The following is a 102,986-nucleotide window of genomic DNA, read 5'->3' on the forward strand; positions in this document are numbered from 1 at the left end:
GGGGACAGTGAGGTGGATGGAGGAGGATCTGAGTGTGCGGACGGGTGTAGCAGTATGGAAGAGGTCAGAGAGATATGGAGGGGCGAGGTTGTGTATGGTTTTGAATCAGTAACGATCATATGGTCGTGAATCAGCTGCACTCGTGCATGTGAGCGGGGGCAGTGTTTTGGAGGAGCTCTGTGCGGCTGCGAAAATAGGTGGGGAGGGGTTAGACGGAGTATTGAGGAAATGCTACATTCAAATTCATGCTAGTTTTCCGTGGCTACCAACCCTAGCTTTAAAGCGACCTTATATAGCAGCTTCCTGCTATCATCTGACTTAATAAGCCGTGAATACAATCACAGATCACAAACAGACAGTACATGCCCTCTGCTGTACAGGCCTCCATAATTAATAGCACACACACATGCAGGAGTCTCTTTAATGCATGCAGATCATGCGTCAGATCGGGTTCAAGAAAAGAGCAGACGCTGTTTTGTAAAGATGTTTTATTGAGGTACCTGGCCAATCAAAGACTCTGCACATCCAAACACCTATTTCACAATCTGACACCTCAAGGATGTGGACATGTGATGCTACAGAAAACTAGACACAATATAAGATAACAAAGAGTTTACATGGGGGAAATCATGAATCCAGTTCTGGCCTAACTCCTTTTTTTTCCTAGATGGCTGCTGTTGCCATGACCTCCATCATTTTTTTACATTTCTGATACTTTTTTCACTTCTGAGACACAAAGACAACCGTCAGCCAAGAGAGCTCCAAGGTGAAGCGAAGTGACGTTGCAGATAAAGAATCGTTCAATGCAGCAGCAATCACTCTAAAGGACATACCTCAAAAAGGACAACTTATTTCGATAACATAAAGTAAAGTGCTAATCTTGTTATTACTAGAAGAGGAGCTTGTGTCACACATTCTCTAAAGGCTTTCACATACACTGAAATTAAGACTAATGAAGGAGCTAGCTTGATCTCTGTGCTCTGAAAGAAGACTACTTCATACATTTTCCCATTTTTTGAAGTGCCGTAATTTGATGTTTCATTCTGTGCTTCAAACCTTCTTCTCCTTAATGTTTTCATCTACTCCAAGCAAAATGTTTCTGAAAGTGTTCTCTCCTTGGAACATGAAGTTCTTTTAAAGAAACACATCTCCTGAAAACGTAATGACAGAATAAATCGATGGAAGTCATAACCCTGAAAAGTTGACTTACATGAAATGCCTTCAGTTCGTGTCAGATCTGACGAGGCACGTCAACGGAGAGAGGACAAGACAGGCCAAGCGGGAAGGAGTAGATGGAGATGACATTTGATCGATGATGACTCGTGCACCCACGGGTGCATCACTACCTGCATGCATTCCCTGCTCATAACGGTTCAACCCTGATGTCACTCCTTGTACCGCGTCTCCTCTTCCCTCTGTTTTCAATGTTGCCAAACTGTCAGTGAAACTTGCTCATCATCGTCAGATCACCCCTGTTGTGTTATTTTCTCAGCGGACTGGCCATGGTTTATTTCCTGAAGCACAACAAGACAACAAAAACATAGACCCTTGACAATCACTCACTGTGTCTCTGCTGTCATCAAGATGCAACGCTCTGTGATGTCTCTTGAATGGAGAAGCCAACACCTAAAGCATGAAGTTAAACTGGCATTTTTAACAATTTCCTGGAAGTTTGAGTCCCCACTTTGTTAAAAATAAAAGGGAATGTTTGGAACACAATGTTTGATTTGAGTGTAAAGGTCCCGGTTTTGTGTCATATTTTCATTATGTCTAACTGAAAAGCCAGAGGAAATCTCTTTCAAGCTTTCTGTGACAAGACCGTCAGAGCCTCCAATTTTCCCCCTGAAAATCTTCTCATTTCAGCACTCTCAAGTTAATGAGCGCCGTTCTGACTCCGTCTGACACTTTTGAAGCTTTTCGAATCGTGTGTGCTTCTTTCAACTGATTCTCCCGTCTGTCTGAGTGGCAGTAGCTTTCTCGGGCTGGCAGTGGACGTCCTTGGCAAGTGCCTCAAGCCATGTGACAGTGTGCATGTAGCGTATATCCATCCCCAGGCCAGAGACCTCGACATGGGCAGACAGGAATGAGACATATAGAGTCTGTTGATAAAGAATAGGAAAGTGAAAAGGACTCCTGGTAGACTCGGTAGATATCTCTTTAAAAAACAGAATGAGAATCTGCTTCTGGCCAGCTTATCTCAAGCCTTTTGACTTGACTCTTTCTGAACATTGATTTTTGGATTGGAAAGACAAATCTACAGAAACACTAGACTGCAGAGAAACAGTTCTTTCAAAGAGTGGGACTGCTACATATCTGTGCAGTCTATTAAAGACTCTATTAAAGACAGTAAACCAATTCATCTCCAAAGCATTTGTTCTTGGAGATTTGTTCTTTTTGCAGAAGTGTGTTTTACATCCACTGTATCTGTGTTTGGTTTGAAGTCAGTCAGGAGTGGTTGGGGAGGCTGCTGCAGTCTTTGAGCCGAGTGAAGGGTTGGGGGGTGGTAATAGTTTGATCAAGAGTGCGTCCCGGGGGACATAGAAGTGGAAGGATGATGATGTGCGAACAAAGGCTCAGATCTCCTCTATGGAGTCAGCCGGGACCAGCCCTCTCTTCTTGCCACTGCTCAGCTTCAGTAACACCTCGCCATCTTCTGACTTCCCCACGCAGATCTGAAGGGATGAGACAGACATTCAGTCGCCTTAACTTCTGTAAAGTAACATGCTGGAATATAAAAACAGACTTAACTGTCAAAAGTTCTCTGATTTTTAAGGAGTTTGACACATAAAAAGGCCTGAAGAAGTTAGGCAAACTTTTTGGGAGAATTTCAAGTAGATCTTTTCACTTCGGCAGAAAATCACGAGACAACGCATGTTAATTTTTTCTTCAAATTTGCATAAAGGCTGTCTGTGGAATTGGCTGTCAATGAGTGTTGACTGCTGTTACTCGGCATAAGCTATCCAAAGCATAGTTAAACTTGACTGGGATAAATTGTGAATTTCAGAAAATTGGGATTATCTTTCACTAAAATAAAGTTAAAAATCAAGCATTCAACTGAAATTATTGGGAGGGAATAATCAGCCTTTATGCTACACAAAGGTATCAGCTCCTTCTAATTCCACAACTCAGCAAGTTTGACTTGATTTTAATAATGAGCCCTAAACTCTCAGAGAAGGGTGAAAATTAATCACAGTTTATTTAACCGGTCTAAACACAGGACCACCGCATCTGCAGGTAAACAATGCCAAATTGGTTTGCTGAGTATGGCTAAAGTTAGCAGAGCTAGCACCACGAGGCTTCTTGCAGGCAAACATCCACATGCTTGTTCTGGTCACGCATTACTCTGGTCTAGTGATTATGTGCTAGTTTAATCAGACACAGCCAGCTCACAACTTTATCTCCAGCTTCTAAATCAAACACTGCCAAACCGTGCTGTGATACAAGATCCCATCTGTGGTCTGTGCTTGTTTACATTCAGGTGGTAGAGCATTGTAGCATCACAGCAACAGCCATTAATTAGAGATGCCACCCTAACAAGTGGCAGGTGGCTGCGCTACAGCTTAGACACAACACATGACCGGCATTTCAGGTCTACAGTAGTAAATATATTGTTTAGCTGGCTAGAAATTGGAGCTTACAAGTGAGGATCTGGAATTAGTCTGATGAAATGAAAAGATAGAACCTTTTTATCCCTTTTAAATGAAAGAAAGAACAAAAATAATGAAGCATGAAGAAAGGGGCTAAGGGATAAAGCTGTACCTGGGATTCCTTCACGGCCATGTGTCCCGTCCCTCGGTTGCCTGGGAGACCCTGGACAACCCGCCACACTCTCTCCCCTGGCCGGACCCTCTGCACAAAGTTGGCAGGAAAGAATCCGACTCTGTCGCCACTCTTACCCTGAGAAACACACGAGGATGACACGTGTCAACTATTGACTGTAGAGAGAATGGACAAGGTCACTTCATTTCCACCCATTGTGAACTATGGAGCCAAAGACCGCCTCCACAGGTGTTGACATATTACACTGGTGCAAACAAGACAGGCACAGAACAGATCCTTGTGTTGATTTGAAGCAGACACTCCTGGATTTATAAAGTTAATTGACTCTTGTGTTAGTGTTTGTTATGTTTTCTCTCATCTTCCTCTGCTCTGCTGGAGTAGAGCTGTCAATCATGATGTCATATCCCCTCTTTTTTAAAACTGAATAACTTATTTAAACTAAACTTATCAGAAAAAGGAGTCCTTTTAATTGTATAGTTTGGCGTCTTTCTCCTCTGTTACATTACGGATGTGGGGTCTATGACCTATTCCGCAGCCAGCCAGCAGAGGGAGCTCTAAATAGTTTGGCTTCAAAGCAATAGAGCTCAAATGGCGCTTTTCTGATATTATGTCTATGATGTCAACGTTTAAAACATATATGGATGTCACGATAACTTCCAGTTCACATGGTGCATTTAGTCATTTAGTCATTTAGTCATTAAGTCCCATATTTGTTGTTGATGACACACTGAAGTAACTCACCCTCTGGTCCCTGATTCATTCTGTGGGTCTGTTTTTTAAAGTTGGACATGTGTTTCAGCGGACGGATTATGAGCAGAATGAATGTTTTGACCGACATGTGAATCCCGACTGGCTTATCTTTTCTGAACTTACTAATAAATGTCAGCGCTGTCATCATCTTATGACTCAGTACAAACAAAGAGCCGTCTTTTGTTGACACCGGTTTCTCCATTTTGAATGGTAATGAACAATTAAGAACAAAGTGAGGCAGACGGCAACACATTAACTCGCCCTCAGTGCAGTGACTAAGTGTGGAGACGGCTTATGAATTACAGAAATTAATGTGGATGTTGTTTTCAAATGCAAACAAGAAAATGCGTAATGTAAATGTTTCCAGATATTTCAAGAAAAACGTCATCAGCCGAGTTTGGTCGCTTATTTACTGATAAAACAGATGATGTCTGATTAAACTTCATTATGCAGCAGTATTTCACGGTTTATCACCCTCTGCTTCAGGTGTTTGTATTTATTGAGGTGATTCAAAAGCTATACATAAGTAATGATTGGATGACTCACAAATTATACATAATTTAAAGGTTGCAGCAGTGTTGATTTAAGGTGTTAAACGGCTGCTGCTTCACTTCAGACTGCATAAGTGCTAGTAAACACTGGTTCGGGGAGAGAGGATCGGTCTGAACTTCAGTAAAGTCTGAGTGTATCTGTCTTTTTTTTGTGATTGAAACACAGACACACTCACATTCATTTCCATTGGGAGCTGGTGAAGCTCATTACAGACTCAATAAAGAGCTCTTTGAGGTTTCAACACTAGTCAAGTTGATTATGTTAAACTCTGGGTAATTTTCAGAGAAGATTGTGTTCTATTTCTGTCTGTGGCTGCCTGCATGTTTATCACGGGGAAAATTGAGCAGGTGTTCTGCATTAAAGACTTGATTTACAGCCTTGGATTAATGCATGCGCACAATAAATCCATGCACACCTATTTCTGTACACTCAAACACACACACTGTTTAATAGCCAATGATTTATCACCCACCTTCCACCACTCTTCATTAGAGTCGTCAGTGACCTGCACCCGATCACCAGGACTAGAAGAGATAAGACGAGAGAAGATGAAAAAAAGGAAGCGATGAAGATGAGGTGACGGAGGTGGAGAGGAAAAGGGGACGAGGAGACGAGAGCGGGGTACATGATAGGGAGATGAAGGGGGTGAGAGAGCGAGGGGCACAGCAAGAAAAGAACAAAAAGAGAGTTGACAGCATGCATAGAAGATAACATTATCAAGCAGCCACAGCAAGCTGTTGTATCCACGGTAACAAAGCTGTAGAGGTTGAAGTGACAACGAGTCTTTGTGTCCTTCTGCTTCAGTGACAGAGACGACGACACCAAAGTCATGAGGTTGACATGAAATGCGACTCTGAAGCGCCGCAGCTGTAATGAAAGCTGGACCTGATTGGTAGCCAACCTTGCCTGCATGCTAATGATGCCAGCAGCTTTTGATGACTTTTTTACAAAAACACACACTCACACAAACTTTAACACACACGCACTCACACACGCAAACTTTAACACACACACACGCACAGTGTACCCAATGTCCTAGATATACAGGGAGAAACTGCTGTCCCAGTTGCACTCCTGTACGTTACATCTCAGGGGTGTCTGCTCTCACTACTGCCCCATATGATCATTATCACAAACACACATACACACACGCGCACACACACACACACATACCGACACACACAAAAGTTTGCAAAGTTACATAACCTGGAAACTAGGGTGAGACCTATATGCATCAACTCTTCCAGGCTACATAATCAATATGAAACAAACATTGTGTTCATGTTTTTTAGTTTTGCAAAAACTTTGACCAAGTTTATCTGATGTTTGTTGGAACAGCAGCTTCGCTCTGCATCAGAAAACACACTTTAATCCCCCAAAGCTGTGGGTCTAACACAACAACGTGTTGCATTTTGATGCAACTTCTTTTGCTTTTGATCTTGGTTTTCCCACAGCTCTAGATTAAAGTGTGAATGTCTACATTTTGTATTTATCTTTGTACTTGTACCACTCATTAACTTCACATTATTCCAGTTTTAGCTTAACCTCCATATTTAGGCCCAATTGTAACTCATGAATAAGTAGTTCTTTCTCTTTAAACAGACTAACTAATGATAAAATCCATCTGTCTTGCAACAAGAAAACTTTTTATACAATTTGAAACAGACTGATAACCTAAATCCCCTGCTGTACAACTCCACCCACTCTAGTAATGACCCCCATGCCCTATTCAACCATAAACCTAAAAAGCTTTAGAGCCTCCTTTGACATACAAAGACTGTATTCAGACAGTTTTTACTTGTGATGTGACGGAAGCACAAGTGAAACAAATTCCATGAAAGCTCGCTCTGTTGCATCAAGCTTCCTCTTAAACCATGACAGTGAGAAACACAGAGCTGGGACTCTGACATGAAGTATTCCAACGAAATGTTGGGCGTTCATTTTTCAAGACTCGCTAAATCTTTCTTTTTAGGGTGAGGCGTGCTTTAACTTTAAAGATACTTGATAACCTCAGTGATGTGCTGGCTTTTGCTGCCTTTCTGCCTTATCTATCTCTGGCTGTGGGATTTGCTGGATGTGAAGCAAACCCCACTGCCCTTTGAGGAGCCACGTGTTGGGCTACTAACCATATCAGTAGAGGGCGTAGTGGGTTGGGTTTCATCACTGAGCGCCCATCCTTCCTATCAAAGCACAAGGACCTTGTGTTTGTCTCAAATTAAGTTGAAGTGTTGAATCTCAACCCTAAATGTGGGCAAAATTTCCAATTGTAAGGTAAACGTGTGTTGGAGTAATCACAGGATTAGACTACAGGCTGCTCTGAACAGCTTGTTCAAAAAGTCACACGAGAATTCAGCAACATCCACACGAAATTTGCTCTAAATGGTGACATCACCAATTGGATGAGTGTTTTTATGTAGCTTTCCAAACTTTCTGGGTCGGATTTGGAGTCCAGAACAATAATTTGTAATTTGTAATTTTGAGAAACGCTGGTTAACCCAATGACAACGGCTTTATAGCATTGCAACAGTGGAGGAGGGTTCTAGAGTGCTTTAAAGTGCCTTAAAGCTGCTGTTGGTAGTCCTGGAATAAACATCGGTTCAGGGAGAGATTTCAAATGTCAACACTATCCCTTCACACCAGATTTCCCTTTCACTACACCCCTCTCCTTCTTTCTCTGCTCCTGTAAGCCCTGCCCACACACAGATCGTAATACACGCTCAATCAGGACGATGTAGGAGGACCAATCAGGAGAGTGGCTGATTGGTCAGAGCTGACGGGAGCAATTGGAATTTATAGATTGCTGGATACAGAGTCATGGGAAAATACAGAGATCTCACCATAATCTCAAAATACCTCATTTATTGACGGCTGTTGATGAGTGTTATGACTTTTTTGCCAAACACAGCACAAAATAAGTACTTTTTTTTTTACCCCAATCCTACCAACTGCAGCTTTAAAGAGACAGTAGCTGAAATGAAGTCTGAAAATGAGCCGAATACCCCTTTAATGTTCTCTAACAATGCACACTCTGTCTGAAATCAATCTCTGAATAACTCCTCAGTTCCTTGCCTTTGGTATGCTTCATCTGACTGATGTAGATTTGCCTGACTGTTCCTGCATGCAATTCCTGCATACAAAGCATTGCATTGTGGGACTGTGTTTGGAAAGCATTGGACTCAGGTTTTTCCATCCAGTTGTGAGAGGCAGCAGGGTGCTATTTACAGTATAAGAGCTTCACAATACATCCTAGTCTCATTGTTATCACAGCGTGAACATGCACAATAAACTCAACACAAAAGATCCTGAATCACGACAATAAGAAGAATAAGAACTAATTCCCTGCAATGTTCAGAGCCATGAGCTATGTATTCACTGTGTTTGACCAATAAGATCGAGCCCCAATTGTCAGCTACTCTCAATCACAGTCAGTTTTGTTCACTGTGAGGTTAGCTACCTACCACTATTGTAGATTATGTTGACAAAGTAAAGGCCTTCCATAAAGTGCATGAATTTTACCACTAAGCAGCAGCAGCTGAAACAAAGTGCAGAAAATGCAGAGTGATTTCGAACACAGCAAATTGGATTTTGTGACCTTAACAACCAGAACAGCTCCAATTATTCCTCCACCTTTGTAGCTTTGCTGGGTTATTAATCTCAAACGTATTTTTTGTTTATCTGTAATATGTGTCAAATAAATGCATACAGAGTTTTCCCTTAATGAACACACACAGTCAGCTGAATGCTAATTTATGTCCTCCAATACAATGTCACAACAAACTTTGTTCTGTGCTTTGATGCAATCTGAAATATTGGGTCCTTTCCTGCAGTCCTCTGCGGTCAAACTCAAACAGAAGCACAGAGATACTGAAAGCTTTCATTTGGTGGCACATGTATTCTGTAGTCACACAAGCAGAGCCACAGCACAGATGGCTGCTAATAGTCCCATGGATCTCCTACCTTTGTAAAAGCTGTCCCCTACAAACACACACACTCACACTAACACACACATCCTGCCCTCATTTCTCTGTCCTTCCTGTCTTTCCTTGTCCTCCTTTGTCTCGTGGATGGATACAGGGTTTATTCCTCCTCTATATATACTCTTAGACTTCTCCACCTGCTTCTCCATCCTGTCTCTGTCTACCTCAGTAATCCTCTCTCGTGCCTGTCCATCCTTTCATCTCTCAGTTGTTCTCCGTCTTCATCCTCTCCCCTACTGGGCTCACAGCACAGTCGCTAGCTCTACAAAGGGACAGTGATGGGCTACAAGTTTATAATTAGTCGTCCTTAAGGGTGTTGTGCTCTGTCCTCCACAGTTGGTGAGGACATTTTCTTCCTGCAGGAACAACGACCAGGGCAAAACAAACAAAAAGCACATGCGTTCATGCACAAAAAGACAGGAATAAGAGAAAAGAAGCACTCTTATGAGGCTTTCACAGTTTGCAGCAGATCTGGCTTTACTCACTGGAGTTCCAGGTCATTCTGTTCCTGAGGCAGGAACTTATAGAGAGCGACATAGGTGTGGATGGAGTGCACTTCAATGCGCTTGGGCATCTAGGAACAGGGAGAAAAAAGGGAGGTTGTGAGACAGACATACACGCCTGAGGAATAAAACAACAGGAGACGGTGTGCATGTAGGGATTAAAAACGTGCTACCTTCACACTGCTGTCCTCTGCAGGAGTCTGAGCTGGGCCACTGATCTCATCCTCCTCTTTCTCCTCAGTCTCCTCAGTCTCCTCTTCTTTCTCCTCTTCTTTCTCCTCTCTCTCCTCTTCAGGCTCAGGAACAGGGATGTCTAGAGGGGGCAGAATTCTTTATTAGAAGGCACCAAGCATGGACTTAGACATATGCAACCCCGGGCTGATTTTTTTTCATAATCAGACACTAAATCTCTCACACACTCCGACAGACACGCGCAGGTAGACACAAGGTATGCATGGACACACATTTGCATGGACACGCAGCACATATGCGGGAAAGAGACACAGCTGTGTTTACCCCCTGTGTCCTGAGGTATCTCCTCCTCCATGCTGCTCTGTCTCTGCTGCCTCTCCTCACCTCCCTCGCCCTTATCAAAGAAGGAAATAGTGAGGACAGAATGAGATGTTAGCATCAGGGGGTGAAAGTTGTGCTTGATATTAAAACTTTTCCTCTCTGAATTATTCAGGATGCACAGCACAGAGATCATTAGTTTCCCTTGTTGCAAAAGTATGCGCACTGGCTCAACAACATGTCGAAAGAAATGAACACAGAGACCAGTATCATCCATTATATTTACAACAGATGATCCCCTGTTGCCCAATTATAAAAGTTCTCCATATACAGAGTTGGACTAAAGTAGGGTGACTTTAAGTCATGCAAACTTTTTGCCTCCAGTTTTATACAGATTAAGAAATTAACACAACATGCTAATATGGTCCTTTAGAGGTAATGCTGAGCAGATTTTGTTCCCGAAAATATGTCTTTATCAAACAGGCCCTGCCCAAAGGGTGATGATGTCATACCAGACTGCGCGTCGGTGACTCTGACAAACTGCCAAAACTGGAGCGGCTCATCTGTGCCAAGGACGTCCCGTAGCGCAAGGCGGCATACACGGGGTCTACACGCATCCTCGCAGCCTCTGAAACCACACACACACACATTCATAATACCCGCACATGCACACACTAATGCAAAATTAATTTACAAGCACACATTTAAAATTGCTTCAATTGACACTCCTCCACACGCACTACACTTTTCTACTACACACCAAGATTATACTGAACACCATTATTAATGTGCCTGTGCCAATCAAGAGGAAGCAGAGGGTCTAAATTTAACTGTAGTAACTCAGTCCTGGACCAAAGTGACCCACTTTAGATCTGAGAGAGGACTATGGCCAGAAGTTAACGCCACATCAAGATGTTCTAATTTATCAACAGTATGCGCCTTGATTTATTTTTAGCATTCACTTATTAGCAATACATGTGCCTGACTTCTAATCACTATAATAAAGCTGGAGTAGTAATTGAGAGAGGGAATAAGAGATGAGATTTATAAATATGGAAATGATAAAATATGGAAATCCTTACAAAGTCTTCGCTGCTACTTGTCATGTGGATGGCAACGTTTGCTGCTATCAGAGTATTTTTGAAGTTAGGAATTCAATTTTCCGCTCTTTTTTTCCCATCTGGCTCAACACTAGTTTAATGGAGGGCAGAATGCTGAATTTCTCTGCAGGGACAGATGTGCTGTGAGTGTGTGTGTGTGTGTGTCTTTGTCTGTGTGTGTAAGTGTGCAGGATGAAGTCATAACAGTTTCATATTGAAGTCAGTACCTCTGTGCTCTTGTCAGATAGATGAATAATTTAACAGGAACACTAAAAACAGAACAATTTTCAGAGGCTTTTACTTTCAGCGCTCATGGAGACTTCAATGTGTGATCTTTAAAGCTGTTGAAAACGCATCTTCACCAACCTCGAGATCTTTTGAATTAGGCAAAGTTTGACAAACCTCCTGAGTCAAAGCCAAAACAAAACCCTTCAACCTCAACTTTAACAGACTATAGTTCTTCCATCTAATCTTTAGAGGAAGAAAAATCCCTTCATAAATAACCTACAAGGTCTTCTGATTTCAGACCTTAATTTCAGCAGCCACATTAAGACAATTACAAAGTCAGCCTACTATCACCTTAAGAATATATCAAGGATTAAAGGACTTATGTCTCAGCAGGATGCAGAAAAACTCATCCATGCATTTATCTTTAGCAGACTAGACTACTGTAAGTCCATCAGACGACTGCAGCTCATACAGAATGCTGCTGCTCGAGTCCTAACAAGGACCAAAAAAGTAGATCACATCACCAGTGCTTAGATCTCTACACTGGCTTCCTGTCTGTCAGAGAATAGACTTTAGAATCCTGCTGATGGTTTATAAAGCACTGAATGCTTTAGGCCCAAAATACATTGCTGATCTGCTGCTACTATGAACCATCTGGACCTCTGAGGTCATCAGGTACTGGTCTGCTTTCAGTCCCAAGAGTCAGAAGGAAACATGGTGAAGAAGTGTTTAGTCATTATGCACCACATATCTGGAACACACTCCCTGAAAGCTGCAGGTCCGCTCCAACTCTCACCTCTTTTAAATCAAAGATTGAGACTTTTTTATTTGCCACTGCCTTCCTATCTTAGATTATTTTAACTTGCTTTAAATACAAATCTAGATTTTATTTTTAATATATTTCTAATTATCCTTTTCTTTTCTATGTTTTATTATATTTGTCATTTTGATTGTGCTCTTTTATGCTTGTCTGAATGTTTCCAATGCTTTTAATGTTTTAATGTAAAGCACATTGAGTTGCCCTCGTGTATGAAATGCGCTATACAAATAAAGTTGCCCTGCCTTTAATTATTTCACAATTGCAACTCAGATCTATTACTGTTATGTAGTTCACAGTTACAGCCTCTTAAAAGAGCTTTGATGTAAGAAAATAAAGTGATACGCCGAGAGACTATTGATGCGTAATCACAGGGCCTGTGAGGGAATCTATCATTAAAAAACTGCCCTCTTTTATTAATGTGCATAAACATGAGCTCAGTATTTTACCAAGCCTTTTATTAGCAGTAATTACTAGGACACTTTGCAGAGGATGACAGTGAGTTTGACAGGTTGCAGTGTCAGCTGGCCCTGGCACAATCCCAGGCGTGATGGTGCTGACAGAGCTCTGGGTTAATTGTACCCTGATTCATGAGGTGCTAACCCTGATTCATTGAGGCATACAGTAAAAGAGAGGGAGGACTGTTTTGGGTTTTTCTTTTTGATTCATCTGTAGAAAAAGAAAAAGAAAAAGATGCTTTCATAATATGATGAAAGGAAGAACAAACTCAGCTCTTTTAGGTCAGTGTGTGTGGAAATAGTCTTTGCTTGTATCGCTGTGTTTTAGCCTCAGACAGGTTTACTTAACAAGGAGAAGAGGAAGTGACAGTAACGTCAAATTTGTTCCCATTCTCTTAGCAAATGTGATGTTTTTGGACTAAATTTGGGAGTTTTCTTTGTGAAAAGCAGGTTTGGTAACAAGATAAAGAGAGCTTCTAAGGACCAACCCAAAAATAGGCATCATTTAAATGTTCGTCACTCTTTAAACATGCAAGCATATAGTGCCACACAGTTATTTAACAAACATCATGAGTCTAAAGACATACAATTTAAATCATGGCGAGAGATGTAAAAAGCAAACACAGTAGAGCTTATAAATATGTATTCACATACTTTCCGGCTGCAGACCGTCCATCTGCCTCCATGAGAAGCTGAATTTGTTCTTCCTTTTTCTATTTTTCCACTTCAAGCTCCTCGGTTGTCAGATGAGATGGAGACAGTTCTGCTTTTATTACAGAACATGCACAAGCGCACAAAAATCTAAAAAGAAATAAAACCAAAAGACTCGACAAGAGCAACACTGCAAAACAAAAGCACAAAGGACTGATACATAAAGTGCACTCATACACACACCCACTCACACACACTCACAGACAGACAGGCCCTAAGGTGTGCTCACCTTGACTTGGCTGAACTTCCTTGACGACGGACAATTGGTCATTGACGAGCATCGGTGAGCTGAAGTTTCGCTTGAATGCTCCAGACTAACGGAGGAGAAAGGAGAGCATTTCTTTAGATTTTTATTACTTCCTGTTTATTGGCCGAGCTGAGAGGAAGCAGATCTGTGCAGTGATTGAAGAACATTAACAGAGTCATTCTTGAATCAGAATTTCGAACACGTCAGGACTCCTTGACAGATGTGAGGGGACGACTAGTAACGGAGACTCTCCAGAGAGTGAGCTCTTATTTATCTCGTCTGATACAAAATGTCAATGTCTCTCTCTCTCTTTGCTCCTGTTTATGAACAACGGATTCACTCAGCCCTTCACTTGTGTGCACATGGCTTACACGCCCGCCATGGACATGTGACTCTGCATGTGTGTGTCCACAAGACTGCAATTTCACACTAAATTAAACACAGTAAGTGTTACAGCTGAGATGTGCAATTGTCTTTGACTTGCAAATGAGCCTCTCACTTTGTCATATTATGCCAAGTAGACAAACTAACTGTGAGTCAAAGGTAATAAGTCATACATTTGTCACAATACCATGTCCAAATTGTTGTCTGCTGAGATGGTACCTTTGTTTGTTTCACCAATTCCCTTCCTTTCCCTCTCCCTGTCTTTGTGTTCCCTTTTTTTTTTTTAAACACAGCGCTGCTCAAATTTTCCAAGTGGCCCTTGGTGGGTCTTGCCTCTGGCTGCATGCTAATGTCCTCTGTCTGCACTGGAGGATAAACACAAAATCTCCGTCTGAAATCATTCTCAATTTACTGCTTGGTGCTCTCACCTTCTACCATTGTCCTTCACCCTGAGTCCAAATTCAGATTCCCACAATGAAATGAACAAAACTTAAAGCATTGCATCACTTTCTGTGACTTAGTCCCTTTCAGAGTCCTTTTCTTTACTCTCAAGGTTCTCTGACATATTGTAAATACTGCTTCTTGTTGTGGGTTAGCATAAAGACATTCACACAGACAAAGATAGTGACATAAATCGGTTATATTTTTGTCTTTTATTCCTCTAAAGGTGGTGGAGGCATCAGCTCTTCACACTTCTTAGAGCACAAAGACTGCAGACAGAATCCTGCTTCTGTTCTTTGGGCTAAAGAGCACATAGCTGTTGTTCATGCAGCTGAATGACCCTGACCGCCTGGGAACAAGTGCGACTGAATGATCTTGATTGACATCTTTTCTGAAAAGCTATGGGCTTCTCAACGACATGAAACTTACACATCATTTTCTCAAAGTGTTTTTTTTTTTTATATATTGTTCAATCTCAAACCTGTGCTTCATACTGTCCTACAGAACAAATCAGGTTCATGTCAAGTGATCCAGCAGAGCAACCAGTCCAGGTTTATGTTAAAGTTACCATGGTAACAGCGCTTCTGCTCAGGTTTTGCAAATCATGATTGGAATCTAAACCGGCATTGTCGCCGCTGCTTTGATGATGCGGGTATTAGAAATGTTCGAGGACAATCAAAGAAATAAATGGTTGGAGAAGAGAAACTTGTAATCTGACTCAGAAGAATCATTTTAGCACATTTTTAATTTTGTCATCAAATAAGAAAATATATTTTGTTCCTCTGAAGCTCAGAGAAGTCGTCCATCCTGTGATGTAGGAACTTTTTCAGGGAAATTAAAGCAGGTGACCGTTCTCGTGTGTGTTTGTTAAGAGGCTGCACTCAGAGGTGGCTGTACCCCTCGTGTTCAGGTCAAAGGTTAGGGTGTCCTTATTCTTGTCAGGATGGAGGGGTTAGGGCAAAGTGTCCGGGCTACTTGATCCTTCAAACAGATATATCAGAGGCACACTCCAGATGGAGTGCTGTGAGAAGTCTCCCAGAATGCCTTGTGAATCATCCGTGAGATTGTTTTTTAACCGATGAAAGCAATATAAAATGTTTTATCTTTGTTAATAAGATTCCAAAATGACTTATTCATTGAGTTCATGCTGTTTCATTGCATTATGGTCCTTTTCTTTAGAGCAAGCATTAAAACATGTCCAGTATACTGATGTCTGTGCATATGTCTGGCTGGCTAATGTCTCTTTATGTAAATGCTATCCTGATCATTATCCTGATGATGTATCAGGGTCTTGAAGGGTTGTTTCATTTTGTAGGGGATGATTTCACCACTTTCCCTTTTAACTCAGTTTCAAAGAAGGACTTTATGTGCTTATGTACTGAACAATATCCTGGCTTGTTCTGTATTAAACACTTTTTAAACAGGGCCATGTTAGTAGTTTTCCCATCTCTACTTTTTTTGCCAAGCTAAGCTGTAAAGAAACGAATATAACTCTACCTTAAATACAGTTTGCAACTGAGCAACATTATCAGAAAGATGTCTTCACTCTTTGAAATGATATACTTTTTTATTTTATTCTTATTTTGTATAAATTTAAGTGGAATATGAGATTATAGACAATGTCTGGAAGAAAGAACAGGATCATCACACTAACTTCAAACACAATAGTGACTAAGATTTGATTAAATCTGCATGCACTCACACACATTGGATAACTTTCTCAGATGTGAAAAACGACCAGTGATATACATAACAGCAACAATTAATTCAGTGAGTGTATTCGTACCTTTCCCTGGCACAGCTGCTGTGATAGTTCTGAGGTGCACCATAGGTGAGCGGCCATCTTGCATGTTTTACACCGCAGAGCCTGTTTGGAGTTTCCTGCAGAGAAGGACACAGATGACAGAATAAGAGCTGGGTATGTAGGGACATGAAGGCGGCCACAAATAGAACCTCACAGCAGGCTGCACATCTGCAACAGGCAGAAAGTGCTAACAAACCAAAGTGGACTTCAGATCATGTGTGCAGGTTTCTCTCTGTGCAAGCAGAATGTGTAGTCAAGAGCTGTCTCAGGCGTATCAAGCTGGCGCTGCTCAGAGCCGAACACTAACAGCTTCATAATCAGCAGCTTGTCTTCCACAGCTACCTGCAGAGATTGAAAACCAGCTGGAGATGTTTCAGTCATAATCAATTTGACATTGATTCATCTTGCTTTTTCGTCTTTGTTTTTGAGTGCTTTAGAGCTATCTGCTCGGAGTAATGAGAAGTGTGTCCTCCTATTTTAGGTCATGAGATATCTGCACTGATTGTTCAGTGTTTTTAAGGATCAAGTGGTTGAGTCTCTTTTCATCCTACAAACAAACAGAAAGGTTTCTCGAGCTGATGTACATGGACAGGTCTGTTCTGGCAGAAACGGAGATACATCAGGATGTTCTACTGAAAAAAAACCAACTGCTTTTATTCTGATGAGAATAAAATTGATTCTGTGTCATCAGCTTAACAATGAAAGAGAGGCTGGACTGTGTTTTGGGACTGCAGGAGGAGTGCAGCTGGAGAGAGGTGATGCATTACATAAATAAAACCACAATGCATGCAAAAAAAAAACCTAAGAAAAAAAAAAGCACGGACACAGAAAGCTGAGAAGCAGGTTGGAGTCTGTAATCAATCATAGTGACAGGAAGTAGATTTAGCAGAAATAATGTTGGTCCCTTGCTGCTCATGCAAGTAGGAAATTAGGGATTAAAGCATTCACGTTTGTGCACCAAAGCAGTCCTTCTTAATAAGCTACTGGACTCTTTAAAGCAATACGCACTGTGAGATACAAGACCTACAGTTTATTTTGAGTCCTTTTTTCAAAAATCAGTGAGTTTGAAATAAATTAAAAAGGTCGTCTTAAGTTTGGGGCACCTTTCTTTAACACCAGTTATTTATTTATGTGAATGATATCATATCTTTAAAGGATGAGTTTGACATTAATGCAGATTTTCTTTCTGGCAGAAAATCAGACACAACTGAAACTGCTCCCACATGAGGATCTTATTGCTGTATCAGTCATATCCCTCATGAGTTTGTGCATCATCATTGGCCTTTAAAACTGATTCTGATTAGTCTGCTCATCATTCTTCTGTTTTTATTTCTGTTATCCATTTTCCAAACTATCTCCCAGAAAGCAAAAACATATAATTAACAGAATGTCTAACTCTGGCTTTGAGGCATTATACAGTTTAAATCCTGTTGTAGTGATGATACAATGTTCCCAAACAACAATTTAAATGTCTTTAGCACAAGAGGTGACGCTCTGTCCTTAAAATGTTTCTCGGTTTGCACTAGATGAAATGTCGTGTAAACAAAGACAGGGAGGTCAGACATTCTGTGCAAACCGCAGCTAAGTGTTTGCTTGTAAACAGCAAATAGTCCAGAGAGTCGATGACCACCTTACCCACTATCATGTGCTTGCAGTGCTGGCAGTTGGTGGGCTTGCGGAATACATGGTCCTGGAAACAGTGGGTGATCTGCTGCCGGGGAGGCTTGGTGGGCAGTGATGGGGAGAGGCTGAGAGAAGGGGAGTGGGAGGAGATGGAGGGGTTAGGGCTGAGAGATGGTGAAATGGAGGGTGAGCGGTCACCGACGAGAGGGGAGCCAGGCAACAGAGGGGGAGAAGGAGGCGGGGGGTCGGTGATGAAATCCGGGGGCAGGCGAGCGTCGCTGTAAGACCTATTGAAGAAGTTCTCCACACTTTTGCTGCGCATCATGGTCTTGAAGGACAGTGAGCGTTTTAGTCTCTGGAGCTGCAAACACATTGACAGAGACACAGAGAAAAAGTGGACGCTAAGAATAAACACAAGACAAGCAAACATTCTGCACCACATTTGGGAGCAATAACAGATGCCGAATAGGCCCTCAGGACAGCACAGGCAATATCCTGGCATCCCTAAATACAACACTGCTCTGATCTGTACACCGCTGGGGAAGAGGGTGACTCATGAAATGCAATATGACCTCAGAAGGAAACAACACATTAATGGCAAAGCAATCTGAATGCACCATAAAGAGACTAAGCGTTTCCTTCTTGTGCTTTGGACCCTGGTTAAACAAGATAAGGCTTTCTCTTCCAGAACACCCACAGCCATACATTAAGTGCTGCTGTGTGTCGACTGCATTTCCCGGGTAGTGATATCAAGGGAACTATTGCAATGACAGAAACAAGACTGTTGACACCGCCTGCTCATCTGTCAACAGACTATATCTTCGGGCTTGTAATCTGATGATGTCTGCTCCTTGGATTAGTTTCTCTGCCCCAGGTTTGCGCAAACCAGGGCTGATGGATTCCTCCTCTGGGGGCCACACTAAAAGGCCCGCACCATGCAACAGTATCAAATGTCATGTGCCTTCTCTTATCGACATTGTGGTAACCTGTCGTTTGTCTCTGTGCAGCTGTCTTGACCAATATTGTAAATACTTTATGGTTGCAGCGTTTCAAAAAAGAGCAATCAGACAAAAAATGTCAGAGCAGAGACGGCCACGTCTGTAAGTCTCGCGCTCTGCAGCCATCTAGCACTGATTGGCCAGATAAATGCATGTTTCCTGACATCTTCCTCCGGCGCTGTGTACAGATGATGATGCTAGTTTCCCCAAAGATAGGCACCCATTTGTTTCCCTGACATGCAGTTGGCAGGGGGGGAGCAGTGTGAGGGTGTGTCCTGTCGCAGGGGAGGAATGCATCAACACAGACAGACAAGCAGACAGATCATCAGTAGGCTGAAGACACTCTGTGTGCACACACTCTGTCTGCCTGTCTGCGCCCGCTCTGCTCAACGCCAAACATAATCACCTTACAGGGACATGCTGTTTACAGCTCTGCACGTCTGGGAGTAAGATATGAAAACAGTTTGTCTATCTGAGTTTGTGTGTGTGGGTGTGTGTTTGAAAAGGACCCATGGAGGTAGAGCGAGAGAAACAAAAGTCTCAGTGTGGAAGCATGCACAGCCCATATGCTTCTTCTAGACCTCTAACAAAAATGACCCTGAACAGACGACACTAATGGAGACGGATTTGAAAACAGTGTAACAATATAGCTGTGGATGTACAGAGTGATGCTTTTAAATAAACATTTCACAAGCTGTCACTCTGATAATGATCTAAACATGGACAGCATATATATATAAGTCTGACTCAGGATGAGGATTTTTTGTTTTCTGCTCTCTGGTAGACGATTTAGAATTCTGAGTGTAAAGTATAGCTATTGCATTTATCTGCAGCAATTACCATAAAGAGTGTTTTTATCTGCAGGAGATGAGCAGGATGTCTTCAAGCTCTGTGAATGCAGATGTTAGTAATTATTGGATTCAAGAGATTATTTAGCGTTTGTGTTTGTTTAGTCTTCTGAATGTTCAGAAGTGGAGCTGAGAAAACAAGTTGTGATGTAACTGAGTCAAAACTGTTTAATGCAGGATTTGTTGTCAAGCGTATTAGAATAAACAAAGGTTTGAATCTCTGGTCTGACATTCAAACAACATCCAATTCCACTGCTACTGTCCACCAAACCCACCTCCTCTCTCCCTCCCACCTCCATTTCCGACTGTCTTCATGACATCAGATCCTGGCTCACCAACAACTTCCTCAAACTGAACAGTAATAAAACAGAGGTCCTCCTCATAGGCACTAAATCCACCCTCTCATAAACAAACAACCTCTCCATCCCCATCGACAACTCCTCTGTCTCCCCCTCCCCCCATGTTAAGAGTCTGGGTGTCATCCTCGACAGTACACTGTCATTCCAGTTCCACATCACTAATGTCACCCGGTCAGCATACTTCCATCTCCCTAACATCTCTCGCCTGCGGCCATTTCTCTCCCCCAACAGTACATCCATCCTGGTTCCCGCCTAGATTATTGCAACTCCCTTCTTTTTGGTTTACCTGACAAATCCATTCCTAAACTTCAACTGGTTCAAAACTCAACTGCCCCGCATCATCATCAGAACCCCCTCCACCAACCACATCACACATGTCCTGCAGCAACTCCACTGGCTTCCGATTAAATACCGCATCATTTTCAAGATTCCGTTCCTCACCTACAAGGCCATCAACAACTTAGCTTCTCAGTACCTCATTCACCTCCTCCATACTAAAATTCCCACCCGTAGTCTCAGGTCCTCCTCTTCCATCCAACTCACCTTCAGTCCCACCTGCTGGCTTGACCACCTTGGGGTCGAGAGCCTTCAGCCGCTCGGCCCCCGCCTCTGGAACTCTCTCATACTTTTCCGCCAAGCATACACACTCTAATCCATCTCCTTGGGACTGGAATGACTTCCCCTCCCCCCTTTCATTTTTCTAATATAGTATCTCTATTGTAATGTATGTGTTGTTTACTGTTGAGTGTTGCTTTTATTATTGCTATGTTGTAAGGTGACCTTGGGTGTCCAGAAAGGCGCCTATAAATAAAATGAATTATTATTAATTGTTATTCTTACAAAATCACTAATACCTGTCATACATCAGCACAAAATTACAAACTATGGGCGCCCAAAATGTGGAACTTTCTTGTTCTGAAAAGCAACCAGGACTCAGCGTGGCACTGAAAAAATCTCTGAACACAGTAAGTCATTTGAAATACTGCTGATAGAAACCAAAGGCCTAATGCGGAGGATTTTCCAAAAATAGAGCAATTTCAAAATATTTCCTCATTCAGTTATTAGTCATAATCCAGAGAAGTGTGTAGTGATGTCTTAATCTACGGGGGAACATGCCCTCTGTCTGTAGTCTGGGGTTTATTTATTACGTAGCTGTGTTTGGGTCATTCTGTTTCGATCCCTGTGCACCGATGTGGTGCTCACAGCAACAGTCCACAGGTCAGGGGCAGAGGAGAACATAAAGAGACGTGTAGACATCACTATCTCTCTACTCTCTTTGATGGTCTGCAATACATGCAACTGTAACATGTATCTTGGTGAAATGCCAAAAATGCTCAACAAAACATCAGTATTTGCTTGAATCTGATCGGTCTGTGCGTGGTGGCTGTGCAAGAGCTAGAGGTGAACTGGAGGGCGATGAAGAGAGAGACACATACTGGGAAGGATGAAGAGAAGCTGACAAAATCTTGCTGCATGTCCGTGTGGAGCTGTGGAAGTGATTTGAAACTCCTCAGTGTGTAACAGCTTCAGAAAATAACATCTTGTTTCTTTGTTTCACCGCTTTATTTTCATGAACAGAACTTGCTCTCCAAGTTTAATGTCTGTTACTCGACCACATCTGCTCTCTCTCTCTCTCTCCCTCTCCCTCTCTCTCTCTCTCTCTCTCTCTCTCTCTCTCTCTCTCTCTCTCTCTCTGCCTAACTGAGGATTTACATGTACAGGAGCAGAGGTCCTTGTGATTACAAGAATTTGAGGAGAACATTGGGACATGTAATCTGTTTAATCTAGGGATACATTTTTGCACGGCAATATGATGTTAGGAGTTGAGATTTGAAGTTGCAGCTGTTTTATCCATCTAGGCCCAAGATCTGTTTGAAACTGTTTTGGACTTCACTTAAGTTTCCCTCCTCTGATTTGGCACCTGCTAGTCCCCAGATTTTGATGCTTAAAAATAGCATGCTTCCTATTTCAGGTGCTTAGAAATTGTATTTGGACTATTGATGCAAACTCCATCTGCTGGAACATAAACAAACATATTAAACATAAAGTCACCATGAAGACTTTATCTTAAAGAAGGTGGTGTAAATGTTTTAATCCTGTTCATTACAACGCTGTCCCACTCATCCTGGTGTATTCTGTGCAGCATCACAGTCGTGAGCCAAACTCTCAATCAGAGCAGACGAGTGCTGGCATAACTGCTCCATCTGGAGCACATGTCTCAATTACAGCTAATCTAATAATCTGTCAGCGTGCAAGCCTAAAAAGCATTCCCCTTTGCTTCCCTTTGAACATTAGCTGAGAGCGTCATACTCCTGAGTCAAAGCCGGTGTGATAGCACGCTGTATTTGGGTCATCAGTACGCACAGTCTCCATTCATCTGCATCATCCCACATTTATTTCTGTGACAGGTGAAATGTCGATGTTGATGAAGATCAATCAGGGTGAGCAGAGCTTTTCCACGGATGTTCCCTGCCTTTGATGTATATGATGGAGTCCCACATGTATTATTGATCCACTGCTATTTCATGACAATGCTTTCATGACAAAGCACGGAGGGCCCTGACTCAGTCTTTCACTCCTCTCCTTACTGTGATTCTGACAAGTGAAATAAATAAAAGCTGTCAACTGCAGAAAACGCTTTTTTCCTGAAAGAAGAAAATGCCTGGGAAAGCTTGCTGATCTTTCTCTAAACAGATTCTTTATATGATTCCCACATAACTCACAATGCCATGCAAACTCTTGACGTAGCTTGTAATTACATGCACCCTCACAGTCAATACTCCTCCAGCAGCAGCGCTCACACTGCTGCAGACCTGTCACAATGAGCTGCCTCAGCTGTCCTGTGAAACGCTCATAATCCTCACATGTTCTATCCATATACCAGCCTCCAATCATCCTCAGATGTAGCCATAAATGTCCAAATCAATGCTCCATAGGGGCAGCAGGGTCTGAGCGGGTGTAATTCGATGATAAAGCTTTTATTTCAGTGGAGTATGTGTCTCTTCCTCCCTCTGACAGAATTTAATGGGGCCAGAGGCCAGGCTGAGAAACAAATGGGATGCTCCCCTCTGCCGAGAGGTTAAGACTGAACAACAAACGTGTATTCCCTCTGGAGATATGACCATAAATACAGCGTGTGGCCACAATATGCTTCAGTGTGGGCTGTTTCCTTTTTATAAAACAGCACAGGACATTTAAAAAGGAGATTTAAAATGTAAGTGAGGACCTCTGTCTTCTTTTATTGTCTACTGAGGTCAATATATGAACTCTCTTAAGTCTGGATTTAAGTGTGAAGGTCTTTGAGAAGACGTTTACACTTCACACTTAACATTTCATATACATCTCTTTCTAAAACTAACAACCTGACAGTTGTGACACTTCATTTAGAGAAATGTTGACACAGGCAGCTCAGAGAAAAAAATACTTTCTTCAAAATTATCGTATTTCTTCTGGCACTCTCTGAGTTCACTCCGGGACTGTGCAATTCACTGATGTGTTTTCAGCAGCAGAAAGTGGGAAGAAAACAGCTACTGTAACAGACGCACAATCCCACTCCCTGTTTTCAAATCTCAGTGTTTCATTCAGAGACCGATGATTGCAATGTTTCATTTTCTTCTGTTGACTGTAATTCAGCTTTAAAAGTTCTCCCCAGCTTCGTGCCGCACCTTAAAGTTGATTGTTATATAAAAAACTTTCTCATCACGGTGGACGTCACAGTGTCCGACCTTGTGTTTAGTGAGCATGTCAGCCTCATGAAGGATAAAACCTGTGTGGTCTATGGAGAGACACAGTTTACTGTCTCAGTCAAATTCTAGGTCATCAGCGGAGTATGGTTCCAGAGGAAATAATTACCCTCAGTTACCAGGCGCATGGTTTATTTCGGGATGTAATTATGTATATCTTTGCTCCCTAGGTGGCGTCAATTGTTTTGTGCAGCATTTATAAACCTGGAATAAGGAGAAGAAAAGAGCTGCAGCTCAGCAGAGGTTAAGGGAGGGACAGTTTATTGAATCCTGGAGTGCAAAATCACAACCTCAGACAAGATAAAATCACAACCTGAAAGCAAAGAAATCAAACTTCAGAGTTTTTTCTCCGTTTTTGTCTCAACACTTCTCCTGCTTAGGTAAAGTTTGACATGATGAACAGCAGCATGCCAGATTCCCACTCTGAGTACAAGATAAGACATGCATAAATCACAGGCTGCTTCCATTTTTTCCCCCTCACACACACCTCATGTGCTCTCAAACACACACACACTCCTCTGTCCCTCTCTGTGATTGTTTTACAGCTGAGAAGCTCAGTGTGAAATAGTAGTGTGGATTACAACCACTCTCCTCAGCACCGTGCAATCTTCACACACACTCAGCTCACACCACCACCCAGCTTTACCCTGGCAACTCATTATCCGCCTATTTTCCCTCACCCAATCACTGCTCGCACACAAACACACACTACAGTGCAAACACAACACAATGGCTGTGAGTCTGGGCTATTTCTGAATGAGCATCAGTGGCGATGAAAACAAATCTCCATATAAATACTTTTCTACCTCTCATCACTGCTACGCCGCTTTTATTTTTAGATGTAGTTGTAGCCTTCTAGCATCCAGTATTCAACACTTCACACCTTTCCTGTTGTGTCACATTAATAAACATCACAGCAGGGAAGGTGATACATTCATTAATGAAGACCTTGGTGCCCCTCAGGCCTCTCTCTGCAACTTACTCCCCAGCTCACGTCACGCTGATCTGACACAAAGGCTTCATCTGAAGAGGGAGTGAAGGGAGGGTTAAAGAGACTAAAAGGGTGGATGATTTTAAAGAGACGTCGAGGAGGAAACTCTGAAAAATGACAGTAGGAATGCCAGACATCACATGTCACTGCAGCTCATTAGATGCATTTCAGTATCACTGCTGAGTGACTAAAAAAGGACTCCTGTTGGACGGATTGCTGAGAAATGTTGAACAAATATTGACATCTGTTTAAAATTGAAATGATAAGCTTAACTTCTCGTGACATTGGCAGTTCAATTTTTACATCTCCATTAAATATGTATGCATAATCAGTCACACAATCGTGCTGACTCCAGTGTCAATAGGAGACAATAAATGATACTGACATAATTGCATCTCTCTGGTTCACTATTCTCCATCTCTATCTTCTGTAGTGTCTGCTGTCACTGGAACTGTTGATTAAAATACCCTTAATAGTAAAACCCCCAGCTTTTATGAAGCTGAAACTTTTTAACAGATTAAGACACAATCACAGATTAAGCAACTGTCATGCAACAAACTGTGTTTTAGTGTAAGTGAGAAGCACCAGAGTGATAGGTTTTCGATATAACAATTTATAAGCTCCAACAAGCCCTCAATTTTATACTGCAGGCAATACAAGTGACCTTATCTCACTCATCCCACTATGTTTGTGTGCAAAAGCTCACACTGCATGATGAAGACTGGTTGAAAAATCCAAAGGGAACAAAAGGGACAAATTGGCGATGTTCCTATCACGCTGTCGGCAAGCTGTGCCAATCCAAAAAACGTGTTGCAGGGAATTATTTCCAGTCTTAACAGTGTTCTCAAGATTGTCCTCAATTGCACTCGTCCCGGGGAAATACAGGCCCTGCTTGTGCAGTTCTATCACAGTAAAAAGCTCCCTTAAGCATCACCAGCCATAAAAGATCAGACAGCTCCCAGCAAAGAGGGACACTATTTCCCCATGATTGCTGCTCAGGTGTCTCATCAGCTCCACCACTCACGTTCCTCCCAGCCTTGGCACAGACCACAGGACATTTTTGGGAGTAAGTCCATGCTTGGTTTGCTGTTAATCCTCTGGCATTGACTCCCTCTTTTCCTGATCGCTGATATCCATCTTTGAGGGAAATTTTCTGGTGGATTTCAAGGAGCATCTGTTATCAGAGCGAGTCCCTCCCTCTCTCTCTCTCTATCTCCCTGACATGCTTATTTAATTACAAACAGCGTGGACACATGGCTGTGTGTGTGATTCTTTCAAAAAATTACACCCTCTGGCTATTTTTGATTTTAGGCAGGGTCTTTAAAAGCTGTTTAAAAATAGATACAGTGTTGATAGATTTTTGGTTTTGTAAATAGGGAACAAATAAAGTGACTGAGACAAAATAGTTGCCCACAGCGTTCAGATTGCTTTCTAGTTTGCCGACACAAGCTGTTGGGCTGGCTCTGGGAAGCTGGCTCATTTTCACGGCGTGTTAGCTTTGCAGCAACCACTGTTTGCTCACTCAATTTTGATGCATACTCCACTATTAACGGGCGAAATCACACTCACTCCTACTGGCAGGAATCATTCGAATCCTGAACTTTTGAAGGGAGTCCAGAAGATGTTTAAATTAACCTTTCACCTGTACATCAAACATCTACGAGCTGTGACAGCATGAGGTCTGAAGGTTAAAGTCAAATCTACCGCACACTGAGCGCTGGTATTCAACCTGTGTAGCCTCAATCGATTATAAGAGCAGAGGGAGATGAATAGGGCGCTGGTGATTGAATGGCCTGCCTGCTTAGTTAGTAGAATAAATGGTTGTGAGGTGGTGAAGACGGGGCCGAGAAAGGGGAAAGTGTGAATTCCAATCAGTCCAGCTTGGCCCAGAATATCATCCAATTTGCTGTGGCAGCAGGTGAGGTGTGCGGGAATCAGAGTGGACCACACTGCAGAGCGGGGAGATAAAATGTCTCGCAGTGATGCTGACTTTAAGATTCCCACAGGAGGCATCACATATTTAAATGAAGCAGGGACAGTCAGCTGGTGATGTAGTATCTGACTGTGTGTGGGTGTAGACACGAGGAGTGAGGTGGAAGACAAAGGTTCAGCCAAGAGGAGTTTTCAGATGTTTGGGCCTTAATAAATGAAGTGCCCTTGATGTATTAATGAAGCTTGTGCACAACCACAGTAACTGGGTTCAGGTAAGTCAGCAACTGAAGAGAAATCATAAGGACTCTTTGTAAGGACACTTGAGACTCGGGCAGGGTACTACAGTGAACGGAGATAATCAGCTACAGAATAAAAAAGATGATGTGTGTGTGTTTGTGTGTGTGAGAGTGTCGCAGGAAGTAGGTTCTGATGCGGGAGAGAGAAAGGGGGAGACAGGGTGACATCAGACCGTACGTATGAGGTTACACCTAGTGACGCAGTTATGATGATAGCAACTGCAATTGTGAAGTACTGTCATCAATAATACATTAAGCACCGGAAATAAAGACAAGAAGCAAACAGGCTGCAAAGTGACAGGTCAATCAATACAATAATATCCCTCTTTATTCTGCCTTTAATCATTCAGGTCTAGGTTTGCAGAGGAAGCTGCCTGGAAAGTTAATTGTGTCATTTTGTCCTTTATATGGAGACAGCTGAAGACAGACCACCAGACAAGTGGCTTAAGTTAATGCACACAGACAAAACTCAGACACCCGGACTACTTGCCTTGGATGGCATCGGTTGGATAGACATGGTGCTCGGGGAGCGTTGGAGTTGCGAGTCGCTCTCCATCTCGTTGATCTCAGTCATCATTGAGAATGTGTGGAGTAGTTTCAAGATACAAAACAGGAATAAAAAAATGCAACTTTTCAGTTCCCCAAACTGTGTCCACACAGAGAAAAATCTCCACTTTCAGTCATACAGAAGCTCGACAAAGTGTGACGGATCCACATCACAGGGATTTGTGCGCGCTGCGAGGCGGACGATTTGTTGCCATTTGCCCTCCACGCGCCAATTTAAAAGATTTAGGTCGATTAAACTCCTTCTACACACACACTCACACACACTCTCTCTCCAGAAGTTCTTATTTCACCTATCCCCATGCAAGGACAATCATTCAGAGAACGCTGAACCCTCGCGTATTGACAACTCGTTGATGCGCCTCGGAAAGCTCCAATGTGGCACAATTCCGTCCTTCAGTCCGTAAAGAGATAAAGATTCAGCTGCAAACTGATGTGGAAATATCAGCTTAACATTACATCCAAACACAGCCTATACTCCTGAAGTCATAATCTTGTAAATCCAAAGCGAAGTGTGCCCCTCTCCACTGCTCACACTTAAATTTAAGCGCAATGCGAGGCACGCCTTCTCGTGCGTCTGAGGCGCGTGATTGGGGCAATTTTTACAACTCTGCCAGGATTCATTTAGACTCAATCAAGATCCATGGTTGTGGGCGGGGGCATATTTTTACACCTAAATATAGATCAACTCACAGTTTGCACACAGAAATGTTCTCTTTGAGGTGATGAGTGGGTTTTAAAACAGAAGCTTGTTTCCTCCCCAAGTCACAGAGTTCACCTCATTAATTCTACTGTCTGTCATAATGGGAATGATTGTGAAGGTTAATGTAATTACATGGTTGCAATTTGTTCCAGCAAGTCTATTAATGACACAATTTGATGTTCATTTGGAGCTGATCCCAGGTGCAATGACATCAAACATTCAAACCCATACCAACACAAAAATGAAACTGACTACCTATGGTCCAAGTGGGGAGGGGGGCCCTTAATAGGCCTGAAATAAAATGTGTTTTGTAGTAACTGCAATAAGATAACTAAAATTGTTTGAATAAATAAACAAACATTCAGAATTCCTTTCTGGAAAAAAGGGGAGTCTCTGTGAGATATGCATCTTATGCCTAAAGTGGGGAATTGTTATATTTTCATAGCATCAAGTGTGGCTGAATCTAATTGAAAGTAAACTGTAGGTTTTTTAGAGTTTTATTTAAATTCACAAGGTTAGGTTGCACAAAATAATGCCCCCTTGTTGTTATTCAACCAGTCACTTGGCTTCAAATAATCTTGTTTGAAGAGGTGGACAGTCTGAAGGTCAATATTGTGCAGTTATACAAAAAAAATTATATTGATATGTAGCTTAGATTTGAGTCAGTTAACCAGGATAGTTTTAAACATATATTTTTGTTTAATGCAAATAAACCAGTATTATAGCAGCAATGTTATATTTGGAGGGTTGGCTGTGGTGATGGGGCCCACTGAGATATCTTTTCAGGGGGCCCAGAATTCCTGGCGACGCCCCTGCCAACACTTACTGACATAATGCAATGCTATTGATACCATTAGAAATACCATGTGGGGTATGATCAGATATATCATTTTAAGTTGTCAGACGAGTGTAAAACATTGAAAGTAGTAGGTGAGGATGTCTCTTTAGAAGCTGCCGCAGCCTATTTACCAAACCTTGAACAGTAACTTTCTTTTGAATGACCAAAATGTTGATAAAGTTTTAGCCACACACTCCACTACTCCATTCCCTGTAATTTTCCACATGTTTGAAGCTTTAGCTCCCATGCAGGCTCTCTGCAGAGTTAAGGATGCATCAGAGTGTGTAGGATTGTTTCAAGCAGCTGCAGTAAGGCCAGAGGATTGGTACTACTGATACAATCTCAATCTCATCACGGTTTAAGCCTCAAATCCTGGGGTGTGTTTCCATTGATTCCCCCTTAAACAGCTTTTATCATTCTTCAGATGAAAAAGAATGAGGTAAAAAAAGTTGTGGTCACAGCTACTGATCTTTGTATATACTCCAGAGGGGTGATAAAAGTAGGACACAGCATTTTCTGAATGAGTTCCTCTCTAATAAGGCAAAGTTCATTCGCACAGAGTTATTTTAGCCAAGCCTGACATCAAAGTTTGCTCCAAGCTGTCACCAAAGTCTTTGCGTGTGGGTGTGTGGGAGAAAAGAAGAAAGACAAAGAGAGAGAGAGCCTCTGTTATCAAATTAATTATTTCTTCACTCAGAGCCAGGGCACAGCAGATAACAGAGTCACTGTGGAAAAAACACTGTGGGAAAAAAACAACAAAGGCCAAGTCAAAAGTTTTCAAGTGTCTAGCAGTGTGGCTTTGCTGTCAAAAATAAACTGAAACACAATGTCTTGCTGGGGAGCTGTGCAGTGAGCTGTGATCGGATCCGTCTCTGTTAAACTCACAAAACACTGAGCAGTTGGAAGATATTCTGGAGGAGGGAGACGCACAGGAACACTTAAGTTTCTCCCTCAGAGATGCCCTCCTTTCATCCTCCATGAGAAACCCCAAGAGCCGGAACACCACTGCTAAAAATGAACATTAAAACAGAGCGAAAACACATTGATGTCCCGGTGATCAGGAGGCGGGGGAAACAAGAGCAGGATGGAAATGAGTCCCGAGTGGCAGAAGACACATCCCAGCTGTGACAGCAGTCGTCATGGAGCAGCCACAGGGCCAGAGCTGATGATGATACTGAATGTTCATCTGTGTTTTCCACCTCAAAGTGTGAACCAAAGGGAGATCTGGCTTTGTTCTGAAAAAGTATTAGGAAAGGATCTTTTAAAGGCCGATATGAGCTGGAAGAATAATTACATACATGTTTGTATACCTATCTGTCTATTGTTTCAGTACAGACCTAAAGAACTCATCATGTTCAACACATTCACATTATATCAAACATTAGAAAGTCGGGTTGAATTAATAATTGTCAGGTATATAATTAGATATTATAACAGACAAAGCATGCTATGATTGACTGCCAAACAATCTATATACTAATTGATTTACTCGTTAATAGAAAACAGTACACTAGTATCCAAAGGCAGACAGCTGTAGAGGAGCTTCATGCAGGTGTTTTAAAGCCAAGTATTTCCAATGATGGCCTTTTGTTAAAGACATTTTACATCAAACATATGAACATGGCATTTCAGGATTAAACATACAATAATTAATGTCATACAGTCATGACTTCCTGAGAAACATCAACTGGAGCAGACATGAATAATGCCACATTTTCAGTCCATTATTTCCTCTCTTTTTCTTTTAAAAATCAGTCATTGTTTTTCACTCCTGGAGCTAAAAGCTTATCCCATATAGCTCCTGACCAGAGTGACTCTATTCAAGTCACTGGAGAGCTCAGAGGGGAAATCAGAGCAGCAGTGATGTAGGAACTCAAACAGCCAGCGTACTACTGCCACCTGCTGCACAAACACTACTAATGCTAAATTAGCCATACAATGACCAGAGCAACAGCAGAGGAAACCAGACAAGTCTTAATAATATAGGTATATATTTATTCATACGTACATAGTCATTTATATCGGTTAATTGTAAAAAAAAAAAAAAAAAAAGAAAAAAAGAAAAAAAAAGGAAAGATTTACAGTAATTATATTACTACAGTCATTGTCAAAGTTGTTTTTGAAATTTCTCAGGCGTCAATCTACCATGGACTTTCACTGTAGATTCACCTCTTGCCCACAGTCCTTATCCTCAGCTGGAGTCCAGTGTTTGGGGAGCGACATGAATGAAACGAACGTTTGAACTTGACTTTGTGTAAACTTGTCCAAGAATGTGATGGAAGGAAACAGAGGTGTTTCATATGGGGGGGTGAAAAATCAATCAGTCATTCTGCTTTGTCGAGCTTGTAGTGTATGTTGTACCATGACATGAGTAATGACAGGTTATCTCTTTGTACATATAAAACCATCGGGAGTGGGTTGAATCTCAGTCGATGAAAATCCATTCAGAGTGTTTGCTGTGAAAACACACAGCACACTGCTGACTCAGCCTGAACCAGCTGAACTGTACGAGGAGGAATAGAAGGCGTTACAACCAGATGACTTTTTCTTTTTCTTCCACTTAACTGTGTTAACCCCAGACAGCACAGTGACAGAGCACAGTTGATATCTCCGCCATTTTGACTCTTAGTTGTTCCCTAATCCTCGTAAAACCCCATTCAAACAAAACAGATCAGACTGGATTACACTGGATTCATCTCAGCTCACATTATCCAGCCTGCCGTAGCTGTCAAATCACCGACTGAATAGAATTCATCATGGAGTCTTTTGCCTGTTGGCATGCTTCTTAAACCAGAACTGGGACATTTGAAAGTGATCAACATTCCACACGGGGTTTTGGCCTTGTATTTGGGCAAGGTGCATTGTGGGAGAGCAGTATTTCAAAAAGCAAGGCATTAAAATTAAGATGAGGAAAGCCCGCTTAATGGAGAAAAATCGGATTCTGCTAAAGTGGCACACAATGCCTGAACGGCCACCTCGAGGACTTCTCCTTGATGGAAACATTCAATCTGTAGAACCTACATCATACATACATTTCATCTTCATCATCATGAACTCCTCCTCAACTCACATTTTAAAAATCCAACTCAAATTTGAACATTTATTACAATTGCACTGGCGCCAACACTTCCCTGGACAAAGGCTACACTCTGGACATTAAGTAACAATAAACTCTTAATAGAAACACAAACAGCATCAGATCAAATCTGAGGACTGGAAGAGGACTCAAACTCAACTTGGAGACACTGAACTCATGACTTCAAACACAAAGCAGGTGCAATCCAAACCACACCAAAACAGAACTGCTAAAGAAGAGAAACAGTGGAGATCCAGAGGAGAGCAGACAGGAGAGCAGAAAAAGACACGTTTATAAAATGAAAGGGGGAAGAGAGACACAGAGTAAAGCAGGTGCAAGTGCAGGAGAAGATAATCCATAAGAAAAGGCTTCAATACTTCATAGGGCAGGGGGCTGAAGTCCATGGCAGCCCTCCATCGTGACAAAAAATCATTCCATCGTCTCTGTCAGCAGGCCAGAGTCATGTGCTCAAGTTTCAAGATTCAGTTGACCTCCTCTTGCAGTGACTCCACCAGTCTGATCCGGTCTTTACCTCCAGCAGCGGGACTGGTCTCAGACATATTGAGGAAGTCACAGGTGGCAGAGTGTAACGCTCTATCACTTCGTCCCTTGCAAGGCCTCATGGGAGTTGAGGAGTCGCCAATGCCACTCTGACACCGGGCAAGTCCTCTCGCCGCTGCGCTCGATTCAGTTCCTCATCATCAGAACCGTCACCAGTGTGAACACAAGAGCGACTAAAAGAAATCAAACCGACTAAATGAAATCAAAACAACTAAAAGAAAGAATTACTTTGATTGTTTTCAGTTGGCTTCTTCTTTCCGTTGTATCAGTCTGACAGCATGGATTCATGTCATGTGATGTCAGACCCTTTGTTTCTCAGAGGGTTTTGTAACTTTTTTAGTTTCTGACATGAGCTTCAACAGGCCGGCATCAGTTCCTCTGAAACTCCAGATAAAGAGCCGGCTCAGTTTGTTTGTCCAAAGCTCCTGAGCATATTTCAACACACGTCTGTACTGCATGGAGCCCAAGTGATCTTCCATAGATCCCTCAGGAAGATCCATGAACAGCAGTCTCACATTGTCTTCTGTTGCTTCGCTGGCTTTGACTCTCTGTCCACTCCGCAGTCTTCTTGTATATGTACAGTTAGACTTTAAAAAACTAGAGTTGTTACATGCAACATTTGGCATCTTCTCGTCCCCACTTGTAAGTCTTAATTGGTGTCCATTTTTAGAAAAATATTAAACTTTGTCTTTTTTTTTCTCTTCAGTATATTGAAGCTTCTGATTGTGACAGAGGGACAGAGAGAGGTTGAGGGTACAGGTGTAGCAAGCTCAGTGTGCGCATGAAAAGGGAAGTCTTAACTGCCAGCCCTAAATTTCAAAGAAGGCTGTCTTTGTAAAGTGTCTCGTCATTGCTTTACTGGAAGTGCAAAAAGATGCAAGTATGCTTTTAAAAAAAATACAATAATAATAATGAATCACAGAGTATGCTTGCTGCTGCTTGCTATGTGTTTGGGGTGTTGGCAGTTAACTTGCTGCACTGCTTCCCCTTTCTGAAATGAACAGCCTGCAGATCGAAGCTAACACAGGTCTTACTCGAGTGCAGTTCTTGTCTGGAGGTAGCTGTTGGGTGACCTTAAACACTGAGGGAACTATGTGTGAGAAGTTAAGAGTGATTTCACCTCCTCAGTGTGACCGTAATCTGTCTCAAAGTCGAGAATAACTCCCCTCAAATATGGAGCAGTTGTTGTTTTTGATGTTAAAGTCTTGTTCTGTAATCCTTTAAACAATTCTTTTGTACTTTACCCAATGAGGAGTTAAATCCTTTAACAGTGGCGATCACATTTGATGTTTTACATAACCCTCTTTGTAATACTGGCTTGTCCTCTGAACACCAACCAGGAATGTTCAGACATTCTTCTTAATCTGTGCATGTGTCTGTATTTCGCCTGATGTGGACTGTGTGGCGGCCAGTTTTGGGAATGTTTTTGGGAAAGTTACCAGAGACCCTGTAGCGTGATTTAGCTCTCACCCTCTCTCTGCAGCTCCAAAAAGGGGATGGAGGGTGCGGGGTGCACACCAGCATGTACGTTCTGACAGAGCGGCCAGGAGGGGGACAGCAGGTCAGGGGTCAAGTGACAGGCTGTGGGGAGCATGTACGAGGGACACCGGGTAAGGAAAGGGGGGGGTTGTTGTCTTTACATCATAACAGGACACAGCAGCGACAAAACCTCTGACGGCTGCCTCCGACAGAGGGGGGCGGAGTGATGGGAGCGAAGTATGCATGCACTTTGATGTTGGGCAGATGGGTCTGTGCAGAAAAAGAAGAGAAACAGATGGAAATGTGTTAATGGATCATATCAAAACTTGTAAACCTGCATCAAGTAGCTTAACACATCACTACTTGTTGCATGTGAAGACCCTGAAATCACATCTTAAATCAGATTTATTCACACTCAGTGAAGCTGTGATTGATTAAATGTACTATACTGACATCGCAGTCAGAAGTGACAGCAGATCTAATGCTGATGAAGAGACAAGATCTCTCTGGACACGCACTAATGTTGAGCAGACAATCTGTGCTTCACACTTTAGCTTTGATTACTCACTTCTTTTGAGTGGAGACGACTCCAACACTGGACAACAGTGCATGACTTTATGAATGCATCTTTCTAATGACAACATTTCTCCTCTGTAGCTTCCTCAGTCACTCAAACAGGCCAGGTATACTTTAGTGTGGTAATTAACCTGCCAGAGCCCAGTCCTCTTCTGCAGCTCTGCAGGATTATTCTCAGGGCCACTGCTGTTGGCTGAAAGCTAAAAAGGAGCAGGCTAAGCTCTTACATAAATATTACTGTTAGACAGCATTAAGCAGTGAGAGACAGCACTAACGACACTGCTGCTGTTTTGATTTACCATCTCTTATTTACCTTTGTGAAGGTTTTATTAACTGAACTCGCTCAGACTTTACAGAAGTCAAACACACCTGACATGAAACACCATGTAGTGTTCAGAACAGGGTTGGAAGTATTTTTCGTTCTATGGTTATAGAAATATCTTCAAAGACTGAAGGACACAAACTGATTCACATATGAAGAGTTCATTTGCAAAAACAGATAACTCTGTTTTTATGAATTTAAAAAAAACATATTTCTTTTTGATATAGATTCCTAATAAAGTTGCATTTCCAAGATACCCCTGATTAGTAAAGTCATTTTAACTTAGTCAAAGCCACCCAACCTCAGTTGATTGATCATACCAAAAGCTAGTAATAGAAAAAATGTGTTTTTTGATTTTTTTTTTGAATTTTTCAAAAGTGAGTTATCTGTTTTTGCAAACGAATTCTTCATATTTTCTTCCTCTAATTGTTGCCAAAATATCAAACTGCATTTCTACATCTTTACTTGCTTGCTGTCTTGTATCCACCTTTACTGTCACATTATATTTCCTGTTGTTATTCTACTTCTTATACCTTTGGATAATGACAAACCAGCAGAAAAGATGCATACGTCTCATCTGGGCTGCCACATGGCACCACGAGATTCTAGAAACCTGGTGCCCCTGATCAGAATCCAGTGTTGGGACCGGGTGTGTATTGTAGCACTGTGATTTGTGCTTTGCCTCAGATGCAATAAAATGTCTGTGAATGGTAAATGGACTGTGTTCAACACTCAAAGCTAACGACCGACTCCTCCACTGAGCCACAGCTGCTTGGATTTCAAACAAGTTGCACCAGCATATTTGAAGTTAATACAATGGGTGTTTGCAGTAGATCCTTTGAATGAATCAGTAGTGATTCACCGCTGTTTGCCCACACAGCTCACCCTTAGTCTCTTGATGCCGGCACGCGTGATCTGCTGGCAGTCGTACAGCTCGATGCGATCCAGACTATGGCAGCTCTTCAGGTGCTCCAACGAGGCATCTGTGATCAGGGGGCAGTTGTCCAGCTCGATCACCTCCAGACGGTCATGAGCACAGGGGCCACTGCCCAGGTGTCTGATGCCATCATCAGTGATCAGCTCACAGTGAGACAGACTCTAAAAGAACACACCAGCACAGGAGGCTGTATTACTCAACTGTGTTTGGATAAGATGTGATTTGTTGTTGGTGTAAATGCTGCTGGAGCAAAGTGTGTATGAGCAACAGGCACAGACTCACCAGGACTTGCAAACGAGGGCAGTGGATGGACAGCTGGATAAGTGTTCCATCTGTGATCTGATGAAGAAGTCAAAGAAAGACAGAAATGTTACAGCTGCAGTCTCCAAACAACAACCATCGTTTGTGTAGCTTGGATCGTTGATTTACCTGCACACATTCCTCTAGATCCATCTTCTCCAGCTCGTGACAATTCTGCAGCAGAGAGAGAGAGAGAGAGAGAGAGAGAGAGAGAGAGAGAGAGAGAGAGAGAGAGAGAGAGAGAGAGAGAGAGAGAGAGAGAGAGAGAGAGGATGATGAGCAGGGAGAAACTACTCTCTAACGTTGGTTTGGGTACATTTCAAGAAATTTAATCTGTAAGCAAAGAATGGTTGCATGCAAACAAGAGCCAGATGCCACACTCACTCTTGCTAATGTAGTGAAGCCCACGTCTGTAAGCTGAGAGCAGCGAGCTACTTCTAATATTCTGTAGAGGAGAAGAGAAGAGCACAGAGTTTAAAGATGACATCACTGTCTCTCTGTCACTTTGAAGGACTTCATGGAGATCTACAGGATAATAAAATATATAAAGCAGGATAAAATAATGAATCCATTATTATTATGCACAGACTTTAAACGCCTTTTATCAAAGCTATTCAATCTGATCATCACAAATCATTCTTGTACTCAGAGTAAATTATTCCACCAAAGTGAGATGACTTCACAGGGTAAGGTGGACAATAACACACTAATATCTAGCAAAACAGTAAGATGTCACGATTAAGTCACAGACTAATTAAGAGGGTTTTTTTTAGAGTCCAGGAAGTGGTGCAGGGTTGGGTTCAGAGTGTGTGTGTAGGTGTTGGTGTGTAAATTCACCTGAGGCGAGGGCAGTTCTGTCCCAGTGCGTGCAAGATGGCGTCTGTGATATTGGCACAGCCGGACACACACAGAGACTGCAGGCGGTGACAACCCCTGCAAATTGTGATGAGGCCCTCGTCTGTGATCTGCTGCTCAGAGAGAGACAGATTTTGAGTTTGTGTATGTGCAGCAACGAAACCTGTGTTCATAATGGTGTGAAAACATGGCAGCTTTCATGTGCTTGACTGCAGCTTTGCATGAAAGGCAATCAATGCATACGTTGACAGATATCTGAGGACCTCCGAGAACTATTTCTTTCCCAACTTTTTTTTTAAAGATAAGATAACTTTTTAAAGACACACTGTGAGAAAAGACAAAAGACACATGGGCTTTGAATTGTGCAACTGATCCCCACAAATGTTTAAAAGCTTTTCAATGACATACACTAACAATCAAAAGTTTGGAAACACCTTCTCATTCAAGGGGTTGTACTTATTTTAATTATTTGAAACACCATGGATTAATACTGAAGGCTTCAAAACTATGAAAGAACATATATGGAGTTATCTATTTCACAAAAAAATGTAAAACAAACTAGAATATGTTTTATATTTTAGATTCTGTAAAGTAGCCCCCTTTTTCCTTCATGACAGCTTTGTACACTCTTGGTATTCTCTCAGTCTGCTTCATGAAGTGGTCTCCTGGAATGGTTTCTAATTAACATGAGCCTTGTCAAGAGTTCTTTTGTAGAATGACTTGCCTTCTTAATGTGTTTGAGACCATCAGTTGTGTTGTTCAGAGTTAGGGTTAGCACACAATGGATAGCCCTATTTGACTACTGTTGTAATCCATATTATGGCAAAACCAGATTATTTGATAGTTTTGATGTCTTCAGTATTAATCTACAATGTCTACAAGTTTCACTGAAATAGCTGAACATTTGGATTTCCAGATATCTTAAACTTCAACAACATACTTACAGAGCATGTCTGCAGGTTGAGTGTAACCAGCTCTGGACAGTGAGCCCCAATATGCTTCAGAGCCTCATCCTCTAGCTGTAGGAGAGATTACAGAGGACAGACAAACATCAACAACAATCCATCTGCACTTATCAAATGTGTTACAGAGCAGAGGAGCCAATTACTGGAGACACTTTGTACTTGTGTTCATATGTTGAACTATATTTCACCGTCTGAATATTTCTATTATTTGCCCTCTTCAACTTACCCCACAACACTCTACCTACACTGTGTTGATGAGTCCATTAAAGACACTTAGCATCACAAACTGATGCACAGCTTCTAAAATCACTCCTTGGTTTAACTGACATCTCTGCTAACTGAGTGCATGTCTTCACTATTGACAATGTGTTTTCTTCTGACTTAAAATAATTGATCTGTGAATTCTTCTTAGACTTTTCACCGTGCACTTATGACAGTTGACATATCAGACTAGCATTGTATGATTGTGTTTACGTTTTCTTCTAACAGCAGGTAGCATGCCTTTTTTCAGACACATCCTCCCTCGTATAGGAAGTGGTGCGCATTATTCTGTAGTGACAGTCGTCGACTATACCTGTGTGCATCCCTTGAGAAAAAGGCCTTTTAGTCCAGGGCACGAACGCACCAGGGCCTGGATGCCATCTTTTGTGACCTGATCACACCAGGAGATGTTGAGCTGCTCTAGCAGGGGGCAGCCCTCACTGAGATGAAGGATGGGTGAGAGAAGGAAAAAGGCAGGGTGTTAATTGAACAAGAACACAGCAATGAGGGGGAGAGAGGATAAAGATGACATACACATTATTAGGAAGATTGTGCTGTATGTTATCATTTGTTTGTAAAAATGTTTGATGAAGGACAGAGACAGCTTTGAGCCCACACACCTGAGAGCTTTGAGTGACAGGTTTGTGATTGAGGTACAGGAGGCGAGGTCCAGGTGCTTCAGCTTTGGACAGAACTTACTGAGGCTGTTACACGTGCTGAGAGGAGAGAGACAACAAGTGCTTTAGCCAGGGAGGAAAGGTGTTCTGTTTTATTTGCATTAGGGAAACAGTACACATACCTGTCTGTGATCTTAGTGCAGCCATTTAGACTAAGCAGCTCGATGTTTCTGCAGTTCTGTGAGAAAGTCCTGCAGAGAAACACAAGTAAATATTTCAGTGATGGCAGTCAAACTGAACCTGGTGGATCTACCTCTCCTGAGTGTGACATAGAATTACTGTCAGAGTAAGTCCTCGCCAAACTCACCTCAGGGCGCTGTCACCTACGCCCAGGCAACCCCGTAGGCTCAGCTTCCTCAGGAACCCTCCACACCGCTTGGAGATGTTCTCCACCACCCGGCCCTGCAACAAAAACAACCCACTCAGCCTGCTGGATTTGCTCCTCTGTATTCATCTCAGTAACGACAGATAAAGAGTGAAGGGTGAAGGGAAGGTAAACATTAAATATTGAAGCTACAGGTGTGAGTAAAGTAGAGAACAATCTGATTCTTCTCACCTCAATGTCTCTCTGAAAGTCAAAGAGGTCGATCCGTTGCCAGTTGCTGCCATCCAAGGCCAGAACGTTCCAGGACTGAGAGCAGGGAGGGAGAAACTCACGTTTAGGGTCATCACTTTTTGTGTCAGACAACACTGACATGGAGAACGCACACTTCCAAACACACACACACAAACAGAAACAGTCATACACACATGCATACACACACCTTGTGAACACAGACTCACCCGTGAGACCTGGGCACAGCGACAGAGTGTCACCACATCCAGAAAGGAGAAGATTCTGGAAGACAGACAGGGACGGTTCAGAGACCCTGATCCTCACTACCAGAAGCTTTCTCTTTACACTAGACCTGGCCCTCAACCCGTGCAGCTGCTTTCCATCATGGCACAGGGGTGTGAGCAAATCAGCTAATATTGCCTTAGACTGTCAGCAGGATCGATGTGTTTACCCCGTTTGTGGGATTCAAGTGTTTACTCAAAGTGGGATCCTGCTGAGGAAAACACACAACCTTTTTCCAAGGAGCAGAGCTGGAAACTTAACATTTAAGCCCTGATGCAGCAAAAACACAGAGTTGGGTTTAAAGTAGGGATGCAGCAGATCCCAGCACAGCCTGCCAGCCTCACAAATCAGAGTGGTGAACACAGCCAGGCTGCACAGAGTCAGCAGCCGCAGCACGGACACTTCGCCAGCGAGGCGGAGGCCTGAGTTATGGCCTTCATTTTCAGTTTGCTGAAGGGCTGCTGAGATTTTTTTTTTAACCTCAAGTCAATTTGATTGCTTAATAACTTCAGGCATCTGTATTCAATTACAGGTTTAGCATTGGGGAGGCATAGAAGGGTGGAGCAGGAGGGATGCTGGCATCCTGGTGGTTGGTTAAACTGAAATGTTTGTACAAGGACGAGGAGGCAAACATTCGTCAGTATGATCGTGAGATGGACAGTCTGAGTGTGTGTCTGTGTCTGACGGGTGTTGAGGGAGACGGGTGGTGCGAGGCTGATTGTGTCGCTGTGTATGACTGGATGTGCTGAACAGGCGCGAGGGTAGAGAATGTGGAGTAGGACAACATGACAGTTTTGCTTGAGAACAGAAAACCCTACAGACGGTCTGGAGTGTTTGGAAATGTCACTCACCTTAACAACAGCTCCTTGGGCAGCTTCTTATTGATGACTGCCTCGTCGCTGTTTGTGAACATCTGAAAAAGCACAGAGGGATAATATTAGTCCTTGCAGGCTGTTGTAACATAGCTGGGGGGGGGCCCTTCATCCACTCACCATCTCAAGGACAGCCCCAGCATAAAAGCAAGGATAAATGATGGTAATCTCATCAGCTGAGATTGAGTCAATGTCAGGTCTTAGGAAACACAAAGGGTGACAGATAAAGCAGCAACATGAGACTGGATTTTGTGTCTTGTGAGGAAAATTAGCAGGATGGGACTTTGTAATGAGGACCTCAGAGCTGTGACGGTCTCTACTTCTGTTATCTGTTCTGCATGCATATTCTGACCTTACTTCCTGTGATGTTTACACTGTAAGTTTTGACACCAGCATGCACTGAGTTGTTACAATCAGTTACAATATATCTTTTGTGACTCTCCCACAAATCGCTCCAGCTTCTGCAAACAGCTAATGGATTTCCACAGGAATAATTGCATGCCATGTGAGCGCAAATACTGGCCTGTAATCCACAGACAAGGTCTCGGCAAACAAAGAGACATTAACTTGCTTCTTAGATAAGAACACCCCCAGTTATTTAGAAATTCAGGGCAAAGTGTGGAACATCATAATTGTGAAATGCGGGATGTCAAGAGAAAGATATTGGACAGCATCTCTGCATCAGTCACAACAAGACGAGTGAAGCAACATCTGGCCCGATCAGTTTTCCTCCATAGACTCAGAGAGATAAATCTAACCCAGCGACAGGGTAATTAAGGGGTGGGGGCTTTGGTGTGTAAATAAAAAGGTGCAGGATGACACGTTATTTACAATAAGCAAACATCTGTGTGACAAGATCAACACATAATCTGCAAATGTCCTTATTTGCACTTATCCACAGGTCCAAGTGTGAAGCAGTCATGATCCAAAATCAAGGAAATGTTGACTTCTTGCTTGGTGACATAATAAGTAATAACGGTTCCTGACAGTGTGTACTTTGCACTAATTTGATTACAAGTGTCATAACTAAAACCACATTAACGATGGCTCCGGGTTTTGTTGGACTTGAAAAACCAAAGCCAATTCATATTCAACAGCTCACAAAAAAAACTGTCAGGTCTGCCTGTTTAAAAATCAAGTCAGCTCCGGGTCAAAGCCTCTCTGTCTCTCTTTGATAAACATACAACCTCCACATACACACACTTGACACACAAACACACAGCTGTCTATTCAAGGGCTGCCTGCCAGCGCAGACGTGTAAAATTTTGAGGGAGTAAAGAAAGGACAGACATTTGGATTTGGGGCAAACTGACTCTGACAGCTCGCCTTCACCAGAGCAACTCTCCAAATAATCCAGAGCCATTTCCAAAGAACCAGATGCGCATGGTCAACGGGCATACACTGTCCCCTTTTGTATTCTAACATGAAATGAACCTGATGCTGCATGAATGTAAGCATTATGTTTTCTCCACTGGTCAGCTATAGTCAGTGAAGCAGGCCTGGCAGGAGGTAAAAGCTGGGTGAGCTGTAACCTCAAGCTAGAGATCATTGTGAAGCAAAACAAAGTGGGATATTATTTTTAGAAAAACTGGTTTGTGTTGTTTTCTGAAAAGACCCCAACCTTTTATTAAAATGAGATCAGGCTGACAAATCTGATGGTGATATGCACAATGAACTCATATCAAACACATGGCTTGATTGGGTTCAGATGTTCAGTCAATCACTGCATACATGGATCATGTGTTTAAGGACAAGTAATCAGACACCAAAGCCAGCAGTGAACACACTGTTTCATTGCTTACAAGTTTTGTTTTTGAGACTCTTACATCAATTCCCTCAAATATACATAACCTAGTGTTGACTGAAATCTCATTATGGTCATCATTCACACATAACTTCCAAGGAACATTATTGTTAGGCTTCATTATTGCTTGTCTTCTTTACAGAGAGCTGTAGTCCTTTGTTTAGGACTAGTGTACAACAGATCAGTATCTACCGCAGAGCAGTAAAGTCAGAAGGATGACAGAAAACCATTTCCTGTGATACCTGTCAAAATAAAACTCTAGCAGGGCATACGGGACAAAGATATGGGAGAGGCTGTGCTTTTCTGGAGACATTCATTAATCAAGTTTCACCTTATGAAATCCACAAAATTATAGCCTGTAGATGGAAATCCCCCGCTCACTATCAGTGCAGAATTGGCTGTTGGGTTTTAATGATGTTGCCCGCATGGAATGTTGGCAGCAGAAATGCATCATGCTAAAACCAATAATGTGACAAGTTGGCTTGATACCATAAATACTCTGAAGTTGTTGCTATGAACAAATTTTAGTCCGTCCACCGGGTCTTTGGGATGGGGTGCGAAGGTGCTTGGGGGGATGGGGTGGAGTGGGGGGGGGTTGTTTCTTTGTTTGTTTTTGTTTTTATTTCTAATTTTCTTTTGCCTACCTATGTTTGTCATTCGTGCCATGGCGATCCTACAGAGAGAAAATGTATTTCCTGGTTGCCTGTTTCTTTTGGTCTCTGCTTCCTTATCCTTCATCTGACATCAGCAATGGACGTGATCCCTCTCTCTCTTGTACTCTTCTTTTTGTTGTTTGTGTAAACTTTGTTTTTGGGTTCTCTCAGGCTTAATCTTTTCATCTAAACTAAAATCTATCCAACAAATTATAATGTTTATTCCATAGACTGTATAAAATATGGACGTGGTATCCGTGACGTCACCCATCAGTTCCTGAGCGCTGTTTTGACGCCAACCGACGGCGGCAGCCATATTGGAAATGCGGAACCCCACCAGGCACAGTGTGACGTAAAGAGGCGGAGTTTGAGCCTCATAGCCAATAGATGTGTTCCTGTCTGGGAGTCAAGTCAGTCATGTCCTTATTTGGGCAAAAACTTGTAATCTTAATATCTTCTGAACCGTCACATTAGAAAAAAATTAAGTACAGTGTGTGCCGATAGAGATTAGCTACCTAGAGCCAAGCCATTTGATGAACCAGGCTGTAAACATGTTTATTCCTGCTGTAAAGATCGTCTTTTTTGAATTGGTGTCTGGGTGGTTTCCAGTGTTTCTGCAGCCAGCCTCAAGCGGATACTCAATGACTTGCAGTTTATAACACTTCCGCATGGGCTTCATAGTTTGAGACTGAAGGTTGCCACTTGGTTTATTCATATGCAATTTGATGTGAATGGGGGGTTTTCTTTGAAAAACAACACATTTAGCAATTTAAGATTAGTGCATTATCACTGCTTTAATTACTGACAGGGTCAACTCAGGCTCCCATATAAAATTTAATTGTTCAAAATTAGGGATGCACCGCTCCGATCCTGGTATAAGATATCGGCTAGATCGGACTCAAAAAGCTAGATCGGATATCGGTGACAAGGGGCCGATATATAGTGCCGATCCATATGGCAGATCTATTCATCTCAGTGGGACACACTACGTTGGCATATTTTTTATTTTCTCATTTGAAGCAGTTTTTTTTATACAGAATATGTAATTCCTCTTATCCACTGCTGAGGATTACAGTTGAATTTTAAGATCTATTGGTTTGAAGAATAACTCACCAAACTAATGGTACATATTTATAATCTCTTGAATAATGATACTGTCAGTTTAAAAATGTTTATTTTATTTTGGTTAACACAGTCAGAAAAGCCTGAAGTTGCCAAAACATGATTCTATCCTCACATTAAGGAATAGAGATTGTTAAATCAATACCGGGATCAGATCAGCTAGTATCGGTATCAGCAGATACCAAAGCCCAGGTATTGATATCGGTATCAGGACCTAAAAAGTGGGATTGGTGCATCCCTATTCAAAATAGGTATCCATCCAATCTATCTTTTAAGATATATTGTTTACATCGACAATGTCACATCATCGCTTTTATTTTGAAGGCCTAATTGAGCCACTTCCGTGTCATCACACAGTTCACTTGACAATCGGCTCCACCGCAGCTGTCGGGCCAGAAGGTAATGGCTGAATCTTCTGAGTCGTCAGCTGTTGCACCGTTAAAAATAAATAAAACCAGACACAAATCCCACGCTAGCTGGGGATTAAACCACACCAAGTGCTCAGGCTCCACAGCCCAATGTCACTGGCCGGATAGAGAGTGTGTCAGGACAAGTTTTCACCCAAATATCCAGCTTTATATCCTCACACAGAGCTCACGATATATATTTCAAGACAACAACACTTTAGATTAGGTGTGTGTGTGTACATGTTGCTCTTGTCATATCAGGATCTCACGGCGGGGGTTTAAAGGTGTGTGTTGCACTGGAGCAGCCTCGGCCCATGAGTTGAAAGTTGTGTGCTAACACGGGGTGCATGTAGCAGTCAGCCCCCCCCCTCAAGCGCAGCGGCCATGGACAATAATACAACCCAACAAGGGAAACAAAAGTAGTAAAATATGAGTTCAAATAACCCGAGCTGTAAAAAGGTTGCAGATTGTGTAGCAGTCAACAAGTTCCCTTTCCTGGAAAATGGGTGAATGTGCAGCTGCTGTCCTCGGCGTGCTCTGTAAAGCTAGCCTGTGTGTCTTTGTTTTGACGGCGCATAGGAGAAAGAGGACAACATATCAGGACCTCTGAGAACCCCTGATCATTATTAAACATTACGACAGGCTTAGTGGAAAAATGCTGAGTTGCAAGCAGACCACACACCAGGCCTTGGCTATATGTTGTAAGAACAAAAACAACAGCGTTTGACCTAATCCCAAACCCTGACTGCGGAAGAGCTGAATCCACAGCCTCACTATAAGCGCAGTTTTTATTATATACAGCGACAGTCGTGATGTAGGCCCATACCATAATGTGTTTAAAAGCTACATTGGACATGTGTCAATGGCTGTCAGTTAATACTGATGGTGGACTCACCTCAAACCGACTCCGTGAAACACCATTTACCTCCTTCCCCATGTCGGACGCTGCTGTTGGTTACCGACTCAATGAATTCGGCGAAGTAAAATGCAGATACAGGCCCTCTTCCGTCCGTTTCTTCCTCTCCACGACTATCATGCTACCGTCCTCTCGGTAGCTCCCAGGCCGCGATAACGTTGCCTTTCGGCCTGTAACACATACAGCACGACCCCTTGGTTGTTTCTGGTAAAAAATATGAGCTCTACAGGCAGCAGCGGAGCCAATAAGCCAGTTCTCTTATCTGCTCGGTTCGCCCTCACCTCCTCCTCCTCCTCCCCCTATACAGCTTTCCATCCATCCATCCACACAATAGACCGACAGGAATAGGATCTGGCAGCCCAAAATGGAGCTACACCTACATCATTTGGAAATTATAAATATACAAAAGCTAAAGGCATGTATTGCTCAAACACAAAACTACTGCTCTCTTTATTTATTGTCTGATCTTTTAACTAAAGGTAACTTTTACAGGCAAGGTACAAGCTCAGGAGTAAAGATGAATATCAGAGAGGGTGTCCAATAGTTTTTGACAGCACACAAAATCCTGGCACATAATAAACGAGACAAGGGCAACTTATGATATTGTTGTTTTTTTCTAGTTTCATCCCTGTTCATTGTAAAACATGACATCGATATGAAGATAATCAGATAAGGCAGTCAGGTGATAAAGGATTGTGGTTTGTGTGTGGTCCATGCCCCTACCCCTCATATCTCATGTACAATAAACACTATAGGTTTCCACCTGAAGGGCCCACACGTAGCCCATGAGTAGGTCAAAGGCACAGTTCATTTTTTTCTCATAATGATTCTTTCTCTAAAATAATGACACAAGCTGCAGGTTTGGCCATTTGATGACACATAAATAATAACCATATTCTATATTGTTATTGTAATTCATCTAAATACATTGCAACTTTGTTAGAACTGTACGAAACACAACTTCCGTGTTTCTGAGTAGCCACGCCCAAGAAAGAGAGTGGAACCAATCAGCATCCAGGGTGAGGACTCGTCACACATCGACATCATACTGGGAGCACCAGTCTGAGGGGAGCACACGCATGACAACAGTTCAGAGTCGTCTGAGATCCTTAGTGTGTGAAACTTATGGAGTGTTTTTTCTTATAATTATATAGTTTTTTCCTCCCTGTTTATCACAAGTGTGACAATAACTACAATTACTATTTACAGTTGTAGTATAATTGCTGCTGCAAATAAACAGTTGTGATCTAATAATGCAAACATTAGTTTAGTTAACAGTTTGTACTATCTCACTTTTAATTATTTCAATATTTGCATTTTAATGTGTTCATGAAGTCAAACTTCCTTCTAACGTCATGAGGCGAGTTTTCACTCAGCAGCATTGTGTTTGTCAGTTCAGTGCATGCAGCTTAATGCCTCTCTTGGCTTTTTGCGTTGTAGTTTATGTACAGATCCACTAAAATGTCAAGTGCAATGGGTGGGTACTGGTGTCACATGGGTTTTAAACTCATTTTAACTCCTATTAAAAATGTTATCAACTTAACCCTTTGCTCACTTCATGAAGTGTGCTATAGAATCTGTGTTGTGGGAAGTATAGGTGCAGTTAATAATAATAATAATAATAATAATAATAATAATAATAATAATAATAATAATAATAATAATAACTATTATTATTATTATTATTATATTACTATTAATGATAATAATCATATTTATTTATTATTTGTATTATTAGTAGTAGTAGTATGATAATAATGATAATTATCATAATTGTCATTATTATTATCACAATAACCACAATAATAATTATGATTATACTTATTATTCTAATAAAATAATACTGTTATTAATATGATTATACTTATACTAATTATGAAACCGATATGATTACTATGATGATGATGATGATGATGATGATGATGATGATGTTTATTATTATTATTATTTTTTTAATATTATTACTATTATTATTATTATTATTATTATTATTATTATTATTATTATTATTATAAACTCCGACTAGCTTCCAGTCTGATCCCACTCTCTATGTAGTACAACTTTTCTGTTCTTTTTGCCAGAATAATACTGTAGTACCTTGCTTTATATTTTCTGTGGTTTTATTATGAAAATGAATAATAAGCAAACTAGTAAAAGGACAGGAGGAAAAAACCCTAAAGGGTTGTTGTAAACAAGGACCTTGTGTAGAGGCTCTTCTCATGTATGGTGACATTTTGCAGTTGTTGCGCATGCACCTAATCAATTTAAAATTTAATAAGCAAACAAATCAGACCAAAGACAATAAGGTTGGAGCCTTTGGGACTCATGGGCCTTTGCCCACTTTGCCTCTCTGGATGTAGCTTTGCCTTTAATTGCCTGTCCATGATTAAAATTCGAAGTGCTCTTATGCTCTTTAATTTCTCGTGAGACATTTGTTTGAGACTTTGATTAAATTTCTGTCACGCGTTGTTAGATAATTCCGGAATATTTAATTATTTTTCTTTTTTTTCACAGATATGTTTATTGACATTTTGTTAAATACAAACAACACAAAACCAGGACAGCACACAGATAGTGACATACAACAAAAACAAAAACAAAAACAACAACAACAACAACAACAACAACAACAATAGTGGTACATATTATATTAGAATTTAAATGATATAGAGAAGCGTATACAAATCAATTTGTATAAAGTAAATAAATAATAATGTAAATAGACAAATACAAAAATTAAATACAATTAAAAATTAAAAATAAATAAATTGTTATTAGTCACGCGTTGTTAGATAATTCTGGAATATTTGATTATTTTTCAAATATTAGCATCTCCTTCACAGTGTATGTTGCTAGCGCGCGGCAGGAGGCGGGCCATCTGTCCTGATGCTTCTGATTGGCTGTTGCTAAGATATATCCCAGATTGACAGTCTTCCGGTTTCCGGTTCATTCCGCTGTGCGCAGGAGTTGCTAGTTACAGGAGCCACAATGGCGTTTGTAGTGTCCTTCAGATAGGGCTGTGGATGATATTAAATCCACTAGCATCGCCCTAAATATAGGCCTGATTGAATCCCAGAGCCATTGATAATAAACTGGAACATCTTCTGCACACGAAAATACTATGATTTCTTATCAGTATTGAATTTATAGGGGATAAAACTAACATTAAAGGGAATATGTAAACAGTACCAACCGGGTCAAGTTTTCATTTTGTTCGAGAAACAAGCGTCTTCCAATGAAGGCATGGCTTGTTTCTGAATGCTAAGACCGTAATTTTGTGGGATAAAAAACACCTTTACTTAACTTGGCACCGGACAAGGACACCATTCACAAAGGGACTTTTTTCTTTTCTGCGAGTCAGCTCGCTAACCGCCGAGCGTTAGCTAGCGGTGCTAGCTAAAACTAAGACGGAGGCGACTCCACAATGCTCCGGTGTTTTGTTGGGATCTTTTTAATTCCCTGAATATTTCGAGGTACAACACTTCACAGCGCCGGGAAACCACAGTGGCATTTTTCTGCTTTGATGAACTAACTTAAAGGATCTCACTGGAATGAATTGGTATCGAGGAGAACTGGACGTGAGCGGCCTAGTTTGTTCATTTCATGTCTTCTTTTGCCCTCTTTCTGCTTAGTAACACTTTTTGTTTTTGACATTTGGATTAGCTGCTGCTACCCTCCTTGTGAATGAATTGGCTGGACCACAGAGGCCCAGTTACAGGAGAGGTACCGTCGGCGTGAGGGATGCCTGGGTCGGACCGACACCATGGGACCAAGAGGAAGCCAGAATCTAGCAACAGCGGTGTGCCACCACACCAGACCCAGGCCCAGACTCATACCTCTGCGGGAGAAAAGGCAAGCAAAGAGGACAAGGTGCAGTTAAAATCTTCAATGTCCTCTACAAAACGTAAACGGCATAAATCAAACAAACATAATAGAGGATCCTTGGCGACACCGGGACCAGAATATTTTACCCTAGGCGACACTGCGCCACCTGGTGTCAACACCGTGAAGCCTCTGGTGGAGTACGATGATATCAGCTCGGATTCGGACACTTTCTCGGACCCCCCGTCCTCCAGGCCCTCTGACAGGGCCGGCGGGTACCGACTGGAGCCGTCACCAGACTACGAGAAGGACAGTGTCAGCAGAGAAGCTGAAAGTAGACAGAGTAAGGGACACAGACAGTCCCGCAAGAAACCTAAGGACCCAAACAAAGTTAGAGACCCTGGTAATGGGGAACGTGGGTACAAGAAAAAGAGCAGCAAGGACCGCGAGAAAGGGGTTTCGGGGAAGAGCAAGGAGAAGGCTGCCTCTTCTGGTCTGTCATCCAAACGCCAGGTCCAGCAGGAGGGTGACTCCAAACGTGGGGAGCTGATGCCCTCCTCCCAGCCTCAGCCTGTGGCCAGTGTAGGGAGCACCACTTCCTCCACATCCTCATCCCGCAGCAAGGAGAGCAGCCGCTCAGGGAAGTCTCGCAAGGACCGGCAGCAGCGCAGAGAGGGCCGAGGAGGAGAGACCAGCCGCGCAGCCTCACAGAGGAGCCGGGCAGACGGGGGCCACCGCAAGTCCACCAAGAGCCACAACAAGGCAAGCCCGAAAGGCAAGTCCTCGAGTAGGGGTAGCCCTCGCAGGAAGGGCACCAGCTCTGCTCTTTCGCCCAGTCCCAGGAGAGGGCCTGGAAGCGAGAGTCCACAGGGGAGTGGATATGGTCAGCAGGGGGATGATGGCTACTCCAGGCGGAGGGTGGCCCAGCAGAGCCCCAGTCCCTATAGGGACACATCTCGCCGCAGCAGACAGAGATCAGACAGCCCCTATGGCAGTAGACACAGGTCCTCCAGCTATGAGAGGGACAGCAGCCCTTACTCAAGGAGACGCTCCATCAGCCCCTATGGTACTCGCAGATCCTCCAGCACCAGCCCCATGTCTAGGTGAGTGTCTGCTAAATATCTTTGTGTTATATGCTCCTAAAAGTTGCAGGTCATAGCCACACTGTGACACGTGTTGACAGGGGACATATAGCATTTCACAGGCCAGGATGAGTGAGTTATGGGACAGCATACCCTGGTACCTTTCCAGCCTTATTTGGCAGTATTTGCATAGCTGTTTAAACAATCTGACAGAAGCAGCCTACGGTTTTACTTCAGAGCCAGGCAGACCTGTTGAGCTCGTTCAGCTATTCTCCTTACAGCAAGATGTTAACTGTACAGGATGCTGATGTTCTCCATGTGGAAGCTTTTCATACCCGGGGGTGAGAGAATTAATGGATGGAGGCGGTGTCAAGATGGCCAGGTGATATGAAAGCTCATCTTCTGATCATCTGTGAAACTGTGGGCTTTGGTTTCCATGAGGGTTAGGACACAGTGGAGGCAGCTTGGGTTTGATCCTGCCATGTTGGTTTTGGAGACATTTGCATTGATTATTCTTGAGTCACAAAGTTGAACACCACTTTGTCTTGAAACAGAGAGTAGGACAGCATTATAGGCCTGGCGTCTGGGGGTAAGAGGACTTGCTTTATAAGTTATAAGATTGTTCTATAGTTTGCTGGATTGAGAGAACAAAGTTGCACCTTTTATGAGTACAAATTGTCAGCCTTCAGTCATTAACTGTCTCCAAAACTATCCTCGATTAGTGTTTGTTGTCTGTATTTGATGCAAACATTCGCCCTTATTTGTTACTGGGATGGAGTCGAAGCAAATGTGAATTACAAAATATGGACACAGAGCAATCAGTGTCACTTTACAGGAAACAAAAGTTCTGGATCGAGGCTGTCCTTCAGGTTCAAGAGCCACAGTTTGACTTCTCTCTTAATAATTTTGTGTATTCTTCTAAACATACTTTTTTCAGAATCCAAGGTCCAACACATTTTTATTTCCAAAAGGTTGTCATTGTACTACTTACTCTTCCTTGTTTGGACATTTTCAAAAAGCATGCCCCATGTTTTCATCAGTCTCTGACTTTCAGAAGGAGCTGTCAAACTATCATTGTGTATGTGTGTTTGTGATTTTTAAAATGCAACACCTTTTTTCTTTTTAGACGCTCTGGCCGCTCCAGAAGTCGCTCCCCTCTGCACTACTCATCTTCTCGTCGCTCCTCCTCTCGATCCCGAAACAAGAGGCATACTTCCTCTGTTGGAGTGGGGGGCACCTCCCACAGCAGTCGGCCATCGAGCCGCTCCCCACCCTCCTCTCGCCTGCCGCTGAACTCCAGCCTGGGCGCAGAACTGAGCAGAAGGAAGAAGGAACGCCAGGCTGCTGAGGCCGCAGCGCGTGCCAGCGGTGGAGCTTCTCCTCTGCCCCCAGCACGTAAACTTGCAGGCCCTTCCAACTTGCGGCCTTCCAAAACCGAGGCTGCACAGCCAGACAGAGAGGTAGAAGAACCCCCTCCGCCCCCGCCTGCGACATTATCGCAGGATGATCCTAATGTTGAAGATGAGGGTACAGCTAGACCTTCCTCTTCCACCTCGTCTCCTGCACCCCCTCCTCCTCAGCCCTCTCCACCTGTGACACTCGGTCAAGGAGCACAAGCCCATCCACCACCACCACCACCTCATACAGAAACAAGTATTCAGCCTCCTGCACCCTCAGCCACATCCCAGGCCAAATCTCCAGCTCCGCTTCCTACACGCAGCCCCATGCGCCTAACGCCGCTCCACAAAACATCCACTCTGCCTCCCCTGCCTTTACCGCCTGCACTGCTGGGAAACGCCCTAGACAGGTGAGACACATGACGAGGGATAGAGGGGAAACTGAGTATAAGTAACACAGCTCATTTAATGCATGCTCATCTCTCATAGTCGTCATAATACAAAGAACAATATAATGGCACACACTCGGGTATATCCTGTGCTTCTAACCTGCAGGAAGATTAATATGTTTTTACACTAATGATTTTCTGCATTGTTCTCTTTATTATCCGAGTACACAACATCATATTTACCTTCCTGCAGCAACCGGCTCTGTAGCTCCAGTTCTGAGCAGTCTCATTTAAAAATTTGTGTCAATTCATCCTCCCTCTATTAAGATGCAGTAACAGCCTTTTTCCAATGGGTGTTCATGTTGTCGGTCTTCGAGTGGCTCTGTTGTTTGCACATTGTTTCTGTTTTGCTTCCTGAACATCAGTGTCCTTCATGGTAAACTGATATAAACAACATGGACCTTGTCTTTGCATCCTTAGTCCAAAGAAGTCCACCCCACCTCACAAGCTGTCTAGAAAAGACAAGGAGGGTCGCAGTCGGCCATCAATCACTGACCTTCCTTTACCACCCACCCTAACTGGAGGAGACGCCTCACCTCCGCAGTCACCCATCCGCCAGGCTCCTATGTTACCCCAGACAGCCCTTAAGAAGAGACCAAAGTCAGTTTATTCTATTTTGTTGCGCTTCTCAAACCTTTTGTTTTTAAATTCTGAGTTTTTAACCTTTGCTGTTGTGATGCTTCACAGGATTTGCTGCCCACGATACGGTGAGCGTAAACACACCCAGAGTGACTGGGGGAAACGCTGTGTAGATAAATTTGATATAATTGGCATTATTGGCGAAGGAACCTATGGCCAAGTGTACAAGGCCAAGGACAAAGACACCGGTAAGTACCTTCCATCATAGCAGTTCTCTGAAGTGTCTCTGGACTGAATCCTAATAGCTGTTTCTCTTTTGAACATCCCAGGTGAACTGGTAGCTCTGAAGAAAGTGCGTCTGGACAATGAAAAGGAGGGTTTCCCCATCACAGCCATTCGAGAGATCAAGATCTTGCGGCAGCTCAAACACCGTAGTGTTGTCAACATGAAGGAGATCGTGACTGACAAGCAGGATGCCCTCGACTTTAAAAAGGACAAAGGTAAGAAGTTTAGAAATGATCTATCGGGACCTGCTAATATTAAAAGATTATACAAGGTCTAATAAAATGCTGCTCAACTGCGGTCTGTTTGAAACTTTGACATGTTGTGCTTCTGATCATCGGTTCTTAGCTTGAATTGGTAATAAAAACAGAACAGATGTAGAGGATTTTGGGTGGATTTTAGATACTGTAGATCAAAACCCAGAATATTTATCTATTTATTTTCCTGATTGTTACCTTTTTAGAAGAGTTATGCTCTGAACTATTTAAACTTATTCCCTGACTCAAGCCAGCGTGCCTAAGCACAGCTTCCGTGGCTTTCCCCTTTTCCAAAATATGAATTTATGGTAATCTAGCTTAATCAAAGGTAATATCAGGGAAATCCTTAAATTAATGTAATATGGGTTGCAAAATTTGGATCGGAATAAGTTTTGTTTTATCTGAAAGAAATAAAAATACTGCAGTCGGACATATTTGGTATAACTAAAGGCTGATTTATACTTCTGCGTCGAATCGACGGCATAGCCTACGCCGGGGGTCCGCGTAGCTCCTGTAACTACGCAGAGGCCTACGCAAGTAGCTGACGTGCACCTCCTCCAAAATATAACTACCATAGAATTGACGCGGACTGCAAGCCCTCTCAGCGGCTTTGTGTTTCCCTCATTTACAGCACTTCAGGGATCCCCGCTCACCGGCCGCACATTGGCCGTGTATTTCATCTCCTCCTCTCTATTCTTCATGTAATCATGTCTGTATGATAAACAGCAACATGTATCAGCTGTAGATTAACAGAACACGCTCTGAATCGCTGTGGAAAAGTAAACAGAGATTGTAACGGGGCCGGAAGCAGTCGACCGGCTATCAGAGAGACCACACTGGCGTTTCGCTGGAGAATTGCTGCGCGTCACGGACACATCAATGCACTAGTATGTAGTAATCATGTCCGTGTCAGCCACTGCTGCGTTGGGGCGACGCAGAAGTATAAATCAGCCTTAAAGCTAGGATGGAAAACTAGCATGAATTTGAATGTAGCATTTCCTCAGGACTCCGTCCAAACCCCCCTCCTGGAGCTCCTCCAAAACGACGCCCCCGCTCACATGCACAAGCGCTACTGACTTGCGACAATATGATGGTGACTGATTCAAAACCGGTCCTCACCAAAACATTCTCATAGTGAAAGTTAAAAGTGAAACAAACATGACTGCTGTTAGTACTCACAACTGTCATGCTAGCATTATCCAGTTGTACCGGTGACACGATATCAGGAGAAAAGTTATAACACACATAAAACTGTAACAACTCTACTGTTTGTTAAATGTGTTCAGTGTAGATGTTCTTAATTCCTACAGTGTTGACGGTCAGTGAAGGCATCAGGAGAGGTGTAGAGTGTGCGAGCGGGAGAGAGGAGAGACAAGAGGAGAAGTTCTTCATTCATTCAAACATTGATTGTTGCTTTGTTGGTTGGCATGGTCACGGCCAACTGTGACCCGTTGTTAAAGCTCAACGTGTTCACGAATCGGCTCGTCATCCCTACAGCGTTAGGACAGACGCTACAGTACATCTACATTTTCTGGAGTACTTACTAAATGTCATTAATTATTTTGCTTGTCAGAGCCCCCGTGGTGAGAACTTTTTAGACTCTGATCCGAACTACAGTCCTGAGCAAAGCACCTCATCGGGTCAGAGGGGACAGGCCCAGGTTTACTCTGGCTGTAGATAGCAGCTTCTTGTCGCTCTTTTTTAGGAACACATCATGTATTGATTACCATCGGGACATACAGATCATTTTAACCAGTATGACAAAAAGTGTATCTAAATCTGACTACCAACCCCAGCTTTAAGTATGATTTGAGCACTTAAAAGTAATGTAAAATGTTTATCTCACCATCAATATGTGTCTAATGTTGTAAGATGAGAAAGCCTCTGAAGTTAATAGCTTCCACAGTTAGTTTGTTTAACTGACATGAGGAGAAAACTATCAGCCTGTCTTATTTTTAAGTTTTAACCCACAGAAAAGTGCTGTAGGAGTTTACTGAGTTTTCAGATTTGATAATTATTCTGGATTCAAGACTGAACAAAACAGCATTACAGTGTACTGTATCTGACTCTGCACAGTAACTGCACAGTTTCAGTAGTAATTGTAACTCTTTGTTCGCATTAAATTTCTCGTCACATCTGACCTCCTGACCTCCAGATGGGGTTTTCTCGTGCGTCTTGTTCTTGACCACATCCCTCCTCTGTTTCAGGTGCATTTTATCTGGTTTTTGAGTACATGGACCACGACCTGATGGGCCTGCTGGAATCAGGCCTAGTCCAGTTCTCCCATGAGCACATCCGCAGCTTCATGCGCCAGCTGATGGAAGGTCTGGACTACTGCCATAAGAACAATTTCCTTCACAGAGACATCAAATGCTCCAACATTCTGCTCAACAACAGGTGAGGAGGGAAATAGTGCGGCTGGATTGCATCATAGCTCAGCTGCAGTTTGTTTGTGTGCTATTCTGCATCTGATCCCCTCACACAGAGATATCAACAAATACCAGATTTAATGCAGCAGTATTCACATCAACAGCTGAACATCCCTGCAGGTGGTTTTAAAGGAGCTATAGTCTGTTAATATTAAAAACACACAGCCAAATACTGCAAAGTGCTAACTTTATCAGTAGAAAACTTTATTATACCTCTAAATCAATCAAATTTTTCAACTGTACAAGATATTTTTGCAGCTTGTTGCTCTGTACAAACCTATGTCAAGTCAACAGACACGTCATGAGGCAACAGCAAACTGAACTTAGGTTACAGCAGTGGCTTACATTCCAGTATAAACAGAAAAGGTTGGGTTTTGCTGTGACTGTAAAAATACACTTGAGTTTGGACATCAGTTACAGAACATGTCCTGACATTTGCTGCATTTGTAAAATGGGGAAGAAATAATAAGTAACCTTTGCATCACAAGTGTTCAAAATAAAATTCCTGTCTCTCTCAGATAAGCTGAGCTTTGTTTTGTCTTCTGTTTTTCTTCGTACAGAGGTCAGATCAAGCTGGCTGACTTTGGTTTGGCTCGTCTTTACAGTTCAGAGGAAAGGTAAGCTGAGAGTTTTTCATGAACATATTAACCTCCTGAATGTAATTACTTCACAGGGACCTCACAGATTTAAATGTATGATGAAATAATCATGATACCTTACCCTGCATGTACAGTGACTCTCCACTAGATGGCAGTGTCTTTCACAGTTTTCACCCTCAGAGCTCTCAGACAGTGAAAGTTGAAGCGTTTGTCTTTGTGTGCTCCATAAATGTGACATGAGTCTGACCGTCCTCTCTCTTTCCTTGCCCCCAGTCGGCCGTACACTAATAAAGTAATCACACTATGGTACCGCCCTCCTGAACTACTGCTGGGAGAGGAGAGATACTCTCCTGCCATAGATGTTTGGAGCTGTGGGTGAGTATGACACTGTCATGTAGCACATCTAGTAGCTTATTCATGATTATTAAAGATCTTTGTTTGCACACATTACAACAATCTATGGAGAAAAAGAAGAAACATGTTTAACTTGGTGTATGGCAGAAAATGTTATGGCAAATGTTTATTATTATGATGAAAATGTTTGAGGAAAATCAAAATTATATTTAGATTTTGAACTCAAGGTTTCTTATGAGGACAGTCACCTTAAAATGCATACTTTACCCTTAAGCTTCATGATGAATTTATCTCTTGATCATTGGTGACATGAAATCCTGAGATTACCTCTCAGTCAGAGAAGGTCACATTATCCTCCTGCTCATCGGCACACTAATGAACAACAGTATGTTTAGTTTTGGTAATACAGTCATGAGTTGAGTTCATCGTCATTTGGCATCTTTATTAAATTGAAGTTCCTTCTGAATTCTTCAGAGTTCAAAGATGTATCTGAAAAATAAGAGTGCACTGACTCAGTTAACTTCTAGTTTTCCTTCCAAAGACACCTGAAAGACAACATCAGTGAAGCAGCAGCTCGTTAAATCATAAAATGATGAAATAAATGTTAAGCTGTTGACATTTCCCCATCCAGTTTTTTTTGTTGCACCAAATGAGTGAGAGTAGTGCTCAAGATCAGGGGTTCCCAAACCATTCAGCCCGCGACCCCAAAAATATAGGTGCCAAAGACTGTGACCCCCACTGTCCCTCAAAGTTATCTAATGTGGCTTTATTCAGCTAGTCTGCAGAAAATGAGCCTACCTGTATGAGTATGTGACTGTATTTCCTGTGCCATTATGAATTAACCTACTGATACTGATGCTTTTGATAATTAACTGTTCACTAACCATAAACTTAGGAGTCATCTGGCAAAAAGAAAGGCAGAAAACTCATTAGATTTTCTATTTTCAAGGTTTTATTTCAAGGTTAGCCACTATTTTTGTCTATATTTTACTATAATGGGTAAAATGTACTAATTTTAGATTAAAAAAACACTCTGGAAGACATCTCACGACCCCCGTGGGCTCCTGATCCCCACTTTGGAAACCCCTGCTCAAGAGTATCAATAATTATTATTATCTATGCAGTATTGGTGTCTATCAATACCACTAAAGGCCTGATGATACTCATCTGTACTATTTTCATTAAATGCCAGAGCTCTCTTTTGTATCCGTCTGCAGCTCTTTGTCTTTATATAAGATAAAGGATTCTGTGCATACTAATGTCAGAGTTTGGGGTCCTGCTCTCTGTCCTCTTCAGAACGAGTGGGATTAAAAGGGCATGGTCGTGATCCTCTCTGACAGACCCCTCCTTTGTTTTCGAGTAAATTTAGTTGGGAGGTACCAAAGCTTGTACCGTGTTATGATTCGTGGTTGCATCTCTTACTCAGCTCCTCGTGTGTTTGAACATCGCTCACTAATTTCTACAGTTTTCCATCTCCTCATCTTTCTCTGCTGTTGACCGGTCAGCCATTAATCATCAACCTAAAGTTTCAAATCAAGAGGAATAAAATAAATGTTCTCACATTGTCAACAGGAAGAGGTGAAATCATAAACAGTGCACTAGATGTGCTCTAACTCCTTCTCACAGATTGTAAGATCAGGTTGTCCACAGTGTCGCCTTTCAGAATTAAAAACCCATCTGCCAAGGGGTTTTGACCAATCACAGTCAAGTATCTAACACAGGAAAGCCAGGTATTAATATGTTCTTCCTCTCTTCTCGTTCTTCGCTCAGATGTATTCTTGGAGAGCTTTTTACCAAGAGGCCCATCTTTCAGGCTAACCAGGAGCTACTACAACTGGAACTCATCAGGTTTGTTCCCACACTGCCTCATGTAACATCACCTCACATCCCAGTTTCTCTTTCTGTCATCACTGACCCCACATCTCTCTTACTCTCTCGCTCCCTTCAGTCGTCTGTGTGGGAGTCCCTGCCCAGCAGTCTGGCCCGACGTCATTAAGCTTCCTCTCTTCAACACCATGAAACCCAAGAAGCAGTACAGACGGCGACTGCGGGAGGAGTTTGCTGTGTACGTATTCACACTGCGCTGCCTTAAAGGAGTCATGATTAACTGTTTGTCTGTTTCTACAGATAAATAATCTCTTCTGCTCTTCTCAGTTTACCGACTACTGCTCTGGACTTACTTGACCAAATGCTCACCTTGGACCCTGCACGGCGCTGCACGTCAGAGCAGGCCCTCCACTGTGACTTCCTGTGTGACGTTGAGCCCAGCAGGATGCCACCTCCAGAGTAAGTTCACCTTGAGCTCTGCTTTCATCTTTGACTTCACTTTATTAGATACACTACCAGTCAAAAGTTTAGCCACACCTTCTCATTCAATGGGTTTCATTTGTTTTAATTATTTTTCAACATTGTAGATTAATACTGAAGACATCAAAACTAGGAAATAATCTGGTTTCACCATAGCATGGATTACAACAGTAGTCAAATAGGGCTATCCATTGTGTACTAACCCTACCTCTGAACAACACAACTGATGGTCTCAAACACATTAAGAAGGCAAGTCATTCTACAAATGAACTCTTGACAAGGCTCATGTTCATTAGAAACCATTCCAGGAGACCACTTCATGAAGCAGACTGAGAGAAAACCAAGAGTGTGCAAAGCTGTCATGAAGGAAAAAGGAGTCTACTTTACAGAATCTAAAATCTAAAACATATTCTGCTTTGTTTAACACTTTTTGTGAATTAAATAATTCCATAAATGTTCTTTCATAGTTTGGATGTCTTCAGTATTAATCTACAGTGTTTCAAATAATTAAAATAAATACCAAATTGAATGAGAAGGGGGTTCCAAACTTCTGACTGGTAGTGTATGTGTGTGTTCTTATTGTCTGAGGTAAAGCAACACTATTTATTTTATTTTGATGTGTTTGAAGTTGTAAATTCTGTTGGATGGGTTACAATTGTAGAATTTATTTTAGTTCTTTAGTTCATTTATATTCCTTCTTCGTCTCAGTCTTCCTCACCACCAAGACTGCCACGAGCTGTGGAGTAAGAAGAGACGGCGAGCTCGTCAGAGCGGGCTGCCCGGTGATGTGCCTGTGCCTAAAGTGCCCCGTAAGGATGCGACAGGAACCTCCAGTGGGGAGAACAGCCGAGCCCATAGCAGCCCGGCTGGAGCCCCACCACCCCCACAAGGAAAACCCCCCTCCACAGCCAACATCGAGTCTGAGCTCTCAGGTAACAGCTGCCACCCACCGGTTCACAGAAACACATTTGACCATAAATGTTTCAATGTTTCATAAACGTGTGTGAACATGACTTTGTGTGTTCAGGCCTGGGTGCTGCTGCAGAACAGTTGAACCCGGCAGAGCTGGCGGTGCTGGTGAACCTCCTGCAGGGACACACAGACCTCAGCCTGCCTCAAGTGGCCCAGCTCCTCAACCTCTCCAACCCAGAGACCCTCAGCCAGTCTCTGTCTGCGCTCAGTGAAGCTTCTGACCACCAGGGGGCTCCAGAGGACCAGCCTCAGGCTACTGCCAGATCCCAGCCGCCAGAACCACCTCCTGAACCCCAGGAACTCTCGCCGACATCCGGAGACCCGCCGCTGAGCCAGGAAGACCAGGCCAACCTGCTGGCTCTCATTTTAGGCCACATCATTAAGCCACAAACCGAGGAGCAAGGCAATGAGAGCAATGGCGTCCAATCAGAGGAGGCACTAAAGCGCGATTCATCCGCCTCCACTACTGATGGCAAGGGCAAGTCTGGGTTTAGTCTCTAGAGGGTGGAACAAGAGGGGAGCCAGGTCGTGATGAAAATTACCGGGGACTGCAAGAATGCAGAGCGGAGGGCAGAGAACAAACAGAGTGATAGAGTTTATGTATGAAATAAATTAGACGGCCTTATGAAAATGACAAAATGATTATTAACCCCATAAATTTGGCTCTTAGACTTATCATTGCCTCCCTAACCCTTCCCCTCATCCCTGACATTCCTCAAACACTCACCATCGCCCCCTCAGCTCCCCGTCACCACTACACATGTTGAAGAATGCACAAAGACCGAACAGAGTGTCTGTCGAGTGTCCGTCGTCTCGTGAGCCTCACGACCGGGCAAAGGTTTGGTGCACACGGACATCTTTCACTGTGTACTCAACGAACCAGAAGAGAGTGTAGTGTTCTTCACGGGAGTGGAAAGAAAGGTTCACACTGTATTGTTCTTTCACATTTCTCCCTTTTTTCCTTGTTTTGTTTTTTTTTTCTCACATTTTTTGTTTCTATATCTGTTCCATTTCCACACCCGTTTTTTCATCCTCCATTCTCATCATAAAGCAGGTGTCTTGGATTCTTCACAGGAAGCGATGTTGCTTTCCACAGTCTGTAATGTCAGCCTTTTTATGAAGAAAGTCTAATAAATTATCAAGTGAAAATAAATGTATTCAATCTTTAGACCTCACCTGCATGTTTCTTTTAACTTTGTTTTGTCACACACTTTTCTTTTTGGTTTTAACTGTTAACTCTGACTCAGATTAGTTCAAAGATGTGATTAGCAACTTGAATAAAACTGTTGACTTTGCTGCTGACACTGGGATGGTAACCTTCATGTTTTCTTCTGTTATTTCTGAAACTTCACAGCCTTGGTTTTTCTCTGCACTGCTGTAGACTGGAAAACAAACAGACTAACCTGTTTTAGAAATCTTGTCCTCATCTTAATGATATTGAAAGTTCTCCTACATGAGTCACCTCTTCTGTTCATCCAGCTGTACACGCCCTTCCCAGTGTTTCCCACCGAGTTCTTGCATTTTTGTTTTGTTAAAAATGATCACTTGAAGGAAAACAAATCCAGTTTCAGCTTTTTTGCATACATTAAAACTATTATATTGTTTATATAGCAAGTCTTGAACACTCGGAATGGTAAAATACTTTTTATTTTGCTTTATAGAATGAAATATTTTTCAGTGATATCTTAAAAATAAATCAAATAAAGCTTTCATTTTCAAACTAGGTTTTAATTTACCTGAATATGTACATTTAAGATCTCTCAAAGGCCAGACATGTCTGTTTTAAGTCTAGTCTTTACTGTACGTTATCAAAGCTACGACCATAGATTTAAAAAGTCAACCTTTGTGTATTTAAAAAGGTGTTTCTGCTCTTATTATTGTGCAGAGATGCACTTGATTTTTAGATGTTCTTAGAGTGCTCTGCCTCCCTCTTGTGGTAAAGGTAGGACAGCCAACATTATTCCATGTCGGGTCATTTTAAAAACCCAACATGTTTATGTTTTGTTGGCACATTAGATTGAGAGCGTGAAAAATAACTCTGCTGATATAATCCGTGTTGATACTCCCTGAAAGCTAACGCTTGTCCTCTGTCCTGTTTGGTCCCTTCAGATGTCGCAGCATCAAAAAGAAAACCGATTGGCTCTAACCCCGTGCCCCTATCAGGTGAGCAGCGTCCACCCTCACCTCCAGGGCCGCCTCCATCAGCTGTCCCTACTGGAAATGCGGAGCAGGCCGGGTCTGAAACCCAACCCAGCCAGGACATCAGCCCTGCTGTCGCAGCCGCCTTGCTCCAGCTCATCTCTCAGCACGACTCGGAAGCTGAGGTCCCACAGCGCAGCAAGAACCCCTCTCCCGCTGTAGATGCTCCAGCCCCGGGAAAGCCCCCTCCACCGTGGGTCGCAGACTCGCCGCCTAAATCTTCAGCTGCAGCTGAGGCCCCACCAGGGCAGGAGACTGCTGCACCTACCAATGCAGCACAGTTCCCCAAGGACCAGGACCTGCGCTTCTCCCATGGAGCTGCACGCTGACCTCCGGCCTCTTCAGTGTGACAGACCTGGTTATGTTATGGTGGCTCCGGAAAACCTGGCCTGAGGGGAAGGCAGAGGAAGAATGCAGAGGGACATCTACAGATTAGGACTCACTGGACCGTGATCAGGTAGCGAGAGCTGAAACACAGATCTTGAAAATGAATGTAAGAAAGAGATTGAAGGTGTTTCCAGGTCATGAACATCACTGCCCTCTGAACGAGCAGGTGTGTTGTTTCGGGTTCTTGGACCCGGGGTCAGTCTGTTCTTTAAAAGTCCTGTTAGGTAAAGTCACCACCTTTTGAATCCTCACTCTTTCTTGTCCACAGAGTTTCTGACTTCAATGAAGTTTAGCTTCCATACTGAGTGCTTTGCTGCTGACACTCACAGAGAAAGCAGCCTTGATCCTTTTCCCCTCAATACGAATGATTGTTTCGTCCACTGTAGTGCCCTCCTCTTGGAAATGAGTATTAAGGGGAATAGAATTACTGTCCTCCGCTCTCTTATGGAGTATTGTCTGTGACAGTCAAAGTACTCTGGCTGAAGCTTAAACACCTTGTGTGGGTACCTTTCAGCCAGAGTCCACTGCTAACACTGAAGGATTGTGGGTTATCTGTTAAACCTGCTGGTTAGAACCCCTCTTTTCAGCCTTGTGCCTCCTTAATGACCCCCAGAACCCCCTGAATGAGCTTGGCCTGGTGGGGATTTGTGGGTAAAGTGTCTACTTTGAGTGGCACCTACATCAGAGTAAGTCTGCGGGACATTTTAAGAAATTGTATCCAAAGGCTGCCGGTCATTAACTCGCTGAACTGTAACGTGTTCTTGGGCCATCCATAGAAATCCTTCCGTAACATGAAGCAAACCTCTGTGTCACAAGCTTAAGCCAGTAGTGCTCAATATTCTGTCTCTAATATGGATTCAACCACTACATAATGACTACTCTGTCACACACACACACACACACACACACACACACACACACACACACACACACACACACACACACACACACACACACACACACACACACACACACACACACACACACACACACACACACACACACACACACACACACACACACCACCCTGCTATCTGAAGTAAACAGCGAGAAACATACACTTTATACACAAACAAACAATCTTCAGCTTTTTTCCTTGCTGGCTCTGAAAGCCTCGTCGAATATGTTGTCGCTTCCCCGCCAACTTGTGCAGCAAAAGCTTTTTTTTTTGTGCAGTTATTTTCAACACAAAGAAAATTATTCAAGGTTAAAAAAAAAAAAAAAAGGTCAATTTTCTGTTTCCATTTTTTTGCTTTGGAAAGGAAACGGGAGAAGAAAACGGCTTCACTTGTCTGTAAAAAGAAAAAATATTTTGTAATATGTGTTTTCTTGGTTCAGTTTATTAAAGGAAGTTATGTGACCAGTTGAGTTGTGTCTCTAACACGTTTCTCTGACGGAGGAGGCGTTCACTCACGCTACAGCTTTAACCATAGGAAGCCATTTCTGCGTTATCAGCCTGGCTGCAGTCCAGGGTTTCAGTGTCTCAGCACGACTCGTGATCTCAAGTTAGTGACTTTGAAATGTGCCGATAAGACATATCAGACAAACACGTGATCACACAAGAAGCATGATTAAATCTAAATAAAAAGCAGTTATAATTAACATTAACATATGAAAATATCCAGAATAAAATATGAGTATTTTACAGATTTTAAAGATATAAAAAGGTGAAACATTACATAAGACTGATATTTGTGATGTCCTGTAAACCCTATTTTGCAGCCAACACACATCTCATCTGTCTGCTATTAGAGTTTTAGATCAACAGCATTTGAATGGATACATTTTATAAGAATATCACATCAGAAGCTCGTATAAAAGTCTGGATATTTGTGCCAGATGTGTGATGAGTCAGACCCGATCCGAAGAGCTCCTAAAGCGTCGGTCTTATTTATTCGTGGATTCCTCTACCTCTCGGGTTGATCTCTTTATGAAGATCCTGACAGCCAGACAAGGATCATAAACTGCAGATTGGCAAAAGCAGAAGCTGCCAAGCTTCATACAGACTTGCAGTGTGTGTGTGTACGCTTGCACGTGTGTGATCGTTTTTTTGCTTGTGTGTGTGTTTGTGTGCCAGGATTGGCCTCCTGCACACCCAGACCAGTCCCTCACTTGGCAGCCTCACACAGCCGCTTACCCCTCTGGCCCACCAAGCAGCTGAGCCCTCTGGGTGAGAGATCCTTTCAGAGTGGAGGCAGTGGGAGGCTCACCTGCCCTCTAGCACAGGCCCAGTGTGAGTGAGATGAGACAGTGCAATGTGTGTGTGTGTGTGTGTGTGTGTGTGTGTGTGTGTACGAGGGTGTGTATGTGTATGTTTCTGTCTGATGCCTCTGCCCATCGGGACTCCAAATAATAGTGAATGTGCCCGCAGGGAGTTTCCACAGGAGAAGTAGTGGGCAATGCCAGTGCCAAGTCACAGAGACGAGACGAATAAATCAGAGCTGAGCACTGAAGAGAGGGAGGTGCACGAGACTGTGCCATCAATCAGGACGGCACCTTATGGGGAATGCCCATAAATGTGCCATGTTGCCAGTATGAGCCACGTACCCGCCATGGCAGAGACAGCCGACGGCGCCATTAAAAATGGAGCCTCCATTTTGGATGCTGCAGCTTCACTGTCAGCTACAGTGCATTTGGTGGACTTCCAGACAAATAGTGAATAGACTGACAGTCCATTTTAGTCCAATTTATACCAAATTTTATCCATGCAGTTGTATTTTGGCATTTCTGTTGGGACTCATTTTCTCAGTCCCTGTGGGCTGATTGTGAAAGCACTAATTGGATATTTCCAAAATGCCTCAGCCTGATCCGAGCGGTGGTGTTCCCTTTTTTCAGTGTGTGAGATGAGGCAACCCTGTCTCTGATTTAAATGTGAAAGTGACAAAAGCAGCTCTCATGGTACACATTTACACACACCCTAAATGTACACCAGCCACTAAAGTGCTCATGAATTTTTCAAATAGGAAACATGTTTACTCTACCTGCCATCATCACCAGTCGTCAGTCATCACTTGTGTTTATTTGTTGTAGAAAGTTCTGCTTGAAACTGGAAATGTTGATTAGCACCGTTAGATTCTGAAACTTCTTGGCCACACAGTTGATGATTATTCAAGATTGCCAAAACTAACAATGTAAGAAATGAGATCTAAAGCGCCTGGTAAATCAGTCTGTCTTAACTGGTGCTACATTTTAATTTGGCAGCACACTCACTCAGGATGCACGAAAAAAAAGAAGAGGAGGGCAAAGTGGGACGGAGACGACGGATTTGACGGCTGAGGGAGGAGAGCAAACAATGACTGACTCTGGAAGGACGAAGTAAGAAATCTAATCCTGCTTTTTCACTTTCAGCATGAGGAGAAAAAAATCCCTGTCGGACACTGAAGGAGATGTTTCACTTTTCAGTATCATCTCGAGCTCTTTAGCAGCCGTGGAGCTCGGGTTTCTTTTCAGACTGAGATTTATGAACTTCATGCTAACATTCAAAAGTGTACAGTCTGAGATGTGACTGATTGGTGCTTCTAGACAAAACATAACTATGAATTCTGCTGCTGAAGCACTCCATAAAATCATTTTATGCCTTTTACTTGTTACTGCAATAAATTCCAGATCACATCTGAAGGTCTGCACCAGTAAAAGTCTTATGACTGACTCTAAAGAGAAGGTAATTTCTCCAACTCCTAGAGCTGGAGCTGGAGTGAGTGGATGTATTCAATGTGTATGAATTCTTAGGTGTGTGTGTGTGTGCGCGCATTTGTGTGTGTGTAAGCTCCTTTGTGTGGTGAAAATCTGGGCCGTTGTCTCTGTGAGCCTTGCTACAGTTTGATGTTGAGTTTGATGACTGAGGCTGTTTGATCAGTGACTATGTGTAAACTCAGAGAACGGAGAGAGGGACCCCCACAGTCTCATGTCTAACTCACACACACACATCACACACACTGCCAGCTAATGCAAAGTGTGAATATTCAACTGAATGCAGGAAACATTTACACAGTTTCCCCCTCATAGTTGAGAATTCAAAAGATGTGTGTTGATTTATGGATAAATCTCTGTTAGTGCATGAAATGTGCTGTCTTCATCAGATCCCTCCTTTGTCTTCTATCAAACAGAATTTAATGTCAGTCATTTCGTTTATGGCTACATTTTTATTTATGTGATATTTTGAATTGATTGACTTTATCCCAGTAGTGATATATGCTGTAGTGCTGCACCAGTATGCTTTATTGATGCCATAACACCATCTCCATTTCTCCTCAGTTTATAGTTTGGTGAGAAACTGCTGTCACACACAATCATTATTTCTTTATCGCTTGACAGCAGCGACACCGACCAAGGAAAATTTTAGGAGCTGTTTTTGATAGGCCAGATGATACAGATGTATGCTAATTTTATTCAAAAACACTGTTGCCATCACAAAAATAAATCTGGTGTCACTTTCAGACATTAAATGTTTGCTTTTTAAATTTCCTCAATCAATAAGAAGAAGCAGAAAAAGGTAAAAGTCTTTCTCTGACCTTTTGAGAGTTACCTCCGCTCAAAGACACATCACCCTGTCTGCATGATGCTGCACTTTTTCCTCAGCAAAGTAGTTTTGCAAGGTCTCAGCTTCTCATTACCAATTCAACTCATAGAGCTTCATCAGTAAGAGAGGCTTATTCTCTCTCTCCCCCTCTCTCTCTCTCTGAGTCGATACTGCTGCTTTAAGGGCAGAGGGGCTGCTGGGAAAGCAGTGAGCGAGGGTGGTAGAAGAGGAGGAGGAGGGTGGTGGTGGTGGTGGTGGTGGTGTAGAGGCGGGGGTTTGTGGGTGGGGGTGTGTGTGTGTGGGGGGGGGTGGACGGGCCCTGCAGGACCATTTGTGCTGAAGCTCATTTGCGCAGCGACACTTAATTGGCTACAACAATTAATTAATGTGTTGGAAAGTTGGCACAAAAAGTTCATTTAAGAGGGTTTTAATAAGCAATTAGAGGAAAAGCAGTGAAGAGGGGGAATTACTGGAGAGGAAAGAGAAACGCAGAGATGGAGCGAATGTCTGGCCGCTATGAGCGCGCGCCTCACTGTATCTGTGTGCAGCTCTTCTCCTATTTTGTGACCCTTTATTTTTGAAGGGCTGAAGAAGGATTAAGAGTCATTATAATACCATTAAATCTCCTTCTGAGGCTCTTATTGCTACTCTTAAGTGGACTTGAAAACCATGATGCCCTTATATTGTATACATATCAACCCGGTGGCCCCTGCTGCCCCTCCCTCTCCTACCTCTTGTCCCAGCGCCCAGTGTAAAATATCGCATGACTAATGAGTGGAGCAGGTTGGAATCCTGGGGAAGATGTCCTTGGAAGACGAATGCATTTTCAGCAGAATAATTAACTTAATTAACAAATTCACATGCATATTCATCAGCCTATTAATGTCTGCTCCGCGCTGTTTGATGAGCAATGCAATAATAGCTGTTTCATTTGCATATTTGCATTCACACTCACACCCTTCTCCAAATAATTGCAAAAAGACACAGAGTGTAGGAAACCCAAAAGACTCAAAAGACACGCATGTTGCTCGGCCTCACACTGTTCTTCACGCACTTTCCACCTGCAGCACGCACACACAAACATAATGCACACGTTCACAGTATCTCTGGAGTCTGATTCCATCTCTGCTGCTGAGCTGCGGTTTAACCCAAATGAGAGAAGAAGTGTGTGTGACAATCCCTCTCGTTGCCTTCACCTCCAGCCTTCTTCTAAAAATCACTGCATCTCACTCTGCTTCCGCTCACACTGCTTCACACTCCATCTCTCCTTCCTGTTTTCTCCTCTCTCTCTCTCTCCTCTGGTTATTTATTCATCCCTATCATACTCATCCTTCATTTATTTATTTCTGGCTTTTGAAGTTTGGCTCGTCTGCCTGTCAGTGTGTGTATGTTTTTGCTGGAGAACTTGTATGCATGCGGCTGGCTGTGTGAGCACAGCTGACAGTTATATTGTGTGAGATTGAAAGTAAAGGAGCAGCTCCAAGGAATCCAAATAAACAAATAAAAGTGGAGTGTTCATGTCCTTTTACTTCCTTGATTTGTGTTTGTGTTTTAAGGGCTCGTCCTCTGTGTGTGTGTGTGTGTGTGTGTGTGTGTGTGTGTGTGTGTTTCCTTTCACACCAGATTTGTATTCTAAGCAGCAGAGATGCTGTCTCTGTCTCTCAGCTCTGTCAATGATGAAATGTGTGTGTGTCTGGGAGTTGGTGCGTGTTTCCTGGGACGCTCTAAGCAGCTCAGTCTTTCATCACTGTGTGTGTATTTGTATTTACCCCTTTGAATCAACTTGTTCTGTGTCATTTGATGTCCCTTGAATGTGTGTGTGAAATCCTCTCCAATATTTCAGATGACAGTGACGTGAAGAAGGAATGTGTGTGTTGTGTTTAAACTGGACGTGGGGCAACTGTGTGGGTGTCTTTGGTTGCCTTTTTGGGGGTGAGGGGGTGGTGGTGGGGGTGCATTTATGAAACCAAAAGTGTGTGTGTGTGTGCGCGTGTGTGTGCATGTATGTGCTGCCAGCTTGTGTTCAGACAGCAGCAGTTTGCAGAGCGAGAATTAAAAGTAGGGAGAGGTGCCAAGTGAGTCCCTGGAGACAGATACAGGGGACAGAGAGAGAAGAAAGAGGAAATAAAAAGGATTTCTCCCTCACACACACACACACACACACACACACATACACACATACACACACACATGCACCAATGCTGTCACCTACAAAAAAAAATCAAGCTTACTAGTAACTTGTTTTAAATCCCACACAGCTAAAGCTCTTACTCACATTAAGGTTTTAAAGTGTAGTTTGATATTATCATCACAAAACCATGTTGCATCGTCAGCCTCTAAACCTGATCCTAAACTTTAACCAAAGTCTGAACCCTCAAAAAGACATTAAAGAATGAGGACAGTCCAAAATGTCCCCACTTTTCATAAATTTCCCCACCCACAAGATCTAAAACTTCCCCACATAGATCAGTATGACACACACACACACACGCAGACTGAGATAGATCTCTCACCTTTCCTCTGACTCCCTGTCCACTTTCTCCCTCTCTGTCTCTCTCACCCAGCCTGGCGAGGTGATACCCTGTGTGCAGTGTGACACTGAGCTGTCACCTCCCACTCCCTGCATCACACCTCTGCCCCCTGCTGGGCCAACCCTGTCACGGCACCCAGACACCCAGCCAGCCTCTCCTCCTCCTCTTCCACTGGCAGAAAAACTGGCAGCATGTAAACTTTTCCTGATCACTTTCCACAGCCTCACCTTTTCATCTTTTACATGGATCTGTGTTATCCTGTCTTTTTTTTTGCCATATTATATCGTCAGTTTGTTGAAAGAATATTTTTAGGAACATAAAGATCAGTGATTTCTAATCTCTTTAGTCTGAAGCTGTTTCAAATGAAGTGATGGTGTTGTATCTTGACCGCCTGGGATGTGTAGATGCAGAAGGAATCTTCGTGACACTGGCTTGCTTGCATAGTAATACGTTTATTACAAGAAAACAATACCAGTATCGAACAAGCACCGCGGAATGCCTGGGAGAACAGCTCTGCAAATCTGCTGACTCCCAGAATGCTGTTGACCATCACCTTTTATAGGTCTGCGAACCAATGACATAGCCTACTACCAAGCCCCCTACTACCAAGCCCCCTACCAAACTTATCTTGATCTCTAGTTATCTACTATACCCTCCTGGGCTCTGCTAGCCTAATGGTTACAAAACTTGTCCATGCATGTCACTAAATTGGAAGGGGGTCTCAACCAAAATTCCTTGAACGTCTGGGGCAACATAGGTTTCTCTTTGACTTGTTTTACATCAGTTACTTATTTCCTATCAGATACTTCAGTGGCTTCTTTCAGAACGTTTGAATATGTGTTTAACGTCAGCTGAACAGCTTCTTCCCATCTTCATGTTGTTTTTGGATAAACTTTATTGAAATTTTTAAGCTTTGAGACCTTGTTGTGTTTGTTTCTCTGGAACAGCAATAATGTTCCTGGGTCAATTTGACCCGGGGCATATTCAATTCTCCAAAAGTGTCAGAACCCTAAAAAATCCAAATACACATTTTTTTAAATCTAATTTTTAACTCCATTACTAACCATTTAAATCAAGATTTAGTCCATTGGTGTTCTTTAATTCCCACAGATCATGGTTCAATGAGGATAACTCACTCGTTTTACATTAAGATTAATGTTAAAACTTTTTTTAATGTACATTGGAAAGCCCTAAATATAAACACAATAGTTTTACATGACATAGATTTTTATTTATTTTATTTTACATTTTTAATTTTTTTTTTTTAAGTAGTGATGTTAATAAATTAACACGACTCTTCTTCTGTCACATGCTGCCCAGATTTTGATGCTGCACTGAGCTGGTTTGGAAGGCATATATTGCCTAAAATAGACTTTTAAAAGGGTCAATTTGACTCGCAACATAACGGGAGGGTTAAACAGCACAAAATACCACAAACATGCAGCTCATTTTTAATTCTCTCTATACATGTCTTCCTGTTGATGTTTCCAGAGAGCTCTCAGAGCGTCCTAACCCCTGTTTGGATACCATACAGGCTGTGGCATAAACAGAGTGCTGGAAATAGGACTAAACTATCACATTTATTTAAACACAATGGTTTGCTGAAAGTTACATTTTCTAAATTTTAACATCTTATTTATAAAAAATAAATTTCAGTGGGGCATCAGTGGCCTACTGGTCTAAGTGCGCCTCATATACAGAGGCTGTGGTTCTTGTTGCAGTGATCACTGGTTTGACTCCTGGCCACGGTCATTTGCTGCATGTCTTTCCTCACTCTCTGCTCCCCACATTTCCTGTCTCTCGTCAGCTTTCTTATCAATACAGACAAAAATGCCCAAAATTATATATGAAAAAATAAATGAATAAAGGTCAGTGTTGTGTCACCTCCAGCAAAATAACACCACCAGTGTTCTTCTCTGCACAAAAGTTTGACTGAATTCAATCAGAATGAAACAGATGGAAATATAAATACATATTTTGAACGCATGCACTGACACAACATGTCTGTGTTTGAGTCTTACCGAAGCTTCTATTTCTCATTTCTGATTTAAACAAGGCTCCTTTCTTGCTTTTGGTGTCTACAACAAGGTGTAAGTAGCAAAAAGAAGCAGCTGCATTAAAGCGCTGTTTGCAGTCATTGGTTTGCTTCACATGTCATTTTGACTACAACCCAAGAGTTTAGACATGTAGCCATGGTTTCACATACAGGAATTTGACAGCTCAGGTTGTTGTGAAGACAAACACAGACTGTTCAGGCCTAGTCATTAGTTTTCCAGACTGAGGAGACACAAGGCTGTCTGAACAGCAGTGTGTCTGAGCATGAGATGTCACAGTGATACCAAATGAGGACTTATAGCTTTCTGTCATGCTCACTTACTTCTTTTGTGTACCTGTGTGTTTTGTGATACCTGCAAGATTCTTAGACTTCTGAGGTGTGTGTGTCCAGCCAGGCAGGCCAGTGGTGAGCTGGGGACGGAGTGGCGATTGAGATATAGAGCATTAGTTGGTGTCAGGAGTAAATTAGAGGCCAGATCCGTTTTCTAATCAGAGCACAAGCACCGTGTTAGAGGAATTAGGGCGACAGCTGCTGGGAGCTTTTTATTCCTCTCTCTCTCAGCCAGAGACAGGCAGACCCCAGCTCAGGGACCACCTCTTTACCACAGCCACCTGTCAACACCAGTGTGTGTACGTGTGTGCGCACATGCATGGTCCCCTCCCTGTTCACATGCACACTCGCATACATGTGAGCACATATCTGCCGCCATGCAAACCTGCACACATGCTTGAACACAGACACACAAACACCGTCTGGTGTAGTGACCTCCCTCTATCTCTTAAATTAATGACAGTGCAGGTTCTGTATGCATGCAGTCAGTCATGTGTTTATGTTTTCAGGCAAGTGTGAAAGAGCCTTTATGAGATATTAAATATAGATAAGGTGGAGCGGTGGGCGACTCTTCATATGTCTGTTTACTGGAAATTCCATTAAAGAGCTTGGACCCCGCATCAACTCATTCATCCAGCAGATTCAGAGTGAACAGGTATTTCAAGAATCTGACAGATGTGTAACAAATGAAAACAAGTCTTGTTTGTTTGTTTGTTTATATGTTGTTTGTGTTCGACTCTATAGAAGACAGAAATCAAAATTAAGTGTAAAACAGAGAATATAAAAAATGGCCAGATCAAAGACAGCCACCAAAGAAACCCTGTTTATTTTGGATGAAGGAAAAACCCAAAAGATGGGACTTGCCCTTTGGTCCATTATTCAGTGAAATGAGTGATGTTAGAAACATGAAGGTTGTATATTCTAAGGATGATTGATGATACCAGGGATGAATAAATGAATGTCGTGAGCTGCGTGCTCTGGTTTTACCAGCAGAGATCTCTTGTGAGCAGGACTGTAGGAGGGTGAGAGGTGTGGGAGGTGGCATCGAGATTCACACCATGTCACACACTTCAGAAATGTCACTTTTTTTTATTCCACGGATCGGCTTAATCCATAGTGTGTGTGTGTGTATGTGTGTGTGTGTGTGTGTGTGTGTGTGTGTGTGTGTGTGTGTGTGTGTAGAGTGTGTACAGGTAATGCAGGGAGACGCATTTAGGAAAATATTATTGAGATCATCACGGTGAGTTATCACAGAATTAAGAGATTTAGTTTTTAATCTACTAACAACTTCTAAGAGACAACCTCATCACAGTTTCACTCAGGATATAATTGTATGATAAACTCTCTTACTCTTAATATGAAAATGTTTTGAATATTTATTTATCTCAGTTAAGAAAACGATCAACTGCAGTTGTCTTTCCTCTGTAAAACGTCTTTTGCATATTCAGATCCTAGATTTTGCATGTCAGGTGAAATATATCTCGTTCTCTGAAGGGCACGTAGCTCCTTAGCTTCTCTCCTTCCTTCTAAACCAGACGTTTTTCTGTGAGGTATGCTATCAACCATTTTTCACTTCTTTGATGTTCCTTTAATATTCCCACATGTGTAGCTGAAAATCTGACCTTGAGTCTGAGCCTTGCTTCTGATACTCAACTTATTCCCTCCCTTCATGAATTCAGCTCTCTCTACTCTTCAGTTTCCCTCCTTCTAATCCTTCCTGCTACCTTTCATGGCTTTTATTGCTTCTATTTCAGAGGGTGAAGGACTTTCCCTGTCTTCACATGGTGTCTAATGGATCAGAATAAGCTATTCCCAAAATGTTTTGCAGCTAAATTGCAAGTAGATAGACTAACATCATGAGACACTGAAATGGTCAACCACAGTATCTTTAATGTTGACATACACTACAAGTCACAAGTTTGGACACACCTTCTCATTCAATGATTTTTATTTATTTTCATATTTTTTTACATCAAAACTATGAAATAATTTGGTTTAGCCATAATCTGGATTACAACAGTAGTCAAATTGAACTATCCATTGTGTACTAACCCTACCTCTGAACAACACAACTGACGGTCTCAAACACATTAAGAAGGCAATTCATTCTACAAATGAACTCTTGACAAGGCTCATGTTAGTTAGAAACCATTCCAGGAGACCACTTCATGAAGCAGACTGAGAGAATACCAAGAGTGTGCAAAACTGTCATGAAGGAAAAAGGGGGCTACTTTACAGAATCTAAAATATAAAACATATTCTGCTTTGTTTAACACTTTTTGTGTGAATTAAATAATTCAATATATGTTCTTTCATAGTTTTTGTGTCTTTAGTATTAATCTACAGTGTTTAAAATAATTTAAATAAATACAAACCCTTGAATGAAAAGGTGTTTCCAAACTCTTGACTGGTAGTGCATGATGATTTTGAGGAATAAAACATAACACAAAATATGTCAGTGTTTCCACATTTGGACTTCAAGCTTGTGACTCAAAGTCTGCAGAATAACTTAACAATCTGTAACACTGAGCAGCAAATAATGCAGAGTTCATCCAAATATTTGCAGCAGGATAAAGGAACTGTAATTTGTACTATCCTCATGCTGTTAATATCTTTCTTCCTAGCTGCAGGATTTTGTTCTAAGTCTTAAGCTCCATTTTCCAACATTTGAACTCCATGCACGTGATAATTTGTCAGCCGTATCATCTTAAAGGCTTCCTTGTTTCTGGAATATTTACCAGATCTGTGAGAAATTATCATCAAACCGACTGCCATTACGTCACAGCAAACACAACCTGACAGACATTCAATCAGAACACAATTACGTTCTTTGATTGGCTTACTATCCCTCTTATCCAACATTAAAGCCGCAGTGTGTGAGAAGTGTGTTAAATACCCGGTCTTACTACGAGTTTATATCGCACGTCTCTCTTCTAACTTCGACTGAGGTGACAGTCTCGTGGCTTCTGAGGCTAATTTTCTATTGGCAGAAGTCTAATCGGGAAACACATGCACGTCCTCACTCACTCACTCACTCACAGGCGCACACACACACACTCCTCTCACTCTTGCACATCCCACACATGTGCGCCGCCACACAGTGTCATAAATAGACAGACAGTGCCAATCTGAGGCCTGGATGCGAGCCAGCTCTGCAGCAGCTCAGTAGTTAAATTATTAACACCAACTGGGAGGGAGACAAAGAGAGGAGCGGATCAGGCAGCTCAGCGGAGAGGAGATCTAGAGAGGAGAAAAGAGGAGGTGAATCGAAACAAGCAGAACATCAGAGGGACTAAAGAGGCTGTTTGGGTGGTGAAGGAGAGTGAGGAGAAAGAAGAAGAGGAGAGAATAATCTTTTTCAAATGTAAAAAGAAGTATGATTTAATCAGGGGGCTACTTTGGGAAGAAATAAACGTGATCTTCACGAGTGAGGGAAAGGCAGAGAGGTGGATGATAGGCTTTTCATGGACGGTGGAGGAATACAAATGGTGTATGCATGTGCGTGTTTTGTTGTGTGTATTTAGCAGAGTGAGGGGAGGAGCAAAGCGATGGAGAGAGATCTGGGGATGTTGGTTCTGATCCAGAGAGTTAATGTTGCGCTCATTGATGGATAGAGTGCCAGCCATGAGGCTCCATACCCACAAAAGATGGATGGAGCTCCTCTTTTCCTCTCTCTGTCTCTGTCTCATGTTCCTGTTCTAGTTTGATGTCTCTCATCTTCTCTCTCTCTCTCTCTCTCTTATTTTCAAAGCTAAACACTGATCAGAGAGCTCAGCTACTAACACACCATCAGATCCCGAGCAGCCCTCACGTTTGTGTGTCCTAGCGCGTTGGCTTGTGTGTGTGTGTGTGTGTGTGTGTGTGTGTATATAGAGACTTAATGATGTGTCATCATGTCAGTCACCTCTAAAACGGCCACCAGTGTGTATTAGGAGACATATGGGAACATTGTATGACATACACTTAGCTGTGTATTTAAACACTTGTTTTCATCCGAGCAAACATAAAGGTAAGCTCAACAAACAAAACTGAACACATGAGATGAGAGCCTGCTCTGATTCCCAAATTATAGATGTCATTATACACGTTTTATAATCCAACAACACTGAAAGAGACCAATATTTTCATGCCCAAGTGGTTATGAAATAAAAAGTTGTTTTTTGCAAATATATCTGATGTTTATTGTCAAAAAATGTAAACAGATTCAGTTTGGCCTGTTACATACTGTTAATGCTTTTGTGTGTGTGTAAATCTGTGAGAGATACAAGAGTTAAAGTGTGTTTGTGAGCCACAATGTTATGCGTGTGTGTGTGTGTGTGTTTTTGTGTGTGTATTCAAACAGATAACTTTAAACTGCAAGTGCATGCTCAGCAACAAACCAAAAATTAAGTTGTAACATGTGTTTTAAATGTGAGTGTGCTCATCCATGTTCAGTCTGTGTGTTGTTTGTATTTACACGCGGAACCAAAAGCTTGACTACTTTGTCTGTCAGGCCCCCACTGCCTTCACTACACACACACACACACACACACACACACACACACACACACACACACACACACACACACACACACACACACACACACACACACACACACACACTTTCCCCAGCTTCCTCCTTTCTGGCGGGGGCATTGTGGGGTGAAGTGATCTGTGCGAAAGCCTCCTGTTCTATGCGCTACACGGCTGAGGCAGAGGGGGATTGTGGGTAGCTGCTGTCTGCAGGGGTGGGGGGGTAGAGTCAGCGAGGAGGGGAGGGGGTGGATGGGTTGCCGGGGCGGGCGGCAGCAGATGGCGTGCCACACTGTGAGGGCCGTCGGCTGGCATCCAGAGGAGGAGGAGGAGGAGGAGAGGGTAGGGAGGACGCAGGGGGGGGAGGGGGGAGGTGGGGGGGTACAGGGATTGGAGGGGCACTGCTCCCAAAGTGCCAGCAGGCATCAGGAGAGAGAGAGAGAGAGACAGAGGTGAGGGGCTTTGGTGGGAGACAGGCTGGTAGACAGGCAGACTGGAAGGAACCCACAGACTCTGAGATTAGAGCTTAAGCAGGGCTTGGAAGCAGGATTTCGTTGCTAATTGCATCCACTGAAGAAGAACCAAAACGACAGATTTGTCTTTGAACCCTAATTCACTGGTGACTTTTGACCTTTTCCACTTCCATACAGTGTCTCCTGGTGCCCACTGCTGAGGGATTTGCAAGCTGGGCCAAGCAGAGGTCCATTGTTGGCATATTGTTGTCTGAGGATTGCCACCGATGTAGCATGAGGTTGGCATGCGGAGGGCATTGGGTTGGCACATGTCCTGTGAGGAGTTGACACAGGGTCTGCTCTGATGTGACATAAGTTTGGCAAGCTTGGCATCAAGGTGGTAGAAGACTGGCACCGGGTTAGTGAGGGGTGCCGAATGGATAGTGTCTGTCAGGAAGGTTGTGGGCGTTTGTGTGTATGTTAGTGTGGGTGCAGATTCTGTGCCTCATGCAGCTACCTCTGATACAGATCAGGCCATGAGAGAAGAAGTGTCAACATGCTTCAATCAAAATAAAGTTTTGGCCCTAAATAAAAGACGTGATATCACTCCTATCTCTTGCGATCTATCAGGAGAATGTCCTTTCACCAGTTCTATGATGTGTGAGATGCATTGGTGAAGCTAAATTTCAGGATGCTTCTTTGGCCTCAAATCTACAACAATCTTTATTTTAAAACGATGAAATGTTATTTTTCAAAGGAATAACAAAAGCTGCATCTTTGGACAAGAACATTTTATTCCCTAAATCAATGCAGTGTTGTTTTAAGCAGCTATACTGTACTTGAGAAAACACACATTTCAGCACTGAAGAGCCCCAGAGCTGTGTATGTTTACGCTCTGAGACTCTTGTTGCTCTTGCTCAGGAGACGGCTCACAGGACTTAAATATTTCATTTCATAAATCTCTGTCATTCCACATTCATAAGTGCACATGGCATGCTAATGCTAACCCACTTCCTCAACTGACTTCTCCAAATCCGTGCTAGACGACTGTGCTGAATGCACTCAGGCTCTAGCTGGGACAAACTCCTGGGCCGTTCGTGTTGACCTACTTGGTTCGTATGTTGCCCTGCCTCAACGGTCGTCTTGGTATTCTCTGTGAGGGGAACACTTTAATGTTGTTATCTAACAGCGTGATCTGCTACATGCATAAGTTTTGATCAAAGGTTTGGAGTTGTGATTTGGGTCACAGACCTGGGAGCAGAGGAGAACTTGCAGCTTTTTGGTTTGTAGTCACTGCAAGCACTTCGTATTACCTGCAAGTATTGTTGAAAATGAGTCTCTGTCTCCTTCTAATTAAGGTGTGGGTAACAACCAGCACCTTCAGCAGAGCGTGCACATATGCAGACAGACACAAACACTAAAAACACACATATTCACATACGTGTGTGTGCACGCACACACACACACCGACATCACAGCCCGCTGCTGCTACCACGGAGAAGGGTTGAACAGATGTTGAGGAATTTAAGATGCAAAAGGGAACTGGGGCTCCCCCCCACCCACCCACCCACCCTCACATATACACACACACCCACCCTGTGCCCCACCTCTCTGTACCCCCCCTCCCACCTTCCACAATCACAAAACCAGTTTACACTCTAACACACACATAAATCTGCATGTATTACACCCAAAAGTTGAAGAAACATCCTTCTTCTTTTACACCTTTTTATAGGATGTGTATGGGGGGGCTGAAGCAGACACAAATACACACGCGTACATGCATTGTGGCCCACATCCCCCTCCAGGCTGGCCCTGCTCATAAGGGGCACCATGTGGCACTCTATTCCCTCTGGCACGAGGCAGCGACTCTGCCAGCTCTGCATTGTCCTCTGCCCGCTGGAGAGCACGCGCCCAGACTACAGCCCCTCTCTTCCTCTGTCTTTATCCCTCTCTTTCTCCCTCTTTCATCTCCTTTCCACTTGTTTACTGTTCATGAACTGAGATGGATGCATGTGCTTGCTTCCGGTCTCCAAATGCACCCAAACTTAAGATGAATGGGTGTGTTTTTGTGATGGAACACTGTTGGGAAATCTCATTCCCGCACCTTATTGTGTGCCTTTGTTTCCCGCCAAATTTCCAACCATCATCCAACTGAAGTAGTAAATATTGTTCTAAAGCACTGGCGTAGATGGTTGATAGCTTGGAGCTCTGTCAAATGAGAGGCTAAAATTACTTTCCAAACCAATAACTAACAAAATTTTCTGCAACTCGGTGCAAATTTTTTTCAGCCCAGTGAAATGAGCAGCTTGTGTCCGATCCTTCATTCCCTCTTTCTGTAAATTCAGGGGTTTTCAAACCTCTTATAATAAAGAAAACAACTTTATTAATATTAGTATTCCCATATAATTCCTGTGATGCTGCCTTCAGCTGTTTTTGCCAAATCAACTCTACTTTCTTTGAATCCTCTTTAAAAGGTATCTGATGATATTTGAAGAGTGGTCCTTTGTAGCAGCAGATTATTGAAAATTAAATTAAATGCTGGAGAAAGAAAAAATTAACAAAATGTCTTTTTATCAAAATATTAAACATTGCATGATCAGTGCAAATCAAAAACTTAAACATTTGTGTGCTTCAAATTTGAAATTATTACAACACTGAGATTCTAAAATGCATAACATCACAATGGTTTGTAAATAATTAAAAACCTAATTAAGAGAAAAGAGGACGCTATTCAATAAATAGATTGATCATAGTCTAATTTTTTTTGTGTTCAAGCCATTAGTGGTATGTACTTTCTGCCAAAAATTCATCTGTAAAAATTGAATTTGTAAAGCTTTGATTTCCCTCTTTTTCCGACTGCTTTCTCAGAGAAGAGCAGCTCCGTCCCGCCCTCCACCACACAGCTGCTCTGAGGAGTAAGGGGCTCCGTGGGGCTCTGCGGGGCTCTGCAGGGCTCTGCGGGGCTCTGGGTAGCCTTAGCTCTCTATGCTTGGGTGAGAATTAGCCAGCTTTAGCGCTCGCCTTGCCTGGTAATCCCTTAATCTGACGAGGCTGAGGAGGAAGGCTTTGGAGGAGAGATGGTGTGTCAATCCATGTCTTCACATCTCTCTTGGCACAGGGAGGCACGCTGAAAACATGGAAAAGTTTGCAGAAGAGAGAAATGCAGGGCCTTCATGAATTTGAGAAGTTGATCTGATGATGATGTTTTGCTTTTAAAAATATGTTCTTTTATACATCAAATTTGAAAATGCTGCATTAATTAAGATACCTATTTTTATGAAATATGGGAATGATTAAGATCATCTTTACTATATTTACACTGTGGCATCACTAGCATTTATACATGGTAAGCCCTCATTTCAGTTACATCCAATTACCTCAGGTGGCATTAAGGATGTATTTTTAACCTCTAATAACCTCTTTTACCAAGAGAAAGAGGAACAATCATCTGCAAATCTGAACCTGATAACAAGCAGTGTGTTTGGTCTCACATCAAGAAGCTGCAGATCAGCAGTGTCTTCATGTTTGTGGCCAATTTGAATGCAACTTCCTCCCTTTCTTTTCAAGCTGGGAACTTATGTATCTGTCTCGTCAGCTGCTAAATGCTCCTCCAGCCTTTTGAATGACTTCCTGTTGTGTTGTTTAGAAACAAACACATTATGGGCAGTATATTTTGTATTTTTTTGTCTTAAAATGGCCACTTGTTGTGGCTGAAAACAGGTACAGTGAACCAGGACAGCTAATTGAGCAGACACTCATAGTAAAGTTGGGTAACGCCTAGATAAAATAGATTATAGCACCTTAAATGTATTGCTTTATTTCTGCTTACCTGCAAAGAGATGTTTAAAATTGATCCTGTCTTGCTTACTTTTAATTTAGTTTTCTTTATCTAAATATATTAAGAGTCTTAAAGCAATGCGATGAAAGAGGATATAAATATGTCACACATCTAAGAGACGAAAGGTATCTTTATTTCAGTAAGAACAAACTACATTGTCAGTGAACAGTGGAATATTCAAGTATCACTTCAAGCTGCTCCTGAACACCTTTACACTTCTATTTTCTATCAGAGCCTGTCTTTAATTTTAGACTCTGCTTTTCTTTGGCTTGTTGTATTTGTAACTGGCATTGGCGATTTGTTCCATTCCAGTGTTCATTTATATAATCACAAATATTTGCCCAGACAAGTAGTAAACCATAATGAGCAGATTCTTTCTGCTGGCTCAAGAGAAGTTAACTCTGAAAAGAATTTTTAAAAAACAATACAGGTGTCTCTTTAAAGCCCTGATCTAGCTCTACATTGACTTACATGTAGATTAATGCTGTTCACTTGTTTGGTGCCGTCTTCACATTTCCACATTGATGGTTCAGAGTTCAGTGTGAGGCAGATGCCAGCTTTGGCTCAGAAGCTTTTTGGCTTTCACAGAGACATTTTTTCCCATTGGACATGATATAATGAAAAACTGATACACATCACTTAAAAAATTAAGTACATGCTGTATTGTATCTTAAATTCTTGGATATGTTTATTTTACTTTGGCAGTTATTTCGAACAAAGTGATATTGTGAAGGTTTGCTTTTTTATATTCTTTTAGAAACGGAGGAGGAATGACAGTTGCCTGATGATAAGTGATAGTTCAACTATGCTAATGCTAATGGTCTATGAATAACAAAGCATCCCGGCATGTTAACATTGTCATGAATGCACTAACACAGAGGGGAATGAGGGGCGGCCTGGTACTCATTGTGCAACCACACGCTAATGAATGGCTAATGTGCTGGTGCAGAGGAGACGTTAATGCCATCCTAATTCCCTTTAGCTCAGAGCGGGGCCCTGTGTCCTGAGCCTGTTAATCTGAACCCTTTAAACCTTTAATCTGGGAATCTGTCACACACAATCACACAATACACACTCATATAAAACCACAGACACAGGCGACCTGTCAGTGCCTTGTTAGAGTACTACAACATACCTGTCACACCTCTCTCAGTCTCTCTCTCTCTCTCTCCGTCTCTGAGACACATGTGACATATTGAACGCCTGCAGCGAGATTCTTCCCCATGAGCGGCATTCCAGAGCAGGCCGTCCCAGGGGAGCATGGGAGTGGGGCCGGGCAGTGGTGGGTCTGGGGGTGGATTGGAGGGGAGGGGAGGGGTTGGTTTGTGGGGGCTTGTTGATGCGAAGGTCTGGTTGCTGAGGTTGATTAGAGGGCTGTTAGGGTCTAGTTGGTCTGCTGTACTGATCACTGTTGTGGTGAGGAGCCAGGACTTTGCAGCAGGTCAGAGTGACCTGAACTAGAATAAAATACTCTTGCCCCTTACTGAGCTTTTTGGCAACTCTCTGCTACACTCAAGGACAGAAACTATACAAGTGAAAGATTCAAACTTAAAATTGGCCAATCAAAAGTATAACTTTGAAAATGAGACTTTAAAAGTACAAGAAAAACAAGATCAACCAAGGTGCCAAATCTCACAAAAGACTTTCTTCAATGTTTTATGGGCCACCTGGGCATCCTTAACCTGACACTCTAAATGTATTAAGCTGCTAAACAACCCAAACAGGGAGTGACCTTCAAACTGAATCATGGTTTGAACTATTTCTGCTTCTTTTCTGGCTTACCCAATGTGGCACTGGTGCTTTGCAATGTCCTGTTTTGCTTGATAGTATATTTAATTTCTTTCAGTTTGCACTGGATGCCTTTAATGTGCAGGATTAACATTTGTAAGGTATGGCAACCAGTTTATGAAAAGCATCACTGCTTTGTGGGGACATTTGGCATGTTTTCTTGCAGCAGCACAAACAGAGTACAGTTATGCTCAGCCTTCCCAATGAGAGCTGTTGATCGTGTCTTCCTCCTTAATTAGATCAGAATGGGGACTGTGTGTGCGTGAGTGGAGACACTGTGTGTGTGTTTTTGTCACATATTATCTTATCATTTTTATCTTTTATCTCTTTCTCTCCCTTTGTCCTTGCTCGTCTCCCCATCCTTTCTGTCTGCCGGTTAATATTTCATTCGCTTTGCTGTCATAGCGGGCTGGTACATTAACCAGCGGTGCCAGTCGAGCTCTCTGCTTGTGGCTGGCTGTATAAAAATAAACACACTCTAGTTGTAATGAACAGATGTCAAAGAATTTAAACGTGCATGCCCCCCTCCTCCTGCTCCTCCATACACACAAACACACTTCCCCCTTCACTCCCACCTCTCCTCCTCCTCATTTCTTGCTCACGCGTAAAGGCGCACATGCATGCATGCACACACAGCATGCAGTGACACTCCTGCATCCACATGTATCCAGAAACACAGATAGTCCCAGGATGAAAACACTTGTCCACATGAGTGTGTACTGAACTCACACAGAAGCTACTGTGCATGCACTCCCACATGAGCTTCCCCTGACATAGGTACATGCACAGAAGACACTGTGCTGCTTAGCTAGTCTCTCCCTCTTTTTAACCTCCCTCTCTATTCCCCCTCTCTGTTTCTGCAGTCTGTCAACAGGCTAAGACTATCTTCATGAGGTCCTCCCATCCACTCCACAGAAGCAGCCGGTCATCCCACAATCCCCAGTGGCCTCATCACAACCCATTTCTGGTACTGTGAGGCAGGGATGGGCATTAGTGTGTGTGAATGTGTTTAGTGTGTATGTGTGTGTGTCTGTCCCTCTTGTCAATCCTGCACTTTTCCCACTGAGTGTGTGCCAGCTCTCTGTGTTTGCTGGCTGACAGGACCGAAGGAGAGACGATTGTTCTCGACATACCCAGAGACCCTCCCCTGCCAAGTCTGGGATGAGATCCTTTCTATAGCGCTAACTCCTCACAGTTGGGCATCTCACAGCAAAACACACACCATTACTGCTCCGGGTGGGAGGGTGATACCACGCTTAAAGTCAGTCAGATACACAAAGGTCTCTTTTACACTTACACTGCAAAAAAAAGTCTTTTAGCAAGTCAAGATGTTGTTTTCTTACTAAAATAAAATTCCTTTAAACAAAGTATCTCTGCTTATTAAAGGCCAAGCCTTATTTTGAGATGCTCAGCTCAGACTGCTGCTGCTTCTTTTCAATTATTGTTTCTATCCAGCAAAGCCATGATATTTAAAAAAGCCCAGTTCATGTCAAAATACTCAAATAGATTTCACTCTCAGAAAATCTACATGCATTTCAACCTGTCCTCAACAACAAGTGATAATACATTCTAATATTTCCCTGGCTCAGTTTCAGCAGCAGCAGGTTAACTAGCACTTCATGCACCATAAGAATTGATTTTCTTGCAAATTTGCATCACATGTTCAGTTAGCTCTGCAAGCTTTGTTCGGGTCAAGGGTCAATTTATTCATCTAGTCTATAAAGACATGGGAATTGCAGTGCTGCCGCCGGTAAGTCAGTAAAATCTGCATTCATCTTGAAGAAGATAGTTCTCGCTAGAGCTCAGAGTCCTTGTTCAAAGTTTGAAGGAGCTGTGGAAAGTATAGACTGGCGGTGATGGACAGAACAGGTCAGCCCTGAGACGGCAATGAAGGCAGGCAAGGAGAGATTAAAGGTGACGGAAGGTGTCGGAGAGGAGGAGAGATGAAGGGCTGAAGGAGAAGCGAGATGAAAGCAAACGGGGAGAGCTGCGGAGGTCGTCCGGGGGGTGATCAGTGAGGTGGATGCGATGCCATCTGACAGGTCCAGCTGGGAGACCGCCCGCCCCCCCAGCGCTGCAAACTGGTCAATATGGAGGCCAATTACTGCTGCCCATGTGACCAGGGCATCATCCAACCCTATCATAACACACTCGCACGCACACTCACGCGCACACATGCCATCTGTGCAGACCAGCAACGACCCCCCCTTCTGATCCAGTTGTGCTCCCGTGCGCTCTCCTACTTAACCTCCTAAACACGGGCCACACAGCCACGCCCCACCACCGGACACTCACACCGCACCGGGCCTCTGTGGGCTCTGCGAGGACGACTGTTGGACAGGTCAAGAGCACTTTCTGCGCACACCCTGCAGTCAAATCTCCGAACAAACACTCCAACCCCCGCGTGCGTAAACATCTGGCACAAGCCGAAACCCCGGCAAAACCTATCTGGCCCCCATCCAAAGGCCTGGAACCTACCTGGCGCTCACCCGGATCTCTACCTCTGTCTCCCCCCTGCCCCGTTCTTCCTTGCCCCCTTCACCCCCAACCTCCTGTCCTCCTCCTCCTCCTCCTCCATCCCACCTCTTCCTCCTCCTCCTGAAGCCCTCGTCTATCCCTTGGCAGGACCTCCAGCGGTAGCACTCTCTCAGTTTAGCTTCTGCCTCGTCGTCTGCCCCAGTGCCCGTGCCGCACCGTGCCCCATTGTGTGATAACAAACAGATGTTGTGGAATTTCCTCTGAATGGACTGCCAGTGACAGGCCCCGCTCCCTTGTCTGGCAGTGTGGGGGCACTGGCATACAGGCTGGCAGAGATGTTGGCCTGAATCTGCACGATTGTTTCCTCTGTACACATGTGTTACATTTTAGTTTTCACTGCATGTGTGCAGATGCCAGAGAAGTTAATAATGTAGCATGGGGCTTTTGCAATTTTTGTGGACATATATAATTCAAATGCACGAGTGATCAGTGTGAGTGTGTGTGTGTTAGTTTTTTGTAAACAATTCTGCATTTCCTCTGCTTTGTTTTCCCATCTCTGGCAGATTGCAAATGCTCAAAATCTCCTGACTTGATTACCTTTCCCACCTTTGCATTGAATCCTAAATACCCCCTCCCTTTATATTCCATACCCATATCGTTATCTGATATCTGCATCTTGAAAAATCCCTCATTTATTATTTTTTGCTAGACGTTAATTAGAATTCACACCATAGTACTTGTGACATTTTGATAATCGCACTATTGACTGTTATGTCGGACAAACACTTGATTTTTTTCCTACCAAGTTGAGTGAGAAAAGGAGTGGGCATGAAGATGATAATTTAAACAGCGAGATTCATTCACTCACTTTTTCATCCTGAGTGCAGCACAGAGTGTCACCGGAAGTTTTTTTTTTCCTCTTAAGACAAACTGACGGCAATTGTAAGTGTCACTTGTCAGACTTTTATTTGCAAAATTATGGAAAATTAAGTATTAAAGGATTCATTGACAAAATAAAATTAAAATTCCAGGAAGTAGTGAGAAATTTAAGGGATGACTGTAGTACTTCAAGTGGTGGTTTAATTTCCAAAACACCTGTGAAACCCGTCATATTTTCACAGTCACACACACACACACACACACACACACACACACACACACACACACACACACACACACACACACACACACACACACACACACACACACACACACACACTGATACCTTCAGGACTAAATAAGAATAGCAGAGGAATGGTTTGTAAGAATGACTGAAGGATAAGTTTGCACAACAAATGTAGAATTATTTCTCTGTAAATATTTTCAGATTTTCTTTTCTCTTACAGTCTGAAGAAAGAACTTTAACCAACTTTTATAGATTTAAGAAATACTCTTATATTTTATTTAAGGCTTCAGTCTGTGTGCTTCTTGTCCGTGTGCGCGTATTTGTGACATTAGTTTGATTTGTTGCAAATTACCAGACGCAACACGTCTTTTTTTTCATGGCTCGAGCTGTTGTACAAAATAATCTCAGAGGACAATATGCATAGGCCAACTCTTCCCAAAACGCCTTCTTGATGTGTGTCAGTGTGCGTTTGTGTGTCAGGGCGTGCGTGCGCGAGGCGAAGGGGTTACTCGGGATGAGCGCTCTCGTTTTTAAACGTCCTGGATAATGAACAGATGCTGCAAAAATTAGGAAAGAAACATTGACTCCTCCCAGCAGTGCCACTTTGGCCCGGTGAACTGGCACACTGGCGCACACACTGGGTTGTCCTCTCCGGAGCTCCTGGTGCTGCTGCTGGGGAACATTAAGGGACTTGGCACGGCTCTCCTCCGCCAGCCTGCCAGCCTCTCTCTCCCTCTCTCTCTCCCTCTCTCTCTCTCTTCGGACTGTGGAGGGAGAAGGTGGTGTTGGGTGTAGAGGGGTGGGTCGGGGAGTTTTTTTTAATAGATGCCCTCTCCCACTGCTCCCTTGCTTCACTTTTGGGCTTGCTCCTGCAGAAATGCATGCAACTTATTTTACTTTGCTGATGAGGCCAAAAAGAAAACAGAGGCCTAAACTAGCACAAAGTGTAACACTGCAGCCAAAACTGCAGAGCTGCAGGTTTGATTCCCACCCAGGACTCCCCAAATGAATGCGTTCACAGGTAGAGGCGCGTGCCAAAATAAAAACGTGTTTAATTTAAAGTTGTAGTTTTATATTTAACTTACAGATCAAAGGTTAATTAATCAATAAAACAACGAGAGCAAAAACTAGACGTTGCCAGTTATTCGGATTTATTCCCAGATTTGAATTTATGTTATAATATTTAGTGCACTTTTCCGTAAAGACTCATTTCCACAGAATGACGGTGTTGAAGTTTTTTTTTTTTTTGTTGATATTGTTTGCATTTCAATTATTTTGTTATTATGTGTAAAACTAAATTAGCAGTAGGATCAATGCATGTGTTGACTCAAAATGTTGTTCCAATGAAACTGAAGATGTCCTGACAGAAAGCTCTATTTGTCTTTTAATATTTTATAGGGTGGATCAGCAGGCTTTAGAAATTTGCAAAGTATTTAAAAAATATATTTAAGTATTCTCTTAAACTGCCAACAAAATCGGTTAATGCATTTTATTCTGTTATTGACCTTATGTGGACTCTTGTTCTAATGAATTGTTGGCATTTAAATCTATAACTAATTAACAAAGTATATTTCTTTTAACATGTCCAACACAAAAGACGTCTTTGCCATCCTTTTTATGGATTAATATAAAGAGATTAAGTTCCTGGATAAGGATGTGTTAGCAGACGATGACAAACAGGAAGTTATTAGCAGATTATATGAGAAGATTAACTTCTATTCAAACATTTATATTTAGTTGATAATGAGAACTACAGCACCAGAGGACGTTCTGGGATGAAATCCACAGCTGATGCCCACGCAGTTTTATTTTAAAAAGATCGGATATAAGCAGATAAAAGATACTGCATATATAATTGATATTGATACCAGTATTATAGTTATCATCAGTCGCCACCCAAAGCCTGTGTGTCCTTACAACAGAGAGCACCCAGGACATTTTGGGGAACATATGGGTCCCGGGGCAGCGCTCCAAACCCAGCCGGGGTGGCAACGGCTGCCCCTTGCACTGTGTGTGTGAGTGTGTGTTTGTGTGTGTTTGTGTGTGTTTGTGTGTGGTCACCAATTCTCTGCTAGATTGTTGTTTAAAAATTCTGTCTTTCATAAGGGTCATTTTTTGACCTTCACCATTAAGATAGCTCATGTGTTTTTATGTTAAATAAACTTGTATGTAATTTTTAGACAGCCTAGAAAAAAAATTAATCCAAACATTCATACTATCTTGAATCCATGATTTGAGTGTAAGTCATAAATATGACATAAATAAGAGTTGAATTTGTGAAAGGAGGTCGACTTTATAATCTATATGTGATGGTTAATGCATGGTGGAAAGATGGAAATAAAAAATAAAGACATTTTTCATTTAATGTTATTTACATTGTGTTGTACTGAAATTAAAGCTGCAGTTCAGTCAGTGCCTTATTGTTTTTTTTTTTATATTTCTCCATACATTATGGAATTAAAAGGCCTATTATTAATACAACACTGATTTCATTTTATGGGACATCGAAAAAAAAAAAATATATATATATATGCCTTTATTATTATAGGACTATGTCCTTGTATTATTTGCAGCCATCGTTTCTTCAGCATTTACATGTCATGTATGCCGACACACCTGTGTGTGTGCTCCTCTGATGTTGGGACAGAATTGATCAGTAGCCTAATTACTAAGTTTGTTCCCCGTTCTATAGCCTTCCATTGCAAGCTTATTCATTCCTTAAATGTTCCGTGCTGTCTTCTATACGTTTGCATTATTTGGAATTTTACCAACTTTGCTACTAAACTTGAATCTTCAGCTGCAGGAGCTCTCCGCGGTGCTGAAACGCATTTCCTCCTCGCGTGTGGTCTGAACGGTCAAGAGAAGACGAAGCAGACCAACATTATCTTAGAGACGACCTTGAACTCGTGCTTGGCTTCATTGAACCTGCACTGTTTGTATTGATACACAGGGTGTCCAGACTCTAATTAGACTTGTACCCCCCTGTCGCTGAATCCACATTTACAGTACAGACCTATTACCCAAAAGAGTGCAATTTAAACCATTCCATGCATGTTTTAAAGACTGCTTTGCTAATCTGAACTGTCTGCCAAGCAGAAATGATACATTGGCACCAGTTTACATCATCAGAAAAATGGCAACACTGCCCTCTCCCTCTTGTCCCAGTTTATTAGATAAAGGCCCTGAGGCTCTGTGAGGAACTCCTGCAGGTTGCGGCAGCAGCCCGCTCAGTTTTAAATCCTTACTCTAAAATAAACCTGGGGCAGGCTTGTGTTTTCTCAAATGAATTAAACTGCGACCCTGTAATCCTTCCAATTACTATTAAATGACTAAATATGAATCAAATGGTCATTTATTGTTGTAAGTTTAACAGGAAAACCGTATAAAAACGAAATGGCACAGTCTCATTTAATGTCATTTTTATTTTACCACACAGTTGGTTTAATACAAAGTTGAAAGACTTGAATTATATGAAAAAAAAATGCTCAGCAACACATGGGATCCCTTCATTTCCATTGACTATTAACATTAATTACAAAACAACACAATAAATACGTGCAATAATAATAATGATGATGGTAATAATAATAATGATGATGATATAACTATTCAACATTTCAAATCAAAACGAAATATTGAACCAAAATGCATTTGAACTCAAAGTACTGTGCAGTGGCTCAGTTAGAATAAGATGAATAAATAAGAATTAAAAAAGGAACATGAGAATGTCTGATTTTATTTTGTTTTCATGATTTCTGGGGGAAATTAAACCATTTTGGCAGCCCAGCATTGTCAGATTCGTTGGGTGTTAATTCCAAAGTGTGTGCGTGTGCATGTGTATGTGTGTGTGCAAGTGTGTGTGCGCGCGCGCAGCCGTGCGTGCAGCCACAGTGCTGATGAAAGTCTTTCGGGCCTTGTTGCCTCGCGCTGTGCTCTCTCTCTCTCTCTCTCTCGTTGGGTTTTGCATAGATGCGAAACGATTGATTTGCCGGAGAACAGATTCTTCTAGAACAACCCAACGAGCACATTTCAGCTCAGCCTTTCACTCTGCATTTCTTTAGATTGCATCATTTACTAAACCTCCCAAATCTCGCACATACAAGGGAGAGAATAAGAATATGTGATTTCTTTTTTTAGCTTGCTCATTGATTCTTTTTTTCACATTATCAGAAAACCTCCGCCAATGTCAAAGTGGAGCTGCAGCCAGTGATGTAGTGGTTAATAAGTAAGTGGGTAAACTTTGACTCCTGGTCTTAAAAATGCGAATAACCACCGATACAAACACATATCACACTTTAAAAACACTGATAGTTTAAAACTCTTTTTTCATCGTAGGTGTTGGTAAGATTTGCTTATCACATTTTCTCTTACAGGATTATTTCTCCCTAAAAAAAGCTGGGAACATTTGTTGAGAATACTGTTTTGATGGATTACCCTCCACTACATCGCTGACTATAGCAAAACGAAAAAATGACACGGATTAAATTAAAGGAAAACACTGATGGCAACGAGTGAAACGTCTCTGCATAATTTCGAATTTTCAAAATGGTGCCGTGATTCATTGATGATTGCAAGAGACGCACATCAGGCTTCTGGTTCTCTAATTGTGAAAAAACGCGTTCAGTTCGTCGTACACAGGGGCCCGTTCGTGGTGTAAGTGCATGTCGTGGTAAGGCAGGACGTTTTCAGAGTGAATGCCGCTCCGGGATCCAGAAGAACCGAACACCAGGTTGTGGCCCCCGCTGGCTCTGGAGCCCGGCAGGCCGGAGTAATGCATAGAGTAGTGATACCCCTTCTCGTTGTCGGGGGACGCAGCGCCTTGGTGCTTCAGGGAAAAGTTCCCGTTGACGCAGAGAGGCGGGCTGAGAGGCCCCTCGTATTCGGGGCTGTTATACTCCGGGGATCCGCTCCCACCGTACAGAGAGTCGTAGGCCGAGTTGTAGCCGTGCGTCCTCAGCGGGAGCGAGTTCGAGCCCGGCTGGCAGTGGGGGCTGGAGAGACGTGCGCACTGGTAGGGGTAGGAATGCATCGAGAAGGAACCGGACCCATACCTCCCGCCTTCCTGACACTGCTGCTCGGTTAGGAAGTTACGGGAGTTCAGCTGCAGGCATCCCGCTACGAGGTTAGTCGTGGGCTGGGAGAGTCCCTTGCAAAGGGTCTGGACGTAGGCCACAACATCAGGCCTTTTTCCGGAGCGCAGTATCTCCGAAAGGGCCCAGATATAGTTTTTGGCCAACCTCAGAGTCTCGATTTTGGAGAGTTTCTGTGTTTTGGAGTAGCAGGGCACCACTTTACGCAGATTGTCGAGCGCAGAGTTTAGGTCATGCATGCGGGTCCGCTCCCGTGCGTTGGCCTTTGTCCGCCGCATCTTGGATCTCTCCATCCGGGCCGGGGTCATTTTGCGCTTCTTTGGGCCCCTCTTCTTGGGCCTATCACCCTCTGTATCCTCTCCATCATCATCTTCCTCCATGTCGTCTTCGTCATCATCCTCTCCTGCGTGCTCGGAGTGCGTCCTGCTGTCTCCCATCATATCAGACTCGTCCATTCCGTCCTGCGTATCTTGGTCCTCATCTTTAACTTTTCCGTCCTCTTCTTCGCTGTCCTCCGCCCAGCTGGAGTATTTCTGCACATCGGGAAGCAGCGAGGGGTCACTGAAAAGCCTCGTCAACATGGTGGCTCTGAAGAGAAGAGAAGGGAAAATTAAATATAAGGCCTTCAAATCATTAGGCATACATAGAATGCATGTCTTTGGGGATATACATGTTTGTCTTCCATTCTTAAGAACAGCAGAAAAAACTGTCAGGGGGAAGAGACAATTTTGACACGTTACATCAGTGTTCGAATATTGGGCCTTGCAGAGCATCATCAGCGAGTCACTGCTTATGTGTGACTTCAGTGAGATATCTTACTTAAATCACAATCAACTCCTAGAGCTTTTGTTCAGAAACGTCCTCTGAACAAATCGTGCACATTTGTGGCAAATAGAAATAGTGAAAATGTCATCTCTTTAAAGCTTTGCTCTGGGCTGCAGCCAGACGAATCCCCATTTAATTCCCTGCTGTCAACCGTGTGCCCTGTCGCGTCCTCTCGCAGCGGGTCCCAGCGGCAGGGGCCACATTACAGGTCCCATGGGGGCCCCCACTTTCACTCCTCCTGACGCCCATATACACTCCTGGCTGCATTCCAGCACTATTCATCCACAGCACACACCTCTCCTCAGAGGAGGCAAAGGGATTTTTATTTAATTGATCGGCTGTAGCTCCGTTTAAAGCCACGCTGATTATTAAATTAAGGCTTACAGACAAACCCTTACTCAAGCTGTAAAAAGGATATATGAGCACATTTTAAACGCCATGGCCTTTTGTACTTTAGTTTATACCCTTTGAAAAATCACACATTAATTAATTTAAGGTCTATTCCAGATTTAATGCAATAATATAAATTTGTACGCATTTTCAGGGATAAAAAAAGTTTGTAAAATGTTTTTTTAAATACCTCAAAACATAGGCTCAGTTAATTCCAAACATAATTAAATCCAACTGAAAAGATTTAACAATCAAACAAACATGCTAATTAATCTGTCTTTAAAAAAAAGAAACAAATTCATCGTCCTACCACTTGATTAGTGAGTGCAGTCCCATCCCACAAAACCAGACACGATGTAATCTTTGACAGCTTCAATAAACCTCCATTGGCTTCCTCCCTAACATGTCCTATTATTATAGTGCAGCAGCAGAATGACTTGCAGCCCAGCGTAAGGTAGTCTGTGATGGTTGGTTAATTATCTCGGGGGGTGTGCCAGGGGCAAAATCTAGTTTTTAAATCTCAGGCTCAGGAGGTTTGCTCAGTTAGAAGAAAAAAAACACAACAACGTTTAATTAACAGAGCATGCAGCTAACACGAAATAGATTTCACACATAATTCAGTATGCACGAGTGCGTGATTTCCGAGCACTTTTGCGAAAACCATTTACAGATGGAAATCGCTTGTATGCCTTTAGCCCTCGTTAAATATAAAAACACAACTCGCCTAAACACAATCAGGCTCTCCAATCTCTAAACCCCCTGCAGTAGACAGTCTACACTGACAGCATCGGCCGTGTTGTTTAAAAAAATGTTATGTCGAGATTGATCGCTGAAGATAAAACTAGACAATCAGAGATAAATCATGGTGCACACTGCCTGTCAGATCAATGGCGTTGTCCCACCCTTTCATTTGCTCTGAGAAGGAACGTGAAAATCATCGACAAAATCCTCAATAAATCTCCCATTAAGCTCGAGGACGTCCTTCTCCGAGGCAGTCGGACTGATAACATAATCCTGCGCAGAAATTCTGATCTTGCATCTTCTTTTGTTTCTCTGATTCTCGGGTCCAGACGCAGGAATCTCTAAATCAAATTAGCGTCCGATGTGATGTATTTACAGCCTTACGGCGCTGCTGCTGCTGCATGGGATACTACAATCCTCAACACAGCTCCTTGGAAATTATCCTGAAGGAGCGAAATAGGGTCCTGAAGTCGCTTGCCTTTTGGCTAGAGTCCGGTATTTGATCCTTGCTTTTATGGTCCAGGTAGACTGGATGTCAAAAGTTGAAGGGCACGCGCAGGGGAAGCGGGGAAGTGAGGAAGAATTTGTACAAGCGCGCTTAGATGGAAATCTAAGATCCACTTCTAATATATTTTTTTGTAGAGCTGTGCCAATATCAGATTTAAGCAGACTGTAGGCACGTGGATCAGAAGCCAACAACCCAGAGTAAAGTCCTAATCATACAAGTAGACAATACATTTGGTTTTAGTGTAAATAGGCTGTCCTCACAGCCTCCAAACTGTGCGTAAAATTTGACCAAAATTGGCGTCTGGTAATAAAACTATATAAAACGCACAGAGCACATTCCTATTGGTGCTCATTTGTTAATTGGATTAATTTTCTCCTCCATTTTGGACGGGTATGTCAGAATCTGAATTTTTTTTTGCTATTGTTGTTTATGTTCCAACTTACCTCGGCACGAGCTCTTGACAGGGGATGGGCGGAAAAAAAAAACGCGCCCGAGTTTCAGACCATCTTCTGGGACCGCACGAGTGAGCGAACCAACGCTCCCTGTCAGTGTATGGGTGCAAGCAGCGCGCGGCTTTCTTTCACTGGCACTCACGAGTTGTTTTAGGGTGCCTCTCTTCCCAGCACGCGCACTCCAATGAGCGTAGCTTGTGAACGAACGTGCGTCTCGGCGTCTCTGAGTGTATATGCGTGAGAGAGTAAGTACATGTATGCATGCATGCATGTGTGAGTGTGTATGTTTGTGTGTGTGTGTGTGTGAGTGCGCGTGTGGCAACCGTGAGCTACCGGGGACGAGGTTACATACCAGCTAAGGCTGTGATGCCAGCGCCCATATGGCTGGCACGTCACCGGCAAGAGCCATCACATGAGAGCCCGGTGATTGACATGCGCCCGCATTCGGAGAGATTTGCCCGCGGGGGGAGAGAGGGAGGGAGAGGGAGAAGGCGAGAGAGCGAGCGCGCGAGAGAGCGCGAGAGAGCGCGAGAGAGACAGGGAGGAGGTGGTGGTGGTGGTGGTGGAGGAGGAGGAGGAGGAGGAGGAGGAGGGTTCCGCCATCTGTCACCGCGCTAGAGCGCACACAGCCAGAAAAAAGGAGGAAAAACAGAAGAGAGAGGGAGAAAATAAAATGGTGGAACAACAAACTCATCATTGTTGACCTGCACTGATGCTTCAAGGGATGTAGGTTCATTTTTTTTTTTATCAAACCTGAATATTTGTTCATTAACCTGCCAAACTCACACATCATTGTTCAATGCAATTTCTATGAGAGGTACATAAATACCCCAGCACTCACTGTGAAGAATGCTGTATTGAAATGTAAATGCACAAAAAGGTCTAATAGTGATTCTCTGGGTTGAATTCTGTGTGAAGCATCATTTAAATTATATTACATCATCATACTCTTTAAGTGACAACGTACCCCCAAGCCAGTTAACTACTTTTTAAAACATGATCTGTACAAGTCATCAAATAACTCAATTAAAAGCTCTTCTCTCATAAACAAGTAATCGGTTTAAATATAATACAATAACAATAAAAGCAGCTTATTCTAAAAATACATCAATGAACTCTTAGCAAATAAAAGGGGCATAAACTGGGTTTACCCTCCATCACATATCTAGAAGCAGGGTGGAGGAAGGGGGATGGGAATGCATTATAAGTGCATTAAGGCTGTGGAACAGAAGGCATATTGTTTATTTATTTACCTAATTGGATCAAATTATGCTTCAATGTATTCAGAGGAACGACAACTTAAACCAATTGTGATTTGTTCTGACTCTTGTGGGCACAACCCGGGCACAGATGACCCACTTGCCAAAGTTGAAAATAAGTCAGATTAAAAGATACAATTTAACACAGACTCCTGCAGCATGTATGTTGTTTGTGTGTGTGGGTGCATGTGTGTGTATGAGGACTAGTGCTCATGTGGTTAAGTGTGAGGATCAAATGGTTACCGGTGGCTGTTACTGAATTTGTGAGGTTTGCCAGAGCTACTGCGGGTGTTTACAGCATGCAATGCTGAGTGAGGGGCGCCTGCAGGGAAGAGCTTCAGAGAGAGAGAGAGAGAGAGAGAGAGAGAGAGAGAGAAAGAGACGTAGAGACACAGTGAGAGAACGGGTGAGCGAGAGACTGAGACCCAGGTGTGCAGGCCCACTAGGGATGTATGAAAAATGAGGAGGAAGGGGGTTGTAGCTGGAGATGACAGGGAGCTGGTGCTAGGAGCTGGCAGAAGTGCCCAAGAATCAGGAGGTGGCATGTTGGCATATGATGGCATAGATGTAAGAATTCCTCGCCATCAGCATCCCTGTCCCTTCTATGTGTCTGCCTCGCTGCATTGTGTCCATCCCAGATCTGAGATCTCTCTATTTAGCAGACATTAGTGGAGTTAATGTGGGAGGAATTAGCTCGATGACCACCAAGTCCAACTTGGCTCAAACACACCCACCGGACTGAGGGGACAGGGACCTGGAAGCCGAGAAATAGCTGATAGAAGCTTATCATGTCCTTGGGCTTGGATCGACCCGATCTCCTCCACAGCCACAACTCAGGAAGCGTTCGGGGGGCTTCAGGGTCATCCCTGGGGTCACCAGTAGTGTGGCAGCTGTGGCTGGGGAGCTGTGATGCCGCACATTCACTAATGTGCTCCATCCCTTATGGGATGAAGGGATGCTAACCTGGCACCAACCCAAACCATGGTGGGGTGATTGTTTCAGAGTGCCTGTGTGTGACTGTGGAGGGGGAGAAGAGGGGCATCCAGCTTCACTCCAGCCAAATTGGTGCCCTATCCTTCCTCAGCTGCACTAAAGAGGGGGAAGCAAGGTCTGTGGCCATGGGAGGGGCCTGATTCTCCTCAACAAGTCCCAAACAACCTTCAGGTCACCTTGCCAAAATAAAAGCTAAATGTCAACAGCATGGCTTTAGCCAGTGACTGGCTGCAGGCAACTCCAATCAGGGGGGCTTTGATCTGATATTGAAACTCCAGAGGAGAGCTTGTTTGGAATTAGAATATTTTAGAACGACTTTGCATCCTGTTTGTATGCGGATTAGTCTTAAGTAAGGGCCACCTGCTGTGCTTTTTCATAAGCTAAATGCATGTAATCAAAACGCAAAAATTGAAGCACAGCAAATTCTCCATCACCCTTTTTCCTCTACGGCCAAATGACACTCAACATCCATCCAAAGTCATCTAGCCACACCTCCTTACCTTTATCATCACCCCCTCCCTCCCTCCTCTCTCACTGTCAGACATGTGAGGTGATGACCTGCACTTCACTTGTCTTTCTAGAAGAAGTGCATACTTCTGCTGGCACTAATATGAAATACAGCACACTAACACCCACAAAAAAAACACACACACACCCCCACACACACACACACACACACACTCCCACCCCCACCAGACTCCCGGACCCCATCTGCACTCTCATCTCTCCAGCCCCCTAATTGCATATGCACAAATGCAAATGCCTATTAATTAATTACTTGACTAATTAGTGCAGTGGTATTTTAGAGCGATAAATCAAGTGGAGATGGGGCCGAGGACGGCGGGGCAGGAGGAGGGCTGCGTGGAGCATCGACAATGAACCCACACCAGAGGGAGTGCTCCCATTGTACAAGTCCCTGTGTGTGACAGGGAGTGTGTAGTGAGGAGGATGTGCACACTGCAGTCTCTACAGTGAAGCACTGTTTAAAAATGCCGAGGAGCCAAAGGAAGTGACTGAGTGAGGAGACTATTCTCTGTGTAAGAGAGGTAGGGAGGGAGGTAGAGAGAGAGAGAGAGAGAGAGAGAGAGAGAGAGAGAGAGAGAGAGAGAGAGAGAGAGAGAGAGAGAGAGAGAGAGAGAGAGAGAGAGAGAGAGAGAGAGAGAGAGAGAGAGAGAGAGAAGAAACTCAGGTTATATGAGATCTGACCTCTACTCTACCAACTGTGTTGTTCCCTGGCATGTGGCCAAGCCTGGATGCTCCTTGCACCTATTTTCACAAAGGAAGAACTGTCGGCTGCGTTCTCTGACTACTCCTGCTGATGCATATTTATACTGATATTGTAAGCCTTGTACAATAGTTCAATGAGCATAACAGTTGGCATCGTTTGCGCAGTGATACTGATGTGATAATTGTGGCATCTGTGATTGGGAGGTGAATAATTCTGGCAGCCATGGTAAGTTGTGTGTCTGTCAGTGTGTATGTGTGTGTATGCTTGTGCCTGTAGGTGTGCCAGGCCCCCACCATAGGTACCCAAAGAGATCTCCGGACTGAAATATTCATTCTTGTTTGCTTGCCCAGACAGTGTGGTCCTAATTGCAGCATCAGAAAGCTCCTCCTCTCCCTCTCGTCTGGCTTGGCTGCAGCGGAGACAAACCTCATCTGGGAGTAGGATGCCTGTGTAAGTATGTGTGTGTGCACGTGAAAATCCATCCTTCTTTCAAGGGGAGCAGAATAAGGGTTGGTAGATTTGTGCTTGGCTCCCTCTCCCCTCACTTTCTCACTCATTCACAAACACGATGCACAAAAGCATATTTTTAAGGAGCGGCTCACGTCATCAGCCCGGCCAATTCATTCATTTAATTTCTCTGCATGTCACATTCTCCATGTAGTTCTTCTTGCCTCATTCACTCTGCTTGTGTTGGAGATGGGCTGACTATTGATCTCTCTGTCAACATGTCTGTCTGTCTGTCGATCTGTCGGTCCACAGAGTGTGTGTGAAGCTCTGGAGTTTTTCATCAGTTCCCGTGCCAACCCAACCCGTGCCTGGCCAAGCTGAACCATCTTGTGGGATTTTTGGCTTTTAATTATAGTAAGAGAGGATTAATTATGGCAGTGGAAACAAGGGGCCATGCATTATTGATGCTATGAGTGAAGGGCTGGAGGGGGTAGAGGGTGCTAATTAAATCACTGCCCCACTGCCACGTCCTCCTCCGTCTCTGCCTCCACCATGTCTCCCACCTGCTACATCTCCAGCACCCCACAACATTTTTTCTCACAGACACCCCCCCACACACACATACACACACACACACACACATATATTATCACTTACACAAACAATCAAACGTCTGTTGTCCTTTGTCATGTCAGTCTTGCCTCTCCGTCTACCGTTCTTTTCAACTAAAACCTCCTTCACACAGATCTTCAAATCAAAGCTTGACTCTCTTTCACTCATCAAACCACTCTTGCTCCACAGGAACCTCACACCTCTCAACCTTCTTGACTTTCAGTCTTGTACCAAAATAACTTGTCTGTCTCCATAGTTTACAGCTTATCATGGTTTGCATGCTGCACATCTGTTGGCATTGATTGGTACAACTTTTAAACATCTCTCGTGTTAGAAATTTGCTTTCATCCGAAATGAACACCTCAGTTTCAATTTCAACTCCCGTTTGGAAAGCAACACGGGAAGAGCCTTTCTGAAGGTAAAGAGTAACAGAATGCTGCCATCTACTGGATGTATTTATAATAGTTCATCTATCATTTCCACCTGTTCAGTATCAAGTCAGTGTTTTGCATGTGCTTGAACCTGATGAAAATTAGACGTTTCATTTGAAGTGATGGAAAACCAGTTTAAAATGAAAGGACCATCATACACATTTTTTTAAGGCCTCTTTAACCTCGCTCCTCTATACCTCTATGAACTTTTGCATGCATCACACACTTGTCTGCACTCTCAGGCCTTCTTCCATTCACATCACTACACCACCCGCTCCCATTAACACCAGATCCATCAGCTGCTCTGCCCCTCCCACCATCCATAACATTAACTCTCTGTACACTTTTAAAACCTGTCTCAAAACACATCTTTTTTAAACACATTTACTTTGATCACATGAATCATTTTCACTGCACTCTTTAGTGTCCTGTAAATCTTAATAACCACATTTTTACAGTGATCTTTTTTAAAGTTTACCTTCTAAGTTGACCTTCACTGTGTAGAAAAGTGAATATAAATATAATGTATTATTATTATTATTATTATTATTATTATTATTATTATTATTATTATTATTATTATTATTATTATTAGAACTGATGTTATGCTATATGTGATAACATGATTTTCACTCGAGTTCCCCTCCACTTTCAGACCAGAGGATTCAAGGAAGTTACACAATAATGTATTAAAGGAGCTACTCAGTTTCTGTCTGTCATTCCTAAAAGTGAGCAGCCAGACATATAAAGAGTGACACTTTCAAACATAACAGTCAGACATATTTTATGCTATTTCTTGAAAAATAAGTGATGGTGAGCTTTTTCTTTCCTCATTGGCTATCAACAAGGTCCTTAGTTGGTTTATAGAGTCAGTTTTGGAACCACGCTCAGCTACCCTTGTGAACTCTTTGTCTTAGGCTGTTTTATTTTTCAGCTAGTCGCTTTGTTTTCTTGATTCTTAACCCCGGTTGCTTCTCTCGTTTCTCTGTTCTCATGATTCCCACTCATTATTCTATCTCTAAATTCTCAGTGATGATCCCGCCATGTCCTCTGCTGTGTTGTCCCAACACATACCGGATGGATATTGGCTCCCTGGCATCTCACAACCCAAAGATAACAAGCTGAGGAGGTAATCCCTTCTTTGTCCCTCTGTTTTTCTTTCATTTTTGTCATGTACAGTTCTCAGTGCATCGTTTTGGGTGAAATCTTCTGCAGAGGAGATGTTAAAATGAAACCTGTCAATCAGACAAACAGGCATCAAACTAGCTGTATTTAAAACTTTAAAGCACTGGATTTAAAAGCTCCTTTTTGTCCAAGTTAAGAAAGAATCAATCAAAATTGATGTTTAAATCCTAAACAAGAAAGTGTATTAGAAAAAAATAACTAGGAACAAATTGAAGCAGCCAGAAATAAGTAAGACACCTTTGAGAAAAATCTGATAAGCATTTGTGAACTCAGTAAACTCATAGCTGCGTCTGAACTCTGAACTCTGGAAGGGTCCCAAAGAAAACAAAGAAATCAATACGATTCCTTGATCCCTCACACACCGCTCTAAATCATAATATCAATACACCAGCAGGTGGAGCATGTGGGTGCTACACAATGCAACACAACATCAGCTTGAGTAGAAACTGCCTCTCTGTGCAGCTGCCACAGGTGTAATGACTGTTGATGTGAGCAGTACCTGTTCATTGTGTGATGGTATGTTATATAACCAGATAGAGGGGGATGAGCAAGGGGTTGAGTGTTGAATGACAGGCTGTGCCCCTCAACAGAATTACCAGGACACCTGCTCTGTCAGGACAAAGCCTCTCTGTGATCCTGATTAACAGAATATCTCACCTTTTACGCTAATGTTCGTCCCTGAAATCCCCCTGAAGGTATCAGCTTATTACGGCTGCAGCACCTGGCAGGTAAAGAGAATTAGGCTGCATGAAAGAGAGAGATGGGAGTAGACTCTAACAGTAACCTTTGTTAGATTTGTATCAGCGCTGTTGCTTGTTCTCTTTAGTTTTAGGTGCAGTTCTCTTGATACATACCTAGAATGCATTTAGTCTATACAGAAACAGGTTGAATATGATCTGCAGGGGGTCTGAGAGGCCTGTGAATTACTCTCATAACAGGGAGGGTTTTGTCGGTGCTTACTCCACTCACTGTCACATGATGAAAAGATGCCTAGTTGAGGAGTAGATAGAATTACACTCTCTTCCTAATCTGTCTTTGGAGCTGTCTTGGAGCCTCTCCAGTGGGTGTGTTGCCTGAGTGTGTGTGCACAGTGCAAGTGTCACACATTTTGTACAGCATGTCCCTGCTAGCTGCCGAGTTGTTATCTTGTTTGGGGCTCTCAGGCTGTATGAGTGTGATCTATCTCGCAGAGGTTTCTCCCTCTGGTTCTGCCAGCGCTATGATTTAGTGACGTGCCTAAAACACAAAATGCATAAAAACACAGAAGCTCAAGAAAAACAGATGCAGCCACATGTGTGGATACATACAGATGGGGAGATGTGATGGGTTTAATCAATGTGTGAAGTAGAGCAGAGTAGGTAACATTTCACTCTTAACCAGAAAGGGAAACTATTCCAGGCACTTCCAGGGTTATTAAAAACATACAAACATTGTGGAAGCAGCCATATGTGACATAATAATATGAAACAACTGATCAAATGTTCACAAACGGATGAAAGAGGCACAGCATCAGAGGACGCTGGAAATACTTCAGCTGATGTAAACACAGGAAAGAGAAGTGACAGCATTCAGACTTTCCCTTTGAGGTGATTTCCTCTGTTAATCCATTTATGCTCAAATGAGTTCATAGACTGAAGAATATCTGTGTGGCTTCCAATTAGAGCAATTTGTTCTACTTGTCAGTGTGTCAGCATGTGGAGTAATTTTGTTAATATGTCAGACTGCCTGAGGATTTCACAATGCCTGACTGCTCTGACAGCCGTAGATTTAAAAACCTGACAATTTATGTCTTCAGTAATCCATACACCAGGATGCAGGGTGCAGAGACGGGAGGCTTAAGTTTGTTTGGAAACATTTTAAACATTTTCATTGTTTATTTCTTGATATCTGACATAGCTATTTTTTCATATTTTTTGACTCTTTCTATGGCACACATTTCCAATAAGCTCCTTATTCTAATCTGAGCCTAGCTCCAGCTGATATTGTAAAGCTGTAGATGATGAGCTGACATGGCAGAGCAAACCCCCTCAGAGTAAATATTGTTGGATCTGCCCAGGACAGAATGTGTTGTCTGAATTAGAAAATGAAAACTGATTTACTGCCCTAAATCTGATGTTCTTGTGGTGTAATCCAACCACTATGTGTTTATTCAGCATGATGTTTCTGCTGCGCGTCATCTTTGGTGAGGTGCTATAAATCAAGTTAACTGCTGTGTGCCTTAATAAGCTTTTTTTGTAACTATTCTATATGCAAAGAAATAAACTTATGCTGAACTTTTTTATCCGACTTTTTCCTAATT

At 42.7% G+C, this 102,986-nt stretch overlaps 4 protein-coding genes across 7 annotated transcripts; 1 reads left to right on the forward strand and 3 right to left on the reverse strand.

Annotated features, from left to right (window-relative positions):
- Positions 1-473: 473 nt before the first annotated feature.
- On the reverse strand, positions 474-28,131 carry LOC117831853 (SH3 and cysteine-rich domain-containing protein 2-like). 2 transcript variants are annotated; one of them, XM_034710738.1, is made up of 11 exons: positions 27,543-28,131; positions 17,898-18,246; positions 16,245-16,339; positions 13,616-13,700; positions 10,585-10,700; positions 10,079-10,148; positions 9,736-9,875; positions 9,545-9,633; positions 5,555-5,606; positions 3,760-3,897; positions 474-2,672 (listed from the first exon to the last, which is right to left on the reverse strand). In XM_034710738.1, exons 1-11 carry the CDS (start codon positions 27,627-27,629, stop codon positions 2,574-2,576), a joined length of 1,320 nt encoding a protein of 439 aa, XP_034566629.1. In that variant the 5' UTR covers positions 27,630-28,131; the 3' UTR covers positions 474-2,573. The 2 variants fall into 2 exon arrangements, with proteins under 2 accessions (XP_034566629.1, XP_034566630.1); XM_034710739.1 differs by lacking the exons at positions 10,079-10,148; positions 10,585-10,700.
- A 4,112-nt stretch (positions 28,132-32,243) lies between these two features.
- fbxl20 (F-box and leucine-rich repeat protein 20) lies at positions 32,244-46,181 on the reverse strand. Its single transcript, XM_034712104.1, has 15 exons — positions 45,758-46,181; positions 40,856-40,917; positions 39,950-40,004; positions 39,723-39,797; positions 39,474-39,568; positions 39,289-39,357; positions 39,110-39,205; positions 38,803-38,929; positions 38,208-38,282; positions 37,246-37,376; positions 36,793-36,853; positions 36,538-36,582; positions 36,391-36,447; positions 36,057-36,269; positions 32,244-34,543 (listed from the first exon to the last, which is right to left on the reverse strand). Exons 1-15 carry the CDS (start codon positions 45,797-45,799, stop codon positions 34,436-34,438), a joined length of 1,311 nt encoding a protein of 436 aa, XP_034567995.1. The 5' UTR covers positions 45,800-46,181; the 3' UTR covers positions 32,244-34,435.
- A 2,526-nt stretch (positions 46,182-48,707) lies between these two features.
- cdk12 (cyclin-dependent kinase 12) lies at positions 48,708-66,505 on the forward strand. 2 transcript variants are annotated; one of them, XR_004635176.1, is made up of 16 exons: positions 48,708-49,356; positions 49,442-50,703; positions 51,809-52,489; positions 52,949-53,128; positions 53,216-53,355; positions 53,437-53,607; positions 55,854-56,043; positions 56,636-56,692; positions 56,948-57,049; positions 58,799-58,876; positions 58,977-59,093; positions 59,183-59,314; positions 60,044-60,267; positions 60,363-60,785; positions 62,417-62,963; positions 66,095-66,505. XR_004635176.1 is itself a non-coding variant. In XM_034711386.1 (15 exons), the coding sequence occupies exons 2-15, from the start codon at positions 49,520-49,522 to the stop codon at positions 62,833-62,835; spliced, it is 4,098 nt and encodes a 1,365-aa protein (XP_034567277.1). In that variant the 5' UTR covers positions 48,708-49,356; positions 49,442-49,519; the 3' UTR covers positions 62,836-64,261. The 2 variants fall into 2 exon arrangements, 1 of the variants encoding a protein (XP_034567277.1); XM_034711386.1 differs by lacking the exon at positions 66,095-66,505 and having other exon boundaries at positions 62,417-64,261.
- A 23,432-nt stretch (positions 66,506-89,937) lies between these two features.
- On the reverse strand, positions 89,938-94,993 carry LOC117832566 (neurogenic differentiation factor 2-like). Of its 2 annotated transcripts, none has more exons than XM_034711755.1 (2): positions 94,524-94,993; positions 89,938-92,204 (listed from the first exon to the last, which is right to left on the reverse strand). In XM_034711755.1, the coding sequence occupies exon 2, from the start codon at positions 92,195-92,197 to the stop codon at positions 91,127-91,129; it is 1,071 nt and encodes a 356-aa protein (XP_034567646.1). In that variant the 5' UTR covers positions 92,198-92,204; positions 94,524-94,993; the 3' UTR covers positions 89,938-91,126. The 2 variants fall into 2 exon arrangements, with proteins under 2 accessions (XP_034567646.1, XP_034567647.1); XM_034711756.1 differs by having other exon boundaries at positions 94,885-94,923.
- Positions 94,994-102,986: the final 7,993 nt, after the last annotated feature.

This window comes from Notolabrus celidotus, chromosome 20 (genome assembly GCF_009762535.1).
Source record: "Notolabrus celidotus isolate fNotCel1 chromosome 20, fNotCel1.pri, whole genome shotgun sequence".
NCBI lineage: Eukaryota > Metazoa > Chordata > Actinopteri > Labriformes > Labridae > Notolabrus > Notolabrus celidotus.

Coding starts and splice junctions, on each gene's coding strand:
- cdk12 (XM_034711386.1), top strand. CDS start 49,520: ATGCCTGGGTCGGACCGACACCATGGGACCAAGAGGAAGCCAGAATCT. Junction 50,704..51,808: donor AGCACCAGCCCCATGTCTAG/GTGAGTGTCTGC, acceptor TTTTCTTTTTAG/ACGCTCTGGCCGCTCCAGAA. Junction 53,129..53,215: donor GCCCTTAAGAAGAGACCAAA/GTCAGTTTATTC, acceptor GATGCTTCACAG/GATTTGCTGCCCACGATACG.
- fbxl20 (XM_034712104.1), bottom strand. CDS start 45,799: ATGGGGAAGGAGGTAAATGGTGTTTCACGGAGTCGGTTTGAG. Junction 40,005..40,855: donor CCCAAGGAGCTGTTGTTAAG/GTGAGTGACATT, acceptor TCTGTCTTCCAG/AATCTTCTCCTTTCTGGATG. Junction 38,283..38,802: donor TTCTCAAGGGATGCACACAG/GTATAGTCGACG, acceptor TCTCTCCTACAG/CTAGAGGATGAGGCTCTGAA.
- LOC117832566 (XM_034711755.1), bottom strand. CDS start 92,197: ATGTTGACGAGGCTTTTCAGTGACCCCTCGCTGCTTCCCGATGTGCAG.
- LOC117831853 (XM_034710738.1), bottom strand. CDS start 27,629: ATGATGACTGAGATCAACGAGATGGAGAGCGACTCGCAACTCCAACGC. Junction 18,247..27,542: donor TCCAACCGATGCCATCCAAG/GCAAGTAGTCCG, acceptor ATGTGTTTGCAG/CTCCAGAGACTAAAACGCTC. Junction 9,876..10,078: donor GATACCTCAGGACACAGGGG/GTAAACACAGCT, acceptor TGCCCCCTCTAG/ACATCCCTGTTCCTGAGCCT.